The 111,362-nt window shown below is 50.2% G+C and overlaps 4 protein-coding genes and 1 long non-coding RNA gene across 5 annotated transcripts in view; 2 read left to right on the top strand and 3 right to left on the bottom strand.

Moving 5' to 3' along the window:
* Positions 1 to 7,771: 7,771 nt before the first annotated feature.
* On the top strand, positions 7,772 to 86,652 carry scrib (scribble planar cell polarity protein). The gene is made up of 39 exons (XM_084461257.1): positions 7,772 to 8,777; positions 41,472 to 41,589; positions 43,168 to 43,246; positions 44,069 to 44,158; positions 44,538 to 44,594; positions 45,105 to 45,168; positions 46,625 to 46,699; positions 46,846 to 46,990; positions 47,725 to 47,843; positions 48,054 to 48,253; positions 49,293 to 49,459; positions 49,618 to 49,742; positions 50,414 to 50,539; positions 50,884 to 51,066; positions 51,454 to 51,864; positions 57,552 to 57,641; positions 58,266 to 58,343; positions 58,706 to 59,029; positions 60,784 to 60,864; positions 63,607 to 63,867; positions 65,130 to 65,240; positions 65,402 to 65,578; positions 65,769 to 65,885; positions 66,085 to 66,273; positions 66,489 to 66,608; positions 66,818 to 66,874; positions 67,934 to 68,014; positions 73,497 to 73,568; positions 74,763 to 74,813; positions 75,097 to 75,222; positions 76,729 to 76,779; positions 77,749 to 77,908; positions 78,374 to 78,593; positions 78,800 to 78,877; positions 79,061 to 79,249; positions 80,999 to 81,138; positions 81,601 to 81,638; positions 84,980 to 85,034; positions 86,502 to 86,652. Exons 1-39 carry the CDS (start codon positions 8,619 to 8,621, stop codon positions 86,636 to 86,638), a joined length of 5,121 nt encoding a protein of 1,706 aa, XP_084317383.1. The 5' UTR covers positions 7,772 to 8,618; the 3' UTR covers positions 86,639 to 86,652.
* A 2,223-nt stretch (positions 86,653 to 88,875) lies between these two features.
* kif9 (kinesin family member 9) lies at positions 88,876 to 98,889 on the bottom strand. The gene is made up of 20 exons (XM_084461258.1): positions 98,505 to 98,889; positions 97,897 to 98,062; positions 97,653 to 97,759; positions 97,047 to 97,277; positions 96,658 to 96,741; positions 96,380 to 96,472; positions 96,044 to 96,191; positions 95,764 to 95,828; positions 94,083 to 94,160; positions 93,860 to 93,928; positions 92,962 to 93,066; positions 92,633 to 92,688; positions 91,885 to 91,975; positions 91,553 to 91,689; positions 91,074 to 91,226; positions 90,699 to 90,907; positions 89,880 to 90,059; positions 89,507 to 89,622; positions 89,271 to 89,381; positions 88,876 to 89,090 (listed from the first exon to the last, which is right to left on the bottom strand). Exons 1-20 carry the CDS (start codon positions 98,598 to 98,600, stop codon positions 88,911 to 88,913), a joined length of 2,475 nt encoding a protein of 824 aa, XP_084317384.1. The 5' UTR covers positions 98,601 to 98,889; the 3' UTR covers positions 88,876 to 88,910.
* Positions 98,890 to 99,126: 237 nt separating this feature from the next.
* Positions 99,127 to 100,403, top strand: LOC311328275. Its single transcript, XR_014631197.1, has 4 exons — positions 99,127 to 99,265; positions 99,711 to 99,764; positions 99,922 to 100,025; positions 100,244 to 100,403. It is a non-coding gene; the product is annotated as an uncharacterized lncRNA (long non-coding RNA).
* Positions 100,404 to 100,510: 107 nt separating this feature from the next.
* cdv3 (carnitine deficiency-associated gene expressed in ventricle 3) lies at positions 100,511 to 104,534 on the bottom strand. Its single transcript, XM_084461259.1, has 5 exons — positions 104,093 to 104,534; positions 103,627 to 103,706; positions 103,318 to 103,454; positions 102,975 to 103,137; positions 100,511 to 102,858 (listed from the first exon to the last, which is right to left on the bottom strand). Exons 1-5 carry the CDS (start codon positions 104,291 to 104,293, stop codon positions 102,732 to 102,734), a joined length of 708 nt encoding a protein of 235 aa, XP_084317385.1. The 5' UTR covers positions 104,294 to 104,534; the 3' UTR covers positions 100,511 to 102,731.
* A 2,439-nt stretch (positions 104,535 to 106,973) lies between these two features.
* The window catches only part of tmem108 (transmembrane protein 108), a 44,812-nt gene continuing 40,423 nt past the window's right edge, over positions 106,974 to 111,362 (bottom strand). The window contains exons 3-5 of the mRNA XM_084461285.1: positions 110,947 to 111,362; positions 110,462 to 110,616; positions 106,974 to 107,664 (exon numbers count right to left, since the gene is read on the bottom strand). The exon at positions 110,947 to 111,362 is cut by the window's right edge and continues 952 nt beyond it. Of these exons, the coding sequence (XP_084317411.1) occupies positions 107,548 to 107,664; positions 110,462 to 110,616; positions 110,947 to 111,362 (688 nt within the window). The 3' untranslated portion in view covers positions 106,974 to 107,547. The remainder of the gene's footprint in view (positions 107,665 to 110,461; positions 110,617 to 110,946) is intronic.

Raw genomic sequence — 111,362 nt, forward strand, 5'->3', positions numbered from 1 at the left:
GTTCTGCAATCACCTTCAACCTCTACAAGAACCTGGTCTACACTCCACTCATCGCCAGATCTTACCATAATACTCTTGCGCTCCTGCCTGACCATCGCCTGTACGACAACCCCGCTCCTGCCTGAACATCGCCTGTACGACAACGCTCCTGCCTGACCATCGCCTGTACGACAACCCCGCTCCTGCCTGAACATCGCCTGTACGACAACCCCGCTCCTGCCTGACCATCGCCTGTACGACAACCCCGCTCCTGCCTGACCATCGCCTGTACGACAACCCCGCTCCTGCCTGACCATCGCCTGTACGACTACCACGCTCCTGCCTGACCATCGGCTGTACGACTACCACATCCCCCTTTTTGATCTTATTAAATCGCCCCTCCGGGCTTTACCGTTCCTTGCCTCCTCCTTTCCTGTTGCGCCTGGGTCCCAAAACCAAACCCTCACAGTAAGATCTGGCCAGTTTGGACCCAGCCAACATGGAGGAGAGACCTGCACCTCCCGGACTACTCCAAGCCCTCCCACGGACCCAAGCTGAGCAACTGCAGCAGGTATCTGCCCAACAGCACGCCCAGGACGAGCGACTGAGGGGCCTCGCTACTCTGGTCTGCACCCTGTCCGACCAGGTCACCGCGGTCAGTGCCCGCCTGGCTCCGTTCCTGAACCCCACCGCTCCACCAAACCGGGAGCCCCATCTCGCCTCCCCGGCCCTCTACGACGGGACGTTCACCCTCTGCCGGGAGTTCCTCATGCAGTGTGAGTACGTGTTTGACCTCCAGCCAAGCATGTACTCCACTGCGTCGGCTCGGATAGCCTACATTGCCAACCTGACCACGGGACGGGCTCGCCGTTGGGTCATGGCGGGTCGCGAGGGCGCAGCTGCCTACATGCAGGACTACACTGCCTTCGTGGCAGAATTCAGGACTGTGTTCGACCACGACGTCCACGGACAGGACGCGGACGCTGCTCTCTCCGCCCTCACCCAGGGTTCCAGCTCAGTAGCGGACTACGCCACGGAGTTCCGCATCCTCGCTGCCCGTTGCTCCTGGAACGAGTCTGCCCTATACAGCGCCTTCCGACGGGGTCTGGGGGACGCCATGAAGGACAGCCTGGCTGGAGGAGACAGACCAGCGACCCTGAACCAACTCGTCTCCCTCTCCATAGCCATAGACGAGCGCCACCGGGAACGCAGGCGCGAGCGGGCGCACCAACACCACAGCGCACCCAGACCGTCTCCGCCTCCCTCTGCCGGTCTCTCTCGGCCTGCCCCGGCCTCCCTCGCCCCCCCAAACACCGCTGGAGAGGAACCCATGCAACTGGGTTGGACCCGACTGACCCCTGCAGAGCGTGAGCACCGGGAACAGAACGGACTATGCATATACTGCGCTAGCCCAGCGCACGCCGTCGACTCCTGTTCCTCTGCACCTCCCAGGGCGGCAAAAAGAGTAGGCTCACTCGCCAGGGGGTACCGAGTAAGCCGGCTCATCCATACTCTATCCCGGACCCGTGCCGCCAGGTTCACTGTCACCCTCGCCTGGCAGGGGCACACGCTCTCCGTCCCTGTCCTCATCGACTCCGGTGCCGACGAGAACTTCGTGGACGTCAAGTTCGCCCACAAAGCGGCGCTCCCTCTCTCCCCTCTGGAGAGGCCCCTCTCGGCTTTCGCCCTGGATGGCCATCCCATGGGTCCCATCACGCACCGGACCCTGCCCCTCACTCTCACAGTCTCGGGTAACCACGTGGAGAACGTCCGCCCCTTCGTCATCCACTCTCCCGACGCTCCGTTCATCTTAGGGAGGCCCTGGCTGGAACTCCATACCCCTCATGTCTGCTGGAGCTCGGGGCGCATCCTCAGCTGGAGCACCACCTGCCACGCCCGCTGCCTCCGAGCTGCTCAGACCTCCACTCGGGTTGACCGGCCCCGTCCCGCTCCTCCTGACCTCTCCACGGTCCCTTTGATGTACCACGACCTCGGGGAGGCCTTCAGTAAGGAGCGCGCCCGCACACTTCCCCCTCATCGACCCTACGACTGCGCCATCGAGCTCCACCCTGGCGCCCCTCTCCCAGCCAGTCGTCTCTACAACCTCTCCCTCCCGGAGAAAGCTGCCATGGACACCTACATCTCCGAGTGCTTGGCCGAGGGCCTCATCCGACCATCTCGTTCCCAGGTGGCAGCGGGGTTCTTCTTTGTAAAGAAGAAGGGAGGTGACCTGAGGCCGTGCATCGACTACAGGCTGCTCAACAACATCACGGTGAAGAATAAATACCCACTCCCCCTCATGAGCTCCAATTTTGAACCCCTCACCGGTGCCACCATCTTCACCAAGTTGGACCTCAGAAACGCTTATCACCTGGTGCGTATCCGTGAGGGGGACGAATGGAAGACCGCCTTCAAGACCTCCCGTGGCCACTACGAATACCTCGTCATGCCCTTCGGCCTCACCAACGCCCCCGCCGTCTTCCAGGCCCTGATGAACGACGTGCTCAGGGACATGCTGGACGTATTTGTGGTTCTCTACCTGGACGACATCCTTGTGTTCTCCAGGAGCGCTGAGGAGCACGTCCAACACGTCCGCATGGTAATCCAGCGTCTCCGGGAGAACCGCCTATACATCAAGGCGGAGAAGTGCACCTTTCACTCCGCGTCAGTGGAGTTCCTGGGGCTCATTGTGGAGGGAGGCCTGACGCGACCCGACCCCCGCAAAATCAAGACCGTGGTCGAATGGCCTCAACCCTCTACCCGGAGGCAACTCCAGAGCTTCCTTGGCTTCGCTAACTTTTACCGCCGTTTCATACGGGACTACAGCCGGGTAGCAGCTCCCCTCACCCACCTCACCTCATCCCTGCGTCCGTTCATCTGGACACCGGCTGCCAGCGCCGCCTTCTCTGCGCTCAAGGAGCGCTTCACCACCGCTCCGGTCCTTCTCCATCCTGACCCCTCCAGGCAGTTCGTGGTCGAGGTTGACGCATCGGACACCGGCATCGGTGCTGTTCTGTCCCAGCGGTCAGTGGAGGACCAGAAGTTGCACCCCTGTGCCTTCCTCTCCCGCCGGTTCACCCCGGCTGAGGTGAATTACGACATCGGGAACAGGGAGTTGTTGGCGGTGGTGGGGGCCTTGGAGGAGTGGCGCCATTGGCTTGAGGGCGCGGAACACACCACCCTCGTCTGGTCGGACCACAAGAACCTGACCTTCATCCGGGCGGCCAAGCGCCTCAACTCCCGCCAGGCGCGGTGGTCGCAGTTCCTAGGGAGGTTCGACTTTACCCTCACCTTCCGGCCCGGCTCCCGCAACGCCAAGGCCGACGCGCTGTCCCGCCTCCACGCGCCCGAGGCGCCCCCCGCGGAGCCTGAGACCATCCTGCCGACCTCGCGTGTCGTAGGGGTGATCACTATGAACATTGAGGCGGTGGTGAGGCAGGCCCAACGCGCCCAACCCAGTCCGGCCAACGTTCCTCCTCGCCGGCTCTTCGTGCCGGACTCGGTCCGGTCCCGGGTGCTCCAGTGGGGCCATGCCAGCCGGTTTGCGTGCCATCCCGGGGTTCACCGCACCCTCTCCTTCCTGAGCCGACGGTTCTGGTGGCCCTCCATGAGGTCCGACGTCCGGGAGTTTGTGGTCGCCTGTCCCGTCTGCTCCCGCAGCAAGGCGTCCCACCAGCCCCCGGCTGGCCTCCTGCGTCCTCTCCCGGTCCCCAGCCGTCCCTGGTCCCACATCGCCCTGGACTTCATCACCGGTCTTCCCCCCTCCAGGGGCAACACGGTCATCCTCACCGTGGTGGACCGGTTCTCCAAGGCGGTCCATCTGGTGGCGCTCCCCAAGCTCCCGTCCTCTGCGGAGACAGCTGAGCTCCTCGTCCAGCATGTCTACCGGCTCCACGGTCTCCCCGGAGACATTGTCTCGGACCGTGGGCCTCAATTCACCTCCCAAGTCTGGAGGGCCTTCTGCAAGGAGATAGGCGCCACCATCAGCCTCTCCTCTGGCTACCACCCGCAGACCAACGGCCAGGCCGAACGGGCCAACCAGAGCCTGGAGTCCGCTCTCCGCTGTGTGTCGGCTCTCCACCCCACCTCCTGGAGCAAGGACCTGCCCTGGGTCGAATACTCCCTCAATGCCCTGACCAGCGCTGCCACTGGCAGGTCTCCGTTCGAGTCATCCCTCGGGTACCAGCCCCCGCTGTTCTCTCTCCAGGAGTCGGAGGCCTCCGTCCCCTCCGTCCAGGCCCACCTCAGCCGCTGTCGCCGTGTCTGGAGGGAGGTCCGCAGGGCCCTGCTCCGCTCCAACGAGCGCTCCTGCCGCGGTGCCAACCGCCGCCGCACTCCTGCTCCGGCGTATCGGCCCGGTCAACGTGTCTACCTCTCCACTGCTGATCTTCCGCTCCAGGTCCCCTCCAAGAAGCTGGCTCCGCGCTTCGTTGGGCCCTTCGAGATCGACCGTGTCCTGAACCCGGCTGCGGTACGTCTTAAGCTCCCTGCTTCCATGCGGGTACACCCTGTATTCCATGTGTCCAAGATCAAACCTGTCTCCTCGAGTCCTCTCATGCCTTCTGCCCCAGCTCCTCCGCCTCCCCAGATGGTCGACGGGCATCCCCAGTGGACAGTTCGGCGGCTGCTGAAGGTGCGCCGCCGGGGTCGGGGGTTCCAATACCTGGTGGATTGGGAGGGGTACGGCCCCGAGGAGTGCAGCTGGATCTCCAGGCAGCTCATTATGGACCCGTCTCTCCTCCGGGACTTCTACAGGGCACATCCTGACGCCCCCGGTCGGTCGCCAGGTGGCTCCCCTCGGGGGGGGGGTCCTGTTACGGCTCGCATGCCCTCGCCTCCACAACCGTCTCCCTCTCTCCCCTCTGGACCCGCTGCGCGCTCGGGGCGTCCTACGCGCTCTACCGCACGTCGCATCAGCCCGGGCATACAACGCTCTGGCTCTCCGGAGTTTCCCCCCACTGCCGGGCGTTCCCCGTCTCCGGCCAGCTCCGCGGACTCGGCAGTCTCCTCCCTCTCCGGTGACGAAGAATCGGATCCCGACATGCCCAGCACATCGGCCCGTGCGCAAAGACAAGAACGGCGCGCTCGTCTCCGACGATGACGCTGGCGCGGCTCTACTCACCGGTTTCCAATTATCATCACCACACCTGTCCCTCGTTCTGCAATCACCTTCAACCTCTACAAGAACCTGGTCTACACTCCACTCATCGCCAGATCTTACCATAATACTCTTGCGCTCCTGCCTGACCATCGCCTGTACGACAACCCCGCTCCTGCCTGAACATCGCCTGTACGACAACGCTCCTGCCTGACCATCGCCTGTACGACAACCCCGCTCCTGCCTGAACATCGCCTGTACGACAACCCCGCTCCTGCCTGACCATCGCCTGTACGACAACCCCGCTCCTGCCTGACCATCGCCTGTACGACAACCCCGCTCCTGCCTGACCATCGCCTGTACGACTACCACGCTCCTGCCTGACCATCGGCTGTACGACTACCACATCCCCCTTTTTGATCTTATTAAATCGCCCCTCCGGGCTTTACCGTTCCTTGCCTCCTCCTTTCCTGTTGCGCCTGGGTCCCAAAACCAAACCCTCACAGTATAATACATGAAGGGATGGGATGCTGGGGGCATAGGTGAGGTGCAATTGGGTTAGATAAGAAGGAATTATGGGTATATCTATTTATCTATAGAGTATATTGATATGTATATTCACAAGTACAGAATGTAGATATGTACAGAATATTCGACAGAGTATAAATATAAAGTGCAGTTGTGCTGAGTGTAGCTACAGAGTTTAGTCCAGATTTCAAGAGTCAATCTCTTCATTCTGGATCCTGATGGACTGAGGGAAGAGTTGAGTTGGTTTTGAGTATGCAATACCTCCTCCCTGACCTGAGCAGAGAGAAGAGGGTGTTGTCCGCGTGATTGGGATCCTTCAGGATTTCCCTGGCCCTGGTTCTGCACCGCCTTGAGTAGATGCCCTCTGGAGATGTGGGAGAGTCACCCTTGTGATACATTCTGCTGACCGTACCCCTCTTTGCAGTGCCTTCTGGTCTTGGTGCTACTCCCATAAACCAGGCGGTGATGACAGTCAGGATGTGTGTAGAAACTCCTGAGTATCTGCGGGGACACTGAGAATATCCTCAGATACCTGAGGTGGACCAGCCTCTGCCTTGACGTGCTCACCACCGTGCCCATGTTTGTCGTCCATGTCAGGTCCTTGGTGATCTGGACACCAAGATACTTGAAGTTTCCACCTCTTCACAGGGGTTCTATTGACGTTTAGGGAGTTTAGATGCTAGAATAGTTGTTAGCCAATTGTCAGATCATTTAGTTTTAAATGATGGAAAAAATATACATGTAGGCCTACTGCCAAAATTAGTAATTTATGAAGTCTTCCCTGATCTCCACACATTTAAGTAGTGTGCTATTTTGGACATTTAGCCCTTTTTGTGGTCTTTCTACCATGAACCTGACAAATGTGCTTTTCCCGAGACGGGAAGCACGTGGTGTAATCTTACCAGTCTGTTTGCTCCCCTGTGAAATGTATTGCAATCCAAATATTATTTTTACGTGCTTGGTATGATTTACGTAGTCCACCGTGGGAGCAGCGAAAACCAGGGCCAGGGAAATGCTTATGCCCAAGCCATGCCAAACACGTAAAAATATTCCGATTGCGATACATTTCACAGGAGAGCATACTGAGACTGGTAAAATGACACCATGTGCTTCCCGTCTCGGAAAAGCACATTTATCAGTTTTTCCAACGCATTTACGTATGCCACACTGACTTCCACTGTAGCCCTGTGAGAGCCCGCGGAAAAACTGCAGCTAGGTCAATGCTGGAACAATCTGTGAAATGATGGTCTCTATTTTTAAGGTTCATGGTAGACATACCACAAAGAGTGCTAATGTCTAAAATAGCACACTAGGCTACCCCTTTAACGAATTTGAATTAAACGGTAGATGGCGCTGTTGGGCTATGTCCATGGGCTATGTAATCAAATCAAGGCTAATCATTGCTCTAGCCACCTGGGGTCGCTATATGACTGTTTGACGATGTAAGGGAGTCGGCAGAAACTTGAGATACGAGTTTTATAATCCAGGGACAGCTGGTGCTTGAGCTGCTGGGCGGGGTTTACATTACATTTCCAACTTTCATCTACTTTCCACGAATACATAAGGTACTTTATTGATCCCAGAAGGAAATTGCATAGAATGCATGAAGGCTTGTGTTGTTGAGAACAAAATGTTGAATTAACGCACTACTAGTACGTCTAGCTGTACTAATACTAAGTACTTGAGATTCTCATCCTTTCATTTTAAGTAGTCGTACAAAACGAGGGTACCCTCATACAACAACAATGAGGAGGAGTCGCTGGGCGGAGCTAGGCGATTGTCGTTAGCCTGAACCTCCATCATCATCACATCACATTCTTACCACACAACTAACTAGCTGGTTTGTTGGCTAGCTTTGGCTTTTTCCTTCATTCTGGAAAGTTGCCAGGAAACTTGCTAACGACGAAATACAAAATAGACTTCACACAACCAGATATATTTGGTGGCTGCTGTCCACATTGACGGCTGCGCCTCTTTGGACTTCTGCGTTGCTCCCTCATCGATTAGCTCCAGTTTCGCTAGCTAGCCAGCAGCTAAACCACAAAGCGGCGGTAGCTTCATCCTCAGCTCAGTCCAGCCCTGCCCAGCCCCCCACACACACCTCGCCGGCCTGGTGCAAGGAGGGAAAGGAATCCCGTTGTTGTTGGTTCCAGCTACAGTATCGCTTCTAAACGGCGTTTGGCTTATGTAGCTATCTAGATGCTGGATCATTGCTCAAATACGACAGCCAGCATCGTAGATATTGAAAAGTCAGTCTCGACACAGCCGGCGTGAGGACGACTTCTTGACTGCAAGACGCAACTGGACCGAGGTCAGGAAGGACGGGAGACCGCTCGGAGTCCTTGCGTTGGTCGCGGGTTACACGGACAATTTCTGGTAACTTGCTCGCCAGGCCAGCCTGTGTTTTAATGGGAAGATTATTTTAGCTAATAGTCAGAAGGATCACTTGTCACGGACACCGTGAAACCCTTCGCTTTCTAGTTGGCGTAACGTAGTAACGTTAACATTAGTGGATCAGAGTAGCTAGCTAGCCATAACGTTACTTGCGAGCTAGCAGGCCAGCTTCCCTGTGTGTGTCAAGTAAAGCGAGCAAGCCTACGTCGCTGGCTAGCCTTTTATTAGCTATATCGTTAGCATAACTATGGAAATGAAAACGGCTGTGCGTTATTTTAATGTATGTCTTTTTAAAGCAGTAGTAGCTGTGTCAACAGTTTGATACAGCCCTCTAGGAAAACGAGGTCGCTAGCCAGCCAGAAGATATAGTTATAGCTGCAGCTTTCTGCTTGTTGGAGCCTGGACACCCACGGTCAGAACTGGAATTGGGAATTAGTACGATACGGATACTCCTTCGGTGTCCTTGGTTGTAACTGGATTTTAACCACCCTGCAACCGTTTTGGGGGCCTTGGACGGAGTTCTTTCCACTTCCCTCCTCCCCAACAACACTCGCCCGTTTCTCTCTCCGATGCGGAGTGTTGAGTAGCACCGGCAACCAGACCCCCACGGCGGCCGGAGATGTTGAAGTGTATCCCTTTGTGGCGCTGCAACCGCCACGTCGAGACGGTGGACAAGCGACACTGCAGCTTGAAGGCTGTCCCCGATGAGATATTCCGCTACAGCCGGAGCCTAGAAGAGCTTCTCCTCGACGCCAACCAACTTGAAGAACTGCCCAAGGTGAGCAACCAGTGGTTTTCATTTTTGCATTTTAAATCTGTGTGTCTGGAGCGATGTGGTTGCACTCATTTTCTGCAGCATTGGCGTTTTAACACTCTGAAAGGTATGGGCCTGTGACAGTGTAATGTCCTGTATAATGGTCCATGACTTTTTCTATTGTTATCTACTGACTGACACGTGAGAGGAGAGGTAAGTGCTCATGAGTACACACATTGCTAAAACGTCAAGCTGTCGCCCCCTCCAAGATTCATCTCAGCGGATGCTCAAGAGAGGAGAGCGGGCCTGCGTGATGGATGGATCACTGGACTCGGTGGACACACGCAAGCAGAGGAGAGGCTGCTCGCTACCGCAGAGTAGTGTGTGGGCGCGATATCCAGTGTGTCGACAAGAAGAGCTGGCATGCAGTTTGTTGCCCGCAGTAACGGCATGGGCCGGTGGGATTTGAACGAGATGGGGGAGGCATGCGTGGAATGACTCTTCCCACCATCTCCACACCCACACTCCTCTTTTGTGAAATATGACAGAAGTTCTGCTCGCGCTGGCAGGCCCTGGCCTCTCTGGGTTATTTTTAGGTGAGCTGTATGCTTATTCGTCTCTTCCCCACCCTAACTCTCCAACACACTCATTTAGGCGGAGTGCAAGTGAAGTGAAGCAGAATCCTGACTCCTTATTTACTCTGTGCTGCTCATTGTTTCTGGGGCCGTGGATGATGATGGGAGATGTAGTTCCTGGGCTTGTTCTGCTCAGAAACACAAGAGACTCTTGACTCCAGAGTCTGATGGCTTGCGGTGGCGCAAAGGACCAAGTAGGCACACAGGCACTAACAAAATACTGTGGTGTCGACAGCCCAAGGTCAAGAGATGGAATGGCCAAACTGCTGCAGCCACCTGAAAGCTTTTGTGCAGTTGTCCGCTCATGTGGAAGCATGCTACTCATTGTACCCTTTAACACATGCACCACATTGTCTCTTTGTAGTCTTAGCTGTGACAAACCATGATGTGAGCAGTTTGTGCAGAATGTGTGTCAGTGACGCACAAAGTTGTTAAAGCCTATTTACCGGTATGCAAACAAGAGAGAATGCAGGTGTTCAGCAAAAGATAATCTGGTTTAGTTCTCTTTACCGGCACCCATTCTTAAGTCTTAGTGTGCGCCGTGTGTGTGTGTGAGAGAATGTACGAGTGTATGGTTGTTTTTTGTGCTGACTAGGCCACGAGACGTGACTATAAGCTGAGTGGACTTGGCTTCTGCCTTCTGGTGGGACACAGACGGAGAGTGTTGAGGGGGGGGGGGGTGAGGTCTGCTCAGTGCTCTGCTACAACACACGAAAGCACACACACAGACTTAGTTGTTAAGTATTTGATCGGTCTCGAAGCTAGTTAGTTGGGCTCGTGGTTATATGTGAGACAGAGGAGCTGGAGTTGCCTTAATGTGGCTGCTGTGATGGATAAAAGCCTGGTCTACTCCTGAGCCCCAGGAACGTAAAGAAAAGAAGACTGACAAGTCACTCAGTCAACTCATGTGGCTTGTGACAGTGGGTAGGAGCAACTTCAATGGAATTGCGGGGCAGGCTCTCGGTGCAGCAGAAGTTCCAGGGAAAAGGCAAAATCTGAACGTTCTATGCAAGTTCCTTGGCTCAGCCCAGAGACACGTCGGGGCTACACTCTGATACCCCCGACGCGGACCTCCAACCAGCAAAGACAGACCTCCAACCAGCAAAGACAGACCTCCAACCAGTAAAGACGGACCTCCAACCAGCAAAGACGGACCTCCCTACGTGGCGCTGGCTTTAGCCGACAGGAACAAATGTGGAGTGACATAGCCACCCATGTTAGTGGGCGTGTTGCGTGAGACATTAAATATGTGGCCCCCCCTTGTGCGTCAGTCTCAGGAGTGCTTTAGACTACAGCTCCCAGCGAGGTCAGACTCATAGAGGTTCGGGACTTGGGACCTAATAACCTTCTTGGTTATGACAGGGCTTATGTGTGTTTCTGTAATGAGACTAGGGGCTAGCTGTAGAGCTAATGAGACCGTTAACATTACAGAGTTCCCTGGCCTCAATGATGTCATCCATCATAAGTTAACTTGTCATCACGGTCTCTCGCCTAACAATGACAGCCGTGTAACCTTAGAGAGTTGATGTCTTTTACGTGACAATGAATCTCAAGATGTCCTTCGTTGTACGGTACTGTGATTTCACGCTCGGTGGTTTATTCAGGCTCTTTTCACTCATGAATTCCCTCCTCTGTTGATCGCAAGTCTCTGTGGGATTACGGACTGCTGTGATGTCAGTCTGAGACAGAAACCGCGGGTGTGAATGAACAAATGAATTAATTGAATGAACGAATGCACCACCATGTGTGGCAGATGTCACAGAGATGAATCAGCTCATTGGTCACCATCTCCTCAGCAGTGTGACAGCAGAGCGAGATGGTCGACAGGCTGGCTTCCCCGGGGGTTCCGCCAGGCAAACCCAATCAAATGTCTCTCCTCAGACTGACAGCTTTCCTTTTATTGAGATTCACACAGATCATGGTCAATCTAGATCATGTTAACTTGGACTTTACCATAGTAGCCCCTCCAGTGTGATAAACCAAGTGTCTTGAACTGCATAATCCGGTTGAGGACAGTTAATCAGTAGTAGGTGTGTGTGTGTGTGTGTGTGTGTGTGTGTGTGTGTGTGTGTGTGTGTGTGTGTGTGTGTGTGTGTGTGTGTGTGTGTGTGTGTGTGTGTGTGTGTGTGTGTGTGTGTGTGTGTGTGTGTGTGTGTGTGTGTGTGTGTGTGTGTGATGGTCAATTAGTGCCATGTTGAGGGGGTAGATCTGCTTTATAGGGTTTTGGGGGGTGGGTGGGGGGGGTTAGCAGTGTGAACAGATGGTTATTCAGATGTCTTAAATTCACTGTGATTCTCTTGAGCCACCAACTGGCCACCCTAGATTGTGTGTGTGGGAGTGGGAGTGTGGGTGTGTGTGTTGTAGTAATCTCTGTTTCTGACGGGGCTGTGCTTGGTGAAAACAGGAGAAAAGAAACATAAGGGGGCAGGTGGACTAGCTCTATCTCTTGGCTCCTTTCCAGTGTATTTCTTACGACAAGATTGCTTCCCTTAGAAGAAATATTATCAAACATTTTTATTATGCTGTGAAGAACAAAATTATATGTTTCGGACAGGCTGTGCCAGCACATTGGTTCTGACAGAGAAATGCATTGGGCCACAGTAGGGCTGCACAATTATGACAAAAGATAATTGCAATTATTTGCTTAAAATGCTAATTGTGATTAATAATTGCGATTAATATTTAATATATAATATTAATATATAATATTATCAAAATGCTCCCAAATCACGGACGTTGATCCCTTTCTTGCTACTAACTCACTGACCTCGTTTTCGCAAAATTTTTCACTACTCACGGCTGCGGGTACTGAAATTGCTGCACACGGCGCACTCAGCGGGAACGCATGTGATTGGTCAGACAGCATAAGCGCCTGTGATTCGTCCGTGTAGTCCTAGCACACTCAATTCAAAGCAAAATTATTAATCACATTAATTGCGGCCTTTTACGATTAGTTAATCGTGGAGGTCATAATCGCGACTTCGATTAATTCACGATTAATTGTGCAGCCCTAGGCCTCTGTGAGGTTTTCCTCACTGTGACAGTATCAAAGGGCCTCCTTTGTAAAAGAGAGAGAGAGCGAGAGAGAGCTAGCAATCAGGAATTCCCCTTCATGCCCAAGTCCCGGCTCTGTGTTTTCTCATTACGCAACTCTTAATCCCCACTACTCTTTAATGCATCTTTTGTGCTGCTGCTGCTAAGTAGGCTTCCTCAGTGGCTTTCACAAATACCATGAACTGGTAAACATGCCAATGACAAAAACATGGAGGATGAGGAGAGCACTGGATTAGCCGCTGTGTGTGTGTGTGATGATGATGATGATGAGTAGTAGTACACTTTCATTCCAGAGAGAACAAGCATGACTTTCATGAATCATGATGGCTGAGAATGTGTGCTTGCTGTCCAATCAACCCGTTAACTGGGCCTAGTTAGACGGGCTCTTGTGAGTTATGGGATGTGGGCTTTTCCCAAGATTTGCTTGAGGAGGGGGAAGTATCTTTTAACAGTCCCAGAAAAGTCCCATGACAGCTTACAAAGTAGCCCATTCAGCCGGTCTGACATCCCCCCTACCCAGGCCGTCATATCCAGTGTCCCTGCTCTTTGTTCTGCTACCTGTGTGTTGTTCTGTACTGCCTCTGGCCAGACTCGCATTTGTACACCCAAAACATGAGTAGTTAAATGGGCATTATAACCAGGTGAAGGCCACTCAGTCAGTTTTACCAATACGCTATGAGTCACTCTTTAATTGTATTAGGAGTAGGTTAATTGGTCTTTTTCAAACCATGAAACCATACTGTAGAATACAGACAGACAGAAATGTGAAAAATCAATTTGTTTTTGCTGGATCATCCGAGCCTCTTGGCCTCAGCTACACTGCAGTGACAACTGTTTGGCTTGCCATTGTTGTGGATGAAGACGGATGAAAATGTGAGGTGGTGGGTGTGTCTCCACTGGATGTGTAGATCTATTGTCTGCAGAACAGGTTTGACAGACACTCCTCCCAGTGTTACTCTTAAGGACCAGGTTAGGTAGGCAAGGTATCTGAGACCAGGTTAGGTAGGCCAGGCATATAAGACTAATGGATTTCTTCTTTGATTTTATGGGACTGAGTTCATCTTCTTACTTCTGGCCTGTCGGCTACGAAAATGGCGCTATAGTGCCTTCTGCAATAAAATTACGGACAAAATAAAGTTATGAAACCAGGTATGTTCGACCCCATTATATGTTTCTTATTATGAAACATATAATTAGGAAACAAGAGGCCGACTTTGCATGCGAGGTGGAGAGAGGAGGTGTGTGTGTGTGTGGGGGGGACTCGGAGCTGGAGCGGGTAGTACAAGAGAGCCCCATGCTGGAATCCTACAATCTTACTGTCACATTAGGGCTTTTCACATTTCACCTAGCCCAGGCTCAGTGCATTCTTAGAACCTTCTGAGCCTCAGGCTAAGGGAGCTGTGAGCTCCGGCCTAAGGGAGCTGTTAGCTCCGGCCTAAGGGAGCTGTTAGCTCCGGCCTAAGGGAGCTGTTAGCCCCGGCCTAAGGGAGCTGTTAGCCCGGTCTATGGGAGCTGTTAGCTCCGGCCTAAGGGAGCTGTTAGCCCCGGCCTAAGGGAGCTGTTAGCCCCGGCCTAAGGGAGCTGTTAGCTCCGGCCTAAGGGAGCTGTTAGCTCCGGCCTAAGGGAGCTGTTAGCCCCGGCCAAAGGGAGCTGTTAGCCCCAGCCTAAGAAAGCTTTCACACTGGCACAATCCTGGCACATTCCAAAATGCACTAACCCCGACTTTAGCCTAGTACTTGCTGGCCCTACTTGCTGGCCCTGCAGAGCAGTGTTAGGCCCGAATTTGCAGGGTTATCCCCTGAAAATCGACTTAACACAGGGCTAAAAGGTGCCACTTCTTCCAACTCGATTTGGCAAAAGTTTGATCTATGTTTTGTTATGCTGATTGGCTGAAGGAGTCTGTCTGTCAAGGCAAGTACTCCCACACACTCAAATCTTTCTGGGCGACTGGAAGCCTACACAAAAACGTTTTTACAAGGAAGTCTGGCTCTCAAGTCTCTCTCTTGCCTGAGGGTGAATTAGGGCTTCACCCGTCTGTAAAGATGGGCCTCAGCCATGAACCCCCTACTCCCTCATGATGGGATATGAGACTATTTGCTCTCTCCTGAGTCTCCTGTGTATTTTCAGTTTTGGGTCAAACTGCAGTTCAACTTGAATCTGATTCATGTTCACTTCTTGGCTTTGCTGCTGTGGCTCAACGCGTTGTAATTATCCTATTGTTTCCTGCTGGTGGAATAAGTAATTTGGTTAATGGGACACGTCTTTTGTTTAAACAGTCCAGCTTTATTATCCTCTACAATGAAGGAGATGTCCGTGATTTCCTGCTGCTGTTTTGGTGAAATCTCGCTCCACTCCCCGACTGTCCGCGTTCACTTAATGGAAGAAAAATTCAGGTGCTTTGTCTGACTGGCGCATCACCTGCCCTACAACCAAAAGTTCAGCGAAGTGTTTTTATTAAATACAGTATCTAGGACAGTACTTTGTAGACTGTGTTCTTCTCAAGTACGTTAGTGGTTTACATGCCCTCCCCCGGTCTGCAGCCAGCCAGTAGGAGAGGGCGTAGAGGAGGAGAGGGAGGAGGGAGAGCTGGACTGGGAGGAGGGCTGGCTGAACTAGGCCAGGACTGGTGATAAATCACACCTGCCACTGCGCCGGCCCCTCTGCGGTAACCCCCTCCACCCGCTCGCCCGCTCTCTTTCTCTCCCTCGCTCACTCCATCTCTGCTCTGTCTCCCTCCTCTCTCTCTGCTCTCCCTCCTCTCTCTCTGCTCTCCCTCCTCTCTCTCTGCTCTCCCCCTGTCTCTCTGCTCTCCCTCCTCTCTCTCTGCTCTCTCCTCTCTGGGACCAGTAAGCTGTGGTACAGGTTGGTTCTGGTTGCCCAGTGGAGAGACTACAGACTATCTGAGTAGATGATGAGAAAATGTGGTCGTCATTCAAACCCTGGGAAATGCAGAGTTGCAGAGAATGGATTACCCCAGCCACTCCCACCCCAACTTTTTTGGGGGGTAAGGGACGTCAGGTATACACATGTACCAGAAATGTTGTCTTGGTGAAACATTCAAACATCTAACATTTAATCAGAGACGAGGTTAAATACATAAATGTACTGCGATTACGAGGAACGAACGTGAATACAAAGTAATCAAATGTACACAACTTAACATCGTATGGTGCTCAGTTACCCACCTCACAGTGTTGAGTGAGCGAGGCAGCAGCAGTAAGACGGCAGAGGAAACTGTTAGAGATCGAGGTCCCTCTTTTAATGCAGGAGCACATTCAGCAGGTTCCTTTGTCTGAGCAGATGACCAGCTGGTCTCACATCCTGCCCCCCCCCCCCCCTTGCTAGAGAGGGAGAGGGGTGTATTCCGGAGGTGGATTAACACGGGTTCCCCCTACACACACACACACTCGCCCCAGCTCTGAGTTGGTGGACGTGACCCTGGGCACCTCAGAGCGGGTGCACCACAGCGGCACTCAGCCTCACTGATCCCCAGTTCCCCCGCAAGACTGATCCATCCTCCAGCCCTCGCCCCGCCCCCCCCCCCCCCCCCCCCACACACACACACACACACACACCACCCCACCCCCGGAGCCAGCCTGACGGGAAGAGGGCGGATGGGGAGAGACTCAGCAGGGAGAGAGAGGGAGTCATGGAGCTAACAACCAAGCTCCGGGAAGGGGAAGGGGGCTGCTAAGTCTCCATGTTCTTGGCCTGCACAAACATCATTCATAGACACACACACACACACATGCACAGCCTCACTAAACCCCTTTCAGGCCTGTTGCGGGCCGAGGCCTCCCTGCTCTAGCCTGCACTCTCCTCGCACTAGTCGTCACCCTCGAAGGTAAACATATAGCCGGGACGGCAGTGAATAATTGATGGCGTTGGTGGCAGCAGCTGTTAGCGATAGCAGCGAGCCCTGCGTGACTGTGTCATACACGGCTGGCGCACAGTGATAGGCCGGAACCGTCGGCGGTGTTAGCTCGAAGCACACAGAGACACACTGGCTGCCCGGACGACATGGAAGAGAGATGGGCCTGCCACGTAACAAGAACTCTTGTTCTGTCACAAGCATTCTCTCGACTGTCTCTCTCTCTTTCTCTCTCTCTCTCTCTCTCTCTCTCTCTCTCTCTCTCTCTCTCTCTCTCTCTCTCTCTCTGTCAGCCTCTTTCTGTATCTCTCTCTCTTCAGCATCCCTCTCTCTCTCCTTCTCTTTTTCCTCGCTGCAGCTCACTGTCTCTCTCTGTCAGGCCCTCTCACGCTTTCTTGCCCTCTGTCTCCTCCCCTCTGGGTATTTAAAGTGTGGAGGCCGGCAGGTCAAGTTCACAGACTTGCTAGTCTCAGGTGGCTGAGAGGCGTGTCCTAACAACTCTCCCGTCTAACCCCGACACCCTTCCTCACGCCTCCACGGCTGTGTGTAGGGTCACTGCCCTCGCATCACATGCCCGGCCGTGCAATCTTTACCCGCTGAACGTCTGCATTTAGCCTGTTATGATGCTCCTTTAGATTAGCTATGTACCAAACCTAGAAGGACTGTACCTTACTTACACAAGGCAAATCATTTAGAATGATCCTTGAAAGCTGTTTTCGTACACTTTTATTAACACTAGATTTAGGGTGCGTGTCCACCGGGGAGCTGTATTTTAGGGCTGGCGTTGTTTTCTCATTGTTTACAATGGTTAATGAGCTCTAGGGTGCTATAGAAACAAGAGCTGTGTCCCAAGCGCTTTTTAGTGCTATGGGCACTAGGCTTTTTTTTCAGTTGAAAAAAATCGAACTTTTTGGGCTAGAGTGCAGGCTGTAAAAGGCTGTTCTGATGACGAGGACAGTCAGTCTTTGGCAAAACTGCCAAAGCACTAGCTAACATTAGCTAGATATCTTAACGTGGCTATTTAATCTACAGTCTGCAAAAACATGACACTCGTTGCTAACGTAGGTGTAAAACATCGGTAGCCTAGCCAGCTCTAAACTTCTAGCTTTAGTCCGCTCTAAGCAGCTGTAAGCTTGGCGCTGTTCAGCTACATACAGCTTGCCGGTGGACACACAGCCTTAGTCCTGTGATAATATCTGTTTTATCTGTGCACCGCTGAAGAACCGCTTGCAGGTAAAGGTCAGTCATCTGCCAGAAGAACAGAACAGAGCAGGACAGCGCGGTGAGGTGGAGGTGACATTTTCTTTTAGGGTGCCGTTTCTGGTGCCTTTGATGTCAATGGAGCTCAGCCTCCATTGCTGAATGGCCACACGATTGTCCCTTTGAGGCCTCTTAACCAGGCCTCTGATCTCCCTGTGGAGAAACTATCGACTGGGATGGCGCTCCAAGAACCGACCACAAACAAATCTCCCTAGCCTTTTATCTTCAGCCTGCACACACACACGCACACACACACACTCTTTAAAGGCCTCTATCTGTCTCTGTGTAACCAGACACCACCTCCCTTGACAGGTATTGGTGTGTTTGTTTGTGTGTGTGTGTGTGTGTGTGTGTGTGTGTGTGTGTGTTCGGTCAGCAGTCCTGGTTTGCAGGAAGCTTCCATCAGTCTCTGCCCCTCACGTCATTGTATACATCGCAGTATGGATTTATATTGATTCCTTGGTCATGTAGTCATATCAGCTGTGCTGGAGGAATCATTTCAGGACTGCGTCATAGCCTTATTCTGAGACAGGGCAATCTATAGACTCACGAGTCAGTCTCTAGAGACTGAAGACATTGGTCCAGACTTCATTGCAAGTGGGTGGAAACAATTTGAGAGAGATTGGTTCTCAAGGCTACTTACTTACTTGCTTACTTCATAATGGGGCGGTGAATGTTTTGTTTTGATTCTCCACTGCAGTTAGGGATGAAGATAGGGGGAAGATATTTCCGGTAAGGCAGGTCCTTCACACTATTGGAGATGTAGGCAGTGGTTCTGATTGGTAGCGTCCGTTTTAGGCGCTGTTCTAGCCAGCGATTTTCGGTGATGTCTCCAGACCTTTGGAGAAGATCTCCAAAGTCTGGCATCGCGAGACTAGGCAATCTATGTGCTTCAGCCAACTAGCTAACGTTAGCTACGATGCCATCGTCCATTCAGCTAGCTAGCTGGTCAAGTCCAGGTCTTGAACCTAGGCTTGGCATGAGCAGTTCATTCTTCATGTCAGCTGAGGCTGCTCTCCTCATCACCAGTTCATCAGCGAGGCAAATTAGCCTCCACAGTGGCAAGCAGAACAAAGACTTTCTGGTTCTGAGTACAGTGTCCACATGTCGACAATTGAGCCCAGTCGAGAATGACCTCTCTCTGTCTGGGTTGGTACCACTGACAGAGCTGGCGCTAGGAGGCCCACAAAGAGCTGGTTTGTTTGCCAGTGGGGACTCAGTCCAGTCAGTCAGTCAGTCAGTCAGAGCAGAGGTCTGGGTTAGTCCTTGTGGCAGAGCCGAGCTGAGAGGCCCACAAAGCACTTGTTTGTTTTCTAATGGAGGACGTGTCAGACAGAGCAGAGAACTGGGCCGGTCCCAGAGACAGGGCTGCACCGGGCGGCCGACAGTCACACAGCCGATCAGAGGTCTGGACCGCAACCAGAGCTGCGCTGGGTGGCCCGCCCGCCACAGTCAGTCAGAGCCGAGGTCTGTCTGGGACCTGGCGTGCTGATTTGTTGACGTTTGTGTTTTCCTTGTTGATTCCTTTTCTGTTGGGAGCGCCTCAGCGGGGCAGGAAGCGGGAATGATCGAGTGAGCCGTGGAATGTGCCGGTTCTGTTTTTGGACGCGGCGCTGCCGTGAGTTCATCTTATCACGTCTAGAGGCTACAATACTCCCTGACTGACTGACTGGCTGACTGGCCGGGCCCTGCTGCCCGCCTGGCTGGCCTACAGAGTGGAGGGGCACAGGAACCAGGCTAAACATCACAAGCACTACGGGCCTCATCTGCTTCTTCATGACACGCAGTACGATAACATCTGCCTCTTCTCCTCCTCACACACTCAGATCTTTATCCGGTGTTACGATATGACCTGTTTGGCTCTTTCCTCCGCTGGGCCCCCTTCTGGGAGGTATTTGTAATCTGGTTCTCTCTCTCTCTCTCTCTCTCTCTCTCCTATATCACACTCTCTCTCCTATATCTCCTACTCACTCACTCACTCACTCACTCACTCACTCACTCACTCACTCACTCACTCACTCACTCACTCACTCACTCACTCACTCACTCACTCACTCACTCACTCACTCACTCAGACATACACACACACACACACAGAGACACACACTCTGACTCATACAAGCCTGTTGTTCCTCTATGATCCTCTTTAACCGTGACATTGCCCTGGGAAGGAGCCGGGAGGCCGCAGTCGAGATGAAGACGAGTGTAACGTTTTGCGGTGGCGTGACAGCTGCGTTTGTCTACAACACTTTAATGCTCTTTAATGCTCTTTTGTAATGCTCTTACTGTCTCCTCCAATCGTCTCGCGCCATGTTGTGTGTAGAGACAGGCGGGTCACAGGTCAGATGGTCTGAATTAAATGGTCCTAGAAGCTCTTCCACAAGTCTAAAACTAGATTTTACATGTCTGGAGGATCTCAGGTGTAGTGAAGAAGGTTCAGGAAGGTGGACTGATTACCTTCGCCCAGGACGAAGTCATGTTTTCAGTGCTGTGTGTTAGTCTGTCATTCTGTCTGTCTGTTAGTCAGCGGGATTATGCAAAAACTACCAGACCGATTTTCATGATACACTGTGCAGTGATGTAGCATGGGCCAAGGAAGAACCCATTAAATTAAAACCCATAATTGAATTGCGGCTGACGCATTCCCTTGTCACTCAGAGCAGTCTCAAAAGCAGAGAGCATGTTATGAAAAGCACATTGAGAGGCAAAGATTCTAAGGTGCATCTCAGAAAATTAGAATATTGTGGAAAGTTCATTATTTTCTGTAATTTAATTTAAAAACGGAAACATTTATGTATTCTTGATCCATTACACAAAGTGAAATATTTCAAGCCTTTTTTGTTTTAATCTTTGTGATTGTACAGTATGTTCAGTGTGCTCATTTATACACTCCATATTTGGTCAGTGCTCCTTTTGCACAAATTACTGCATCAACGTGGAGCTTGGCATGGAGGCCATTAAATTATGGAAAATAATGAACTTTCCACAATATTCAAATTTTCTGAGATGTGTCTGTGTTCGGGAAAAAAAAGAGCCCAATAGTGTTAAAGGTTAACCATTTTATATGTGCTCTGGATGAATCTTAAGTGAAAACGGAGTGAGCTGAATCGGGGGAGTTTGGGAGGCAGTTGGTTGATAACTGTTATAATGGTATTGGTGAGTAACCTACCGACATCACAACAGACGGGGAGTCAGTAGAGACGACCAGGGGCGTACACGCAAGTGTACAACAAGTGTTAACTAACACACACTGATAAAAGGGATGAGATTTGCCCTTGTCCTCTCTTGTTGTCGCATACTAGACTGCACCCATATATATTGTGTGTGCGTGCGTGTGTGTGTGTGTGTGTATATTTAGACTGTGCGTTTTCCTCATGCTGGGTTTGGGTAGGGGATGACAACAGGAGCTATTGAGGCCTAGCAGCTGGCCTGTCTCTCCCTTCCAAACTCTCCTTTTCATCCTCGCTGTAGCAAGAACACTGGTGGTCTGCTCAATATTTCACCCAATGTGTTTTGCTCCTAACCAACACTTAACCCTTTCCTGTGTCAGGGGACCGGGGGGGGGGGGTTGCTTGGTCCCTCAATGTCTTAGAAAACAGAATTTGCTGAGAAATGGCCAGCAGCCAAAATGTACAACACAGGCCGAGGCTAGTGTTGATGGGCATTGTTTAGCAAAAGGTTATTTTAGCCTATGCCTAAAATTACATTTGGTGCGTGCAAAAAGACAAAGCAACACTTTTGTGGTCATTGTCCAGCTCTCTACAGCCCACCAGTGATTCGGTCCTCCAAACACACAATAGCTACTACTGGCCTAACCTAGTTCAGTTCAGCCAAACAACAACATTTTAAAACTTGTTAGTAGGGAGGTTTAGCCTCGTTGTTTGCACTTTGTACCTGCCTTCTGGGTAGTCCTAATATACTGTGTGGCCTTGTCTTTGAGTGGGAGTGTGCTTGTATGTTCCCACTGTATGTGTGTGTTCGGTGTGTGTGCGCTGTGTGTATATGCGTGCGTGTGTGTGTGTATATAATTAACTCTGCATGGCCCTTTCAACGGTGGAGCACGTGACGCTGGAGGAAATGCAGGCATGACTGGAATCTCCTGGAGTCTGGCCTGCCTTCAGGAAGCCCTCACACACAGCCCTATACATTCCTGGTTAGGTGGGCCACAGACGCACACACTTACAGAGACACACACACACATGTATTCTATGTAAAGATACAAACACACGCACACACGCACACACATCATTAATGTAGGCGTAGATGTTACACACTCACACACTTGTGTGTACACTGCAACCCCCCCCCCCCCCCCTGTTTTTGTTCTGGGCCACATTTTCCAGGTAATCAAGCTTCCATCTCCCCAGTGTTACCATGAATGTGCTCTAATTCTCGTCGTATTTTAATTAAGCGACCCCACCAAGGGCTCCCTCTCTAACCGGCACGGATTCCCGGTGAGGAGCTGAGCTGGGAGAATGCAGGAGACTTTTACACGGTGCGGTTCACAGATCGGCATGTTTGTACTGTAGGCTGCTGTCAGATACCGAGAAGGTTTTACTGAGAGGAGAGTCCTGGGGTGAGTTCAAATTCAGCGAACGTTAGCGAACTATTTTCCGTTAGCTTTGTGTTCGCCGCAAACGTTTGCTAACAGAAGCTAACAGTCTGGAGAGGTAGTTCGCCAGTAACAGAACGAGGATCACAATGGACCCAGGCTTACTGGAGATGTGCTCCCAGATGGGGATTGTTGGGTTTATGCAAACTATTTGGAACGTTCATTAAAAGCCGTTCAAATGTGACCGTTTGGAGAAAACATGTTTGCCACGAACGTTCGCCTCAGTTAGCTGAATTTGAACGCAGACCTGGTCTAGTCCTGGTCCACAGACACAATGGAGCCTGGTCAAGTGTGAGTTGGATGGTTCATAGGCGCCACTGAGGCACCGTTGATGGCATCTGATATTTCCAACTCCCCACATTTATCCCTCCTTTCCTCTCATATCTTTACTACCCCCCCGACTCCCTCTCTCGCTCCCCGCAGGTGAGCTCTAAATGGTAAATGGTCTGCACTTATATAGCGCTTTTATCCAAAGCCCTTTACAATGGCCTCTCATTCACCCATTCACACACACACATTCACACACCAATGGGGGCAGCTGCCATGCAAGGTGCTATCCTGCTTATTGAGCCTAGTAGCCCTGGCTTCAGCAAAGTGCATTAGCTCACCTTTCTGTGGTGTGTGTGTGTGTGTGTGTGTGCGTGCGTGCGCGTGTGTGTGTGTGTGCTTAATGCTTATGCACTTTCGTGTGTGTCTGATCATTGTGAAAGCTGGGAGAGATTTAAGGAATAAGGGATACAGTGCTGAGGTCAAGCATAGGCTCTCACCCTAGACAGCTGAGTCACACACACACACACACACACACACACACACACACACACACACACACACACACACACGCGAACAGACGACGATCAGGGTTCAGGCAGGTGAGCTAATGCACTTTGCCTTGTGGTTCAGGCCACATCATGCCACAACCTTACTCAGGCACTCATTTAGACACCCACTACTTCCCATGACGAATCTGTTTTTCCTAATACTTTTTGCTCAGGCAGTTATGGAAGACGGACTGTAGGAGAAACGCTGCGTTACAGGAGGCTCCTGGCAGATGGTTTGACAGGCAATTAGTGAGGCCCTGGGGTCAGAGTGGGAGAGACGGGGACTGTTGCCGAGTGGCCGGGTCTCGAGCTGAAGCAGAGCCTGGGGACTGGAGAGAGGTCAAGGACAGGGCAGGGAGAGAGAGAGAGAGAGAGGAGGGCTGCATAGCATGGGCCAACTTGGATCAACTGCAGGCTAGCTTTAACTGCTAGCCAGGCTTGTTCATCACGTACAGTAGCTCTCTCTCTCTCGTCCTAATATGCTACAACACTACTCTTTGTTTAGAGAAGAACTTGGACTTGTTCAGTGACACTCAGTTAACCCTGCCTGCATCAATGTTCTCATCATAATATTTTTAGCACCATCACAAACCAGGGGAACGTGATGCGTAGAGGTAAGTAGACTAATAGAGAACAGCCCTCAGCCAGCCAGTCAGTCAGTCAGCCAGTCAATCAGCCAGCCTGCTAGTCAGTCAGTCAGCCAGTCAGTTAGTTAGTCAGTCAGTCAGTCAGCCAGTCAGTCAGCCAGTCAGTCAGCCAGTCAGTCAGTCAGTCAGTCAGTCAGCCAGTCAGTCAGCCAGTCAGTCAGTCAGTCAGTCAGACAGCAGTGGAGGAGGAGGATTAGTTTGTGCCCGTCTGTGGTCTCCTGGGGGTTTAGGGCTGGTGTTTTGGTCCACCCTGACAGTCATCCTCTCCCAGGTCGTGTAGGAGTGGTGTGGCGTCAGCGCTGTAATTATGCTGTCTTCACTACACATTTTAATTGCTGTAATATAGATTAATGCCATCATGGCGTTTACTCCCTTCAAATGTGTCTTTGTGATGCCGCCATTGTTTCAAATGCTCAGGCCCCAACCCAAACGGGACACAGACATGTTTAAGCCATTAAAGATACAGGCTCTTGTAGATATAAGCCTACATAGTCTCCTTTAACTTCGAGCCTTTGTAATGCCTCTTGGTATTGGAGTGTTGAAGCTAGTCAGCCAGCCAGTCAGCCAGCCAGTCAGCCAGCCAGTCAACCAGCCAGTTTCATCATGGAGGTGTTTTGTTGCCCTCGTCTGGCCAGTGTTCTAGAACACTAGTTGGTCTCCAGGGTGATGGTCCTCCAGGGACCAGGGGTTCCGCTCATCTGGGGGGGTGTTTACTAAAGAATATCCAAGGGTAACGCCAAACTCTTCAGACTGGAGAGCTGGTCTCTGTCACTGACTGACAGGCAGGACTGCCGTGTGTACACAGTTACGGGCCGCTAGTCATCACAGCGAAGCATTTCTCATTTCCTTGTCCTCCCTACTTCTCTCCTGCTCAAAACTCATTGGAGGAGGGAGGAGAGGAACCTGAGTTTGTCCTGTGCTGTGTATGAACTTTTCACCATTCCTTGGATCAGTCACTAATTGAGCGAGGCATGATACTTGAGTCTACTGAATGGCATCCTCTGAATGAATCTTGTTGCGGTGAAATAAAATAACTTCATTTGAATATTGGATCGACGAGATGGCGCCAACAAGGAGAGAGCACGCAAGGAATTGAGGGTATTGGCCTCAGAGATTCAAACCGTGTTCATCCAGACCTCTACCTCCAGCCCGGTGTCCCAGAGGAGCAGCGCAGCGCAGCCGGCCCATCCCAGCCTCTCCGCTCTCTGCCAGCCACAGTAACTTTGTCCTTGGCCTCCAAAAGCAGCTTCTGCAGCAGGCCAGGCACACTCTGTATCTGCCTTGGAAAGTGGAGCAGGTTTTTAAATAAACGCAGAAGACAGGCGTTCTGGTCGCCACGCATTACACGTGGGTTACATAATATGAATACACATTGGGATTTGGTTGGTTCCAGGGATTGTGCTGGTTTTTAGATGTCTTTGACATACATTTGTACTTCACAAGCAAGGGTTCACATGCCATGCATGCAGCAGACTACGTCATAGGCATCTGGTATTAAAGACCAGCAGCAGGCATATATTACAGAATGTGTGTTAAATAAATTAAATGCGTAGTACTATGTCGCCATTTGGTGCGTGATCACTATCCAGATCACTGTTCAACTAGACCAAACTGAGAGAGAGTGGGGGGTGATGGGAAACAAACCGGCCTTTTAATCCTGATGTAGAAGCGGCAAACCCAACTGACAAATGTTTATCAGCTCGTGTCAACACTACAGGGCTGCCGATCTCATTCCAGCAGAGTCCCGCCCCCGTGCCAATCCCATAGGCAGCAGCAATGCTGTGAGATATTTGCGGGAGTGTCGAGATTGGACTTGGCCCCTGCCGTCTGGCGAAGAGCTTTCTATCCACTGATAAAAAAGCGAAACCCAAGTAAATAGACCATCCCTCCAGGGACAGTGCTGTTTTGTGACAGGTTGACATGGTAGAACTAAATTTACCACTGTTTGAAACTCCACCGAAGGGGCAATTTGTAACGTCTTGCCCACATTGCTGTAGAATGGAGACAGACAGGGCTCTGAGCTACATAGGGCAGAAATAGGTAACTGAAGAAGGCTATTGCGTTTTTGAGGTGTATCTAACTACCGTAAGACACATAGATATTTTATAAATCCAAGACCCAACTGTCGATGTAGGTCAAAGAGTCTCTGTATTCAGGGTAGACAGAAGTGGATTCATCAGCTCGTCTTTCTTTGAATATCTCCTGCCTCTGGCCAACATAAACCGACAACTCTGATGTTATCAGACGGCATAGCAGCATGCAGCGTGGCCTCGCCACAGTACGTCTGACATCACCTCGTCTAGTGTCTTAAAGGCTGACGCTCTGGTGGATGAAACGTTTTCCGGGCATCACGTCACACCGCCGAGCCCATCTTTAAGGTGAACGTGAACCACACGCTCTCTCTCTCTCTCTCTCTCTTACTGTTGGAATGAAGCGTAAGAATATAGACTGGATCAATTTCCGTAACCTAATTTTTTCAACTGGACAGTGCTGGACACGTGGGCAGTAATACAAGGCCGTTCTATAAAGTAGAAAGCGCGGCCGCTGGCTCTGTCCCTGGGCCTGTCTGCTGGCCGTGTGATGACCAGGGTGGTAGCTGGGTACAGGCCACTCCGTGGTTGGTCCCTCCATCCAGAACAGCCCTAGTCAGGGAACATTCCTCCTGGGCAGACCTTGGTGTGTCTGGTGTTTGGTCAGTGTGTGTCCGTGTGTGTCCGTGTGTGTGTGTGTAGCTTGCTGAAGGAGGAATGTTGAGGCCGTTGCTACTCAGCCACATGATCCTGTGAGGGGGCCGCAAACCTGGACACTCACAATGAGCCTTTGTAACCGTATGCACAGCTAGGCAAGATACATACACACACACACACACACACACACACACACACACACACCTACAGATTCATCAAGCACTTAAGCCCAGTCAAAATGTGCAAGGGCAGGTGTTTGCTCTCTGCTTATTTTTAGTAAGCGGTCTTCCTATCAGTGACCCAGCTCTGGGCTGTGTCGATAGACACAGAGTGAGAGACCGGCTCAGGGTGACTCATAATGTAATGTGTAGTAATGTGAGGTGCTGTTGCCCATTATCACCCTGCAGGGACCACCCTCCCCTCTGCCTTTGTGTATTTGGCAGTGCTGTGTGCGTGTGTGCGTGTGTGCGTGTGTGCGTGTGTGCGTGCGTGCGTGCGTGCGCATATACATCGGTGGCCAGTTCTCCATAGAGCCCATCAAGATTCTTCTGAACTCTGCTTCACTCTGGTGGGCTCTACTCTTAATGGGCTTTTGATCATGGCATGTGTTGACAGCATGCCCCCCTGGCAGGAAAACACTTGCGTTAAACAATGCCCGGGCAGCGCCACAGAGACGGGGGGCATTGATGGTACACAGCCGCAGAGCTAGAACACAGGCAGGAGAGACAGACAGGCTGCCTGCCAGGGGAGAGACGCAGGCAGGAGAGACCGACAGGCCGCCTGGCAGGGGAGAGACGCAGGCAGGAGAGACAGACAGGCCGCCTGGCGGGGGAGAGACGCAGGCAGGCGGGAGGGACATGGCCTGGCATCGCTATCCTGACCACGTGAGCTCGCATTCTGTTTCTCTCCATGGATCCGTCTGGAAATCCTCCCATTCAGACAGATTTCCAGAAACAGGAAGTGTGGCGGCGCGCCAATCACAAGTACTGTTTATCTAATAAGGGGGTGGGTATAATACGATGACTGTAGTGTACCCATGGACTCTACCCAGTAATACGATGACTGACTGACCCACATTTGGTTGTTCTGATTAGTTGTAGGTCTATCCAATTCTGTCCTGAGAGGAGTCACTGTCTGCGCCCGTTAATGATGTCTCTTGGAAATCAAAAATGAACAGAGTTTTCCAACTTGCTAATTGGTCTGGCCAGGCTAAGAGAGACAGACAGGCAGGCAGACAGGCTAGGAGAGACAGACAGGCAGACAGGCTAGGAGAGACAGACAGGCAGGAGAGAGAGAGACGAGGCAGTCTGACGCAAACCGGATCCAGCCCATCCAGGAAACAGCCAAACAAACGTCCTCTGCGAACTATAAACAATAGGATGACTGGCTTTGTGTCACGTCAGTGGGAAGGGGGGGGGGGGGGGGGGCTCAGAGAGAGAGAGAGGCAAATGGTGCAGGCCAGGGAAAGAGAGGGAGAGAGAGAAAGGAACATGGAGAGAGTGATATGAAGAGAGGGACATAGAGAGGGACATGGAGTGGGACACGGAGAGAGGGACAGAGAGAGAGGGACATAGAGAAGGACATGGAGTGGGACACGGAGAGAGGGACAGAGAGAGAGGGACATAGAGAGGAACATGGAGTGGGACACGGAGAGAGGGACAGAGAGAGAGGGACATGGAGTGGGACACGGAGAGAGGGACAGAGAGAGGGACATGGAGAGCGAGGGTCAGAATTGGACCATGGGAGAGACTGAGAGGAACCAGTCCAACTTCTGACCTCTCTACTCACTCACTCACTCTTGTGTGAAAGCGCGGCAGGTGTTAAAGGACCATACCGGTCTAAATAGGATTTGATCTCCTTAAGCTACTCACCCAACATATATCACATTACCGCAATCCATTTTCCGCATGCATGGCTTATGTGCAAACATAAGTGTTGTCCTAGTAAGGTGCAATAAAATGTATACAGCAATACACCAATATTTTTTCCCATGATACTATATTGATTTTCTGCAGTACAGTAAAATGTCCCTACATTCCCTCCGGCCTCAGGATCACCTCCAGGGAGTGGGGGATGGAGTTGTATTTTCAGCTGTAGGCCCTATTTATAAATTTTCAGTGTAGAGTATCGCAATGTATCGCAATATGTATTGTATTGTAATGTATCCTGATAAGGGCTGCCGCGGTTACCGCAATAAAACCATGCTCACGGCTAATGGAAAGTAGTGGGCCGCGGCCTTTTAATTTACAGTTTGTCTTGTCTCTCTTTGGTAACCATTTTATAAAAGCATTAGCCTATATTTATTCAATATTTATATTTTATTTATTATTCTTAAAGTTTGTAGCCTACTTAGAGATTTGTTTAATTCTATCTACTGTAGGACCTGCCTTTTGTGCACCATTTGAGTGATATTGCTACCGTGACCTAAGTTTTTGTTTGCTAAATATATTGAAATGAATAGGCTGCACATATATATAAAACTTTCATTTCCAAACCAACTAAACATCAGCCCTTGTAGAATAGTAACAACAACAAAAAAGCTTTTCAAAACGTAACATTTCCCACTGGTGGCGCTGGTGCTACCAACTTGTCTAGTTGGTGGAACCAGAACATAATTTGGTCACAGCAATTGTTTTGACGCTGCGCTTCCAAAAACAGACCTGAATAATCGATGAATTGGATAAAAACAAATAAAATATACAGCTATTACAGACATGCTCCAAACGTGTCTCACATTCCGACCTAAGTATTTGTGACATTTCCTTTCCCTCCTCACAGGAAAGTGTAACAATCTACAGCTAAACTATTATTGAGTGAAGTTTGAGTAGGGCTACTCTATGGCTCTGGGGCCTCACATTGCCTTTTCAGCCATCACCTGGAAGAGGGAGGGAAAGAACAAGAGGGGAGGGTGGAAATGGAGGGAAAGTGAACTGTAGTTGTGAATGGATAAAAGGGTCAGCTAAATTACTAATGTAATGAATGAACTAGTGAAGTAAACTAGGTTTATGACAGAGGGAGTTGTGCAGAAGCACAGTTTAAACCGGTGTGTTAACTGCTGTCTCCCATCATCATCTAAGGTAGCACTACCTACAGTCTAGCTGATAAAACTGACAATGAATGTAAAATTATATGCTAAAGCCTTGGCATCAGATAAATACACTTCAGCTATCTAACTAGCAATTGGAAATGCATAGCAAACTGCTACAACAGCCAGTGATTAATGAAGATAAGTTGTAGCTACTTAGCCTTTAGTTGAAAGGCACAGCTATGAATAGCATACCTAGCACTACCATCATGCAACGTTAGCTGTTGCCACAGAAGCTAGCTAGCTGGCTATGCTAGGTTTTGCTATGTCAACTAGTTAGCTTCTACAAGCAAGTTAGCAATCTTACACAACAGTCACTGTCTGGAATTGCAACCGTTATGAAATGCCAAGCTGCTCCGTCCTAACTTTTAGTACTGAATGAGACGAGTGACGTGAAGACGGGGTGAGAGAAAGGAGGATGTGGGCACTTCAGCGGTGTGTGTCAACTGGCCTGGCTGTCAGAGAGACCCGTCGGGGGAAAAGAGAGCAACAATTTTGGTCGCAGTTTTTAAGGCCTGTGCAGTGATATCGCATACCGTGGTGTGGCGCCACCGCTTTGTACCACTGGGGAAATGTATTCACCCTAACAGCCCTAATTCTGATACGTATTGTCTCGGGACCCATGTATCGTAATACGTTGTAATCGTAGCGTGAAGTCCTTGGCTGAGCTGCATCCATGTCTAGGCTGAGCTGCATCTAGCCATTGTGGTCAGGGTTATTTGAGACCCCTCTGTCCTGAACCTGCACTACAGTATTTGCATGCAGTCGTTGGTGTTGTTGAGCTGAACGTGCCACACCCTCTTCTGTCTTGGACAATCAGACATGGCTCTCTGTTGTTGCCAAATGGTTACTGGAATCCCTCAACGTGGCAGTTCCCTCTTTAGTGATGTAGTTTGTGTGTGTGCGTGTTTGTGTTCATCCCTGAGGCAGTCCTCTTTTCTGGAGCATACATGTTGACAATGACGTCATTCGTTTTACTTTTTCTGATGTTTTTTTTGTCATCGGTTAGTTTGCAAATATTTATCCCAGCTGTGGAATTTACGTTCTTTTCCTGTCTCTGTACTCAAGGATGGTGCACTAATTGCTCATTTGAATGTGGTTTATTTAGGATGAGTCCCTTGTCTGATATGTGTGTGCGTGCATGCATGTGCATGCGTGTTTGTGTGTGTGTGTGCGTGTGTTGCGTGCGTGCGTGCATGCATGCTTCAATGTTTGCAAACACACTTTGGTTTTAGGCTAGGATACATTAATATAATAACCACTGATTACACTCTTGGGTACATTTCTGTAGCCCGCGTTCACACGTGTCCGCAGCACCATCAAGTGTGTCGTGATGTCTGAAAAATACTTTTTAGTGGATCTGTAATGCAAACATCCCTTCCTGCCTTACTTGGAGGAATTACTGGTGTGACATGATAGAAGTGGAGAGGTAACAGCTGTGTTGAGGAGGGTAGGAAGGACAGATGCATTTGTAGAGAATTGAGATGGGGCCCATAAATATCATATTGGAATGAGCTGAGCCTGTCCAATACCAGACTTGAAACACCCACCACCTCCACCAGACTCCCACCAGAACTAATTTCTCCCTGTACAACCGATGTGTCTTGTTGGACCTCCTGGGGGGGGGGGGGGTTGTTATGTCTGACATCGCAGACATACTCTGCTCCATGGGACATCTCTATCACCCAGATCACATGACAGGGGTCACAAAGGGTCGGAAGGGCGTTTAAACCGGGCCGACACGCCAGGAACGTTGCTGCTCGGTCAGTTTACAATGTCAGCAGGGGGTCTTCAGCCTGCCACACACACATATACACACACACTCACACACTTTTTCTCTCTGCCAAACAGTATACACACATCCACAGGGGAATGTGAATGTGTGTGCATATTTGAGTGTGTGCGCACTGCGCACATGTTTGCTTGCGTATGCATGACAGACGACTAAATCTATTACCGCCGCGTCCTACCGCCGGGATACAACAGTACCCTAGCAAGATATTGTTCCTCTTCTCTCTGTGATAATGCTTATATCTTTCATTCTCTTATGCGTTAGTTGAGCCCCAGTGGTATTTTATCTATTTAAACGCTCCCTCTTCCTCTGTCTGTCCCTCTCTTCCTCTTCCTCTGTCTATCCCTCTCTTCCTCTTCCTCTGTCTGTCCCTCTCTTCCTCTTCCTCTGTCTATCCCTCTCTTCCTCTTCCTCTGTCTATCCTTCTCTCCCTCTTCCTCTGTCTATCCTTCTCTCCCTCTTCCTCTGTCTATCCCTCTCTCCCTCTTCCTCTGTCTGTCCCTCTCTCCTTCTAACCCTTTCTATCTCTCCCTTTCTCTTCCCCTGTCTGTCCCTCTCTCCCTCGGTCTCTCATTTGTCTTCAGTGGATAGATGGTTCATCCATCCACTGACTGTACTCTGTTCATCAAGGCAGTAGACCATAGTAAAACTGTACAGTCTAGCCTATACAGTCTAGCCTATACTATACTACTATCTCTATCATCCTATAGCTACCAGCCATGAACCATCTATGACTTTTTTAAATGCTGGATGGATCGGCTGAACTTTGTATCTGCCAGTGTAGGTAAACGTCGAGAGACTGGGAAGAGCCTACGAAGGGCATTTGAAAATGTTACATTTTTCTTCGAAAGTCAATATGAAAGGTTGTGCAATCCACCCAGGCCACCGTGGGCAGAGAGAAAGCTGTGGTTGATAACAGTGCAGGGCTAACCACATGTGAGTCACAATTCCGCCGTCTCCAGATCTGCTAGAGACAGCAGCGAGGCCCGGCTGTAGTCTTGAGGCTCTGTCGTGCCAAAATGTGTCTGTGGTAAGAAGTCTGATTGCCAAGTTGTGACCTTTTTTTTTTTGTTGCCAGCTCGGACCATTTTTTGTTGCTAGCTCGCTAGCTAACTTGTCACAGGTCAGTAAACTTAAACTGTCAATGTTTCTAATTTGTCTGAATGAAAAATATGTCTATAGAATTGAAAAATCTCATCCACGAACATTAGCTACTGGGAGCTGGTAGCTAACGTTGGGAGCTAGCTAGCTGGCTAACGTTCGTGGACTAGACTGGTCGCTTACTTTCGTGGACAAGGTTTTTCAATTCTATAGACGTATTTTTCATTCAAATGAATTAAAAATGTGGGTATTATATGTGTACTGACCTCAGACAAGTTAGCTAGCGAGCTAGTAGCCCAAAAAATTATCACAAGACAGTCAGACTTCTTACCCCGGATACAATATTCGGCAAGCGGCCACCATCTGGCATGACAGCTCCTCTGACGGATCTGCTCGAGACAGCAGTGAGGCCCGGCTGTAGAGAGAGGCTCTTCCGACTGAGGCGTTTCCTCTGCTTGGTACAGTTACAGTACCGTGTTATTGTTCCAGCCGGTATGTCGTTCCTGAGTGAGAGGAGGGCTTTTCCTGAGGGGAGGGGGGAGAGAGGGACAGAGCGAGCGTCTTGTTCTCTTGTCTCCTCACGGACAGCTACCATTAGCATCTGCAGCACCAGGACAGGGTTGGCAGATGTTTATTTTAGACAAACAGCCCCCAGAGGCCGTTCTTCAGCCCAGACCAGTGCTCTGTTCCTGTCCTCCTGACTCAACACTACTGGCAGTAAGATGGAGGACATGTCACTGTGCTGCACGAGGTCCCCACTGACACTGTCAATAGCTTGTTCATTGTGGTGTGTGTGTAAGTGTATGTGTGTGCATGTGTGTGTGTAATACATGTGAGGATGTTAATGTAGGGATTCTGGTTGTGCCTGTTCTTGTCTGCGTACAGTATGTGTGGTGTGTGTTGCGCGTGTGCTGCGCGTGTGTTGCGTTTGTGTTGTGTGTGTGTGTGTTGCACGCGTGCTGCGTGTGTGTTGCGTGCGTGCGTGTAATGTGATCTGCAGGGTAGAGAGGGACAATGGAACAGGGGGCTGCTGGCTGAGGTCTGACTGCAGTACAGCAGAGGACACAACCCTGGACAGCCTGGTGTTGAATTAAAGATCACGCAGTCTCTCTCTCTCTCACACTCACACTCACACACACACACATACACACACACACAGAGGGACATAACGGCCCGTTCCATTCTCCAGAGAGCCATGGGCCAGGCTGAGGACCGAGGCTCGCTGGGGGGAAGTGGGGCTGAGGGGTCTCCCACTACAGCGAGCTGCTGCCCCCCAGAGAACACCTCACTGCCACGCAGCACAATGGGCTCATCATGGACACGCAGTATCGCAACAATTGGAACGGCATGTTCTGTTACCTCAGCCTCCCTCTCTCCCTCCCTCTCTCTCACTCTCCATCTCGCCCCCCCTCTCTTTCCCTCTCTCTCTCTCCCTCCCTCTCTCACTCTCTCCTTCTCTCCCTCCCTCTCTCTCTATCTCTCTCCCTCTCTCTCTCCCTCTCTCTCTGTCAGGCTGCTGCTTGGAGAACAATGAGAGCCCTTACTATGTAAACACCCTGAAATAGAGTAATAGTGGCTCCTGCCAAGAACTAATCAACACTCACCAATTTGTGCTTTGGGAGGTGAACAGTGGTGACCGAAGGATCTGGTTATTATACTATAACAGCCCAGTTGCTGCTACCGCTCAGGTCTGTGGTGCTTTTGTTTTGCAGCGGGGCTTCTTGTTCTTCTTGTTTTCAACGTCCGCTTCCCCCCAGCGGCGGATAAATAACCAAGCCAACATGTTCAGCTATCGCTCCTTCTATTTATTCAGCTTGTTTGGTCTGTGTGAGGTAGCCTAGCCTAGCAAGTTAGTCCAGGGTGTCTCTCTGTCTCTCTCTCTCTCTCTCTCTCTCTCTCTCTCTCTCTCTCTCTCTCTCTCTCTCTGTGTCTCTCTCTGTCTGTCTCTGTCTGTCTCTGTCTCTGTCTCTGTGTCTGTCTGTCTGTCTGTCTGTCTGTCTGTCTGTCTGTCTGTCTGTCTGTCTGTCTGTCTGTCTGTCTGTCTGTCTGTCTGTCTGCTGTCTAGCCTCCCTCCTGTGGTCCAGCAGGCTAGTGGGAGGCCAGCTCAGTACAGAGAAGAGGTCACCTAGAATGGAAACTCTTAGTGAGCAGCAGTCACAGGTCCGTACTGTCAGCCCTGGCTGGGCCAGTCAGACGGTCACCTTCCCGTTCTCTCCAGGTACTTATCCCAGAGGCCGACACCGTTGCTGTCCACTGCTGCTCTGCTCTCTCTCCTATATCCCCTGCTCTCTCTCTCTCTCTCTCTCTCTCTCTCTCTCTCTCTTCTCTCTCTCTCCAGGAGAGCGGGAAGCCAGCTCAGCTCGACAGTGGAGGGAAGGTCACCTAGGCTAGAATAGAGCGACGCCTCACTGACGGACGGTCCATTCTGCACCGTCAGCGCCCTGACCCACAGTGGTGTTATGACGGGAGGCCGCAACCCTGACCCTGACGGGGCCAGTCCCACACACTGTGACCCTGTCCACCCTGTCCATCCAACACCTCACTGCGTCTGTGGCCCAATGCGCTTGGTTCAACACAGCATCTCATGTCTTAGATGGTTGGAACTACACATCTATCCGTTTCATGTCTTAGTAGTTACTAATTGGGATGCTCCGATCGATTGGCCACCGATTTTAAATGGGACGATTTTCACTCCGAATGACTCGGATGCGGGAGCGAGTATAACTGGCTAGTATTCCGCTTTCAACGTGAGATATAATATCTTAACCTCCAGATCCTCATGTCTGCTCTAGGTATTCTGGTCCAGCAGTAGATCAGTGCTGCTCCCAGGGTTTCTCATGGGCACTGCCCTGACTCACAGGACCAGTTCCACTTCTCTCAAAACGCAGCTTTGCTTCCTCCTGTCATTGAATAATCACATCTGACGTGGCAACATTGGTAATAAGTGTGTGCGTGTGTGCGTGTGCGTCGTTGTTAGATCAAAGACGACCCAAAGCAAGGGGGAGGAAGGAAGGTCGGCGTATTCGAGAATTGGAACGGGGCCGCCTGCGGCTGAGTTCAAAGCGTGCGGCGAAGCAGGTGGAGGGCTGGGGGTGCCAGTCATCACGCTGTCACTCAGCCAGACACGCCCAGCTCTCTGTGTGGCCTGTGCCCGGACGAGGGGGGGGGGGCGCTTAGGGCTCATACACTCTACTGTTTAGCCTTTAAGTGGTGTACACACACACACACACACACACATAAATGTGTACGCACACATTCTCTCTTTCTTTCCCACACTCCTACACACGCTCTCTCTCTCCATATCTCTTAACATACCGGAATGTGCGCTCATTAACATGGGGCTGTGGTTTCTGTCTGCCCGATTGCCCTGTGTGGCGGTGTTTACCTCCCTCAGCACTGCGTGCTGAGATGTCCGTCTGTTATGTTAGGGTTATGTACGCTCCCTTAAAGCACATGTAAGTGGCAGACGGGTGGAGGCACACGGAACAGCGGTAGTTTTGTGTTTTACTGTAGACGGACGAACACCTCACGCACGCGTGACACAGACAGTGACTTATATTTGAAGTCACAGGCCTAGTCATATGATGCCGTTTTCACTGGGATCAGATCACTCTCATTACTTTTTGCATTTCGATGCACGTCCCGCTGCATGCACACACACACACACACACACACACACACGCACGCACGCACGCACGCGAGGGAATGTCTGAAAGTCAGATCGTCAGCCAGGGCTCTGGTCAGCTACATTGACCAGACGGAGTGACCAAAGACCAGCCACCACCCACCCCCCCCGGGAAACCTTTTGTTTACCCCTCATTAATAATCCACCATCTCTCTCTCTCTCTCTCTCTCTCTCTCTCTCTCTCTCTCATCCCTGCCTTTGTTCTCCCCTGTTCCTTTCAGCTCCTCATCCCTCCATCTCCCTCCCCCACCTCTCTTCTCCCCTCTTGTCATGTCGGACAATGGAGGAATCCCTCCTGCCACCCCACCCCCCACCTTCACCGGGTCGGAGGTGGGGGCGGTGGGCGAGACTCTGCCCGGGACCGACGGCCCAGTACGAGGTGGACCACTCCGCCTTTGTCCCCCAGCCAAGCCAAACGGAGGGAAAGCAGAGAGAAGTGGAGGAGCCGGGGAGGAGGGGGTTTCATTCATGTGTAGAGCTGGGCTTTTGGTTTCAATCCCTGAGGAGAAGAGGAGGGGGAGGGGGAGGGGACATATATGGGAGAGGTGGGGAGGAGAGGAGGGTCGAGGGGGTAACGCCACCAACCCTTGTTTTAACAGAGCGAGCAGTGGAACTATTTAACCAGAGTCCACTCCATTAAAACACCATAGAGCGGGGCTGCCTGGAAATTTCCACTTTAAGACCATGTGGAAGTCTTACAACGTAACCCGCGTGCTGGAACTCTAATCGACTGATCCTAAAGACATTTTCCTCGGTGGTGGTTCTCACAGACACCTGCTGGGTTCCACACTGGGGGGGGGGGGGTTGTTCTTTTCCACTGGGACCAGTGGCCCCAGTCTGTAGTACAGGCCCATACTGGCTTGTACTGGAAACCATTCCCAAGAGTTGACGCCGCACAGCCCTGGTCCTCTATCTATAGGAGCCAGTGTGCTGAGCCCAGGTCCCCCTTTCTCCAGTGGCCAAGTTACTCAGCCAACCAGATCCCGCCAGCCTTTGTCTCTCTGACCCAACACAAAAGCATTCGTTCCCCTGGCCCCCACCCCCCAGCTGTGTGTGAGTGAGTGTGAGAGAAGTTTTGTGTGTGTATGTGCCCATGTGCATTGAAGGGAGAGTGTTGGGGAGTGTGTGTGTGTGTGTGTGTGTGTGTGTGTGTGTGTGTGTGTGTGTGGCATTGAAGGGAAGAGATGGAGAGAGTGAATTGGGGGGGGCAGAGCAGTATGGACTTATTCCACTCACCGATGAGAAGAGGACAGGCTGAGAAACCATGATGGGAGAGGGGGATGAGGGGAGAGGGGGGAGAGGGGGATGAGGGGAGAGGGGGGTGAGTGAGTCCGATACCATGTCATTCCTCTTCCTCCTCGTGACCAGTCAGAGTGTGGACAGTGGCTCCATTGATCAAACCCTGGAACGGCTAGCATTAGCCTAGCGTTAGCCTAGCGTTAGCCTATCCCTGGCCGACGCAGGAAAGCGAGCTCAGTAAAACTACAGTTGGCTGTATGAAGGAAGCCTCGGCCAGGATGTACTGCTGCCCGGCCTTTACTGTGGTGGGACCCTAGAGGTGTTTGTGAGTGCGTGCACATGTCAAGTTTATTTGCCTTGCCTCCTTGGTCGTGTGTGTAGTGTTTGTTTGTGTATGTGTAGCGCGTGCGTGTGTGCGTGCGTGTGTGTGGTGATCACAGCCCACGGTCTCTTAATGGTCTGATTGGAGAGGAGCGGTAGGATAAATAGAGTCACTTGACTTGGAACACTGAGGCCTCTATGTCCACTGCTAGCTCACCTTCACTGAACACACATACACTCTCTCTCTCTCTCTCTCTCCCTCTCTCTCTCTCTCTCTCTCTCTCCCTCCCTCCCTCTCACACCCTCCCCCCTAGACCTTATTATCTGGCAGTGTCACAGGAGTGTACAAACACACACATCACTCTCAGGCTTGGTTTACCATACTGTTTCAAGCACACACACGCACATGCCTAACGCATGCCTAAGCAAACAAGGTTCACAGCACACAAACATGCACATTCCTACAAGAGTCTCTCGCATGCACACCTACAGCAGCAGGCGTGTTTCCGGCCACCCTCACTGCAGTAAGCTTCCGTAAACTGTCAAAAGGGGCGTGTGTTTGTGTTGACAACTAAGGAGTGCGTTTGTGTGTGTGTGTGTGCATCGTGTGTGTGTTTGCACAATTGGGAAGTGTGTGTACTCCATAGCTGGTCTAGGACGCGCTCACACGCTCTGTGTTTGTTAGCCTAGTGGGACGGAGCACAGCTGTGTCTGGGAGCGAGTTAGCCTAGCTACACACACACACACACACACGCGCACACACACACAGCTAGCGACACGGCCCTGCTGGACCTGAGAGAACAGCCTTCACATGTCACTCCTCACACACTTACTCTGGCACAACTTCTCTCTCACGTAGCCTCTTACACCCACACACACACATGCACTCACACACAACTCGCATGTCAGTGTGCCACAAAACACACACACACACACACACACCTCTATCATAGGCATCTCATCATGGGTGGCCAGCTTTCACTCACTGTAGCTTAATGATCCATTTAGTGCTCCTCTGCACCACAGAGCTCATTCCACGCACGCACACACACACACACACACACACACACACACACACACACACACACACACACACACACACACACACACACACACACCAGTACGGCCTGCCTCATTGTCAGTCATTTCAAAGCACTTACACTCAACTCTCTGGTGTCTAGTGCGTAGCATGACTGGTGAGCCCCTGGCTAGCATGGTCGTATTCTCTCTCCTGAAAGGCCTGTGTGAGAATCAAGCTACGCTTTGCTGCTTACAGTGCTGCTCCCCCCCCTCCACAACCCCCCCTCCACCCTCATTAAGTAAACACAGGCCAGAAGGCCTTGTAAAAGCAGACCCCACTTGCCAAGTTGTAAAGGAAATGTAGAACCCTGGTCGACACCGACGTGCCGGCTTGCCACGCTGCTAGTGGCCTTAGGCTTAGTGACACGCGCACACACACACGCACACACACAGACAAGACAGTACACGCACAACACTGCGTTGTTGTTGTTGTGCATCTTGTCTGGCCTTGCCTCCGGACAGCCTGTAGAGGGGTTTGCGAGTGTCAGAGCAGCAGACCGAGGGGGGTACGAGGGAGGAGGTTGTGTGTGTGTGTGTGTGTGTGTGTGTGTGTGTGTGTGTGTGTGTGTGTGTGTGTGTGTGTGTGTGTGTGTGTGTGTGTGTGTGTGTGTGTGTGTGTGTGTGTGTGTGTGTGTGTGTGTGTGTGTGTGTGTGTGTGTGTGTGTGTGTGTGTGTGTGTGTGTGTGCGTGCGTGTGCGTATGGATATGTATTTTTTATCTCCCCTGTGAAGCACTCTGTTGCACTCGTGCTGTGAAGAGTGATATAGAAATAAAGTTTTACTTACTTACTTAGTTACTTATGCGAGCGTGTTTCCAGGGAAGCAGCTGCAGCGTTACATGGCCTTGACTGGCCACTGTGCTGCAGACAGTCCAGAGAGTGAATGGTGGTCTTTGTGAGTGTCGCCTGTTCGCTGGCTGATTGCATTACAGTGTCTTCTTCCCTCCCTCCATCCCTCTCCTCACCGGCTGGGCTGTGTGGACACACTCAGGCAGAGGGGAGGGTGTGCGTGCGTGCGTGTTTGGATTATGAAGCAGTTTGCTTGGAATGTTCTTTATTAATTCATAATATCCATTTGGTCCACCAACTCTCTCTCTCTCTCTCTCTCTCTCTCTCTCTTTCTTTATTTAAACAAGGGGAAAGCTGAAATGGTCACAGAGCTGACGTCTTATGGTTGATCCACTATCTCATGCCCTAATACTTAATGTGATGTAGTTGTATTTTTTGAAAGATATAAATCTTTCCTGTTCTCTCTCTCTCTCTGTCTTGTTCTCTTTCTCTCTCTCTCTCTCTATCCTTTTCTCTCTCTCTCTCTCTCTATCTCTTTCTCTCTCTCTCTCTCTCTCTCTCTCACTCTCTCTCTCTCCCATCTGGAGCGAGCTGGCCTGGTCACATGGATTCTCCCATCTCCTGTTCCCTCTTCCGGTCATCTGATACCTGTCACCTGCCAGAGCCACTATGCCTCTCCTCCTCAAGCCTCTCTCTCTCTCTCTCTCTCTCTCTCTTTCTCTCTCTCTCTCCTTTCTCTCTCTCTCCTCTCTCTCTCTCCTCTCTCTCTCTCTCTCTCTCTCTCTCTCTCAGCTGTTAGGCCTGGCCTCTGTTCTGTGGTTACATGAGGCAGGAGAGGGACTGAAGCTATCTAAGTTACCCTTCTAACACGACACACGCACACATATACACACCGTTCCTTCCATCTAAGAACAGGAAATGTCTGTCACCGACAAACACGGCGGAGCTCAGCAGTGGCACGCTTCCCTCTGGCAGCGTAATTGTAGAGCTGTCTCCTAGCATGTCACTGTGTGTGTGTGTGTGTGTGTGTGTGTGTGTGTGTGTGTGTGTGTGTGTGTGTGTGTGTGTGTGTGTGTGTGTGTGTGTGTGTGTGTGTGTGTGTGTGTGTGTGTGTGTGTGTGTGTGTGTGTGTGTGTGTGTGTGTGTGTGTGTGTGTGTGTGTGTGTGTGTGTGTGTGAGAGAGAGAGAGAGCGCGTTTGAGTGTTTCTGGTTTCCACTGCTGTCAGGCAGGAGCATTAGTGTACACAAAGCAGGCCTTGTTTTATTTGATATGACACTGAGCATTTAAGCAACTCCCCAGAGAGAGGGAGAGAGAGAGAGCGGTGAAGTTGCACAACACTACTAGATAGGGAGGAACATTTCTTAGGATTCACCACTTTAATCACATCAAGCTCAGAGTCTGGTGACAAACAAAGACCTGCAGTCTCGGACATCCCAAAATCTCTTTTCGGTTTAAATATATTAAATATATTGTTTTGGTTCAAATAAGTTGAGCTTGGGTGGGCGGAGGACATGTTGACAGACCGACAGACAAAATTATTTGTCTAATTCCAGTTATGGAATTGAAATTGAAATAATAATTGCATTGCTGATATTAGCAAATAAGGACAAAATGCTCATATTTATTTTTCATTTCATATACTGTTTTTACTCTAGGCTTACCAGTCTCTCTGCCAGTCTCTCTCTCTGCCAGTCTCTCTCTCTCTGCCAATCTCTCTCTCTGTCTCGCTGCCAGTCTGTGTATCTGCCAGTATTCCAGGCTGTTAGCAGCAGAGTTCGGGCTGGTCGGCTGCAGGGGGAACATTGCGACCCCCCCCCCCTCAACGCCCCCCCCCCCCCCCCCCCCCCCCACCAACAACCAGCCTCTTGTGAACATACTTGGCACGGCTGCACAGGGAGCCTCGGCCCTCCAAAGCTGCTATCTACCCTGCCCATTCAATATAGCGTGTGTGTGTTTTGTCATGTTCATTAACAGTCTCTCTCTCTCTCTGTCTCTCTCTCTCTCTCTCTCTCTCTCTCTCTGTGTCTCTCTCTCTTTCCTCAGCCTTTCTTCCGGCTACTGAACCTGCGGAAGCTCGGCCTCAGTGACAATGAGATCCACAGACTCCCGCCAGAGGTGGCCAACTTCATGCAGCTGGTGGAGCTGGACATCTCCAGAAACGGTACACGCACACGCATACACACATGCGCGCACACACACGCGCGCACACACACGCATACACACACGCGCGCACACACACGCATACACACACGCGCGCACACACACATACGCATACACAGACGCACATACCCATACGCAGACACGTACACACACACATAAACACCCGTACACTCACACAGACACACACACGGACACGCATACACACACGCGCGCACACACGCATACACAGACGCACATACCCACACGGACACACGCACATAAACACCCGTACACTCACACAAACACACACACACACACAGAGGTGGTCCTCGTCAGTCTCCATACCTTCTCTCCCGTCATTACCAGGCCGTTAACACACACTCATTTTAACGGCACGTCGTAAATATCCAATGCTGTCTTGGCAAGCATGCCACAGGAGCACGTTTAGAGCGTACAGACCAGCAAGAAAGACCCGTTTCAGAGATCACACACTGAGAGAAGCAACTCTCTCTCTCTCTCTCTCTCTCTCTCTCTCACACACACACACACCTCGCCAACTCCCACCCCCCCACCCCCCAGAAATCAATGCTGGATTCCACCCGCTATCACACGGGAACGTCACGCAGACCTGAGACTTTATATATAGTCCCTCTCTCTCCCTCCCTCCCTCCCTCTCTCTCTCTCCCTCTCTCTCTCTCTGTCTATCTCTCTCTCTCTCTCTCTTCTGCATAGGCAGCAGCAGCGTTGGTAGCAGCAGGTCAGGGGATGGTAATAGCGCTGCTCTCTCTCTCCCTGACCATGGCCATGTATCAGGTGTACCAGGAGACAGGGGGGGCCTGTAGATACAGAGCATCTAGCCAGGACCGCTCTGTCACAGGCGTATGCAGCCCAGAGGAGAGCGCGCTCATTCATCTATCCATTCATCCATCAGTTCATTCTCCCCTTCATTCATTCATTCATTCATTCTTCCGTACATTCGTTCATTCTCCATTTGTTCGTTCGATCATTCATTCATTCATTCATTCATTCATTCATTCATTCATTCATCCAGTGTAATGGCAACAGCCCGAAAGGCAGACTTAGCACCACCAACTTGTCCCAGCTTCCATCACTGGCTGCTGAAAAGCGAGTTGCAGACCAGACCTAGATATATGCTGATGGTACCACACCGTCGTGGTACTGTTCTGTAGATGAGAGGAATCTATCTACCACACCGTTGTGGTACTACTGTACAGTAGATGATGAATCTATCTACCACACCGTTGTGGTACTACTGTAGATAATGAATCTATCTACCACACCGTTGTGGTACTACTGTAGATAATGAATCTATCTACCACACCGTCGTGGTACTGTACTGTAGATGATGAGATTAATCTACCATGCTGTCGTGTTCCTGTACTGTGGATGAGATTTAATTTATCTTAAGGTAGCTTCCTTTCCCTCCTCCTCTCCTCGGTCTCCCACCTCTTCCCCACTCCATTTCTTTTTGCCATCTGGTTGTGATTTTGAAGGAACCTGAAATGATTTGGTCCATAGAACGTGACTCCTTCCCCCCTATGTCGATGGTTCTGACCCCCCCCTCCTTTTCCGTCTGCAGACATTCCTGAGATCCCCGAGAGCATTAAGTTCTGCAAGGCATTGGAGATCGCCGACTTCAGCGTAAATCCCCTCTCCAGGTTGGTTGATTGGTACAATCCACCTATCTCCACACTGACATTCATTAGGAAAATGCTGGGCCAGACCAAGTTGTCCCCAGGGGGGAGGTGGGTGCTCAGTACAGATTTTCACTCTTGCACAGTATCAGAACGCCGGCTGACTGTCATCATTCATGACTCAAGGCTGGCCTGCGCTGTGATTGCTCTGATTTCCAGTGAAATTCCAGAGAAAGCATGTTTGTGCGTGCCTGTGTGTGTAATTGTGTGCGTCTGTGCGCGTGCATGTGTGCGTGTGCACAAACGTTATTCATTACATCCCAGTTTAGAGCGCTAATATGTCATGATGGAACATAAAACTGTTCCCCTGCCCCGTATGAGATGGGAGTCCGGTGTGTGAGCAGAGCACCGTGCCTGGAGGCGGCCTAGCAGACACACGCCACACCGCGCGTCGACGGACACGTCACGCGCTCCGCTAGCCTGGCAACCCTCTCCCTTCTCCCACCTCCCCCTCTCCCCCTATAAAGATGATGATAGAGGAGCTGCCGGGCGCGTTGACGCTGAGTGCTTCCACAGATGGGACCAGGAGCGCTGCTAGAGCCGTACAGACGGACAAGAGCGCGCTGCTTGTTCCACTCGCCCCCGGGCTGCTCTGCTCGGTGTGAGGGGCCACTCCAAGCTCCCCCTCACTAATGGTTCTTTTCTTGTCGACTTGGTTCCTCTTTCTCTTCACCTCTCTCTTTTTCTCTTTCGTTCTCTCTCTCTCTCTCTCTCTCTCTCTCTCCCTCTCTCTTTCTCTTGCACATGGTCTCTCCCCACTCCCTCTCTCTCTCTCTCCTCTAACAGATTACCTGATGGTTTTACTCAGCTGAGAGCTCTGGCTCACCTGGCGCTCAACGAGGTGACTCTACAGACGCTTCCCAACGACATCGGAAAGTATGCACTGTTCAATACGCGTTCAATCGAATCGGCACTTTCTCACTCACTCCCATGAATGGATACATCGTACAAGCACACTTAATATAGCGCTCATCTAGTACAACCATATACACTCACTCATTCTCTCTCTCACACGCACACACAAACACACACACAAACACACACACACAGACGGGGTGGGCCACTGCTGGGACGGGCCAGATGGAGGAGGCTCTTCTCCTGGCAAAGTAGACCTAGACCATCTGACTAACCCACCACTCTCCTCCCCCCCTCCTCTGCCACCCCCTCTTCTCTCCACCCTCGTCTTCTACTCCCCTCTACCCTCTCTCCTTTTCCTCCTCCTCTCCTCCTCCTCTCCCTCCCTCCTCTCCCGTAGCCTGGCCAACCTGGTGACGCTGGAGCTCAGGGAGAACCAGCTCAAGTCTCTGCCCACGTAAGTTCCCCCTCCCCTGGGTACGACTCTGCCGCCTGCAGCCTCCCGCCTTCCGCGCCAGGCCGCCATTTCACCAAGCCCATTTCAAGACTAGCTGCGAGTGTGGCGATTTTGAAACGTGGCAGAACCCAGCGACCGCCAGCACGTCTGCTCCTAGCACGGCAGAGCTGCTAATGTTACTGAATGGTGTTCATAGTCAAAGAGCATTAGCGGATTGCTTATCCATGGATGTAGCTACAGCAGTTGTCCTTGGGAAGACAGATTATAACTTGTGATGGCTGAAGGGCTGGCATGCCTGGCATAAATGCTTAGCATCACTGGTTCAGACAGCCAAAGCACAGGTGCTGTCCTCAGTCACATTCCTGACATAAGCAGCATATGAATAGTAGGTATGTGTCAGCCAGGCAGCGGAATGGTACTGTCTGCCTGTACAGCTGTTGTTATTTTAGTCATGAGATACTGAGTTATGTGTATCTGAAATGACATGATTTGTTTTCTGTCTATTACCAGGTCACTCTCTTTCCTGGTTAAACTGGAACAGCTGGACTTGGGCAGGAATGAACTGGAAGTGCTGGTAAGGCGCACACGTACACACAGACAGAGACAGACACACAGACAGACAGACACACACACACACACACACGGGGTGGGTCACTCCCCTTGCACTCGAGTGTGTACTCAAGTGCACACAACCCTGTTGACACCACTGAAACACACCCGCCCCTCCACCTCCACCACCACCACCATCATCATCTTCACTTTTTTTTTTACTTCAACTTTAATTCTGTTCAATATGTGCACTCATACAGCCCACAGCACCCCCCCCCCCCCACACACACACGAAAACAAACACCCATCTTACATTTCCAGCACAGACCCATGGTCTGACCCACATTCACCCCACAAACGGCAGATCGGGTCCCTTTGTACCTGGGGCCCTTTTACTGTATGTACTGTATATTTGAGCCAGGCTGGCTGTAGCATGGGAATGCCTATGGGTGTGCGAGTGGGTGTATGTCTCCCCACCCTCTGTCTCTGTCTCTGTCTCTCTCTCTCTCTCTCTCTCTCTCCCTCCCTCTCCCTCCCTCTGTGGGAAAGGGTTACTAATGCCTGTTAACCTGACAAGGGTGGAGTCTGAGCACACAAATGAAGTCATGCTGTAATCTTGCCTGCAGTGCCAGCATATCTGTCTGTCTGTCATACTCCTGGTCCACAGACTGGCCGACTGACGGGCACCTCACGTCGTTCAGGAGTCTTGGGAGGGTCTTCTTATTCTGTGATCTTATGACTTCGCACTTGATTTTATGTCGTTTATACTGTAGCTTCTCTGGAGCGTGACCTGGGTTCCGGCTTCTCGCCCGGCCGTGACAGTGTAACTGCTCCGTGTCGTGCTTTCTGTCGGTGGAGGACAGAGTCCCCGCTCTGAACCTCTGTCCTGTCCCCCCCCCCCACACACTTTAGCTCCTCGGTAGTATAGTGGTCATTGTCCCCACCTGCCATGCAGTAGACTGGGGTTCAATTCCCCGAGAGGAGGCAGCATTCCTTTGCCAAAGATCATTAAAGTATCTCTGTGTGTGTGTGCTTGCTTGCGTGTGTGTGTGCAGGGTAGTGGCTGTTATCACGTGAGGCTCGTCTTCTGTGCCTTTCTGCTCAGTATGTATTTGGGGCGTCTGACTTGTGTTTGCGTGTTTATGTTGGCAGCTCCCTTCCCAACGGTGCAACCATAGTGCACTGCACTAGTGGATGTGGTGTGTGTGTGTATGAGGGTGTGGTTATGGGTGTGTGTGGGGAGGGGGGGGGGGTGGTTTCTACCACTTAAAGTAGCGTGCAAAGCACAGACCACCTGATCACCTGGCTTAAATTCACAAAGCAGTGGAAAGATAACAAACATGCACTTTGTTTGCTTAATATTTATCCCTCTCTCCCTCTCTCTCTCTCTCTCCCTCTCTCTCTCTCTCTCTCTCTCCCCCTCCCTCTCTCTTCCCCCTCTTTATCTCTCTCTTTCTCCGCCTCTCCTCCTCTCCTCTCAGCCGGATACCCTGGGTGCTCTCCCTAACCTCAGAGAGCTGTGGTTGGACCGGAACCAGCTGTCCTGTCTGCCTCCAGTGAGTACCAGTCCACCTTCCCACCTTCCCAACCGCCACCTGCTTATCTCTGCTGGTCCATATGAAACCCATTATGCCCTTATCTGTGGGATAATGTAAAGTGTGTGTGTGTGTGTGTGTGTGTGTGTGTGTGTGCGCGCGTGTAGGAGCTGGGGAACCTGCGTAGGCTGGTGTGTCTGGACGTGTCGCTGAACCGCCTGGAGGAGCTGCCCTCGGAGCTGAGTGGCCTGCTGGCCCTCACAGACCTGCTGCTGACCCAGAACCTGCTGGATCAGGTCCCCGACGGGATCGGTGAGGAGGGGCAGGTGGAGGGAGGTTGGGGGGGGGGGGGGGTTGCCCCCTGTGGTGCAAGGGGAGGGGGGAGGATGGCCCCAACGGAATAGGTGAGGGGGGGAGAGAAGGGTCCCCGATCGCGGGACGGATGGGGGGGGATAGGGGGCAGAAAAGGTCTGAGAGGCTAAGAGAGGAAGAGAGAAAAGAAGAGAACGAGGGAGAGAAAGAAAGGGAGAGAGAAAATGAGAGAGAGGGAGAAGGAGAGAGTTCCTTGTGGCATACACTACCCTATTATGTCATACGTTATTCACCTGAAGTGGATCTTAATGTATTCATTGTCAGGTTAGAACAGGCTTGTTGAGCTACTTTGTCAGTGTCATGTCTTTGGAAAGCACTGCTGAGGAAGCAGACCCATGGACATTGTTCAGCAGGGTAGAACACACCAGAGCTGGTTTATATAACAACACCGCCCTCTACTGGTGAAGTGATGCTAATGACAGGTTAACCACCACTCAACGCCCCTGAACTTCCTAGAAATGCAGCATTCCCTCCTCCTCTCTGTGAGGTGATCTCGGATCCAACGGGAATGGATAAGTGAAAGTGTGTACTCCGCTACAACACTGTTCCCAATCTACTCGTATAAAATCTGTGTTGTTTTCCCAAGGAAGGGTGGGTGGAGAATCTCAACTGGACGACGATATTAGTGGACCGCTGCCGCATTAACTGAATTCCGTTGTGTTCCTCATCTCCAGGGAGTCTCAAGCAACTGTCTATCCTGAAAGTGGACCAAAACCGGCTGACCTACCTGACTGACTCCATAGGGGAGTGTGAGAACCTAACGGAACTGGTGCTGACGGAGAACCTCCTGCAGGTACCAGAGTACAGAACATCGCTGCCTCTGATCCGGACCTCCCGTCACCACAGTCCCCCCCCCACCACCCCCACCCCTCCGATCCAGCAGGAATGAATGTGTTGCAATCTTTTCACAGAACCTTAAGGACAATTAACAGCTTTGTTGGAAGCCGAGTGTGTGTGCGTGCGTGTGTAACGATTCTCTCTCCCTCGCCCCCCCCCCCACCAGACCCTGCCTCGCTCATTGGGCAAACTCAAGAAGCTGACCAACCTGAATGTGGACCGCAACCGCCTGTCCAGCGTCCCCGGCGAGCTGGGCGGCTGCGCCAGCCTCAACGTGCTCTCGCTGCGCGACAACCGCCTCACCAAGCTCCCCGCCGAACTCGCAGACGCCACCGAGCTGCACGTGCTGGACGTGGCGGGGAACAGGTAACCTGGTTACGTTAATGGACGCGGACTTAGATGGGTGTGGCAGGTTACCGGGCCCTAGGCCTACTAGAGTCAGACGCCTCTCTCCTCCTTCAGCTTCAGTTGATCCGTTTGGGTTAGTCAGAACGAGCTTCTCTCACCAAAGAGAAAAGCCCTTTTGTACATGTTTGTTCCTACTGTGCCCTTTTTGTTGTGTGCGTTGCTGTGTGGATTTTTTAAAACCTTTTTTTATTTAGGGGAGACGATTGAGAGCAAGCTCTCTTTTTCAATGCCGCCCTAATTGCTATAAAAACACTTACAAAATAGGAACATGATGCGACAAAACGACATAAAATCAAGTGCGAAGTCATAAGATCACAGAATAAAAACAAGACTACAAGAAACATGTACAGTCCACATGGAGCACACCTTCTATCATAACCTTGAACCTCTCCAGAGAGACAAGTTGCTCCAGCTTTAGGGAGTCCTGCAGTTCCACCTCTCGGGTGCATAAATACTAAAGGCTAAAATACTAGGCTAAATACTTTCCTGCGTTGGTGTGACACCGAGGTACGTTCAGCCTTATATGAGATTGTTACCTAGTGTGGTGTTCCATGTCTCTAAAACTCAAAAGTGAGGAGAAGTATAACGGTAGCTTGCCAGACGGTGCTTTAAAAATAAATAAAAGAGAATGTTGTTCCCTTTGTGTGACATGGGACGGCCACCCAACTTTACTATACAGAACACAGTGATGAGTGAGAAACCCATCACCAGTGTATTGCTACTACAACAAAGGAATTTCCCCTCGGGGATCAATACAGTTGATAGAGAGATCCTTCTCTCTCTCTCTCTCTCTTTCTCTTTCTCTTTCTCTTTCTCTCTCTCTCTCTCTCTCTCTTTATCTATCTATCTATCTATCTATCTATCTATCTATCTATCTAATCACACCATCCATATTATATTTAGGAATTTAAAAAAACAACAACTAGTTTCTCACCTGCTGTCTTTGTCCCTTATCCCACTCCCTCTCCTCTGTCCCCCCCACCCACCCCTTCACCAGGCTCCAGAACCTTCCGTTCTCCCTGGCCAACCTCAACCTGAAGGCCATGTGGCTGGCAGAGAACCAGTCCCAGCCCATGCTCAAGTTCCAGACGGAGGACGACGAGAGGACGGGGGAGAAGGTGCTGACCTGCTACCTGCTGCCCCAGCAGCCCTCCCCCAGCCTGGGTGAGTCCAGCGCACGCCGCCCCTCCACCACCATCATCCTCATCTTCACAGCTTCTCTGGTGTTTTCAGAAAGGAACCGTAGCAACCTTGTCGCTTGATGTTCTTTCACCTCACCGTGAGCTTCCTGTTCTGACCCCCCCCTCCTCCCCGCTCTACAGAGAACCTGCTCCAGAACAGTGTGGACGACAGCTGGACCGACAGCAACCTGAACCGAGTATCCGTCATCCAGTTCCAGGAGGAGACCAAGGCTGAGGACGACGACGACGACACGGCCGAGCGCAGGGTGAGACCCCCCCCCCCCCCCCACACACACATACACACACTCTCACACACACACACACTCTCACACACACACACACACACACACACACATATCCCTCTGTCTCCATTCCGAGATAAACACAGAGTAGGACATGGACAGGTAGAGGGGACCAGGGACTGTTGTTGAAGAGTGTAAACACTTTTAAACACTGCCGCTCAGCACAGAGCAGCACCTCGATACCTTGAGCCTGGGCTGTGGGAGAATACACGGTAGAAAAGAATAGAATTGAAGAGTATATTTATATGGCCTGGCTGGAGAGGGAATTGGTCTTGCACAAATACACACGCCAACGAAACGCACATACAAAGTAGATCATAGTTTTTAGGACTACAGACGGGCTCTAACTAAGAGAGATTTATGTCTGGGTGTGTCTGCCTGCCGTGCGTCAGTCTGTCCTTGGCTTGTATGGAACTGCCGGCCCGAGGCCTTTTCTTTGAGTCTAACCTGACACTGATTTACAGTCAGTCTGGATATCCAAGTGTACCTGGTATTAACTGTGTGTGTGTGTGTGTGTGTGTGTGTGTGTGTGTGTGTGTGTGTGTGTGTGTGTGCGCGTGTGTGCGTGTGTGTGTGTGTGTGCACGCGCGCGCGTGTGTGCGTGTGCATGTGCGTGTGTGTGTCCTGGGCCCCAGGGTCTCCAGCGCAGAGCCACGCCCCACCCCAGCGAGCTGAAGGTGATGAAGAAGGTGATCGAGGAGAGGAGGAACGAGGCCTACACGTCCAGGCCAGACGGAGACCCGGACTCTCCAGGAGCAGAGGTACAACACGCGCACACACACACTCACACTCCACTGACCCTGGGACAAATGGGAAATCCTTTCTGATACCTTGAGTAATTGCTAGAGTCTGCCTGAAGTGTCGGGTATTTGGTGTTTTGTGTTTGCGGGACTAGCCCATCAGTTCCTTTGTATCAGGCAAGATCAGTCGAGCGCAGATAAGTATTTTAAACAATTTAAGATTTGTGACTTGTCTACTGAATCCCATCCCATTACAAGAGCCACACATTGTTAAGTTGAGACGATCTGCACGGTGTTGAATGCCGGCGGCGGCGGTCCAAAGCCTCATCCACTGACGACGTCGATTGATTGGTCGATCATTGCAGGAGAAGCGGCTGAGCGGCCTGTCCAATCAGAGCCACGACTCCCAGGCCTCCAACAGCACGGCGTCGGCCAACTCCCACGAGGAGAGGCGGGGCCTGTTGGCCGCGGGGGAAGAGCAGGGAGTGGAGAGGCGGGGCCACGAGCAGGAGGAGGAGCTGGATGAGATGGAGGTGGAGTACATTGAGGTGAGTTTATCCCCAAAAGACACATCAATCAATCAATCAATCAAAGCTTTATTTGTATAGCGCATTTCATACCCAGAGGCAACACAATGCGCTTTACAGAGAACAAGGGAGGTGGGTAGACATCCCACCCCTACATATTCCAGAGGGAAGCAAAAAAACAGTATCACCCGGGGGCCAGATAAGTGAGCTGTAAAAATAACCAGGTTATCCACCTCCACCCAGTGGTCTTTCTCGATGAAAGACAATTCGAAACACCCAATGTATGCTTCCCACCCCGCAGCAAGCTCAAAACCATAGCGCCTCTTTATAATAGCTTCTAAGTATCACAGTCACACACACACACACGCCTGACACACTCGGTTGTTTCCCACACACACACCCGTCCAGCCCACGGTGCACTTTGCGGAGGAGCCCATCATCCGCGGCGGGGATGACGAGGAGGAGGACGGCGGCGAGCGCAGCGGCGAGGACGAGGACGGGTGCCACCGGCGGCCGCCAGCCTTCCCCTCGGAGAAGCAGCGGCTGATCCGCAAGGACACGCCGCACTACAAGAAGCACTTCAAGATCACCAAGCTGCCCAAGCCTGAGGCGGTGGCCGCCCTGCTGCAGGGCTTCACCGCCGAGGGTCTCGGCCGGCCCCCGCAGGCGCCCAAGGAGGAGGAGGAGGAGGAGGAAGAGAAGGAGGAGGAAGAGGAGGAGAGTAACGCCACCCCGCCGAGACAGCACAGGGGAGAGGCGGCTGAGCTGGAGGACGGCCGTCATCACCTACAGGGCAACTCTTCCCTGCTGCCGGTCAAGGTAAGGGGGGGGGGGGCGGGAGAGAGGGAGGGAGAAGGAGGGGTCATGGGTAGCTGGTGTGTCTTGCGACTCAGCAGCACACGAGTGCATATACATTCACACATAGATGATTTAATACGGTCACACACACACACATACGCAGCCGTAGCGTCTATCGCTGCCAAAAGTATAGAGGGGGACCCACAGACGTTTAGTTCATTGTCTTGGTTACATAGTGTGATATAGCCTCTTGCACCCCCCCCTCCCTCCCTCCCCTCCCCCCTCTCCGGACACTGCCATGTTAAAGCATCAGTGTTGTCATGCTCACAGCCTCTATGCACAGTCAGACGCACACATGCATAGAAGCCGGACACCTGTCAACTTACAACCTGCATCCAGTTTGGACCTAGGGGGGCTGTCGCATGCTGTGCAAAAGGGGGGAATAGAAACCCTGACCCTTTCACCAGGATAAAAACAAAAACGACTGCTGGTGCCTGTCAGGAATGTTTGCTGGGTGTTATGTCATTGTTGTACATGGTTGTGTCAAATTAATGTGCAATAAGTGTTGAATCACGTTTGTTACACTGCCAATGTGTGAGTAATGAATGGACGACATATACCTTGCGCCAGCGCAAATTAAAATCAGGCAAACCGCCATCTTATCCCCACACAAACATGCGTGCTCAACTACAGCCAGTTTCACACTAGTACCAGTCCCCTCCATAGACATAACTTGGTCTCCTCAGATCACAGCGCCATCTGGTGGTAGCTCTGCACTCCCACACGCACTCATCTGCACTGCAGGGCGGGCGCCTCCATCCTCCCCCCTTCCCTGGCAGCTTCTCTCCCTCAGAATCCTGTACAGTACAGTACTACCACAGACCGGCCGTGCCTCCACAGAGCAGCACCCTGCTAGAGCATCCTGCTAGCTGGCCCTCCACAGAGCAGCACCCTGCTAGAGCATCCTGCTAGCTGGCCCTCCACAGAGCAGCACCCTGCTAGAGCATCCTGCTAGCTGGCCCTCCACAGAGCAGCATCCTCCCAACCATACACCACTGGGATCAGACTGTATATATGAGAAGAGTAATAAACTCACATAGCAGCTGACAGAAGCTGTAACAAGTGACTGTTGCTGCATTGCTAATATCGGATAGTGTAGTAGTAGTAGTAGTCTAACTCCTTAATTCTATTAATACTTCCCAATGATAAAACCAACGGCGAGAGTCAAATGACGAAAGACCGTCTCCAACTGGTTTTGCACTGGGTTCCGATGCCGGCCTCTCCCACTCTGGGGTTGTAGCCCCACCCCTTCCAGCACCACGCCTCTGCCCATTTCAATACTACGCTTTTCACCATATCATTTACTGTCTCCTGTTTTTAATTGGTTTTGACTTTCCCCCTCTACCTTCCCTTCTGCAAGTGTGTGTGTGCGCGTGCGTTTGTGTGTGTGTGAGAGAGTGAGAGAGAGAGAGAGACTTTATAAGTGTGACGGCTGTGGTTGATGCTAATTGATTTCCTCAAATCGATCACTTTTAATCAGGAGGCATAATGGGAATGAAGTTGGAAATGAGGGATTCAACAGATACAGCAGCTGCTAACTAATATGCACAGACTGAGTGAGGTGTGTCTGCGCGTTTGTGTGTGTGTGTGTGTGTGTGTGTCCACAGACCAACCAGAATCTTTATTGGCAGAGGTGGAAATATTGCGATCCAATGAAAAATAGTGATTTTGGTGTCGTAGCACTGTAGCTCCTTCTGTAGTAACTGAATCTGTAACTTAGCACTGAGAATGATTCATCAAGGTTCAAAAGATGGATCGATTAGATTCAAAGTTTTAAATGTTCAGACTGACACGGTGAGGCCGGTGCCAGTTGAACTGTGACAGTTCTGTAAGTTTGAGCTAGGGGTTTAACAATATATCGTGCCACAATATATCGCGATACAGAAACGTCACAATACGTATCGTCAAGGTGAAAACGATATCGTGATATGTTTGTTGTATATCAGTGAACACTGGCTACACAACACTGGTAACAAACATGTCTTTTGTCTCTAGGCCTATCCATGATATTACAACAGTTAAGCTCTAAATTCACAGTGTATTGGAATAGAAATGTGGAGAAATGCGCTATTGGTGTGAACAGCAGCACTACTGCAACGCTTCACACCTGCCCTTAGTGTATTGTATCGTATTGTTATTGTCAACCCAATATCGTGTATCGTATTGTATCGTGAGATTAGTGTATTGTTACACCCCTAGTTTGAACACAAGCCTAATCTTAAATGGGGGATTTTCCTTGTGATATTTTTCCATAACAGGTGTGGTACTGTGATTTGGGAGCTGCTACTGTAGTTTCTCTCTGTCCCCTCACCCCTTCCCCACCCCCCCCCTCTCTCTCTCTCTCTCTCTCTTTCTCTCTCTCTCTCTCTCTCTCTCTCTCTCTCTCTCTCTCTCTCTCTCTCTCTCTGCTTCTTTTGTGGGGCCTGTAACTGACCTCATCCTGGGTCTGGAGTTTCCACCTCTGCCTGCTTGTGCTTCTGGTGGCTGGGTCTGTGTGTGTGTGTGTGGGGGGCTGCAGAGGCTGCTGTTCAGTGAGGACCTACAAAACGTCCCCAAGTCTACACCCCTTAACATACCGGTGTAGACGGACCGATATAGAAATACAGTAGACAGTGACATATGGGTGTATACGAGTGGCTGAACGAGAGTGTGATGGGTGTGGTATCGTCATTTGAAAAGTGTGTGTGTGTGTGTGTGTGCTTTTTTTGGTTTATTATGTTTACATTTATTTTTTTGGTTGGAGTATGCGAGTGCGTATTTGTTATTTTGGCCTCACTAATCCGCATGCCTCTCGCTGGTTCCTGTCCTAACAGGGGGTGTCATTTGATCAAGTCAATAATCTGCTGATTGAGCCTGCTCGAATTGAGGAGGAAGAGGTCTGTACCTACTCTCTTTCCCATCCACTCCCTCCCTCCCTCTCTCTATCTCTCTCTCATTCCCTCACTCACTCAATCATTCACTCACCCACCTGCTCTGAGGGGGATAAAAAAACAAAACACCCACTGAAATCCATGATTAATCCAAGCCAATCGCCAGGGACATGCTCACCACGACTCACCCTGGGACGCAGCCAGCATGCTAGAACCTGACCGGGGGCGGCGGTCTCAAACGCGACCGGCAAAAATTCATCTGCCGTCTCCCATCAAGAGACGGATGTAAAACAAAACGTCAATTTCCCCTCCCCCCCGGTACATTTGTTCGAGGGGGACTCAGGATCAATCGTATTCTTGGGAGTTTAAAGATCGTAAGAGCGCGGTCGGCAAAACCTATTTCATCCGACCCCACCGACAGGTTCTACCGCGCTGTGGCTCGTCCGCCACCCTCCTCCTCCTCCTCTTCTTCCCCTTCCTCCCCTTCTTCATCCCGCTGTTCAGGCTGTGTGGCCCTGGAGTGAATGGGCTGGACCCCCCCCCCCCCCCCCTCCCCGTCAGGCAGCGCTGTGTCCTTCCAGGCGTTCATCCCCCACTTCCCTCAGCCCCCCAGGATCAGGCCCAGAGGCAGCGGAAGAAGTGATGCCTGCCTGCGGTGTCCATAGTCTCAGTTGATGGAAACCAAAATGTATTAAAGCATAACTAGATATTAGACTCCCGTGTCAGGATCCTGCTAGTTCCACTTCTGGTACCGTATTTTTGTCGCCTGTATAAAATCCACAAAATATTAGTCCACGGTGGACTTAAGCATTCGCTGTGTAACTCTGGATGTGTTGTGGGGATTAACACACTAGTCGCCACTTACTGCCCCTATATCTCTTACAGGGTGAGTGTGAGTGTGAGTGTGAGTGTGTGTGTGTGTGTGTGTGTGTGTGTGTGTGTGTGTGTGTGAGAGAAAGAGAGAGAAAGAGGAGAATAAATGGTTAACTGTCAGCCTAAGCTTGTGATACACTTGTCATTGAATGATGCCTTGAACTCCTGCCACACCCTCTCCAACCTCTGTGTGTGTGACGTCATTTCGCCTCAGAAGGGCAGAACCTGGTTCAGCTGAATCTTGACTTGATTGCTGTACCTCCTCCCCATTATATCAAGTTAGTCACAATCTAAAATGCATACCAACAATAACCTCTCTGTCGTGTTAGCTTTGGTCAGACACCTACCCCATAATGTGATTGTTACGTGGCGTTTGTTACTTGTGGTTATGTGTGGTCAGAGTAAAAGCAGCGTCACTGTCATTCCGGGGTGGTCGTGCTCATGGAAGCATATGACTGCTGTCCTCGCGAGACCGTCCTGATGTCCTCCGGATCTCACCAGCTCATCTTCTGTTTCTCTACACGGACCAGAGATCAGGACGGTCGTACCAGACTATAAGACTATTAGAATGTGTATGATTGCACAGTGTGTGTATGCGTGTGTGTGTGTGTGATCCTACAGTGTGTATGACTGCCCAGTGTGTGTGTGTATGTGTGTGATGCCGTCCACTGAGAATGCCTACGGATTGGTCGGCCACTTGCATTATGGTGCGTTTCCGCTGCCGACGGCTGCATGAGCGCAGAAGAGTTGCTGTGCGAGCAGAACCTTGCCTTTCCCCCCTGGACAGAACGCTCCTCGTCCTCCTCCCCCGAGCCCAGAACACACAGCACTCCCCCCCCCTCTCCTCCCCTCTCTCGCTCTCCTCCCCTCTCTCGCTCCCACTCGTCCTCCCGCCTCATCCCTCCCCCTCTTCGCCCACTCTGCATGGCTTGCGCATACAGCATTCCACACGTCCAGTCCAGCACATACGTGTCCCGGTGTTACATGTTATGTCCACCCCCCCCCTCACTGTTGTGATTGTACTGTGATAGTCTCGTGGATTGTTGTTCTACTGCCCCAGACGCAGAATTCAAGACACATACTGTTATGTCTGAGATTAGCCTCCATGTTTGTTCCGTCATCAGGACGACGTGGTCGTCACTGTCAAGTCGTTTCCTTGTACCGTGTGTCTCTGGGCTAATGTTAACACAGCGACGTCACCACTGGGAATTTGTGTTGTTCCACCAATAGGACTTTGCTAATTGTAAGCAGTCTGCTGCTTTTTCCTATTCATTATTTGAGTAGGACAAACACACACGCAAACACGAGCAAACAAAAGCATGCACGCACACACACACACACACACACACACACACACACTGTTCTCTCTGCTGTGTGAGGCGTTGTCTTCCACAAGCATTCCCATCCAATCTCACACCTGTATTGAGATTAGCCTTGAGACCTGTCTGTCTGTCTGTCTGTCTGTCTGTCAGTCAGCTCTCTGTCTGTGTCTGTCTGTCTGTCTGTGTCTGTCTGTCTGTCTGTCTTCCCCCTGTTTATCTCGTGTGGTTCTCCTCAGACAGGCCTGATTTCAGGGAGGGCGGGGGGGCGAGGGACTCACCAACCCTATGAGGCTCAATGAGATCCTCAACGATACACATCAATCTGACCCCCACACAGAACCGTTCCTAGCCACCTTCACATTTTCTCATTCGACCGCATCCATTGGTTAATAATGCACTATCACACGGGAGAGTAGGCCTACAGTGGTGAGCCCTCCTCCTCCTCCTCGTCCTCCTAGCCACCCCGCCCCCCAGGCCTGTCTGAGGTGTGGGGTGTAGTCCGGGGTGACCCCCCCACCCTCCCCCGAACCCCCCATAGCTAGGCTGACCCCCCCCACCGCCCTGTCTCCTCCTCCTCCTGCAGCACACTCTGACCATCCTCCGCCAGACCGGAGGCCTGGGCATCAGTATCGCCGGGGGGAGGGGCTCCACGCCCTACAAGGGAGACGACGAGGTAGGCCGAGGGGGGATTACCAGCCAATTCAATGATCCCCAAGCACTTAGACACTGGACCGCTGCGTCATCAGCATGATATGCTTGATTAGAGTCGCTGAACAAGAATGGACTTAAAGGACAATGCTCGTTTTTGACAACCTGGACCTTATTTACGACATATTATAAGACGTTTGACTCACCGAGATCACTTTGGTGTAGTTCGGAGGCAAACTTCTTATAATATGTCGTAAATAAGGTCCAGGTTGTCAAAAAAGAGCATTGTCCTTTAATGGGACGTGTGATATTCAGGAATGTGTGGTAAATAGGGCACTTTACTGTGTTCTAGATAAGACTAGTGTACTATACAGGGTGCAAATTAGATAATACAATGGATATTTTAAAGGGCACTAAACTATGAATGTTCTAGAATCTAGAGTACTACACGGAATGCTCTATAATCTAGAGTGTACTACACTGAATGTTCTAGAGTGCACTACACTAAATGTTCTAGAATCTAGTGTACTACACTGTGAATGTTCTAGAATCTAGTGTACTACACTGTGAATGTTCTAGAATCTAGTGTACTACACTGAATGTCCTAGAATCTAGAGTGTACTACACTGTGTCCTGCCTGTCACTGTAGGGAATCTTCATCTCCCGGGTGTCAGAGGAGGGCCCTGCCGCCAGAGCCGGGGTAAAAGTGGGAGACAAACTACTAGAGGTGTGTGTCTCACTCTTAAGTTACACACACACACTCACACACACTCCTCTCTCCCTTTCAAACACTCAAACTTGTTCCCTCTCTCTTCTCTTTCTCACACTCTCTATTCACTGTCCTTGTATATCACTCACTCCTATTCTCTCACTGTCTCACACACACGCACACATACACTCTCTTTTTCTCTGTCACACACACATGCACACTCTCTTTCACACACACACACACACACACACACACACACACACACACACACACACACACACACACACACACACACACCTGTACACTCTCTTACACTCTCACACACACACAGACACACACACACTCTTCTCATCGTCTCTTATCACACCCCCCGCCCCCAGGTGAACGGCGTGGACCTCCATGGGGCGGAGCACCACACGGCGGTCGAGGCCCTCCGCAGCTCGGGTGCCGCCGTCTCCATGTCGGTGCTACGGGAGCGCATGGTGGAGCCGGAGAACGCCATCACCACCACGCCGCTGAGGCCGGAGGACGACTACTTCCCCCGGGAGAGGCGCAGCGGCGGCGGCCTGCCCTTCCTGGCGGAGGCCAGCCCCCCCAGCGGACCCAGGCACCGCCTCTCCACCTGCCTGGTCCGCAACGACAAGGGCCTGGGCTTCAGCATCGCCGGCGGCAAGGGCTCCACGGCCTACCGCACCGGAGACACGGTGAGACGCGCACACACACACACACACACACTTAGATCTCACTGTACATCAGCACTTACACAAACAACCCTGCAAGGTCTAGGAGGTCATGAGGATGAGGTGTGGGGGCGCATGCACTGCGCTCTGTGATGAATATTTCATAGCCCAGGTCTTGGTGAAATACCGGTGTCAGGTTGTCCCGCCTTCGAAGCCAACGGCACGGGAAGCCCGGCTGTCTTTTCACAAATATAAAAACCCTGCCAAGTTTAAGGAACGCACTGTAGAGATCTCGGGCTGTCGAACTCGGATCATCAAAGCGACACGCTCTTTAAAAGTTCACCGCTCCGAGGTCAGGGGGTGCTGCTGACGACGAGCTCATGCAGCTGGTAGTGAGGTGAGAGCCGAGGGTTAAATGTTTGTGCTTTCCACACGGTTTCCCCCGCCTCTCGCCTCCCAGCTCGCTTACGGCCGTCTGCAAGGAAACAAAAGAGATGAATAGCAAGACGTGACACCTGATAGGCCCTCTGTAATACGGGGGAGTGTGTGTGCGTGTTGGGGGTGGGTGATTGTATTTTTGGGCCACCTCATTGGCCTGCCCTTTGCGGTACCGCCCTCAAACATACTGCTCATGGAGACGAGAGGACACACTCTGAGACACTTTAGAGTCTGTAAGTCTAGAAAGCCTCGTGCTTGTTGAGCCTCTCTGGAAACGGAAGCACTTCCTTAGCACCTTTCTGAACAGGTTTCCTTTAGTGCACTTCACCATTGAAATGGGACTTCTGTTCTTTGCTAATACTGGCTAGCATGGACATGATGTGAGGGATGCCAGCGAGTGGTTTGGTTGTCCGGGTGAATCTCCTCGGGCAAAGGTAGATCACACCCTGAGTGTTGACGTGTGTTGTTGTGCTGTAACTAGATTTTTCAAGAAATGACCTAAGGGTTTTATTTATTGATTGAAATGTGGGTTGTAAAAAAAAGGGCAGATATATTTTTGTCAGCTCATGCAGCCGTTCTCCTAACTGTTCAGAAGCCCTTCATTGCAATCCTGTGTCAGCTATTAAACCGGCATTACAGACTCAACGAGACTGCTATGTTTAGTCAGGCTGTGTGAGGTTATCATCATGGGACTTGCTGAACCCTTTGTCACCCTCTCTTGCTCGCTCTCTCCTCGCGCGCACACACACACACACACACAATCACCTAACTCACCGTCCATTTCGGAGGTGGGGTACAGAGCTACAAGAGGTTTCCAGTAAAGGATTATGGAGCAGGAAATTAATCTTGACCATATTTAAAGTACGTACATCATTAAAAATACATGACCTGGAAGTAAAATAATACTTCCAGCCTACTGTACATTTATAGTTACAGTAGTGCCACCAAGTCTCTGTGATCCAGACATGATCAAACTCTCACTGTCACACTCTCTTCATGCTGCTGTGTACTGTGTCTCCATACAGTTACAGTACTGTTTTTATCTTGTGGACTAATTAGTTAGTTATTTTACTTAGTTAATTGCTTAGTCACTTCAGTTACTTACTCAGTTAGCTAGCCTACTTACAGTAGTTGCTTAGTTAGTTGCTTACTTTGTAGTTACTAATTTCACAGCTATTGATAGCGGTTGATATATATATATGTTAATATTGAACTTTACTGAAGGATAACCCCCTTGAGATGAATCATCTCTTCCTTGAAACACATACAACAGTAGTACAACAATTCAAAAGAAAAATGATGAGGGGTCATTAATCCTTTCTCTCCCCTCTTCCTCCCAGGCCATCTACATCTCTCGTATCGCTGAGGGCGGGGCGGCCCACAGAGACAGCACGCTGCGAGTAGGAGACAGAGTCATCTCCGTGAGTAACCCCTCCTCCTCCTCTTCCTCCTCCTCCTCCTCCTCATCTCTCCATCCTTCTCTCGCTCCCTCTCTCATCTCGCTCCCACCCTGCTCTGAGCCACACCAAGATGGCGGCTGTGTTTTTGTACTGAAAAAATGCATCCTTCACTCCCTTCCTTCCTGGGGAAATCACTGATGTGACTGGATTGGTATCAGCTGTATGGAGGAGCACAGGCCTTCACCTATCCTGTCATGTTAGATCAGAAAATACCTCAAGGAGAGAGGGGAGGGAGGGGGGGAGGTGCATTTTGCAGCATCAAACAGAGCCCAAATGTACTCTATGCTTTCAGTGTCTGACTGTGACGGGTACCAGAACGAGACGAGTCCACCCTGCTCTTTCATAGTTACTCTGCTGTGGTGAAGTGGCTACACACTTCTCACAGTAAAGTACTCCATAGTAACACTCCCCAAGCCATACTATCACCATACTAACACTCCCAAAGCCATACTATCGCCATAGTAACACCCCCAAAGCCACTGTAACTGTCCCCTGATTACCCGAGCTACGTCTGGTCCTTTCAAAGAGACATGACGGGACTAACCTGGTTTCCCTCTGACATCATCGCACAAAGCGTAGACCTGTTAGAAGTAGGAAGTGTCCTCACGGTAGAATAACTCGCCACATGCTCACTACTAAATAGCTACTCCGTCAGAGAGCTAAGCTCCATGTCAGTGTTGAGAACGAGACCTCGGTCTGCCTGCGGCCAGCTGCTGTCTCTCTCAGGCCCCTGGGAATACTGACGCTGGGTTCACATACCACAGGCAAGATGAGACACTAGTTTAAAAAAAAAAAAAGTATTTTGGACATTTTACACGTAGATGCTTGAAAACTCAATTTTCAACATTCTAAATGGGCAGCCACAAAAGCGTGGAATTCCAAAATTGCTTAAAAGCTTTCTTGGCTGTTGTATCTGAACCCCGGCTGAACAGAACCTGGTTTGATACTGTTCTGTGTGTCTGTCTGACCTGGCAGCTTCCTGCATGACGCTGCATGGTGCCTCTCTCTCTGCTCGTCTACCTGTCCTGCCAAACCGGCACCTCTCAGCTGCTTGCAGCATGCCTGCCAACATCAGCTCCATAGTCTGCAGGGTCATATGATCGTTGAATCTTAACTTGTTAATCACCGTGATTCACTCAGCCTGTATTGATTCCAGGAGTGTGAAATTCTCCCAATTGTGTCGTCCTGTGACTCTGCAGCGCCGTTCTGTTCTCTGAATCATAACCGTCTCTTTCTCTCTCCTGCTTCTCCTCCCCCTCTCCCATTCCTAATGACCGTCTTCCTCTCCGCTCTCGCTCTCCGTGGATGGACTGTTCTCCTCTCGTCTCTTTTTCTGTCACTCCGCTCCTCCTCTCTCTGCTCTCTCAATCTCTCTGTTCTCTTTCTGCACACAATCTCTCTTTCCCTCTCTCTCTCGTTCCTCCTCTCTCTCTCTTTCCTTCTCTCTCTCTTTCCTTCCCTCTCTCGTTCCTCTTCTCTCCGCATGGCCACTAATGCACAACTAAGCGACTCCTTGCCTGCTAGGTGGTGGGCGTGGTGTTGGGGGGTGGGCGGAGCCCCTGGGCCCGCTGACATGGTAACCGCATGTATAGCAGCAGCTGCAGCAGCGTTATTATCAGCCAATGGTAAGAGCTGGTACTGTACGGTCAGCGCTGGCCTCCGTGTGTCTCAGGGACCAGAGGACTCCAAATCAAATCCCTTTAGCGTCAGACTGTCTGTGTCGAATGCCTCAGAAAATCCAGGAGGACTATTAGCTACGTTTGAAATAAGCAGAGTTAAGCGAAACCAAATTAAGCATTTGGCAGCAACTCATATAGAGGCTCATGTTCAAGATGCTCATGTTCAAGACTCCCCTGCTTGTCTCCCCTGCGTCTTTGGTGACTCAAAAACAGACGGTCTTTGACCATCGCCATGATGCCACTCTGTGTTTTAAGTGATCAAAGGTGACAAGGGAGAACACACACCTGAATACGTAGGAAATATTAACGTACAGTGTACAAGCTATATTAACAGATGAGAAGAAATAGTATTAGATCTAGTATTATTGCTTGTCCCAGCTCAAGAGCCTCTTGCTAGCTTGCTGCTCCTATGGCAGCCTTCTGCACCTCCGGCTGCCCCCCCCTCTCTCTCTCTATGTCTGCCTGATTCCTTTCCTCTATGGGTGCTGGATCTTCCCTCAATAACAATAACAAACACTCACTATGGTGCTGCTCCCATGCTTTTAACAACATCAACAACCGTTGTCAATTGCTGTGAGAGATGTCTTTGCATGAAGGAGACATTTTCCCAACAGAAGTAACAATCTACACGAGTGAGGAACTACTTATTTTCAGTCACGGGGAATCACGACGCAGTGGTTACAGGCAGTTTCTCTATCAGCCACCGGACACCTCGTCGTGCATGTGGTCCTTATTCTTACCCAGCATGCATCTGCGGCTGACCCTCAGCGGCGGGCCTCGCGAATGCCGGCTCGAGTCAGCTGACCGCCTGACCGCCGGGCTCACGCCAAAGAACACATAGAGAAGAACTCGTCAGGGGCGTCGCGGTCTCAAATCCTACCGGGACAAACTACCGCGTCACTCGGGAGTCAAAGTGGAGCCAGATCTCTATAAAAACGGCCCACATGTGTGACGTGCCTGACGCTCGTCTCTACGTGTTCCTTGGCTGATGCCCCCCCACCGGTTGGTTTTGCTGTCGATGCAGATCAACGGTGTAGACATGACAGAGGCCAGACATGACCAGGCAGTAGCTCTGCTTACCGGCACCTCCCCCACCATCGCCCTCCTGGTGGAGCGCGAGCAGGCCGCCCCGGGGGGCTCGCCGGGCCTGTCCCGCGCCCGCGCGCACTCCCCGCCGCCGCCGGAGCCCTCCGACTCCCCGGACCAGGAGGACCCCACCGACGAGCGCCTCTCCCCTCACAGGAACCACCTGGGCCAGCCGCTGGAGGACGAGTACCCCATCGAGGTGAGAGTCTGAGAGGGGGAGTTGTCGAGATTGTCTCAACTGCCTTAATTATGTGCTGTGTTTGTACCTGTATGTTATTTGGGTTTTTAATGTCATTGATGGTTGTGTTTTTTAATGGCATTGATGGTTGTGTTTTTATTGATCCATGTCAAGAGCATTTTCCGTCTCGTAAATTTGATGTACGATGTAAGATTCCTCAATCTGAGACTCACCGAGAGAGAGAGACATGACAGAACAGAACTACAGTATCTGATGAATGGGACCATTGCTTATTACTGTGACAGAACCGTAGGAGCTCCTTTGGATTTCACTGATAACTTATTTGGAGCTTTGGTTTAATCTTTGTCCATTTGGCTCTTATCTTAACACCCCCCCAGCTCCAGAGAAGATGGTGCACGGTACGAAGCTTTTGTTTAGGCGTTTGCTGTTAGGATACAGTAGTGTAGCATTGGCTGAATGGCTCAGTGATATCCACAATTACCACTCTCCCTCGCTCAGGGGTGGAGCCAGGCTTAGATGCTGATGCCTGTCCAGTTGGGTTCAGATACAACAACCATGTTTTAAGAAAGGAGTTTCATTGTTTTGTTACTGCCCGTTGCAATGCAAAGTTTAGAAACTTTGTGTTTTTATGATTTGACATACTCTTTTAGATATTATGGAGAGACTTACAATGAGATGGACATCTTAAAGCGAGTGTCTTATCTCTGCTGTTGTATCTGACTCTGGCTCTGTGTTCCCCTCTCTAGAAGTGTAGGCCCATGCTAGTGTGGTTTAGTAGATGTGCTGTAGACCAATGGCTGGGGTGGATTACCAGCCCTTGATGTTTGATTGCTCAGTCGACAGTTTGGTCCCATTTAGGACCTGTAGATTCTCCCTGTAGAAGTGTACAAACTATAGGATGGTCTCAAGATCCTGGGAATACTCTTGTGTCTTTTGTAGCAGGCCTGTGTCAAATACTATTTGAAATCCCTCCAAATACTTTGAGCGTTTGCTTGAGTCTGCCTGGAGTGTCAGATTGGTTGATAGTCCATCGGTCCCGTTGTGCCAGGCAAGGCCAATCAAACACAGATCAGTATCTGAAATTATTTAAAATAGTTATCTTTTTCAACCTAGGTCTCAAGATTTAAACCATGATGATTTCCTGGTTCCCTCTCTTGATCCTAGATGTTAACATTTGTTTTAGTCCCCCTGTTCAAATCCCTAGACTTCGAGCACAGACCTTCCTGTTACTTGAACTGCTCTTCTGCTTTCTCCCCTAACAGGAAGTGATGTTGGTGAAGGCGGGCGGACCCCTGGGGCTGAGCATCGTGGGGGGCAGCGACCACGCCAGTCACCCATTCGGCATCAGCGAACCTGGGGTGTTCATCTCTAAGGTACATCTATGGGAATACACCTTTACTTGGGCTTGTTTGTTCTCTGTGTGCCCCCACCCCCCCTCTCTCTCTCCTCCCTCTCTCTCTCTTTTCTCTTCTGTCTCTCTCTTTCTCCACATCTCTCTCTCACCTCTCCTCTCTCCACCCCCTGCCTGTGTCAGGTCATTCCCCAAGGCCTGGCGTGTCAGAGCGGGCTGCGCGTGGGCGATCGGATCCTGGAGGTCAACGCCATCGACCTGCGCCACGCCACCCACCAGGAGGCCGTCCGGGCGCTGCTCTCCAACAAGCAGGAGATCCGCATGCTGGTGCGCAGGGACCCCTCCCCGCCCGGGATGCAGGTATACACACACACACACACAAACACACACAAACACACACCTGCCCTGCCTCATCTCGAGCCGACATGTTAGTACTCTCAGTGCGCTGTCTGATGACGTGTGTGTGTGTGTGTGTGTGTGTGTGTGTGTGTGTGTGTGTGTGTGCGTGTGTGTGTGTGCGTGTGCGTGCGTGCGTGTGTGTCCATTGCAGGAGATCGTCATTCAGAAGCAGCCAGGGGAGAAGCTGGGCATCAGCATCCGTGGCGGTGCCAAGGGCCACGCTGGCAACCCCTTCGACCCCACCGACGAGGGCATCTTCATATCCAAGGTCCTGGCCTGTACCCCCACACTGGTCACTGCAGTTACACTCTTTATCATGGGGCCTAGTTCTCGAACAGCAGACTTCAGGAAATCCAGCTAAAGTCGTCGTTACTTCCTGTTTACGTTGACTCCGACTATGCCGATTTGGCTCTTATGAGCTAGAGAGGGATGGCGGGACTCATTCCCCCCTCTCCCGCCCCCTGCAGGTGAGTTGTAGCGGCGCGGCGTCCAGGGACGGGCGGCTGCAGGTGGGCATGCGCATCCTGGAGGTGAGCAACCACAGCCTGCTGGGGATGACCCACACCGAGGCCGTGCGCGTGCTCCGCGCCGTGGGAGACACACTGCTCATGCTGGTGTGTGACGGCTTCGACCCCAGAAACGCCGCCGCCATAGAGGTGAGACGGGAGGGAGGGAGGGATGGAGGGGGGAGAGAAGGAGGGAGGGAGGGAGGGATGGGTGTTGTCAACATGGGAACAAGCTCACAGTGGGTATGCGTTTCTCTTAATTAGCCTGAAAGTGGCAGAAATAATTATTAATGTCCTCAGTGATCATTTTCTCAGTCAGATTATATGATTAGCCCAGTGTTCATTTTGTTTGTGTGTGTGTGTAGGCGTCGCCGGGCATCATCGCCAACCCATTTGCGGCGGGCATCGTTCGCAAGAACAGCATGGAGAGCATCTCGTCCATCGACAGAGACCTGAGCCCAGAGGAGATGGACATCATGCAGAAGGTCAATATCACACACACACACACACACCCCTGCGTGCTGGCCTCACATAAAGAATGCCAGCCAACCACAGCACTACATCTTACATAGCGTGGCGTAGTGAATGTGGGAAGTTAAGAAGAATAAAATCCATGCTAAGGAAGTTGAGAAGAGTGATCTTAAAGTGGATCTGGTGTACGGGAACAGACCGAACGTCTCTCTGTGGTCTCCAGGAGTCTGAGATGGTGAGGGAGGCGTCCCAGTGGGAGAGAGAGGAGATGGAGAAAGTGGTGAGTGGGACCGAACGCGCCGGTTGGGTGTCAGTCGATAAAGCTCGGGAATAGCTCCGTTTGATTATTCTGGTTCTTCGCCTGTTGGGGTCAGCTTACCTTGGCGCTCTCCTCCTGAACACCCCTCCCGTAGCCGAGTAGCACTGCACGGTTTTGTTCCGCCCTGGTAGATGAACAGAGCACTTTCTAATGTGTGTGGGATTGATCTATCTATCTATCTATCTATCTATCTATCTATCTATCTATCTATCTATCTATCTATCTATCTATCTATCTATCTATCTATCTATCTATCTATCTATCTATCTATCTACCTATCTATCTATCTATCTACAGTATCTATCTATCTATCTATCTATCTATCTATCTATCTATCTATCTATCTATCTATCTATCTATCTATCTATCTATCTATCTATCTATCTATCTATCTATCTAATTTCTTTCCCCCTCCCTCCGTCCCTCCCTCTCTCCTTCCACCATGTGTGTGGGTCCACCATCTTCATCCATCCCGCTCCATCCCTCCGACTCGTTTGTCTTTTCTCCATTCCACCATTCATTTTTCACGTCTTCCCATCTTCATTTCACTCCTCATCCTCATTGCGCGCGTGTGTGTGACTGGCCGTGGCTCGTGTCCTCCCCTCCTCCTCCTCCCCTCCCCTCCCCTCTCCCGTGGTGAAGGAGCGCATGCGTTTGGAGCGAGAGGAGGCTACTCGCCTGCTAGAAGAGGAGACTGAGGTGAGACACCCCCCCCTCTCCCTCCCTCCCCTCCCCTCTGGGGGGGGAAGCCAGCCTGACTGACTGGAATAGGATACAGTCTTAAATACCAAGACATCCCTCAGGAATACATGGAAACAATGAATGAATGCACAGAATGCGTGTCGGTGTGTGTTTGGCGTTTGCTGGAACCTACGCTCCTTCAGTCTCTTGTCAGCCCCTTCTCTTGATGACTCTGCAAGGGGTGCAGGGTGGCAGAGCGAGTGGAGATACGTATGCCTTCTTCCTCCAGCGCGTCCTCCTCCTCCTCCTCTCACACCTGATCCTCTCCTCCCCCTCCAGAGCCTGAGCAGCGGACCTCTAAAGCTGGACTACAGGACCCTGGCGGCGCTGCCCACCACCAGCCTGCAGAAGGTCAACAGGGTAAGGACCCTCCTCCCCTTTATACTGGGAACAGGGCTGCTGCGTTCTGTGTTTTCGCGATGCCAGGCGTGAGAGATTAATGCCTGAATACCCCCCACAGAGAAGTCTATCTTATTTTGCTTGCGTTGTGTTGCCATGTCTCTCCATATTTGTGAAAATGCGTGTTCCGGTGAGGAAGTAAGTTAAATTCCGAATCGTTAAGTGCATTGGGGTCCTGTTCTGACTGATGGGAGCCCTTCTAAAAGCCCTCTACAAGCCCTCTTCAGACCTGTGACCCTGGACAGGGCTGTGGAATGTCTGGATCTGTGCTCCTGAGTCACTATATTGGAAATGGCCTTCAGCGCCCAGAATAGACCTCTCTGGAATCCAGTGTGTCGTGACCAAACCCCCTCCCCCACGCCGGGAAACTCCTCTGTGACCCCAGACCCTAGCCAAGCAGGTGTCTCAGGATTGGGGAGAATGTGAAAACGAACTCACACACACCGTGTCCAGAACCCGAGAACTACTTTGCCCTCTCAGTCCTGATCACAGCTGTGATATGAAGAGCTAACGCACGGCGAAGCTGAACCTCAACTTCTGGCCTAATCAAAGAACCATCCTGCTGCACACTGGGTAATTGAGAAGAGAAAATAAAGACTTACAATCAACAAAATGAAGCATTGAAGAAGTTTAAAGCAAGAAAAGTGGCCCTTCAGTCTCTGGGCTGATAGGGAGAGGTGTGAATGTGGGGGGAGAGAGGGGAGGATGGTGGAGGGCGACAGCTGGCCGCCCCCCCAGCCTCTGCTCAAGGGGGGTTATTTTAAACTTGGTCCTGGCCGGGATTGGAGGGCGTGTAGGTGATGGGAGGGGTGCAGGAGAGGGTCACGCAGAAATGAAAAAGCGTCTCAGCGTGGCTGGCCAGTGTCCTTGGAAGTGTGTGTGGACATATTGTACTGTACTGCAGCTCCTGGTCCTGTCTAGTGAGTATGTTATGACCAAGGGGGTAGACTGTTCTCTCTCTCTCGGTCTCTCTCTTGGTCTCTCTCTTGGTCTCTCTCTCTCTCTCTCTCTCTCTCTCTCTCTCGTTCGTTTTCTTTCTCTGTGTCTTCCTTTTCCATATCTTCACTTTTTAATGTATCTATGGACACTGGTGTTAATTTGGCCTCTAGGGACACTAGTGTTAATTTAGCCTCTAGGGACACTGTTGTTAATTAAGCCTCTAGGGACACTCTGGTGTTAATTTAGCCTATGAAGAATTGTGTGAATGTTGGTCATTAGTGTGAATGTCTGATCTTCTGTGACATGTTTTCTGTGATCTGTTAAATTGCTGGTTTCTTGGGTGATTCATTTTCATCGCCATGGGTCCTGTTTGATAGTACTGGGAACAATTTAGGCCATGCTGAGAAAATAGTGTGAAATGCACAAATTTGGCTTTCGAGTCTGTGAGAACATGATCATCAAGGAGCTTTATTTTCAGGTATACAGTAATATCTATTAAGCTGTAGTCATTCATTTCCCAGACTAAGATCTAAAGGTCCTTACTGGGTCTTGTTAGTTTTCTCTGGAGGGTTCTTAACCTACATACAGTAGCGCCTGCAGCTGCCCCTGGGCTGAGCTGTGCACTAGGAATGGAATGACGTTCAGTGGAGACAGACCCAATAGTACAGTAAACAGACTCCATAAAGGAACACTACTTGACACTTCAAACTGATGATCATCCATTCATCCATTCATCCATTCATCCATTCATTAATTCGTCCATTCATTCATTCATTCATGTATTTGGTTTATATACAGTAGGTCTATGCAGTTCTGTCGTTGGTCAACCATCTTAGGTAGCTCGGTATCTTCGAGGGGTTCATTTTGATATGTTTAATCTATGCAGTCTTACGGTATGTAGTCTAGTGACGTCTCAGATTTTAATTCAACTCGTGCTCGGCGTGACAAGCGAGCGCCAGTGTCTTTCGCCGGTTTAGTTGGTGACTCCCACTCCCCAGGCTGGGAGCTCATTGCGCTGGTATGTTGCTGTGTTAGCTGTCAGCTGTCCCCCACTGCCTCCTGTGCCTCTCTGCCAAAAAGGGTACTGGTTCACATTCCACCCCACTGACCCCGACACTACCGGTCACATGAAGCAAACTACAATGCCAGTATTCTTAGTCGTACTATTCTTGACGGTCAGGAGATCATGCCAAGGCTGTCTCAGAATCCACAGGGCCGACCTGTATGGTCAGACTGAAGGGTCATCTGTGTGACCCCCACGGCCCCTGGACACCTTTCTATATCTGACCTCTTCGGTCCAGTTTTAATTACAGTGGTATTAACTGTTAACCATTCTGTCAGACGGCATTTAACACTGTGGCCTTAAGGTTTGCAGATTTTTCCCCCTCTGAAATGTAGCGAAATGTAGCTAGTTCCTTAGCCTTATCCAATATAGTATAGATGGAATATTAAATGTTTGCACTTTCCATATGAAGAGTGTGTAAGTCAGGAGTGGGCTGCTTCTGTTCTTGCCTCTCTTCACTGATAGTGTGGGTTATTTAAGGCAGGGCCGGGGCTGAGCTAATGTGACCACTACCCCTGGGGGACAGATAACCCAGTCATGGTTCTGCTATGGCCGTCACCAGGAAGCTCATCTGCTGGGCTGCTGAGCAGATTAGCTAAATACAGTCATAATGGCGCTGTACCCTCTCAGCAACCATGGAAGATGTGTGTTTGAGAGAGAGGAGTGAGTGAGTGAGTGAGTGGCTGTGTGTGTGTGTGTGTGTGTGTGTGTGTGTGTGTGTGTGTGTGTGTGTGTGTGTGTGAGAGAGAGACTAAGGTTGCGTTCACATCTCAAGGTTCGTTTTCTGATTCGAATGAATGCAAGGATTATACATTGTTTCAATTTTCCAACTGGTAACTGTGGCTCAAAGCTTGCCTCTGCGCTCGTTCAACCATACCTCCATGCGCTCAGCACTGAATTTTGTCTCAAAAATAACACCAGAGCGTTAGAAATGTGCCAACTTTTTAGGGAGGTATCTGACTAGGGCTGTCTTCAACCAAAAAAAATCTTGGTTGACTGACGGGCATCTTTTTTTTGACCAAACGATTGTGGGCACACTTTTTCAGGCACTTTTTTCCCCAGGCTTATACATTTCTAAATTAGACTGATTGTTAATTAGTAACTAACTAATAATTAGTATCCGGTATATGTTATTGTATTTTATTAGGATATATTAATTTATTATTTATGTAGGCCGTTTTCACTCCTGGAGTTTGCACCAGTCATGAAGCCTTCCGTTTATCCCATCCCTCCCATCTATCCCAATGATTTAATTAAATTTAATAAAATGCACTGGTATTACATCATTTAATTTGATCATAATCCTAATCATCTTTATTGTGGGCCTATAGTAATAATCCAAATGATAACATGTAGCCTTGGCCTACATAATGACATGACAAATGTGCTCTGCACTCCCAAAAATGCAAAATGTAGCCAATGACATAAGAGTAAAAAGGATTATAACCACAATATGAAGCCTATTTTCAACTTGTAGGCTAGACATTGTGGGACTTGGTTCATAAAACAATGACCTGTCCAGCAAACGACCTCAGCCCTACATCTGACTTCAAATCGTTGGTCCCCTGCTATGTTCACGGAATACAAACTAGTTGCCATCTTCCTGCGCTGCGCAAAGACAGGTGCACTGGAAAATAAATGCCTTTTTTAACCCATAAAATGGTACACACCAGAAATGGACCGCTCCAAAGTTCACTTGACAGCAGACCGAGACCACCTCGTCCAGGAGGACCAGAGAGCGGTTGTTTGGTCCGTACCAGAGTTCAATTCCTACATTCGAACCGTAACAAGGGGTTTGGTTTTGTTCAACCTGACTAAACCAGGTTGGTGTGAACGCGCCCTGAGAGTTTGTGTGTGTGTCTTCTGTGTGTGTGTGTGTGTGTGTCTTCTGTGTGTTCTCTCAGCTCCATGTTTCTATCTCTCTATAACAGTTACTTTATCTCTGAGTCTCTAGAAGCTCTACAGTTCTTTATCTTTACCATTTTTGTCTGTCCGTCTCTCTCTCTCTCTCTCTCCGTCTCTCTCTCTCTCTCTCTCTCTCTCTCTCTCTCTGAGTTCTGACTTCTTGTTTACGCTGCGTCTACTACTCATCATTTCAGTCTCACCGTATCGTTCCCTCCTCTCCCTTTCTCTCTCTTTCCTCCTCCTCCTCCTCCTCCTCAGTTCTCTCCCTGTATCAGTGAGACTGCTGTCATGGAGGTCCCCCTGCAGGCCCCGTTAGAGCCCCTGGGCTTTGGCCTGGTTCAACCCTCCGCCTCCCTCTACAGGGACCCCCACGTCTCCCCTCCCCCCCAGTCCTGCCCGCCTGTGAGCGCCGAGGCCGCGCCTCTCCCCGCCATCTCCTCCTCCACCCAACAACAAGCCGCCGACCCGGCGCCCTCGGTCCCGAAGGCACCCCCGCCCTCCGCTGAGGAGGAAGACGAGGAAGAGGAGTGCCTGGTGGACTCTCAGCCAATCTGCTTCAGCGAGAACCCCTTCCTGGTGGCCAACCGCAAGGGCAAGGGCCAGCCCCCCACGGAGCGCCTCCTGTCGGGGCCCCCCGTGGGCTACGGCAAGCAGGGCCAGCTGCAGCCCTGGTTGTTCAGCAAGGCAAGCGGCCCTGTGTGGTGTGGGGTTGTGTGAGGCAGCAGCATGGTGTGGTGTCACGATGGCCCGGTGTACCGTAAGCACCCACCCCCCCCCGCGCCCCCCTCTTGTCCGTCAGCACTCATCCCAGCGGTGAACCTGAAACGGCATGACAGAGAGTTTTGACACGGGGTCATTCCTCATAATCACACTCGAATGGGACGATGCCGAAGTCACCCGTTTGGGGCGTCCGTGCAAACTAACCATCTGGAAATCAAAAAGAAGCATGCTGGTTTGATGTAATGACGGGAGTCGCGCCCAGAGTCTCTTTAGCGGGCGTTGGAGTTATATTACGTGGCGGAGAAGTTCAACTGCGCACTGCAAATACAATCCATTCATTCCCACCCAGAGGCTCCCATCAGCCCAACTCTGTAGACCCTGCGTTTTCTTTTTGTCTTTTTTCTCGCCCTGCTGGGAAGGGACTAGTCCCCGACCTCCAGGTAGTCCTGCCGCATTAGCGTTTCTGCCCCCCCCCCCCCCCCCCCCCCCCGTTCAAGAATGTGAGACTGGCAGCTGTGTGCTGCGGTATGAGGGCCACCCGCCTCCCTCCTAGACATCCTGGGTATGAAGAAACGTGAGCCTGGAGTTCACGTGGTGGGGAAGATGTGCATGCTGATCACAGGGGGCTTGTTGTTCATCTAACCATCTTCACTCTGTAGCCCAGGAGCTCGAGGACCCCACTGACCCGCGGACGACTCTTCACCGTCGGTGTTGTTATTGCACCAATAACCCCCCCCCTTTACTGCAGTGCTCTGTCAACAGACGAGGTGAAAGTGTAAACAGCTATTAAAAGAGTGTGTGTGTTGTCTCCCCCAGGCGCCTTCCACTGAACCCCTGAGGACAGACAGTCCTGTCAGAGACACCCCCTACTCTCCCAGTATCCAGCCGGTAAGACCCCACCCCCCCCACCCCACAACACACTCACAAAACACCTCCACATCCTACTCACATCCCATCAGCATCTCTGCTTCCAGATTCTCTTTGTTTGCCTTTTCCATCAGACATCTGTGGGTCAATTAATTGATTGATTGGACAATTTACAAATGCATACACCCAACACACCATTGCACTACATACTGTAATTAATTGTCGCGGATAACGCAAAGTCCTAGCCTCACGGCCATTGCTGGAAATACGGGGTAGACATAGCATAGCAGTAATAAGCATAGATGCACCTTGACCCTGTCCTCCTCCTCCTCCTCCCTAGCCCAGCTCTCACTCCTCCTCCAGCTCTCTGAGTGGGGGCAGGGAGACCCGCTTCGTAAGTCTCACCCCCCCTCGTCTGCTCCCACCTTGCCTCAGGCGTTCCTCCTGCTTATCTAAAGTTAGTCAGGGCTGCCTTTGCACTCCGTCTGCAGACATGGCAAAAAGATCATTGGAATGTAACGACCCCGGCGAGGTAGGAGCGTTGGGCCATCATGTGACCGCGCTCGCTCCCCAGGGCCGGCCGATAGCGGCCCGTTAAGCCTGGATGTCCCGATGACCTCCATGTGGCTGTCCCGTGTGGTCCGCTGTGGCTTGGGTTGGACTCATTGAACTGGGCTGCATCCTTATGCGCTGAAAGCAGTTGTTGAAATAGTTTAACAGGCGTGTCTGAGTGTGGATTTGATCTATTCTAGGCTGCTTCAGATATTGCGCCCGTAACCAGTCAAATGAATAATCACATAAGCGTTGAATGTTAAATACATAAGCACCTATTGTATTTATATTTTGCTACTCTTGAATGCAGTTATCGTAAGTCACTTTGGAGAAAAGCATCTACTAAATGACTGTAATGGAATGCTACGTTGTTTGTATTATACAAAGCTTTGCATTTTGTCCTATTAAATTTGGCACCGTGTCATAGGCTAGGACACTAGCGACCGCTCTACTTGGTTGTGTACCATGTTGTTTGCATGTAGACTCCTCTACAGTGGCCTCCAAACTAAAGACTCAGTCTGTGTGTGTTTGTTTGTTTTGTGTGTTGGAGGGAACACAGCTGTTGAAGCACCAGCAGGGCCAGGGGGGGGTACAGTGTGTGGGACTGATCACATCACACAGGGCATCATTTTAACCCACACATTCTCCTGTATTTGTTTTCAGGCCAGCATCCATCTCACCCCCAATGCCTCTGCCAAGGAGAATAACTCATCAGTGAGTGTGTGAGCGCCTGGGCTGCCTCTAAGGCTTAGTGGATGTACTGTGCTGTACTGTACAGGAGAGATTATACAGTGGATCTGCACTCTGCATTCTCATGCTTCATTATTGACATTCACCATGTTTTGGGTTCTGAACTGTGTATTGATGTTTTGGCACTCTGACTTCATTGATATTGAGGTTATGACGGTTATGGCTATATTGAGATTGTCACCTTTATGGTTTTACATTGATGTTTTGACGTTAACCGTTCCGTTTTGTGTCCCCCCTCCCTTTCCAGACGAGGCCGGGGGCCATCCAGCCGCTGTCGCGCGGGCGCCCCAGCCCCTCCCCTGTCACACCGGACGGCCACAGCAGTCCCAACCCCTTCCAACATGGCCCCTCCCCCATCAACTCCCAGACCCCTGTAAGGCCCCTCACCACCACGTAGGGCTGACCCCCCCCCCCCCCCCCCCCAGCGGTCTAACATGGCGTCTCACACACTACTGCAGTACAGCGCGGTCTCACAACTGTGCAAGAGCAGTTTTCTTTACTATGAGGCTAAAACCAAAGTGCTGAGCGGGACGACAGCAGTTAGAGAGGCTGTTTAGCGTGACTGATCGCTGACCTCGTCAGTGCTACACGACATCCAACTGACCGGTCCCATATAGGGTGGGTGTGTGTTGCAGGCAACAGCACTGGCAAAGTGGAGCCTCTGACCTCTCTGTGACCTGCTGGATGACCCAGAGCCGACCAGTGGCTAACATGGGTGTTCCGGAATGCTATTTCCATTTTTGACAACGGTTCTGGAATGTTCCTCGCATTCCATATGACAAAGGGACTAACCCCTAAGTTCTAAGGCCATATAGCCTTGAAGCAAATGGATTTGATATGATACCCCTGTCTTCCTGTATATACCTGAACCATGCAGGTGTGTGTCGAGTTCACACACACTGTAACTTCATCCTGGCCCCTTCTCCCTCTCTCTATCTCTCTCTCTCTCTCTATCTCTCACACACACAAACACACATCCCCATCTCCCAAATGACACCAGCTGGCATGCTGTCACTGTCCACCTGTTCTCCCAACCCTCTGCAGCTCTGCCGTTTTGTCTCATAAGTCTACCCTCTACGTGTCCTTGTCTGTCTCTGTCCGTCTTGTCTTTCCGTCTGTCCTCCTCCTCCCTTTGGCTTCCCACCACATGGAACCTCCCCTCTCACCCCTCCAGACCCCCCTGCAGCCTCGAGCCCCCTCCCCCGCCTCGCCAGACGAGTTCCCCCTGAATATCAAGCAGGCGTACAAGGCATTCGCCGCCGTGCCTCACTCCCACGCTGTGCTGGAGGTGCCGCAGGTAGGCCCGGCCGCCCAGGATCCCCATCCCCCCCATCCGGGCGGCGACGAACACGCATGCTGTGGTTGGTCATGGCTCCCGTGTGCCGACTCCCCCACCCTCCTCCACCTCACCTCACCCCTGCCCCTCCAGACTCTTGAGGCGGGCTCCGCGGTCCAAGCCTGCCCTCTGTCGGGGGCCTGTCATCATGTGCTGTGTGGAATGTAGTCACGTGTGGCGGTGGTCATCGTTGGTTTTGCACACGGCCCCATCCTCTCCGGTCCTGGCGTCGGACCGCCATTTTGAGTTGTGGTCGTTCCCATGCTCGGGGGTTGCTCTCCTCCTCGCCATTGCCTGCTCTCTCCCTGGATCTTATGCGTGTGTGTGCCGACTGACGTGCCTGTCCTAATCCCTGCCAGTCTCTCTCTCTCTCTCTCTCTCTCTCACACACTTTTTCTCTCTCTAGTCTCTCCTCTCACTCTCTCAAGCGCACACTCTCTCTCTCTCTCTCTCTCTCTCTCTCTCTCTCTCTCTCTCTCTCTCACACACACACACACTCCATCCCTCCCTCCCTCTCACGCTCTCCTCTGTGTTCACCGACAGGATCTGTACAGCCTGAGGAACCATGTCCACCCCAGCCAGTCCTCTCCAGAGGTGAGTGGCTTCATGGACATTAAAGAGATCAGACTCTTCAATATGTTCATCATGTTGTCAATAGGATCTTTGGGGAGTTTGAATATCAGTCTTCTCATATTTCATACTGAAATAATAGAGGATATTTAGATGTGTAAAGTGTTCAAACGTGTGCAAACACGATACAAAGGCCTGTGGTCAAGGGACAATTTAAAGATTGCTGACTACACATGTTATATAGAGTGACTGACCAGACAGTCGTTATGTGGTTGTGTCCTGTTGGGCTGACCGTTCTGGTGACGACTTGTGTGGCTCTTTCAGCCTGAGCTGAACAACGAGGTGTTCATGGATGAGGAGAAGGTGGGTGGTGGAGAGGGGGATGCTCGGAAGGCCCCCCTCTCCCCCATCTTCCCTATCTCTGACCGGCAGGAGTATATGAGTCTGGCGGCGGTGCCGCGTCTCTCCAGAGCCTCCATGGACCTGCAGGTACCACCCCCAGGCCGCCCCCCTGCCCATCCCGGCTGTGGGGGAACCAAACCCCGGGTCGCCTCCCGTAACCTCCATGGGGCTCTGAACTGTTTAGCTGCGGTGGTGGGGGGCCGTTTTGCCGACACAGCGACGCTGCGTTGTTGTCGGAAACGCAGGCTGTCAGTGATCCGACTCATAATCAGAGCCAGTGGTGTTGGGTTGTGATTTTGGCCACCTAGTTCGTTGTCTTTGACCTCCTGTCGCAGAAATACTCTGTGAATATCTTTGGGTATATTCATCTCTTGGTACGGCAAAGTGGTCATTCACAAAGTACAGTGGTCATTCACAAATGGACAGACCATCATAAATGCTGACCTTTCCCTAGAGATCAATGGTGACGGGCTCTTAATTCTTTAATCTTAGTTCTTCAGGTATGTTTCAGTTCCACAGACTTCTCTTGTTCCTCCTCTAACCCTCCAGGGTCTTAACCGTCCAATCCCTGTGCTCCGTCTCCCCCCCCAGAGCCCCTCCCCCGGCGGCCGAGACAGCCCCGAGCAGCGCTCCTTCAGGGACAGGCAGAAATACTTTGAGATCGACGTGAAGCAGCAGACGCCCGACAAGCCCAAACCCCGCGTGTCCCTGGTGGGAGAGGATGACCTGAAGAAGATGAGGGAGGAGGAAGGTACGCTTGACCTCGTGTACCGGCCAGAACCCTCTGTCCGCCATTTTAGAAACTTGACCCAGAACCCTCTAGCCACCATTTTAGAAACATGACCCAGAACCCTCTAGCCACCATTTTAGAAACTTGACCCAGAACCCTCTAGCCACCATTTTAGAAACTTGACCCAGAATCCTCTAGCCACCATTTTAGAAACTTGACCCAGAACCCTCTAACCACCATTTTAGACTGGACCAACTGTATATGTTGGTGCAGTCCAACTGTATATGTGCCCTAGTCCAACTGTATACAGTATGTGCCTAGCCGGTCAAAGTTGGCAACCCCATTTTACCTAGATCATTTCCTTCTGTAATGTTAATCTGATTGTTAGTCTAATATGATGAGTCTAGCCTGATGAATCTAATCTGACAAATCTAATCTGCTGAACCTTATCTGATGAGTCTAATCTGATGGTCTAATCTGCCCCAGCGAGGAGGATGGACCAGCGGGCGCAGGAGTTCCTCCTGGATGAGGAAGAGGAGGAGGAGGAGGAGGACCTGGCGAAGCAGATGGCAGAGATGAAGGCCCATGGCAAGGTGCTGCTGGACGGCGTGGAGTACAAAGTGGAGAGCGTAGCCACGCCCTCCAGGCACTGCTCCACGCCCCCTAGCTACAATGCCACGCCCCCTAGCTACTGCGGAAGCTCAGGGTACTGCTCTGTTTCGTATTCGCACTTTTGAATGCTTTCAAAAGCATGCCCCTGAAAAATGGTGACTGACTAGTTTGTGTGTGTGTGTGTGTGTGTGTGTGTGTGTGTGTGTGTGTGTGTGTGTGTGTGTGTGTGTGTGTGTGTGTGTGTGTGTGTGTGTGTGTGCGTGTGCGTGTGTGTGTGCGCGTGTGCGTGCGCATGCGCAGGCCCTCCTCAGTAGACTCCCAGAGGAATTCTCTGGAGGAGAGCTTCAGACTGGAGCAAAGACCCAACTCCATGACTGGGTAACTAAAACACAGTTCTGTGTTATAGATTTTATGAAGTTTCTGTGTGTGTGCGAGTCTGCACCTGCCTAGTATCTTACACTGTGTGTGTGTCTGTGTCTGTGTCTGTGTGAATGTGTCTGTGTGTGTGTGTGAATATGTGTCTGTCTGTGTGTGTGTGTGTGTGTGCGTGTGTGTGTCCAGCCTGATCCCAGTGTACCCCGGGGAGACGGCGGCCCCCATCCGAACCGCCAAGGCGGAGCGGCGGCACCAGGAGCGTCTGAGGATGCAGAGCCCAGAGCTGGCCCCGCTCACCGCCGCCGACAAGGACCTGTCCCCCGCAGAGAAACGAGCCCTGGAGGCCGAGAAGAGGGCCATGTGGAGAGCCGCCAGGTACAGCAGGACACACACACTCTTACAGACACACACCCACAATAACTCACTCATTTAGAAATGAGGAACGAGAACAATCTGAGAAATGCATCAAGAAGTACGAGGCACAATGGAGACCTAGGATATGATGGTGGACAACAGTGGCAGGGACCCCTCTTCTCCTCCCCAAACTCCTCCTCTTCCTGTTTCCTTCTGCTGATGTCATGTTTCTCATCATCCTCTTGTTATTGTCTAGATACATGTTACAGGAAGAGTTTAGTTTTGCAGAATATCTGCCAGAACTTGATCCCCCCCCTGTCTTTGAGTCAACAATGGGGAAACGGCCATCGATCTGGATGTCATCGTTACGGTGATGGTCCTGTCCAGTCCAAAGTCCAGGGTCTCTGTACACTGTGTACTAGACTGTGATATCTATACTCTTCCTTTGTTCTCCAGCTCTCCTGTCCTCTCCCCTCTCTCTCTCTCTCTCTCTCTCTCTCTCTCTCCCTCTCCCTCTCTCTCTCTCTCTGTCTGTCCTAGCTGTCTCAATGTTTTATCTCCCATCAAATGCTTTTTCCTCCCTCTTTTTCTGTCTGTTGTACCCTGTCTGTCCATCTGTTTTCCTCTCCTCTCCTCCACCCTGGTGCCCCCCCTCCTACTCCTTCCCCTTCTCCCCTCCGTGTGGGGGGCGCCAGGCCCTATGGTCTGGAGGAGGATGTTAGACAGTATGAGCAGGACCTGGCCAAGAGGCTGTACCAGTCCCGAGTGAGGGCGTCTCAGGGCTCCGCCTCTCCTCCCCAGCCCCCCTCCGCCACCTCCTCCTCCTCCTCCCAGCTCAGGTCTGCTCCGAGGCCCCGCCCAGCACAGGCCGCACGGCATTGTGGGGGAGGGGGGAGTGTGCCGGGGTGCTTTTGAGTGTGGTCGGGGTGGGGGGGGTGTTTGCCGGGGCTGCCGGGGGTCAAGGCGAGGCTCGCCTCCACCAGCGCTGCTCCACGGCCACCCTGCTTCTGCACGTCCACATGGCTGAGACCATCCGCTCCGTGGCTCCTTCTCTCCGTTCCTCTCTCTCTCTCTCTCCTCATCTCCTTCTCTCTCTCTCTCTCTGTATGTCTTTATTCCCTCTTTATTTATTTATTTTTCTCTCGTTTATTATTTCTCTCTCCCTCCGATCTCCCACTTTTCATTTATTTTATTACTCTCGTTCTCTCGTCTTTATTTTTTCTCTTCCTCTCTCTCTCTCTGTCTTTATTTCTCTCTTTCTTTTTCTCTTGTTTCTTATTTCTATCTCCCTCTCATCTCCCTCTCTGTCTTTATTTCTTTTGTTCTCTCTGTCTTTATTTTTCTCGTTCTCTCTCCTTTCCTATTTCTCTCTTTCCGGCTGTTCTCTTGATTCTAATGCTTTGTTCATCTTACTAACGCACAGCCCTTAGTAAGGCTTCAGCAGTGTGGTAGCTGAGAGTATGCTGCCTAACTACAGTAGTGATGAGTAGTACAGTAGATAGTCCTTGTCCTGGAATGCTCTGTCTATCAGTATACAGTACCTACACTGTACTATTACCAGTGGGTTCTGAGTTGGAGCATCTAACTAAGGATCTCTTGAGTTCCTGAGTCACAGCAAGCCAGGACAAGGAGCTGTCTGTGATCGCTGAATGCACTTTACACTATATCACTGTTTTAGTATACTTTGTTGCTCCCCCTCCATTCCTTCCTCCATCTAACCCCTCCTCTCTCTCTCTCTCTCTCTCTCTCTCTCTCTCTCTCTCTCTCTAGGATGAAGTCCCTGGAGCAGGACGCACTGAAAGCTCAGATGGTCATCGCCAAGTCTCGGGAGGGCAAGAAGCGCGGCACGCTGGACCAGCTGGCGGAGTCTCCGTCGCCCGCCCCCACACCCTCGCCCACGCCCCTGGAAGGTAGGCCCCGCTGCGCACCCCCGGCTACCCCAGCCACCGTACCCTCAGGGCGCGGTCTCGTCCACGGGGTTCATAGTGAGGAGGAGGAGGTACTGTGGAAGGGAGCACACGCTAAGGAGAGGCGCTGGGATGTATTTTAGGTTGATTTATTTCAGTGTCCAATGCAGGTTATTCTGTGATAAATGCTCTAAAAGATTTTTTTTTACTTTTGCCTGCGCCCCTCCTACCTCCTCACTACATGCTGTGTCTCTACAGACCTTTGGATGGGCACCATGCCTTTACAATCGTATGTCTCTGCTCGGTGCGGGAACTTCAGGTCTTGTTTTGAGTTATCTCTCTCTCCCTCTCTTTCTCTCCCTCTCTCTCTCTCTCTCTCTCTCTCTCCCCCTCCCTCTCTCTCTCCCTCTCTCTCTCTCTCTCTCCCTCTCTCTCTCTCTCTCTCTCTCTCTCTCTCTCTCTCAGATGTCAGTCCCAGAGGAGTGACGTCTCCTGGCAGACTGGTAAGCCTCCCCTTACTGCCCTGTATGTGAGAAATGAATAACAGTTCCGGAACAAATACAGCACATCTGAAGCCTATTTTGTTGGAGACGGCGGCGATAGACTGAGATTCCTTTTCGGAGAGTCCGAGTTCAAATTAACTGCCAAAACCAGTTCACAATTCATTCACATTCACAATGTTAACAATCGCCTTCCTTTTCATTGAAGTAGCTTCACCAGTTTCGCAAGCCGAATGTTCATCCTCCACAGTGCTTTCATACGAAGGGGAAAAGAGAGCAGTGTCGATGGGTGTCCAGAAACATCATTTCAATTTCACCATAATCATGCACTGTCACCAAACCAGCCAATTAAAGCTCAGGACATGGCGCTCTCCTTCCATTAGCCACACCCCCACCGTATGATTCATTCCATCCACATCCTTCTGCCACCCTCCCTTCCCCTTTCCTGTTCTTCTCCTTTCCTCTCTCGCTCTTTCTCCTCACCCCTGTCTCTGTCCCTCTCCTCTTCACCCTCTCTCTCTCTCTCTCTCTCTCTCTTTCTCTCTACCTCCCTCTCCCTCCCCCTCTACTCCTCCCTCTCCCCCTGTTTGCTGTCCTTCTAGTCCCTGTCGCAAAAGAAGTTTGACTACCGACAGTTTGCTGCCATTCCTTCTTCCAAACCCGTATACGACATCCAGGTATTGCCTGCCTGCATGCTTTAGTCCCCAGGCCCCAGCCCCTCTCCCTGGCCTCCCCCCTGGCTTTCCCTGCTGCCACTCCCACCAGCCACCATCCCCCCCCCCTCTCCTCCCCCTGGCTCCCCTAGTCACCAGACCCCGGGTGGATGCCATGATGGCCACAGCTCCTCCCATTTTGTCTCCCCCCCTGATTTAGGCCTGTCACTTCCAGGTCAGTTGCGGCTCGCTATCTCTGATTCACTTAATAGAGGTTGATGGCCAATCATGCTAATATGCTATTACTATTTATTATGTACTATACTGTTAGCATTTAGCAATCACACTATTTGGCCCTGGGTTTTAAGTTTTGTAGTTCTTGTATTTAAGGATGACCCCCCCCACCCCCCCTTCACCTCCACTCTAGCTCCTCCCCCATTCTCCCACTCACCATCCTGAAACCCTCAAGCATCACCGCCAACACTGACCAATCACAATTCACTTATTTCCACCAACTAACAAATCACGCAGCACTAGCCAGCATCACAACTCACTCACCACTCACTCACCAACCAACCAACCAACCAACCACGTGATTCTAGCCCACTAACCTATCAGCTTCCGGGGAGCCTGGCAGCCCAGCCTCTACATCTGGCCCAGTCTTCTCTCCCAGCCCCGCCCTGCTCCCCATCTCCCTGCTGGGGCTGAGAGCTGGCAGCCATTTTGGCTCCATCAGCCTTCTGCTGTTTCTCTCCTGGCCTTCTGAGCATCACCGAGGACCGTGTAAAGACAGGAGCGTCAGAGACATCAGAAATCCCGTCTGCAACTACTGCTGCACTGGGGAACGGAGTTGACCTGATGTGGCTCCCTCTCTATGCTCTGTCAAGTCCACCTGTGATGAGGAGATGATTCCAAATCATCCTCACAATTACCCCCGTAGTACCCGGTAATCAATAACACACTGGTGGGGGCTGAGTTCTGGTCCAGGGCTTTAGTGAGGTGGGAGCCAGGGACCATACATTTCTCCATTAGCTTTGTTTCACTCAGTCTGCTCTTCTCTCTGCTCTTATTATCTACAGATACTGTAATATATTTTCGCTACTCACTGAAGTGAAGACAGTTTTTGAATGATGAACGCCTTTTCTCCAAGGTGGAGAAAGCACTTTTCACACTTAAATAGCACATATCTACTAGCCTGGCTTCACCATCCTGATCATGTGATCTCATATTCGGCTTCTTTATTGTCACACCTGCAAACTTGTCACCTTTTGGCTAGTCCCCTTTGTTATGTCAAACAGGGTAGTTGACGTGAATCTAGAGGTATGTTGTCACCTTTTTCACTAATCAAGAGTTTGCAGGTCTCTATTGTGGAGAGAGGTCAGGTGATCAGGATGACGAAGCCAGGCTAGTGGATATGTGCTATTTAAGTGCAAAAAAGTCCTTGGTGGGGGACGGAAAGGCATGCCACCTCGGAGAAAAGGATTTCATTGTTCGAAAACCGTCTTTGCGTCGACGAGTAGAGAAAATATATTATCTGTAGATACTGGAGAGCAGACTGAGTGGGGAAAAAAAAGTTAACAAAGAAACGTATGGTCCCTGGCGGGGCATAAGGGAGCGATCCAGCCTCACTAACGCCCCGGTCTAGTGGGAGCTCAGCTTCCCGAACCTGGGGAAGACAAGGAGGGGATACATGCTATACAGACAAGCAGCGTATATACAGTATCACGCGTCCCTCGGGGAGGAGTCCACGCAGGGGAAGCCGGGGCGGCCGGAGGTGGCGCTGGAGCCGGGGGAAAGCTTGTCCTTTCAACGGTTGTGGTTCCTTCCCGGTCGAGCTTCTGTGGTTGCCTGTTCCGCCGGTTGTGAGGAGTGTGTGGGGGGGGGTTCTCCTCTGGAATGTTGTACAGTCAGTCTCAGGTTCCATCCGCTTTCACAGACACAGATCAAAGCCTAATCCGAGACTAGACAGCGAGGTCTCCAGTGGAGAGCGCGGGCTTGGTAATCTGTGTGTGGGAAACCTGTGTGTGTTTAGGAGATGTGTGTAGTGTAGTGTGTGTGGTGGAGTTATGGTCGTCTCTTCTGCATCGCTGACTCAGTGGTTACCCTTGTGACTTGTGTTGAAACTGTACCTTTGCTTGTGTATTGCTGCACATACACTCTCTGTTTGCAGCTATCTGCACTATGGAATGACCCTTCCCCCCACCCCTTTCCCAGAACTGATGGACTAACCAGACCTCTAACCTCTCCTAACTCCTAGCCTGTAGGAACAGACTGCTAGAGGTTGTGGGTCTGTGTCCCCCCCCCACCCCCGCCCCCTCTACTCTGGCAGTGAAAGGGTCTGTGTGTTAGCGCACTGGGGGTGAGGGTGGCTAGACGTATACCCCGGGGGGCCCTCCAGACCTGGGTTAATCACACTGACCAAGTACTTGGAAGTATTTAAAAGTAATTCAGGTTTGTTCAATTTGCACTTATGCGATTGGGTCCGTTTGTTTAATTGCACTAGGCAGGCTAAATCAAGTATTTGGCAGTATTTTGCTAATAGTATTTGACCCAGGTCTGCTTCCCTCCATAACCCCCCTGTCTCTGACAGTCCCTCTGCCCCCCGATGGTGAAGGTGCTCCTGGGACCAAGAGTAGACACACACACACACCCTTCCTCCCCCATCCCTTACTCTCTGCTCCTCTCTTCCAGTCCCCCAACGCGGTCGATGATATCCAGTTCATCGACGACGGCTCCAGCAACCCAGGTGAGTGCTTGTACCCCCCGACTGTAGGAGGGCAGCTTGGTAGCCGTCTGATCTATACAAGCCCCCTAGCTAGCTAGATATGGCTCTGTATGTGTGCCTCATCAATGGTAGCTGTAGAATCATATATAGTTGGCTAAAAGCGCGTACAGATGTGGAGCCAGGCTAAGCGAGGGCAGGAGTTTGGTTGGCCCAAATGTAGTACATCATCATCATCACCTGATAATTTCTATCCCTTTGATTCAGGTGACTACCTGGGATAAGAACCTCCTCTTGGTAGGATTCACACGCTGTGTGGTTTGAACGTGTGTGCACGCACGTGTGAGTGTGTGTGTGTGTGTGCGGGCGCACATATACACCTCGGGCTGAGTGTGTGGAATGCTGTGTGTTCAGTCTAACCCTGCTAGTTAAGTGTGGATAAACCCCTAGTCTAGTTCTTCTTCTTAGTACTCGCTCTCTCTGCCCCTAATACTGCTTCCTAGAGTAGGACTTGGGCTGGGCTCCATTCCAGAAAAACAATCTCCTCTCCCATTCCCTTGTTCTCTCCTCTTCAGAGATCTTGAGTGCAGTCGGTATAGCCTCTAGTGGTTTCCACCTTGGACCTTTCCTGTCCAGCTAAACAACCATGTTAGATCTGTGAGGGGAGGCGAACGAGAGGACATCGAAGGGGGGATGGCTTTCTTGGATGGGAACACACCTTAGTCTGTCTCCAGTCCTGGGAGGGGTGGCTTGTTGTCATCTTAGTCTTAGTCTCTGCCTGTTTTCAGTTCCTCAGGTGTCCAGTGGCTAGTTCAGATGATTGTGCTGCAGTAACAGTTCCTAGTGTTTGGTATTGAATTTGCTCTAGCTCCAAAACCTGCATGATATAAAATTATTTACAGACTAAAATTTGAAGGACCTCGGACCGGATATGGCTAAATTCTTTAACCAATTTTAGTGGACAAAAAAGTGTAGTCAATGTTGCTTCTGAAACAACAATGCATGGAAACACATTATTTGAACACAATAGCCAATTTACCTCTTTACATGTAGGAGAGGAGTTCAATATTGTATTTAATGGAATTTACCCCAACCCCTGATCTGAACAATGGGCATCACCTCATTCAGGTACAGTATGTGTAGATGATTCATTAGTATCTTATTGGACAGCTGGCCTGACTAGCTGGTGATGGATGAGGTGGTTAGTTCTGCTGCTACTGTGGCGTTGGGCCTCTCTCTTCCAGGTGGCTTTCCCTATTCGGGAAACCATGCCTCCTCTTTCCCATCAGCCACCTGTCTAACAAGAAGTGTCATGCTGTTGCCGAGCAGACTAGCGCCTCATTTTCCTTCCATCTTTCCCAGAGCGTCCTCTTCCTTTCCACAGCGTTGGCAATGCTGGAAACGAGGGCTCAATATGAACCATGACTGGCAGGTAGAAGTGAGGAGGAGTGTGGTGTTGATGTCCTCCTCTCTGCCCCCTCCTTCCTGCAGTGCCAGCTGTGGACCCTGGCGCTGAGGTGCACGCCGCTCTGCCCGCCAGCTCAGCCCTGGAGGAGATGGCTCTCTACAGCAGCAAGCGCAAGCTGAGACAGGGCCGACGCAGCCTGGAGACCGCCGTGCCCACATAACACCTCACACACACCTGCCAGGAGACACACACACACACACTGCTGTTGAGAAGCTGAGAGAGACACACACACACACCCAGAGGAGGCGCGGAGGCACTCTACAACACACACACACACAAATACACACACACAGTTAATAGTTTGGGAGGTGTGTGCTCCCATGTGTAACCACTGTAGAGACTACAATGCTGATAATCACCAAACATACACACACAGTCATATCCTGCGTGCCAGTCTTGCCTTTACAGTCTGAGGATGAGTTGGCATGAAGAGATGGCCCAGAGTCCCGATGCCACTAGGGATAGGGGCTAGCGATGTGAGCTTGCATTATGTTTCAACACCATTCTCCATTTTATTTTGGTTCCATCTTCAGTTTGCGTTTTAGAAGCTGAATTATATTAACAGGGGAATGATACCTTTTTAGTTATTTTTTTTGCGCCTCCTCTGATTTTGCTATTTAAAAAAAGAAGAAGAAAAAATGTTGTGGATGAGGGAAAAAAAAAAGATGAATTGTAGCTGTAATACTAACTTTTCAGATGATATTTTCAGAGACTAGATTGTAAAATGTCAGGGTTTTTAGATTGCTTTGGGAGGGAGGTGTATATATTGTATGAAGAGAGAAGGACCTGCTACCTTCACAGTCACCGGCCTGCAGGGTCTTTTAAAACACTATATATCTACTGCTCTGCTTTTTAAATTGTTTTATCCTTTTTACATAATTTATTTAGCTTTGTATTGTATTACTCAAATCAACTGCCTTCTCTGTAATACATTGTTGTGACCCCCTGTACTTTTGAGTGGAAAAACTAACAATGGAGTGATGCATATCATTTTATCATATACAATTAATTAAGATAAATTGTTAAATATTTATAAAGGCTTCTAAAAAGCCTTAACTGATTTGCATATCAATTCATATGTCATATTCATATCCTATTCATTCTGTACACGTTGAAATATGTTGATGACTGAATCTGAGTATAGAGCTAATCTGGACCACGTTTATACTGTTCTGTTCCATTCCCACTCTAGAGAATGTGACCACTAGAGAGACCAATAGGTAGTCGGACACATTCACTACTGCTGAAGCTACAGATGGTTTCTAATACTTCAAAACGCCAGTCACTTTGGGAACATAGTCCATTAAACGTTCTCATCTCCATTTAAATACGGTACTTTTCCTGCCCCTTGTTGTGGCGTCTTTTTTGAATGTGAACCTCACTCATATCTCTCTTATCTGGGTGTGGTCCAAATTGGCTTGTGAAGGTAGCAGGTGTTGTGTTTTTTTTTTTTTTTTTTTTTTTTTTTTTTTTTTTAAATCTGTCTTGGGTTAATTTAAATCTGACGCCACTGAAAATCCTTTATTATTGTGTGAATAATGTACAAATACCGAAAGGAAAGCGAAACTTTGGGTTGAAGCTGAGCCAGTCTATGCTTAGACCAAGCCAGTGTGTACTGCTAGTCTGTATGGGCTCGCGTCACCAGCTCTCTGCATGTATACTGCCTGAGTGGGAGAGCCTCCTGAGACGGAGTAGCTCTAACTATCTCTCCTCTATCTCTCCTCCGATCATGCATCTCTCCTCCGATTATGTATCTCTCATCCGATCATGTATCTCTCATCCGATCATGTATCTCTCATCCGATCATTCTCAATCTAGTCTTTCCTCGGCTTTACTGGCGACCAGCTCCTTGATGTGCTTCGCTGGGAGAATCATGAGAAAGAAGAGTAGCATTTAGCGTTAATTTAATGTACTTACTAATCATAGCTTTCCATGTTGCTCTCGCTGACTGAAATTCAGTTTGGACGAAAACATTTGTGAATGGCTGATATCTTCTTTTTTTTTTACTTGCCGTAGGTAAATCTTTCCAGACAAGTGGGATTCACTACATTTTAATGCAGAATAACTGTTTTGTTTTTTTTCTTTTGGGGTTATTCTCTTGGGCGGGCAGTTGTTTTTCCTAATGGATTGGAGGAAAACGGACAGAAGTGCTTAGGGTCGGGGGTCAGAGCTCATCCATGACTGTAACTAGTGAATTTGTACAACCAAAGAAGTCTATTTTGTGGTTCAGGAATAATAAAGTTTACTTTTCATTTAACAAGCTGATTCATTGCATTGTGTCTTTGTGTTCTTGGTGGATCCTAATGATCTGTTCTGTCCGATGTCATGAGCTCCAAGGTCATAAGTCAACAGGAAACATGAGCTACTCTGCACCCACACATTCTCATTCTTCAATAGATCAAGCCCACAGCAGTACTAGATCCTCTTGGTTTTTATTTTGGACAAATCATAGGAAATGATTCTTGATGGAGCACCTGTTGCTCACTGGTCTCCCTAGAGGAGCTGTGCAGCGCCCCCCTCAAGTGACCGAGAGCAGGCAGCCTGGTGTGTCCAGAGTCCCGAGGAGAGCTCTTCCGGACCGACGTCTGAGATGTGGCCCTACTGTAGGTCCTCTGCAGAGAGACGGCAGAACGAGCACAGCTGTTTATCATTTCTCTAACCTGTACAGGCTGGTCAGTCAAGAACAAAGTCTTATTTACATTATGATGGCCTGGCAGGAGTCAAATGGCTTAGGGAGGCAGGAAGCTGGGACAAAAACACGGGTTGTTCAACTGTGTGAGCATGAGACCCACCCGCTGCAGTGTCCTGTTGCGTGCGTTGTAGAAGGAGACTTCGCTGGGGCTGTCTGCGAGCAGCCCACACCGCAATCGCTCAACATGCTCCTGCTCATCCACCTCCTCCTCCTGAAGACAACACAGAATCACGCTATTCACAACAACACCACAATCAAAGTCAGTGTTTGTGATACCAAAACTAGTCGGATCATGTGTCCACTGTTCTGTATCCATGTGTCCAGACTGGGACTGACCAGACCCAAGGCCTTGTCCACGGGTATGAGACCCGGCCTGATGGGGCCTCCGGACCTCAGCAGGGCCTGTACCTCCTCGGGAAGTAGGAAGGACTCGTTATACCAGCTCTCAAACTCTGGGACACGCACAAACACACACACACACACACACACACACACACACAGTCTGTGAGCCTACAATGTATCACAATCGGCACTTTAACAGAGCATCATATTAACCACACTGACATAATTGTTCCAGTTGGCCCATTCCTGTTGCTGGCAACATCACACGTGTCCGGTGTCTTACAGAGCAGGTGGAGTGGCCTACTGTATAGCAGGTGGAGTGGCCTACTGTATATACGGCCCAGTGTGAGCTGGTGTGGCCGCTCACCGCTCACTAGGCGTGTCCTGCACTGGTCCACCAGGTGCTGACAGTAGCTGGCCTCTGCCTTGGCGCCGCGCAGCTCCTCGTACTGCTCCCGGTAGCGATCCTTCAGATCCCGCAGATGCAACACCAGAAACAGCTCCTCCTCCTCCAGCACGGGCACCCCCTCCGCAGTCACAAACTGACCTGCGGACACACACACAGAAACACACACACAGAAACATGGTGCATCGCCGTAAAATGAATGTTCCCTCCCTGTCTATCTGACAAGCCTAGGCCACACAGACAATGTGAGAAGAGCAGTGGGGTGTTCCACAAAGCTAACTGACTAAGCCTGACACCTGACAAGTAAAACCCGGAAAGCTATTTTTTTTTCCAAATTCAGTCCATGTTCCAGATTTGAAGAGTCTCCAGGTTTTACTCATTGCAAAAGTCAGGCTTACTCAGTTGGAATTAGCCTGGCGTCACCAGCCTGATCTCGCAGATCAGACTGGATATCCAACCTTTCTAACTGAATCTGCTCGAACAGAGATTTGTTCGTACCAATCACAACCGTTTATCTAATATGGGGCGGGTTTAATAAGATGACGGAACAGAGGAGCGCCGTAGAGGCATTTTCGCTGATTGGTTGTAGGTCTATCCAATTGCGTCCAGAGGCATTTTGATCTACGCCCATTGGTAACGCCCCTTGGGAATCGGAAAGCAACTGTGAGTTTCCAGACCTCCCTCCCTTTTTTGCGAATTGGGTCTGGCGAAAGCAGGCTAAGTTGGAATACTCTCACTTGTGGAATATCCCCCTGGACACAGACACACACACACACACACCCTGGCTCTGCCTGCGATCCCTCCAGTGTTGCAGGGCGGAGCTGGTGTGGTCTATCTCTCTCTTGGCCGCGTTCACGGCGTCAGTGAGCTCACGGAGGCGGCCCCGGCGGTCCAGCAACACCGCCTTGTTGTCCCACAGGATGCGGTTGATCTCACTGCCGCGCTCTGCCTTGAAGTCCTCGAACGCCTCCGCCTTCGAGGGCGGAGAGCTGCGGGCGGGGGGACACACAGTCGGCATGAGACAGAAGCCGTAGAGCGAGAGTAGAGTAGAAGTATAGAATGAACAGAATAGAATAGAACAGAAGTACAGAATAGAACAGCTCAGGGACCAAGGAAGTACTAATGCAACACAAAGCTATTTGGAAGGGGAAATACTCAGTCCTGGGGGGCTCTCTGGAGCCGGACTGCGGCCCCTGAGGCTCCTGGCCCTGGGTGTCTGGCTCCTGGCCCTCAGGGTCCCTCTGGGGGGGCAGGACAGGGTTGACCCTAGCGGGGAGCACATCCTCCACTGCCTCCTTCCTGCCCTGGCTGGACAGGCACAAGACGTGGAGAGAGAGGGGGGGTTAAGGGTAAGGCTCTACAGACACTTAGAATGTGACGGCCGTATTGGTGGTGCATTGTGTCGGAACATTCTGGACCGCAGCCACGACAGCAGACGGAAGGTAAACCAGCCGTCATTAAAATGTGTTGATACTAGCTCTCTAGTGAGATGGGAGGCGATCTGAGAGTTACTGACGTTTAAAACGCCGGAAGAATGTCTCTTCAACGAGAGGGAGAATCATAAAAGACGTAAGGCAATGTCGTTACTGTTACATTACTGTACACGTTCACGGGGGCCAGGCCAGGACACTCACCTGGACGGCTCCTTGGCCTTCTTGGCTCTGGTCCGGCCGGGGGACGGGGGGCGGACGTGTCTCAACGTCGGAGCTGCCGTCCCCACCCCGAATCCGTGGCCCTCCACCTCTCCCGCTGTGCCTTGGGGCGACCAGGGCTGCAACAGCACAGGCGACAGCATTCAGCTCTCCATCCAGAACCAGCTCACAAACAGCCTCTCAGCCTCTAGGCCTTGTGTCAAAAGCCTGTGAGGTTTTGCTTGAAATACCGATTTCACATGAAGATATACCGACGTCACAGCAGTATCTGTCCACGATGAGTGAGCAATGTGATTGTGAGCTGCAGGGCTGACCTTGGTAGCAGCAGATCCATTAGTGCTCTGGGTCTTCTCCACCAGGGTGTAGGTCCGGCTCAGCTCGGCCTTCACCTTCTGTTCCTGCTGCCTGCTCAGAACAGCACACCAGCGCTCAGATACAACAGCGCAGGCCGCTTTAGAATGGGAATTTGATTGTTGTCGTGTTTTAAACTCCCTCTTTTTCAGGGGGTCCGCGGTGGTGTGGAGGTGTAACGCATCGTGTTTCGGTGCAGCTGCCCACCGGGGACCCGGTCTCGCTAGGTCCTGAGTTCTGAGGGAGCGGCATATTGGGCTGCTGTTCACTGAGGGTGGTTACTTTGACCTCGGTTCAAGGGTTCGTCGCATCACGGAACCACAGAATTACGGTCTCGAGCTGAGAGTCGTGGAGTTGTCTCTCTCCTTCGCATCGCCAACCGGCGGGGTTGCACAACTCCTCGACAGTTAGTAAGGGGTAATTGACTACCAAATTGGGTGAAACAAGATAAAATCTGAAAATAAATTTATAGAAAACTGACTGTTTTTTTTGTTTTTTTTACGTCTTAAGTTCTAAAACTTTTTTAGATTCAGCATGTCAAATCTAAGACGGAGACTTATGACAAGACTAAAGCTCGAAAACTAGCGTCTGATCTTGAATCTGAGCCCGGCTTAACACTCGCATACAGGCTTTCTACATGATCTTAGTCATAAGTGATGTCTGTGTCAGTGAAGTCATGTTGTACTTGTTCGACTGGTGGCCATTACTCACTGTACAGCCAGCTTGAACTGAGCGAAGACCTCCTGGATCTGCCGCATGTTCACAAACTGAGGAGAGAGACCAGGCGCGAGAGAGACCAGGCATGAGAGAGACCAGGCGCGAGAGAGACCAGGCGCAAAGCAGAGAAACATACAGCGCTTTATCCAGCTCAACTGCATCAATAATTTCTATGTAGGGGATATATTGCACTTGTACTACACACAACTACACATGCATCACACGTATACATTACAACTCCTCTTAACCGAGTCGGATGTGTTGAGAGAGAGAGAGAGAGAGAGACACAGATAGAGTGTGTGTTAGCTACCAAGGCCTCTCACATTGATCTCCTCCAGGCTTCCGTCCAGGTACCCCTGCACCTGGCTCTGGATCTCCACCACCTGGGTCTCAGTCAGAGGCTCGTGGGACACGCCCACACGGTTGGCCTGGCGAATGGGAAGAGGAGCTATGATCACATCACTCACTCATGATTCAGACTCTGTCTGTGCACGATCGTAATGTGACATCTATAGAGGGATTGTAGGGTACAAACCAACCTGGAAATGCTCAGATATGCATCCCGGGGCTACCTCGCTACTGATTAATGTTATAAGAGAAAGCTGTGGTACTGTGTGTGTGTGTGTGTGTGTGTGTGTGTGTGTGTGTGCGTGTGTGTGCGCGAGTGCGTACGTGTTACATTCCGAGGTGTGAAGAGGGTCAGGTTAATGAGGTGTCTCACTGTCATACCTGGCAGCACCTGTGTTCAGTCACCCATCACCTCTAGTCCTACCAGGTTCTGTAGTCAGGTTCTGTAGTCAGGGCCTGTAGTCAGGTTCTGTAGTCAGGGCCTGTAGTCAGGTTCTGTAGTCAGATTCTGTAGTCAGGGCCTGTAGTCAGGTTCTGTAGTCAGATTCTGTAGTCAGGGCCTGTAGTCAGGTTCTGTAGTCAGGGCCTGTAGTCAGGTTCTGTAGTCAGGTTCTGTAGTCAGATTCTGTAGTCAGGGCCTGTAGTCAGGGCCTGTAGTCAGGTTCTGTAGTCAGGGCCTGTAGTCAGGTTCTGTAGTCAGATTCTGTAGTCAGGGCCTGTAGTCAGGTTCTGTAGTCAGGGCCTGTAGTCAGGTTCTGTAGTCAGGTTCTGTAGTCAGATTCTGTAGTCAGGGCCTGTAGTCAGGTTCTGTAGTCAGGGCCTGTAGTCAGGTTCTGTAGTCAGGGTTCTGTAGGAGCGCAGCAGCGTCCTTACCAGGGTGTCGTGGATGGAGAGCTCCTGTTTCAGCAGCTGGATCTCCTTCTGGAGCTTCCGGACATGGAGCTGCACACAGTGAGCGCGCCTGATCAGACCGCACCAGATCCCCCAGGATCTCACACTAGTATGCAAGTACTGAATAAAAGTATGTACTGTAGCATGTATGTAGTAGTATGTAAGTGAGAGTGTGTGTAGTATGTAGAGTATGTGAGAGTCTCACCACGGGGTCTATGTTGTGGTTCACAGCAGGGTCGGTCTTCACACGCTTCATCCTGCTAGCGAAGCGCAGGGTGGACAGCTGCAGCGAACATGGAGTGGGTCAAAGGTCATGACACACACCAGGTCTCTGTTGTAGACAGGGGCTGCGTTCCAAATTGCATACTTATACTTTTTACTATTAGTACGTACTTCAAGTGCCCTTACAAAGTATGTACTTTGCATGCAGTACACATACAAAGGGACATACTAGCCTACCGCAAGTTAATTCACAGAATGCATTTCTCACCAGCCGACAGCGATAGAGGGGATTTTAAAGCAGGCTAAAAGTTGTTATAATTTTGTCTTTTAATATGGTTAATATGTCACTATATTTTTGTTTAGATATTTTTTCAGGTGAGAAAATAACCATGTAGATTCCCAATATCTGGTCGATTTATCCAAATAACCCATGTCTGTAAATCTGTTCCTCTTCTGTTAGATAAGAGGAAAACCAAACTTGTTCATTCATCTGAAGTTATAAACTCTGGATGGTCATATGTGTCTTTATGGCGACAGGCAGGGGTTAAACTGGGCCGGAGCTCTCCAGGGCTCAGGGGTTAAACTGGGCCGGAGCTCTCCAGGGCTCAGGGGTTAAACTGGGCCGGGGCTCTCCAGGGCTCAGGGGTTAAACTGGGCCGGAGCTCTCCAGGGCTCAGGGGTTAAACTGGGCCGGGGCTCTCCAGGGCTCAGGGGTTAAACTGGGCCGGGGCTCTCCAGGGCTCAGGGGTTAAACTGGGCCGGAGCTCTCCAGGGCTCAGGGGTTAAACTGGGCCGGGGCTCTCCAGGGCTCAGGGGTTAAACTGGGCCGGAGCTCTCCAGGGCTCAGCCCCGGCACATAGGTTCCCAAATGTCATAAGCCGGAGCTCAACCTCAGCACATCTATCATCAACATTTTATTTATTTTTTCATTTTTTCTAGGATTCTTTATTGTTAAAAGAATGCAGCCATTTCATGTTTACCATCGTGATCTCACGTGCTGTTCCTATATCATCACGTGATCAGGGTCGCAATGCCAGGCTAGTGGATTGTGTGGAAAGGTGCTATTTAAGTGCAAAAAGGTGCTTTATGTATAAAAGGTGAGGCGCTGCAAGTGTAGCCACCCAGGAGAAAACGCTCCCCCCAGATAACAAATCCCAATTTAACCCCTGGCGACAGGAAGTCAAAGAACTTATCCAATAAGCTTAAACTAAACATTTCTTTGGGAACACATACAATAGTTGGCTGGCACAACCAGTTTGTTGGCATTTCGTTTTGACAACTGATGAACTGATAATGATGATACTAGAAATACTCATGTCATGCTACCACCTCATCATTGCGCTGTCAATGCACCGTCATCTGTCTGTGCCATCTCGGCAGCTCCGTGGATGTGACAAATCTTATGCTGCGCAGAGGATTGTGGGTCAGAATAGCCAGAAAAGCATGCTGGCTTGCATACTGCAATATGCGACTGGTCGTAGTAGGTCATCCTGGTATTTTTGGCATACTGCATTGGCATACAGAACTATGTATTGGAACAGACCAAATCTTTTTTTGGGATACTATATAGTATGGAAGTATGGGATTCGTAACGGAGCCAGGGCGTTACAATCAGGTATATGCCAGCTGTCTTCCTTGTTGGCATGATAGAGCCTGATACTTACAGTCTCCTCTACCTGCCGAGCCTCTCCGTAGATGTTGGCCACCAGCACTGTGTTGCAGTTCCCACCTAGACAGAGAAGGGAGGGAGAGTTGATTATCCTCCTCTCTTCAATCTATACTACATGTGGGCTATATTCTAAATAGACATACTATTCACTGATTTGAGTTTGATGTGGTATCAACACTCTGAGTCATTTGCTGTAATCAAGCGCCCAGATGTACAGATGACCCGATCATTCCTGTTTGGTGGTTGCCCGGCACCCGTCCCGTCGGCAGGCCTACCCAGCGAGTCCTTGAGGGCGTGGGTGAGCTTCGTCTGCCTGAAGGGAACGTGCTCTCTCCGCCGGTCAGCCAGGGCCAGGATGGCCTGCTCCAGGAACGACAGGGACCTGTTGATATACATGGCCTCCTTCAGCACCTGGCCCTCCGACTGGACCACACAGAGAGGACAGGCGGTCAGATAGGGGGCTTTTACGCACAAGACCTGGCAACCTTTGCCCAGTAATGGGAAAGATATTATCCCCTCAAGGTCATGCACAAGGTGGGTAGATGCACAAGGTGCAGTCAGTAATTCTACATGTGGACTTATACAGTAAGTGAAAGTTCTTCAGAAGTCACCCCGGTCTTGCTCAGTCTCTCGGAGCCGGCCAGGTCCACCAGGTTGAGCTTGGAGGTGACGTACTTGGCGTCAGACAGAGTGCGGGAGCGAGACTACAAAGCACAAGTGTTACATTTAGCCCCGTCTCTGCATTCCAACAATTGCTGAAATTATTGTTTAAAGACATAATGGTAAATGACACTCCTAATTTACATTATGCCAATGTGAATACTGAGTGCTGTGACCTTTGTGTGTGTGGGTGTGTGTGCATGCGTGTGTTTTGAGTGTGACCTCTTACCTCGATGTGCACGGTGAAGATACAGTGAGATCTGGAAGAGTTCTTGTTGAGGGCGTGAGCTCCGATGATGCGGTTCATCTCTCCCTAACGTCAAGAAGGACATTGTGGTTCAGCATCTACACGAGCAAGCACTATTTCTCCCAGCTAGGTTACGAGGTTGAGCTGTCTGGTATAGATAGATACAGTCCAGATCTGCGTCACATCATATTTGAATTCCTTTGACATACTTTGAGCGTTCGCTTGAGACTGCCTTGAGTGTCAGGTGGGTTGGGTTAACATTTTTGGGACCATCCCATTGATTCTATCATGCCAAGGAATATCAATCAAGTTCAAAGTATTTGAAATGATTTTGAATAGTATTTGGAAGTACCCGGGTCAGTAGTACTCACTTCAAAAAGCAGGTTGAGAGCCTCCTCCTCACTGCAGACCGGATGCAGGGACAGCCCTCTGATGGACACGCCCCCTCCTAGCTCCTCCACCACCGCCATGCCCCCTGGAGCCGTGCTTGGGCGACCCCGTACCGAGGAGAGCAGATCCACCAGGGTCTCGTTATAGATCTCTAGGAAGGACAGGTGCACAGCGAAGGTGTGGTCGGACCGCTGCTCCACCTCCCGGAACACCTGGGGGTTTCAATCAATCAATCAATCAATCAAAGCTTTATTTGTATAGCGCATTTCATACCCAAAGGCAACACAATGCGCTTTACAGAGAACAAGGGAGGTGGGCATACGACCCACTCTCTACATATTCCAGAGGGAAGCAAAAAATCAGTAATCCCCCGGGGGCCAGATAAGTGAGCTGTAATCAGTACGAGACGGAGACACAGCCAATGGAGTGGGCGGAGTGTGACCACCGCGAACACAGGGCAAAACTTTTTCCTCTTAATATTGTAACTATAGATATTTAGCAGAATTGGTAGCACAGGATAGCCAACAGAGGAGCTTGTGTTGCCTAATAGTTGTTAGGTTTGGTCTTGGGCGTGAGTATAACGTTACTTCCTGTAGGGCGCGAGGGATGAGTCCTCTCTGCTTGTAGCTCTCTGTGGCTCCAGTCATGGTGTAGGTCTTCCCTGCCCCGGTCTGCCCAAAACACATCACAGTGCCTGAAACAACAGGGGAAAATGAGAGATGTTCCCTTGGTTATTCAGACAGCAAGACGTCCAGCAAATGCTACGTTAACAGTCTTGTCAAACAAGTGGGCTGGCTCCGAGATGATGTTAGTGAGTGAGCGAGCTACTACCGTTGTACCCTTCCAGCGCCCCCAGAACCACCTCTCGTCCCACGCGGGCGTACACCTCTTCCTGGGACACATCGTGCAGGACGCCGTCCAGGCGGAAGGACCAGGAGCTCGGCTGGTTGTTCACCACCCCCTTCCTAGAGTCCTTCCTTTGACGGACATTCACTGTCTGAGGGGAAAAGAGAGGGAGGGAGAGGGGGACATCGTGGCACACGAAAAAGGTCATGCTCACAGTCACTCCAAAACTATTGCTTCATTTGATCTTTTAGCGCAAATGAGCTGTGTTTTGAAGCGGTGCAGCAGCTTCTAATATGTGACATATTATATGACATATATATCCGTGTGTGTGTCTGCTCGTAACATGAGATTTAGACCAATCAGGAATCACCAACACAGTTGCACAACAGCACTAGAGGGCAGTAGAGGGTGCTCATAAAACTGCACTGCTTACTTCACCACCTGGGTGTGATTTTTATTCACAAGCTCAGTGTTATCTAGACTAATGCTGTTAGCTTAATCAATAAGCATATTGCCCTGGTCACAATTAATGGTACGTTTCACAGATTCAAACTCCAAACACTGCTTGAAATGAAGTGTGCAATCACGCTTACCTGTCCATCGGATAGATATTCAATGAGCTCTTGTGCAAAGTTAGCAGTCGGTCGAATGCGAACAAACACGCTCACTTCACTGCTCCCAGTACTCATAGCGCCACACTCAGTCTGAAAAGATGCTCTTGGTCAACTTTCCCTTTAACGTGATATCTAGCGAAATGGCATGAGGGAAAACATCGTACCTGTGTTTTTGAAGTTTGGAAACGACATTAAAGGTTTAACTGACAGGTACCTGGCTCGATAGTAGCCTAAAATCACACTACCATGAAGACTTACAGCAGCACATTTCTCATGTTGACATTCGTTGTCATGGTAACAGTGGGCGTGTCTGAGAATCCAGATAATTACGCAAGAGGACAGTGGTCAGGCAGGAATAGAATAGAAGGTTTAGTTTTGACTTTAAAGGTTCCCAAATTGGCAATTTACTATCCGTAGTCTAGCAGTCAATCAGTATCATCCTCAACTATGAGGCAAATAGAATGGCAGGCAATCAGACAGACAGGCAGACGGAACGAACACTTCCTACAGTAGAGTACGGGGATGGGACAAACGCAGCAGCTCATCCACAAAACAAAGATCACATAGCCTAATCCCCGCCCATGAACAAACCACCCATAGGCCTTAGCCAGACAGATGACGTTCCTAATAAAAGCGAGTCACTGTGGGGAAACGGAACCACTGGTCCTAAGATGAAGATGAGAACAATAATTCTGCTGTGTCTGGTGGTGGGTCTTATTCTGGCGGATAAGACAATTGGGGTAAGAAAGAATATCCTTTAATACGGCTGAAAAAACTGTCAGTTATGCCTAATCAACGACAACATATGACAGCAAATTAATAAATATTGATAATTTTAAAGGTTTGACATCATAAAAATACTGATTTCAATATTGATTCATAAGTGTCTTTTGAAACAAGTTATGATTTAGTACAGAATTTAGTCTAAACGCTTATTATGGGATTAACATTAAAGTAGCCTACCAGAATTGGGGGTGGTGTCTGGGTAGTGCGTGTCCTTTGATATCGGATTTGTTCTTTAACCAGTCAATGACCTCACTAGAACAGGGTAAACTGTGTTAGTCAACAATAGTCCCTCGGCTATGATTGATTAGAGGAGCTGGCAAACAAGCCACCGTCATGTTATTGACAAAACGTATCGTGGTGTGCTCTAATACAGAGCCTAATCATATTACTGTTTTTCAGTCGCCAAGAGACCAACGATCACCTAACGATTCAAAAGGGAACAATCTACCAAGGGTAACTCCAGTGAAGGATGCTGTTGCTTCAGTCTGAAATCTGACAGAATAATAGTCAATGTTCATGGATCATGGATGTGCTACAATTTAAACAGTCTGGTCAGTGGCCTCATGTTGACAATAATAGTTATGTTAGGTTCTTGCTTTTCTTTTTTCAGAGGCGAAAAGGATCAACATATCATAACCTTGAGAATACAAAGGGATTCGTGACAGCCAAGCCAGAGGAAGATGTTGGTATGAGTACAAGTGAATGACAGAGAAGGTGAGTGCACTGGGACTCTTCCAGGGGAATCAGTTTAAGGCCGGTTGAGTCCCAACAGTCTTCATTGGCTCCTCTCCTTTGTGACACTTAAATATTTCCACCTGTTGAAGTGATGAGGAAGCAAGTTAGGAACACCAATGAGGAGTGTTGGGACAAGACTAGTCTGTGGGTCTAATATGATGACCTGAATATGCCTTTCCTTTATTTCTCTTTGCAAGGTAAATTATTCCTTGGCAAAGATGCAACAGGGAGGCCAAACTCAACAACCACCCTGAACAAACTACACCACAGCTTGAAGAGACCAAATGGCTCCAAGGCATATTTTAACCCTTAAGTGTAGCATGCATTGTATATCGAAATAAACGTTGATTTACCGCTGTGAAATTCCTTTCTGTTCAAAAACTCAGACAAGACACAAATCACAAGGATGATTTTTATTTTGAGTTCAACAGGTCTCAGATTCAGTCTACATCCAGCCAGTGTTTTGGCAGGTTAGGGCCCACAGGATGTTTCCAAGATGGCCCTCTAACTCAGCAATTCTTTATCATACTCTAAGATTCATAACATTTTGAAATAGCCTTGATTAAGATCTGTATGTGCTCCAGACAGCTGGCCATGACTAGCAAGTTGTCTACAAAAACATCTACAGCTATACATGTCTAGCCAGTGATAGAGGGCTGTCCGAAGCACATACAGATCTAGATCCAGGATCATTTGAATGGCTTTGACAGAAACATGAACACAACTCCAGCCCTCCTAACCCATTGTTCCACCTAAGAAACACAAGCTATTCCAAACCATCTGATCCTATGGAATATTCTCTAGAAAAGCATCCTCCCTCCACCTTTTCCTTGGGAAATCACTGATCTGACAGGATGGGCATCGGCTATGTCCCGTCACCTGTCCAGTCAATCAGATCACTGGTTGAGACACTGGAAGGATGCATTTGAGAGAATTCAAACAGGGCCTGGGTCACACGTCTGGCTCACTAGAGACACATCAGCTGCTTTTGGTGCCAGATAGGAAAGTCACTTCAGCCACTGAAGCTCTCCAGAAACAGGGTTACATATATGGGGTATATACCTGCTCTAAAACATTTCAATGAAGTGCTGAGACCCCATCTTCCATGAATAAAACCCGTCTGATGAAGGAACAGGGATGACTTATGCTGCATGAGTTTCTATGCCTAGTTGGGAGACATGAGCAATGCAATGGATAGGAACAAAAAAAAGAAGATATGCAATCAAAATGATGTAACAGGATGAAGACTAGTTTCCATGGGGTAATACAGATGGCATCAATTAGTCAAATGTTTATTACAGGCTGCTGCAGCCAGTGTTGTCTTTAACATATAGGGGGTCGATATGCCCTTAAACCCAATTCAACACTAGACCTCCTTCTTTACACTGACTTAACACCTAGGTGGAAACACTGCCTACCAGAAAGTCAACACATTTACCAAAAGGAATGACTTCAGATTAGAAATTAGAAGTTTTAATAACTGGTTTGTCGGTGTTAAAGAAAGCCAAAAAAACGGGGGTAGCAAGAAAACAGTGGATATAATGTAGCTGGAGTTGTTCAGACAAACTACAACTCAGCACTACATTCTTGAACAGAGGTTTTTTTTCTCAGAGTGGTGGGATCCACAGGCAGCCGACAGCCCATGAAGACGACGTGCTAGCAAGCTTCTCTTCAGAAGACAAAGCAGTTTCTCTCTCTTTACAGTAAGGCCACTTTTAATAGTAATTCTATATGAGGACCATAACCTTTATTCCTTGTCCACAGATCTTTGCAGAGTCTCATTATCGAGGGTCTTCAAGTTTCTAGGTGAAAGAGCTTGGCGGTCATCTTCTGTGGGGGCTGGTGGTAGCCCCCCCCCCAATCCTCTGCCCATCACAGGCTAAAGCCCAGCCAACATGGTCACCACAGCTATGCCACGGAGGTAGTCTCCCCCCACCTCTCGTGCCCCAAACTGTAGCTCAAACACACACACCCTCAGAAAACCATGTGCAGTTCTGGCTATTACGATCTCGCAAAAAATATATCTATTTCAACAGAAGTTCATAAAATCATCATCTCGCAAGAATTCGTCATCGATCCTCTGTGGCTTTATCAAAGCAAGTTGAGAAGTCCAGAGAGAAGTTGTAGAACACAACTGCTGCTCCGATTACAATCCACAAAAGACAACAATACGTTGTCCTTTGTTGTTGTTGTTGTTGTTGCTGCTGCTGCTGCAGCAGCGTCGTTCATATGGGTGTATCATGTACAATTGATTATTTTCTTTCACCACAGCCCCTTGAGATGCGGTCCTTCAGTCCTTTCAAGTGCTTGCTTGTGTGTGCGTGTGTTTGTGTGTTTTGTAGGTATGGTGTATCAATATCATGAGAGCATGTGTACATCCATGTATGGGTGTGTGTGTTTGTCTCAGAACGTGCCAATGTGGTGTATAGGAGTGCCTGTGTGTGTGTGTGTGTGTGTGTGGGTGCATGTGTGTGCGTGTGTGTTCTGTGGTGTGAGAGAATGATCTGTGTGGTGGTGGTGGTGGCAGCGCCCGCTTTGTCAGGCCTGCTCTAACACACATCTGTAGTTCAGCTTCCCTCTGGGGTTTGGGGTGGGAGGTGGGGGGCCGGGCAGGACCGCGCTGGATGGGCAGGGGAGTGGCGGGGCGTGGGGGCGGAGGGGGTGGGGGGGGCAGGAGAGAGGGGCTTACTTGGCCCCCAGGATAGCGTACTGGTTATCAAGCTGCAGCTGCTGCATGGTAGCGCCGCCACCTTCCTCTCTGCCACGGCTCTTGTGCTTCACCACTTCAAAGGTCTTCTCCATTTCTCTGTCCCTGAAACGGCCAACACCAAGCATGACCGGGTCAACGCAATCGACACAATAGTGTATGTCAAAAACACGGTGTGTGTGTGTGTGTGGCCTTAACAGTGGCTGCCTAGGCGTACTTACTTGCGAGTCTCCACGTGTTTGGCGGTCGCCGCCAGAGAGGGGAACTGCGTGTCGCTGTTGATCTCCGGAGGGCCCTGGGTGGGGCCTCGCTTGGTGGTGGTCAGCCGGGCCCCTGGGGGGCGATACACTCCTGCAGGCTTGGCCTCAGGCACCTCCACTTCCTCTGCAGAGGAAAGAGGGGGGACAACAACTACCAAGTTGAACATGGGGCACCGCACTTTGTCTCCCATGCATTTTAAATAGCGTGGTGCTGTTATTGTATAATTTGTGAGTTTATATTTGTCAATAAATATGAGCAGAGTGATTTTTCCATAGTGCAAAGGATAGAGGAGCCTTTACTCACCCACAGGGGTAGCGGGGGCAGCTGGCGCGGCACCAGACTTGTTCCAGGGACCAGACACTTTGTCCCCAGAGACCAGGATGATCTCTCCATCGTCACCAACCTCCTCCCTCTCGTACTCCTCCTCTTCCTTCTCATCACTGCCAAAACCACCAGACACAGTCAGACACAAGATGTGGTTATGCAAGTACAGGTACTGCAGTAAGCCACCAGATACGTGAAAGGGCGAGACGACAGGCAAACGTGGCATCTGGGACAACTGGTGAAGACGCGCAAGAGGGTACAGCCCTATCTCTTCTCCCTCCATCTTACCTGATCTGCAGGGCCTGCAGTCGGAGCCCACTGTAATCCACCTCCTTCTGCTCAAACTCCTTCCATTCCTCCTCGTCCTCCTGCAGACAAGACATTATATAATTTCCAGTGACAGCAGAGAGGTGTTAAATTCGGACAGTTCTTGGTGCATCATGCCCACACACCTTAACGTTAAAAACCAAATATTATTTCGTTCAAACGCAGATTGCGTGAGCAGCTGGTGGGCAATGGACGTTTCCCATGGGCAATCCTGAACATTGAGTCTGACAACAAACGTTAGATGTGATCAACAAGACCTAGAAAGTAATACGATTTACGATCTATCGAAAATGACAAATTAACCAAAGAAATACCGTTTAACGTTGACTGGCTAACTATGCCATTCCAATGAACCACCAGGCCTACGCCCTAACGTTACTAGCTAGATGGCTTAGTTAGCATGGCCGGCTAGCCAGGTTAATGTTACCTTCTCAATCTGCGCATCTTGGTTTTCATTTTTCGTTGATTTCTCCTTTTCCTTTTTATTCTTTTTCAGGACAACGGGCGCGGGTCCCGCTCCAGTTTCCTTTCCCTTCCCCTTCTCTTTCTTCTTCTTCTTATCCCTCTTGGCAAAGAAATCATCCAGGCTCTTCTCCGCACCAACACCAGTTGTAGCAACATCCGCCATTTTCAAAGAGCAACCTCGCTAGCTAGCTAGAGACCCAATGACTAATCTGAAAACGACTAGTGAAAATACCCTATAAAATCGGGTTGAAGACTCGGCTTGGTTTCGTAGACAACAGGAGATATTGCACGATTTAAACGCTGCCGTGATTATCAAAATGAAGAGACTCCACACGCCTGTTTTTCAATGCCACATTTACTAACTAGCTCTAGCTAAGCTAACAAGCTGGCTGTCCACCGTGAGATCGCACACGACTGACTGACTGACTGTAATATCTGCCGGATGTACAGCAGACGCATTTCAGACTGCCCCGGATACAAACATCCACGAGACTCGTATGATAGACATGCTGAATAACCAATCGACTAAAAGAGATACATTGTCTCTTGTGTTTATGTAACCTATCACATTTTAACCGGGTGTAAAGACCCACCCATTCTTTTGCAGGGTACCACGAGGTTTATTCATGTGGCAGTGGGTCTTTAGTGGAAAAAAATTACCATCATAATATAAATGTTTGGCAAATTGGACCACTATTATACAGCATTATAAGAGATGATCCCATGTTATTTTCAACAAATCATCTATTCAAACATCTCTCATTTTTCCTTTGCCTACTGTTACTGCTTTCTTTTATACACATAGCCAACAACACATGTAGGCTATTTGTAGGCCTATTCTCTCCATCAAAGGTTTGGCATGAATGGAATCACAGATAACATTGTTATTGCAAACATTGGACATAATCAAGCAGAGTATAGTTTATCTTGTGACAAGTATGGCTCAAAGCCGTATATATAATTAAATTAGATTATTCTATTATGATACCGCCCTTGTGTGGTAATACTGCCACAACCAATGACCACTGGACATGGCCTAGGATCAGGATTCTATATCAATGGACCATTGGTCAGATCCAGCACAGATGAACAAAGAACATTCTATAGCACTGAATAGTTTAGCTGTGGTCAGCAAGACACCTACCTAGTGTTTTGTCATAGTGGTTGAAAGTATGTTTGTTATGTTATCATTATCCCACATATAGGCCTATAGGCCATGCGGCTACTCCCTCCCTTATGTATAGTATTCTCATTTTGTGGGCTATGCTCATCAAAATCCCAGCTAGAAACAAGACAGATGTTTTCCCAAGCGTTTCTCTTTTATTGCTCAGCAGTAAAAAGTACAGTGTTTATGCTACAATAAAAAAGACATGACGTTGGACACAAGGTACTGCCCCAGCTTCCCATTCTACATACAGTAGCCTACTGTGGAATAATGACCTTTCTAATGACTCTTGATTACTGTCCCTTGCAGTGACAAACTTCCAACAGATCAAGATGTTAACATTATCAATGGCATGGTGTATCATTTTCAACATAATCCTCCATGGTTGCATGAATGAGCTGGCAATAACAGACAGGCAGCATTTCACAATTTAAGACAGAATTTGTGAGGAAAAAGCAATGGTAAAGCATGATAAATGAAATTGATTTGATGATGAAAATATGCATTCGATTGAACTGTCACTGCATGTGCTCACAGTAAATATTCTGGATGAAAATATCTCAGTGTTTTCATTGGTCAGTTATAATCAAACATCATTCAATAGGCCTACCTGTACATTACAGTAATTCACACAGTTTACTTGCATGGACAAAGACTGAAGCCTATGGATGGACGAGGTTAGAAAACGTAATTATTTCCTACAGAATAGTGATGAAAACTTCCCCTACACTAGATGCTTCAATCAGAACTCCATTCCATAACACAAATTCTAACACACACGTACACACACACACACGCACACACAGAATAAACTAGACATGTAGATATAACAGGGATGTTGTTTATTTGAACACCAATCATCTGGTTTGTGCTCAGATTGATTTAATAACGAATTATATCACAGTATATCATATAGTGTAGTGTATGTTATTCCTTGATCAAATCCAATTACTCTAACAAAATAAACACACTGAATGCGGTAATAGTAGGCTATAGAACCAAAGAACAAAGCAAATTAATGCACATTTTCTTGAGCTTTGGAAAAAGGTGTGCGGTGTAATTTTACATGACATTACAGTAATAACCTTATTATGTGTGAATTTCAGCACTTGCAATGTAGACGTTTTATATAAAATTGTAATACACACGCATAATATGTGACACCCAGACCAACTAGCACATAGAGAGCCACACCAGCTTGACACATTAGTTAAGACAAGTTGAGACATCTATGTGGTCCCTCTACTGAGAGGCTGGTAACAAACAAAGGGAAAAGCCTTTCAAATCCTGTCCAGAGACCCCCAACCAACACATCTCAGATTCATCCCCCCCCACCCCCCAACCACCACATCTCAGATTCATCCCCCCCACCCCCCACCCCCAACCACCACATCTCAGATTCATCCCCCCCACCCCCCACCCCCCAACCACCACATCTCAGATTCATCCCCCCCACCCCCCACCCCCAACCACCACATCTCAGATTCATCCCCCCCCACCCCCCAACCACCACATCTCAGATTCATCCCCCCCACCCCCCAACCACCACATCTCAGATTCATCCCCCCCACCCCCCAACCAACACATCTCAGATTCATCCCCCCCCACCCCCCACCCCCAACCACCACATCTCAGATTCATCCCCCCCCACCCCCCACCCCCCAACTACAAAAGCTCACACAATAATACTTGTATTTCCATTCTACTAAGACTTACAAATCCAGCTCCAGACCTTCCAATCCCCTCAAGTGCGCAGGTGCGGAATTCAAGTTCAACAGGCTTTTAAGTAAGTGTTTTGGGTTTGATTGAAAATAAATGTTTAAATGTTTTTATTTTTATTTTTTATTTTTTTTTACAGCATTTTTCTCTCTAAAGCAGAATCAGAATTCAAGTGGCAACACCCACAATGCAATCAAGCTGCTGTAACAAAACTGAAACCACACATACTGTGTATTTTATAAAGACATAAAAACCCTTATCACAATTAAGCATTTGTAGAAAATGTACATCAGAAAAATATGTGGGGCCTCACCCTCATAGTAAATATTTACTGTTTATTTCTCTCTTCCTTTAGGCTCATCTTCGTAGTCTTACTGTACAGTATAAAGTGGAGTCTCTGAAGATTTATCACACGTATAAAAATGACAACAACAGTGGGAGGAGGGGAAGGAAGAAAGCCGTGGAGAGGAGACTTTTATTTTGACAGTCTGGTTCTGGCGGTGTCAGGATATGGCCTCCAGCATCAGCTCTCTCTAAATGTCGGAGGCTTTGTCTCTGTTGATGAAGAGGGTTTCCTGACAGAAGGGGTTAACCAGCACCACGCCACTATCACTGTAGTCTCCATTAGGGGGCAGACAGGTCTCCTGCTCCTACAAACACACACACAGACACATCAAAATGGGGCCCCTGAATCCTTAAGCCTAGTTTATATACTGTATAAAACAAGCTATGGCTCATGACTGTCAATGCCCGGAGCTGTGAGCCATGAGCCATAGCTTGTCTTATACAATAAAAGCTATAGGCTTTACTCCTCTCCTTGAGATAATATCAGACATAACATGATTGGATAGGTGACAGTGACATAGCTATCACCAATCCAGTCCTATTAGATTAGGGATTTTCCAAGGGAGGGACGTCCACATTTGCCGCAAAGAGTCTTATTAATGACCTTGAATACTACAAAATAACACTACAATAAGGCATTCCGGACGCACGATCACAGAGACTAGCTAGTCCTAAAGGCTGCTGAAAAACAGGCAGAGGGGTTTTGTATGTCTAAGCACACTAGACATCACTCCAGCTGGGGCTGTATTTGACATGGAGGACAGAGGATATATGGGGCTAATAAAACTAGCAGAACAGAGCAAGAGAATAGACAGAGGGAGAGAAATACAGGGAGGGGCAGCTGAGCAGAGGAACAGAAAAGAAGGGAGGGGTGACTGAGCGATGTAACAGAGGAAGGAGAGAGGGAGGAGAGAGGGAGTGAGAGAAATCTTCCGGTGGGGATGACTCAGCAGTAGCGCGGTGCCATGGTGGAGCATAAGGGAGAGAATAATGCCAGAGTGACAGAGATGATTAGCTCTACAGAGGGCGCAGGGAGAGGAGAGGGAGGGAGGAGAGGGAGGGAGGGAGGAGAGGGAGGGAGGAGAGGGAGGGAGGGAGGAGAGGGGCCATTCCACCAAGTAATATCCACCCTCTGATGAATATGGCACTGACATAATATGAATAAGAATTATGTCAAATTCCACAGTCAGCCCTGGGACTAGCTAGGATTGGTATAACATGAATGTAAACAATTATGAATATGAGAGCTTAAGGGTGGTGGAGGGAGAAATATGGTGGTGACTACAAGGGGGAGTCCTTAGTCTACGAGGCAGAGCTGTTATTCCAGAGGAGGGAATTCTAGGAGCTACCGTCTGCTCTACACGGAGCACGGAGACAACACCTGCATGTCACCGACAGGGGCGCCCTAAGCACGTCCCGGCCCCGCCATCACACTCCTGTACCATCGCAGGGGAACGGCAAATGGAGGGAGAGCGAGCGACGGAGGGAGCCAATCGGAGGAGGGATCCGAGAAAAAGAGGCGGTCAGGGAAAAGAAGAAGAGAGGAGATGAAAAGTGATGTGACATCATCAACAGTGGCTGTTAGGAGTTGAGATGATGTGCATGTGCTGAGAAGCAGACATAAAGCATTCACACCAACATACTAGTTGAAGTTTGATACTATGCAGTACCATCAAGGAAACAGCAGAGGGCACTGTAGTCCACAAAATAAATAGCCCTGTTGACCTATGGCTATATTGTAGTCATCCTACTGTCAGGACATGTGCATCCTTCAGTAATAACAGATACTAACATATTGATGGGGTCTATAAAGTCGCAGTGTAAAATATGCATTGGAGATACAGTACATTTCTATTGTTTTTTCTTAAATCGTAAATGATATATCCTGTCACCTAATCGAATCACACTGACTGGCTCCATCGTGGGGCAACAACTGGATAGCCTGGAGTCTGTGGCAGAGAGGAGGATGAGGGACAAACTGAAGTCTATCCTAGACAACCTCTCCCATCCCCTCTATGGCGAGCTGTGGCAGATGGGGAGCACTTTCAGCCAAAGACTCATCCCACCCAGGTGCAATAATTGCATAGTTCAGACCTTCCTTTGTGCCAGCAGCCAGCAGGCTATACAACAGTGCCTGAGTGTTCCGTGTGTCATAGAGGTGTTCACGTATGTCTGTATACATGTGTATTACTACATATATCTAGACAGCCGGTAGGTAGGTAGGTAGGTGAGGTAGGTAGGTAGGGAGGTAGGTATGGAGGTAGGTAGGTAGGTAGGTAGGTAGGGAGGTAGGTGGGAGGGAGGGAGGTAGGTAGGTAGGTGAGGTAGGTAGGTAGGTAGGTGAGGTAGGTAGGTAGGTAGGTAGGTAGGGAGGTAGGTAGGGAGGTAGGTAGGTAGGGAGGTAGGTAGGGAGGTAGGTGGGAGGGAGGTAGGTAGGTAGGTAGGTAGGTAGGTAGGTAGGTAGGGAGGTAGGTGGGAAGGAGGTAGGTAGGTAGGTAGGTAGTTAGGTATGTATGTATGTACAGTATGTATGCCTTTCTGTAATCTTCAACTGCTGAAATATCTAATTTCCCCCTGGGGGTATCAATTAATTATCTTATCTTATCTTAAAGCATGTAAGAGAGACGTCCAATACAAGCACTGTGACATTTCCAATATTGTGAGTGAGCTGTACAGGAACTGATGGGCTGGGCTGAGATTAATTCAATTCAGTCAGTCCAGGAAGTGAGTCACAGTCTATCTTAAAATGCCACAAAAAGTTGATGTTATTACAAAATTGCTATTTCAATTAAAGTTCTGAATTGATGGATTTTTATATTGAACTGTTTCCTCTTCACTAGCTGTGTGTGTGTGTGTGTGTGTGTGTGCGTGAGTGAGTGTGTGTGTGTGTGTGTGTGTGTATGTGCGTGCATGAGTGAGTGTGTGTGTGTGAGGGAGTATGTGTGTGTATGTGAGTGAGTGTGTGTGTGTGTGTGTGTGTGTGTGTGCGTGCGTGCGTGCGTGCGTTAGTGAGTGTGTGTGTGTGTGTGTGTGTGTGAGTGAGTGAGTATGTGTGTATGTGAGTGAGTGAGTGTGTGTGTCTGTGTGTTGTGCGTCGCCTACCTCTGCCGTCTCCAGGGACTGGATCTCTCTGGGCAGCTCCACAGCGTGCCTGCTGAAGTAGTCCATGGTGATGGCGTTGTTCCAGTAGCTCAGGTTGTTCTCCTGGCTCGATGACTTCTTCTTCCTCCTCATGCAACAAATGGTCAGCAGCACCGCTAAGAGGAGGACCCGGAGAGAAATGGGGGGGGGGGTATGGAGTCAGCAGAGAGGAGGTAGACAGCAGGAGAGAGAGAGGGAGGGATAGAGGGAGAGAGATCGAAAGAGAAGGTAGAGATATTAGAGAGTACCGTAAGACCAGGGTTTATAAAATGTTAACATGACTCAACGAGTACTGTAAGAGCTGCTCATACTCATAATTCATGTGTTCTTACATCCCTGTGATGACTCATTCAAAAACCGACACAATTGTAATTTTCACTCAAACGTTTTTTGGACTTAGAAGCAGTTTTTTTTCTCCAGAGAGAGCCTTAGATCTGGGTACTCACAGCAGGAGGACACAGGCACACTGATGGCCAGCACGATCCACACAATGTCCATCTTACTGAGGCAGATGGTCGCCCGTGCCAACGGAGAGTCCAGAGCCGGGCCCGACCCGTTGCCAGGACCCCGTGTGGTGGCCGGCACCTGCCTGTTCAGGAAATTGCCGCTGTCGGTGGAGGTGGGCGCCGGGTCTGACGAGCTGTTTCCGTTGTCGGAGGAGGAGGGGGGCAGCCCCTGGGCGGAGCTGCTGTTAACGAGGAGGCCGCCCTCGGTGGCGTTCCCTGGCCAGCCGCCAAACGGGGCGTCTTCGTCTGTGGCGTTACCCTGAGGGGCCACGACGCGGGGAGGGTCGCTTCCTGTGGCGACAACCTCCTCTGCCGTGGTATGATTGGCCACGGTGACGGTAGGTGAGACTGGGGGG

Source organism: Borostomias antarcticus, assembly GCF_949987555.1.
Source record: "Borostomias antarcticus genome assembly, chromosome: 2".
NCBI classification, from domain to species: Eukaryota; Metazoa; Chordata; class Actinopteri; order Stomiiformes; family Stomiidae; genus Borostomias; species Borostomias antarcticus.

What these genes read in the sequence shown, in the direction of transcription:
- scrib (XM_084461257.1), top strand. Translation starts at nt 8,619, where the DNA reads ATGTTGAAGTGTATCCCTTTGTGGCGCTGCAACCGCCACGTCGAGACG. An exon ending in GCCTGCAGAAGGTCAACAGG is followed by an intron (nt 68,015 to 73,496) that starts GTAAGGACCCTC and finishes TGTCTCCCCCAG; the next exon opens with GCGCCTTCCACTGAACCCCT. An exon ending in GAAGATGAGGGAGGAGGAAG is followed by an intron (nt 77,909 to 78,373) that starts GTACGCTTGACC and finishes AATCTGCCCCAG; the next exon opens with CGAGGAGGATGGACCAGCGG.
- kif9 (XM_084461258.1), bottom strand. Translation starts at nt 98,600, where the DNA reads ATGAGTACTGGGAGCAGTGAAGTGAGCGTGTTTGTTCGCATTCGACCG. An exon ending in AGAGACTGAGCAAGACCGGG is followed by an intron (nt 96,192 to 96,379) that starts GTGACTTCTGAA and finishes TGTGTGGTCCAG; the next exon opens with TCGGAGGGCCAGGTGCTGAA. An exon ending in GGATCGCAGGCAGAGCCAGG is followed by an intron (nt 90,060 to 90,698) that starts GTGTGTGTGTGT and finishes GTGTGTCCGCAG; the next exon opens with GTCAGTTTGTGACTGCGGAG.
- cdv3 (XM_084461259.1), bottom strand. Translation starts at nt 104,293, where the DNA reads ATGGCGGATGTTGCTACAACTGGTGTTGGTGCGGAGAAGAGCCTGGAT. An exon ending in AAGATGCGCAGATTGAGAAG is followed by an intron (nt 103,707 to 104,092) that starts GTAACATTAACC and finishes TCTTGTCTGCAG; the next exon opens with GAGGACGAGGAGGAATGGAA. An exon ending in CTGCAGGCCCTGCAGATCAG is followed by an intron (nt 103,455 to 103,626) that starts GTAAGATGGAGG and finishes TGGTTTTGGCAG; the next exon opens with TGATGAGAAGGAAGAGGAGG.